This window comes from Carex rostrata, chromosome 29 (genome assembly GCF_964058835.1).
Source record: "Carex rostrata chromosome 29, lpCarRost1.2, whole genome shotgun sequence".
Classification (NCBI taxonomy): domain Eukaryota; kingdom Viridiplantae; phylum Streptophyta; class Magnoliopsida; order Poales; family Cyperaceae; genus Carex; species Carex rostrata.
In genome coordinates this window covers 4,152,436-4,285,753 of record NC_135946.1, presented here as the reverse complement: position 1 = coordinate 4,285,753, position 133,318 = coordinate 4,152,436, and the positions used below count along the sequence as shown (strand labels likewise).

At 34.3% G+C, this 133,318-nt stretch overlaps 4 protein-coding genes, 1 long non-coding RNA gene and 2 pseudogenes across 10 annotated transcripts in view; 2 read left to right on the top strand and 5 right to left on the bottom strand.

Moving 5' to 3' along the window:
• Positions 1 to 15,339: 15,339 nt before the first annotated feature.
• On the bottom strand, positions 15,340 to 19,252 carry LOC144546215 (wall-associated receptor kinase 2-like; annotated as a pseudogene). The gene is made up of 3 exons (XR_013508723.1): positions 18,141 to 19,252; positions 17,770 to 17,925; positions 15,340 to 16,734 (listed from the first exon to the last, which is right to left on the bottom strand). The product of XR_013508723.1 is annotated as a wall-associated receptor kinase 2-like (transcript).
• An 8,082-nt stretch (positions 19,253 to 27,334) lies between these two features.
• LOC144546216 (wall-associated receptor kinase 3-like) lies at positions 27,335 to 73,161 on the bottom strand. The gene is made up of 3 exons (XM_078294754.1): positions 70,660 to 73,161; positions 70,323 to 70,478; positions 27,335 to 28,710 (listed from the first exon to the last, which is right to left on the bottom strand). The coding sequence occupies exons 1-3, from the start codon at positions 71,570 to 71,572 to the stop codon at positions 27,533 to 27,535; spliced, it is 2,247 nt and encodes a 748-aa protein (XP_078150880.1). The 5' UTR covers positions 71,573 to 73,161; the 3' UTR covers positions 27,335 to 27,532.
• Positions 40,008 to 42,989, top strand: LOC144546453 (uncharacterized). Of its 2 annotated transcripts, none has more exons than XR_013508787.1 (3): positions 40,008 to 40,298; positions 40,906 to 41,083; positions 42,806 to 42,989. It is a non-coding gene; the product is annotated as an uncharacterized LOC144546453 (long non-coding RNA). The 2 variants fall into 2 exon arrangements; XR_013508788.1 differs by lacking the exon at positions 42,806 to 42,989 and adding an exon at positions 42,717 to 42,766.
• A 624-nt stretch (positions 73,162 to 73,785) lies between the features above and the next one.
• On the bottom strand, positions 73,786 to 83,528 carry LOC144546217 (wall-associated receptor kinase 2-like). Of its 4 annotated transcripts, none has more exons than XM_078294755.1 (3): positions 82,469 to 83,528; positions 82,098 to 82,253; positions 73,786 to 74,199 (listed from the first exon to the last, which is right to left on the bottom strand). In XM_078294755.1, exons 1-3 carry the CDS (start codon positions 83,484 to 83,486, stop codon positions 74,072 to 74,074), a joined length of 1,302 nt encoding a protein of 433 aa, XP_078150881.1. In that variant the 5' UTR covers positions 83,487 to 83,528; the 3' UTR covers positions 73,786 to 74,071. The 4 variants fall into 4 exon arrangements, with proteins under 4 accessions (XP_078150881.1, XP_078150882.1, XP_078150884.1 ...); XM_078294756.1 differs by having other exon boundaries at positions 73,786 to 74,561; positions 82,469 to 83,527; XM_078294758.1 differs by lacking the exon at positions 73,786 to 74,199 and adding an exon at positions 75,240 to 78,425 and having other exon boundaries at positions 82,469 to 83,527.
• An 18,481-nt stretch (positions 83,529 to 102,009) lies between these two features.
• On the bottom strand, positions 102,010 to 107,148 carry LOC144546175 (wall-associated receptor kinase 3 pseudogene; annotated as a pseudogene).
• Positions 107,149 to 116,056: 8,908 nt separating this feature from the next.
• Positions 116,057 to 120,960, top strand: LOC144546174 (uncharacterized). The gene is made up of 3 exons (XM_078294697.1): positions 116,057 to 118,886; positions 119,712 to 120,009; positions 120,810 to 120,960. The coding sequence occupies exons 1-3, from the start codon at positions 116,057 to 116,059 to the stop codon at positions 120,958 to 120,960; spliced, it is 3,279 nt and encodes a 1,092-aa protein (XP_078150823.1).
• Positions 120,961 to 127,402: 6,442 nt separating this feature from the next.
• LOC144546052 (wall-associated receptor kinase 2-like) overlaps positions 127,403 to 133,318 on the bottom strand; it is a 7,000-nt gene continuing 1,084 nt past the window's right edge. The window contains exons 1-3 of the mRNA XM_078294597.1: positions 133,079 to 133,318; positions 132,714 to 132,857; positions 127,403 to 128,763 (exon numbers count right to left, since the gene is read on the bottom strand). The exon at positions 133,079 to 133,318 is cut by the window's right edge and continues 1,084 nt beyond it. Coding sequence (XP_078150723.1) covers positions 127,511 to 128,763; positions 132,714 to 132,857; positions 133,079 to 133,318 — 1,637 coding nt within the window. The 3' untranslated portion in view covers positions 127,403 to 127,510. The remainder of the gene's footprint in view (positions 128,764 to 132,713; positions 132,858 to 133,078) is intronic.

The window sequence follows — 133,318 nt, the reverse complement described above, 5'->3', positions numbered from 1 at the left end:
ATAACTATGATTTGATTTGTCAGTTAGATACTTAGATATCACAAGTTTAAAGATAACACTAATTAAGGACTTGACCTTAATTCTTAATAATTTATTTTATTAAAAAAAATATACATAATTGATACAAATTTCAATTTATTTAGATTTTTCTACAATTAGTTATGAATTTTTAAAGTTCAGCTTTTGAAAAAACTTTAAACAGTCATAACTTTGGCTAGAAAAGTCGAATTTGCACGTATAACCACTTTTTGGAAAGGGAAAACGATACTTAACTATTGCCTAAAGGCCACATGACTTTTCTTTAGAATAATATTCCAAGGAACAATCTCAGCATCAGATTCTGAGCTAAGAATCTGATATTGTCATCACAGACCAAAATGCACACCACGTGGTATTAACCCTTGGCTGAGAATCTGGTTGTCACAAAGGTTGAAAGACTCGTCTAGTCTACAGTTGAATCTATAAAATTCAAATTTAGTTCTACGGAAAAAAAAAAACATATTTTTCTTCTTTTGAAATATAGATTGAACCGTACTGTTAGAGGTTATATCTAAGATTGCAAAATACTGGTACACCCAGTACCAACTATAAGAAACGCACAATAAGCCCAATATACCATATACCAAAGATAACTGAGAAATTAGAAACAAATGCAACATTGCATACCACTAAAAACACCAATAATAGAGGAAAGATATTACTATAATATAGATTGGGTGCACAAAGTGTCCAAGAGAAAGCAAACACAAAAAAATTGGTTTGGTCGAGCCTACTCCACCGGGAGGCATAAGACCAATAAACTTCATTATTAAACAAGATATTACAAGGGATACAAAAATGTTCCAATTGTTAGTACAAACAATTATTCTATCTCACGATCCCTCTTCCTCTTCCTCTCTTATTTATTAATGATACACCTACATCTACACCTTGGGATTCTGAAATTTTCCAAGGTAAGGTGTAGATGTAGCATTATTAAATATTTGGCAAGTGACATTGAAATCTTTAGATAAGAAGCAATTTTGGCCAATGCCGAAAGGGTAAGGGATGGGAACTCCACCACAGCTCTCTTGGCACCCGGGAAGAGCTATGGTGTTCACAGATTCAATGGTTTTGAAGTGGGGGAGGAGAAGAATTGGATTAGTATCGTTGGCGCGCACCATAGTAGAGTACAAGGTACCAACTACTAGCAAGGAGTTTCTTTTATTTTCCTTCACCACATTCATTATCTTTATTAATGAGTGGTTAATCTATCTGGTTTCTCTGTGGAACATTGCACCATTACTTCAGTTAGAGGCTCTTTATAAAACATATGAGCACTTGATACTGGATTAGTTAATGTAGCGTTTATTGTACATACTATTATATATATGTATATATAAATTGTTATCATCTCCTTATAAAAATTGTTATTGTGTGTTTTTTTTTTTATAAATTGAGTCAAAACCTGAATAGTAGCTGAGATGCAGTTGTAATATTCTTTGTGAAAATTTGATGTTGCCTGCGTGCTCTTCTAAACAAAAATAAATTAAATTAAATGCATAGTTTTTTTATGTGAACAAAGATGTCCGTTTCTCCATCATATGTGACAATTGTTGTGCTTCGATTCATGTTGAGTGTGCGCTTTGGTGTACAAGGCAAGATTTTATGCAAATTGCGAGAAGAGACTGATTTGATTAGGTGAGGTTCTTGGTGTTGGGATAAACTCAGCAATACTGCACTACTTTGTGCCAGTATGCAAAGGATTAAAGAGAGAAGAATATTTTTCTGAATAGAAACAATATTTTATTTCCTTTCTCTCTTCCTCAATTACATATAGTTCTGCAGTATTTAAAGCAATACAATATTCCTAAAATAAACACCCACAACTTTCCTAAATTAAGCACCCACTACCCAACAGGCTAAAAATAACTTACCACTATGCCTACCGTCCTAAAATAACTATGCTTAAAATAACCAATGCCTAAAATAGTCATTGCAGTTTTCATACTTCTAAAAACTGATTCTAACTAAACTAAACCAATGCAGAGATTATCTAAATATAATTTTGAATTAACTTTCAACACTCCCCCTTAATTCAAAATTGATTATGCCAAAAACTGCTTTGAATTCTTCAAACATTCCTCTTGCCAATGCCTTAATCAGAATTTCAGCCTTATGTTCTTCTGAACTTGCACTCTTGATCTCCATTGTTCTTGCTTCTAATATTTCTTCTTGCAATGCTTGATGCTAGTTTTTCATTTTCTGCCATTTCTTCAAAGATTGTGGATCTTTGCCTTCCACCTGTTGTATACACCATGAAAAGCATGGGTTGCTCTTTCTGTTTCTTCTTCACAGCATGCTTGTTGTTCTTCCCTCTGTTTTCTAAAACAATTGGCTTGCACACAGCCATATCTGTTCTGCTGGAAGCACTAGACATCTTTTTGTCGTGCTGAAACTCAAAACGGCCAAATCTACAATGGCCACGTCCACCTCTGCCTTGAGAGGACTCCCCCTTTCCGTAGAACGCCTTTTCATCATCTTTCTCCTTTGATCTGAACTTTGCTTCATGGTTCTGCAGTGATCCCATCAGTTCATCAAAGAAATAGGTTAAAAGATCGTTTGATTCTTCAATTCCTGCCACCATGTGATCAAATTTTGTGCTACACTTCTCAGCACCTTTTCCACCATGGTTTTCTCTAAGATGTTGTCTCCATATGCTTGAATGTGGATGACAACAATCATGACTCTTCACCAGAAAAATCTGCATTGATTCTTCTATTTTCATATGCAACAAATCTCCATGTAGGATTTGCCATTTGATTGCCACAACTCGAGAACTTCCCTGAAATGCCGTCTTCAAGGTTGTCAATGCTTCTTTAGCAATTGTTGCTACTGCAATTCTTCAAGGTTGTGCACCAATTGACTTTGCCTTCAATTTCAAATTGACTCAGCCTTCAATTGCTTGCCTACTGAACCATCGGCTCTCATACCAATTTGTTGGAAATTTCGGAAGGATACAATGAAACAAAGAGTAGAAATTTGCTACTGAAATTAACTTCTATTGCTTGATTAAATTCGATTACAACATGCTGAATTTATAGCACAACAAAAAAAAAACTAAATCTGGAACATCTAAATTTAGTACCCCACTACATATCCTCCTATTACAAGCAGTCCCCATAAATAGAATTATACTACACCTATCCTGCTATTGCAAACTGAACCTACTTGACTAATTATAGAACCCACTAACTACCTACACGCTCCATGACTAATTATAACACTCCAAATATAAAGAGATGAATTTAGACCAACTCTCAACAGAATTCTAAATGTGGAAAGCTAATTTTGGATCAACTTTCAACACTAGGTGTAAAAGCAAAATATTTTCATGTAATCAGTCCGCTCTGATCAATGGATCCTTGAAGGTTTATCGAAAAGAAAAATATGACTTGTCTAATTGCATGTAATAATCATAGAACCTAACGTAATTTGGTTGTTTGTTGAGCACACAACATATGGTGGTAATTAGTATCTGATAAAGGCTGTCCATTCTCACAAGGTGCAGTACAATTTAGTGATTTACGGTGTTCCCATTTCTGCTCCTAGAATGCAAATCGTTCTATCTTTTGTATCCATCCCTTTCAATAATATACCTAAAATTAACACTACTGCTCCACAAAGACCTTGAAATTTGATATTTTCCTGTTCAAGAGTATTACACCCAATTACTGTAAATTTGTTCTTCTCGGTGTTCAGCCAGAATGACTCACCAAAGTTAAATCCCAAAGTATTGTAATCCTCTTTCTTTGTCGTGGTGTTATAACACTGAGAAGCTACAAGGCTTCCGATTCGTGCCTGACCCAAGGACAGACTTATATTCAGAATTGGAAAAAAAAACACGGTAAGGTGTAGGTGCACCATTATTATGTTTGTAAGTTGCTGAAATGGCAATTAGGTGAGGTGTAGGTGTACCATTATTGTAAGTTGTGTGGCAAGTGACATTGAATCCATTATTCAGGGATCAATTTAGGCCAATTCCGAAAGAATAAGGGATGGGAATTCCACCGCAGCTCTCTTGGCAACCAGGCAGAGCGATGATCATAATGACGAAATTAAGGAACATTCTTAAAATAAATTTAGTTCAATATAATTATTATTTACAAGTAGTGATGTATATATGTTTTTTAGAAATAGTTCACTATTTTTAATGATGAACTTTTAAATAGTTTACTATTTGGTGACACCGGGTTACACCTAACATTTTCAAAGTCCAAACAGTCGATCCAAACCGTTCATCATGATGGATATATTAAAATATGCATGCAGGTCAAATTTTATATTTTTTTAATTTTTTTACTATTTATTAAAAAGGAAAATTAGTTATTTGTCACTTCAAAACCTTTAAATTATAAAAATATCATCCCGAAATTTGAAATTGTAAAAATGTCACTCCAAACTTCATTAATTTGTAATTTTGTATCTCCAAATAATTACTGACTAAAATGCCCTCCCTTCTTCTTCTCCTACCTCTTCTTCATTAAGTTGAATTTGCTGATTATATCTTGGAGGACGGATAAAGGAGAAAATTATTAGATAGCAGGTGAACTATTGATAAGTGTCTCTCTAAACAACATCAAACTCTGAGATATATGAGAACTAAAACCATGAAATCCAGAAAAATAATTAATTAAATTCCTTTAGCCACTCTGAATAGTGCTTCTCCAGTAACGTTCTCTGAATTTTTTGCTAGCTACTAGAGAAGCTCGAACTATAGGATAAATTTAAAAATGGTTATATTTAGCAGATTAACTAGTCATAAGTCGTCCACTAGATCATCACTTTCCCGTAAAATTATAAGTCGGGTATTCACAATTTCAAAAAATTCCTTGAGTTCTCCAAACCTCTAATACCAATCCAGAAGCAACTGAAACATACCAAAAAAAAAAAAATTCAATCAAAGAATGCAGGAGCTCATCCCTAATCGAAGATTTATATCTGATAAAATTCCAGATGAATTTACGTACGAAGAGAGTATAATTCATCCAAGTATTTAAGAGTAGAAAGAGAATCCTTTCAACGTGATTTACTATGTTGAATTTGAATTGCTGTCGACAACAGAAGTGATTTTGGATCTATACTTATTCATTTAGGGTCTGATCGGAACACTGAGGGTGTTGAAGTTCAATTGATTTCAATTCAATGTAATTCAATAGAGATGATTTCTATTTGAACTTTGTTGATTGGAATAAAAATAGAGAAGAATTGAATTCTTCTCTATTTACTGATTGAAATGTACATATAACAAAAGATAAATGATTTCATTTGAATAAAAATGACTTTTATACCCTTTAAATAATATACTTCAAAAGATTAAAAAAAACAAAGTGATACGAAGCACCAATAAATACATCCACTAACTCAGTACTAGTAAATACAAAACAACATGACAGTTGTCTAGATTACATTATTTAGTAACATGAAACGAAAAATTATGAGAAAAATTAAAATACAGTACAAGGGGTATGGAAAAATAATAATTAGAAAATTAGAACATTCAATTAGTGGCAGTACTTGGAGAATTTAATGCTCACTACCAGGTTCAATACCAGCGCCCACTGGTACCTGGTTAATTTGCAAACCAGCCCTCCATTTTCTTCCATAATTTCCTTTGCCATTAGTTGTGCTGATTTTTGCAAACCAGTGCCTGGAGATTTGAGTGCTAACTATCTGCTCCAATACCAGTGCCTACTGGTACCTGTGTAATTTGTAAATTGACCCTCCAATTCTTCAATATTTTCCCTTGCTATCAGTTGGCTATCAGTTGTGCTGATTTTTGCCAAATTGAAATAAATAAAGTACTTGAGCACTTCAGGAGTACTCAATGCCAGACTGAAAATAACAAGCACTACATGTCTAAGCAATCAAAATGTTTTAATTAAAAAAAGGAACTATAGTAAATGATCTATCATACACATCTGCCAGTGAAGATCCTCTTAATTACAAAACTAATCATCATTCTAAGAGAAAAGCATTAATGTTGTCCTGGTCTGAATCAAATGCAACTTCACTTGCTTCATCATCTCCAATGTAACATAAAATATGACAATTTGATTGAAATGTCGGAGTGCTCGTATAGGCACATGGATTGTCCAGACACATTAAAAACTTGTAGATCTGAAATATTAAAAGTCACCAGAACAAAATTATATCTGATCAAATTTATATTAAGGTCGATCATACCTCACAGGAGTCGTATTATTAAAGGAACAAAATGAACCTTGAATTAGTTTTCACAATGCACTAGCACTGCTTATCAATTCAGTAATAAAATCATTTCTGAAAATTTTCTTAAGCGCACGGCAAGCAAAGAATATTAAGAGTACTGACCAAAACTTACAAGGCATTGTCAGTGTTAGGATTTGCAATTTTGACCTGAACGTAGTCAACAAAGCGACTTGCTGACTACGTACGGCTGCATTCTTCTCGGCCTATCATTCTTGATATCCCTCCTTCGGTTGTTAAGTTAGTGCGTATGAATGACTGTGACTGTGTTGGTGCTGCAAATATTAAGCATCGGAATCTTTTTTATTCTTATTCAAGGACTTCAAACTTGGATTTTAGTCGGTTGGGTATTGAAAGTTCTTATCATACCAGTAGTCCCAATTTTATGTTTTTCAATTGCTTGCCAAGTCAATCTCACTTTTTTAGTTTGATTTTTTGTTAACTAGAATATTACCTCAAAACTCTCTGGACATTCCCCTTGACTGCCTTAGCAATTTCACCTTCTCTTCGAGGTGAGCGGCTATGGCTGAGTGATACATGGCGTCAGGATAGGTCCCTGTTTCCAACATCTCCTTGTGATGCACTTTCGCCTTCTCTTCGGTGAACGCTGTAGACCTCCGCCTTGCCACCGGCAGATCCGTCGCTGCTGCATTCTGAGATGCGACAGAGGTGTCCTCCAGTGTGGTCGGGCTCCGCTGACATTCTGAAGAGTGGCGCCCACCAGTTTGGGGATCGGGAACTAGTAGCGCAGTTCTCGGATCCGCCATTAGAGGCTGCTGGAGCGCTGATTCTTCAGAGAGAGGCGCGAGCGCAATGATGCGAAGGTAGAGACTCGATTTGAGAGAGAGAGTGGGGGTATTGCTGGAAATAAATTACCGTTATTTTTTTAGCAAATGAACTCTCGCCAAATCTTTACATTTTTCACGGGAATTAATGGGAGGAAAATTTTCTCGCCAAATCGCGTTAAAAGAAATCATCTCCTGTCGCTTCCGCTGATCCGATCAGAGAATTTGAGAAAACTTGAATTCCATTTCTCATTTTGAATAGAAATTGATGGTTCCGATCAGACCCTTACTGCTCGAGCCTCCGAAGAATTAGAGACGACAGTCGACAGAGATGGGGAAGTTACTGAACCGAGATACTTCAATTCGTAGAATGAAATCAAAGACGGCTTAATGAAGAGGAGGCAAATAATCAGCATATTCAACTTAATGAAGAGGAGGCATGAGAAGAAGAAGGGAGAGCATTTTAGTCATTAATTATTTGGAATGACAAAATTACAAATTAATAAAGTTTGGAGTGACATTTTTACAATTTCAAATTTCGGGATGACATTTTTACAATTTGAAGGTTTTGGAGTAGCAAATAACCAATTTTCTCTTATTAAAATGGTTACAAAATTCAATGGTCTGAAAACAACGATTTGTAAAATACTTAATGAATAGAAAAAAAATTAAAAAAAATTAAAATTTTGATCTGCAAGCAAATTTTAATATATCCATCATGTTAAACGGTTTGCATCGACTGTTTGAACTTTTAAATAGTTCACTATTTACAATTGGAAATAGATGAATTTAAATAATTATTACAATTCTCTTTTTAAAAGTTCGTAATTAAAAAATATCACAGGGGCTAGCAACAAAAAATTACTACATAAAGTTTGTAAGATATTGTTTATACTACAATATAAAGTTCGTAATTAAATTTAATTTATCGCCTGAAGGCCACATGACTTTTCTTTAGAAAATATTCCGAGGAACAATCTCACACATTTAAAAGACTCTAATCTGCAGTTGATTCTATAGATTCAACTCTCTCTCGTGATATTTTTTTTAAAATTCAAATTTAATTCTACGGAAATAGAAAAAAAATCTTTCAAAAAAATAGATGGAACCACACCAATGATTCAATTACACCAGATGCATGTTTCTAGGACCATACATTTATGGAAGTTGATAACAGTACCCACACTACACTACCCGCCCTGTACCCACAGAGGGGACCACCGAAAATTAAATGTGAAAAACATAACTTTTTATGGGGATCGCAAAAACTCCACAATTAGAATTTTTTTTCTAAAGTATTAATATATATGCACGGAAGTATTTATACCTATGTATGAAACTATTTATAGTTATGAGGTGAACAATTATTTATTGTGCGGGTACTGTAATGTGAAGATAATAGTACCTGCATTACTGTACCCACACTATACCCGCGGGGGGATCACCGAAAATTAAATGCAGAAAGATAACTTCCTACAGGGATTGCAAAATCTCCACAATTTTAATTTTTTTTTCCATATTATTAATATCTACGTAATATTTTCTTTCAAATGAGATCCATGATGACGTACTTTCAGACTCGTTGTCACGCAAGTATTTATAACTCACTGTAGAAGTATTTATACCTATACTTGCAAGTATTTTTTACATATGACATTGAAAGTATTAATATCTAAGTATTGAAAGTATTTGTACTTATACATTGAAGTATTTATATGTATGAGATCAACTATTTTTGTTTGAGGAAAGCTGATGCGGAGATTATTGGAGAACTCCAAAAAAGATAATTATAACAAGTCATGTATCAAAGTAGTAATATTTTTTTAAATGTTAATATCTTATCTGCTAATTATTTATAACTACGAAGGTATACATATCTAAGTATTATTTACATATGACACTAGAAGTACTTTATAACTACGAAGGTATACATATCTAAGTATTTTTTATATATGACACTGAAAGTATTAATATTTAAGCACTAAAAGTATTAATATTTAAGCACTAAAAGTATTTATTTCTATGCATTGAAGTATTTATTTCTATGAAGACAACTATTTTTATTAGAGAAAGGTTGACGCGAGAACGAGTGCAGGAATTGTAAAAGTGAAACTATATAATTAGTGGGGATCATAGAGAAATGATGTTGCTGAAATTTTAGAATAATAATTAGTAGGGATCATAATATATTATTTCTCTAAGTGCAGTACTGTAACACGATTACTATAGCGTGGGTACTGTGTGGGTACTGTAGCACGGGTACTAAAATGATTATTCTAGATTTATCCTGTGTTTTCAGACGTCAAACCCCATATTGATCATTTATCCAAAAATGACTGAGACCATAACATTGGTGCAGTTTCATTAGCATGTTCTTTGGTGAAATTGCACCAGTGATGGTTCCATTTATTTCTCTAAGAAAAAACCAATCACTCATTTTCCTGAGATTTTTTTTTTATTTCTACCAAAAAATCCTCACTGGTGGTACCTTATCAGGTTTTAGGTAAACTTGAATCCGCATCATCCCTGGTTCCTTGTTAGTTCCTTATCAGGTTTTAGGTATACTTTTATGAAAATGTTAGAGAAAATATTGTGGTTTAATATAATCCCCAATTTTTGTATAGGAATGTGGACAGTTTTCCTAATATATCATCTTTTTTCGAATTTATTTTAGGGGACATGAAATTGAAACTTTTCCTACAGCAAAAAAAAACAAGGAAAGAGAAAATAGTGGAAAGTTGGAAACCCTTTTTTTGGATAGTTTCACTTCTATAAATTAAGCTAGATTTCAAATGTAATATAAAAGTGTAATTTCACAAAAAAAAAAATTAATCATTATATGATTGTGAATTTGGAAAGAATACCATGCTATACTTCTATTTACGATTGCTTTATATAATCTCCCTCTCACTTTTATATGATTGTGAATTTGCAAAGAATACCATGCCTTTGGAAAACATTCAAACATTATACTCATATGAGGGACCGATTTATCTATATAGATAATCATGTTATCGTTACTCTAGAAACTTGTGATATTTCTAAAGTCACAGATTACAATGTTAATTTAGTCATTAACCAAGCAACCAACTAATTAAGAACTGAATGGAACTAATTCTAAACGTTTTAAGGGATCATTGATTTAAACCAAAAACATTGAGAGCTTCATTAGACCAACTGCAATTATTTAATTAAGAGCTAGTTTTTGTTGGATAAATTGCTATATGTGCAGTCCAACTGCTCTCTGTTTCACACAAAGAAAATAATTGATTTTCTAAATTGCTCAAAATGTGAAACTATTTCATTGATTCTCTGTTTCATTGATTCTCTGTTTTTTTCATTACAATTCATCTCTTGCTTACATAATTAATTTACCTAATATAAAATTGTAACATTCTCCCACGTAATTTTTTTTTTATTTGTTTATTTGTTCAACATTATTGACATTAATTAACCTGAGAGATTTAAAAGCATAATAAATATCGATGTAACGTGGTAACTTAAGAAATAAATTTGAGTAACGACCCAATTAAAATTTAGTTTTATTAATTAAATAAATTGGTAGACTACAAAATAAAATTTATAACTAATTCAAAAGAGATGCCAGCCCAATTAATTGTGAGCAGCCCATTCCTCAAAATAACCGACCCTTCAAAAATTAAAACTATGTGAATCCTATTAACTGCCTCCTCTTAATTTCCTATTTAAACACTAAACCCTACACTACGCACCCTTTATTTAATTCCCTGCCGCCTCCGTTGATTGTTGTTTTTGTCTCCACCAACCCAACCCTTTTATTTTGATTTATCTCAAACCTCCAACTCTCCATCTCAAAACTATTAGATATTAGTATTTATATGTCTCATGATCTAAAGTTATCAAGGCTCCTCTTTCATTCGGGAAATCTGCAACCAAGGTAATTAAAATTATATCATTTGATATTAAATTGGCAGTACAATAAATTGAATTGATTGGGATAAGATAATCAGGTTTATGGGCTTAGAATAAATTTTATCATTGGATTGTATGATCTTAGTTATAAGAAATTATTTATCTGGAATTTATTAGGTAGTACTTTCTTATAAATATTAATTTCATTAACTATAATATAATCTGAATTTGTTAGTAATAATCTCTTTAATAATATTAGAAATCTGGAAATAATATTTATTAACAAGTATTAATCTAATTATATTAATATCTGAAATAATTTGTCTTTGATTTCATTAAATGTAGTATTTACGTTGTAATCATAATATAGTACTTATTTTAAGGTCACGTGAAATTAATTTTTGGTTATTTCTTTTATAATTTAAAAATATTTCTTAATTTGTTTCTTCTTTCTGCGTGAGAATTATTTATATGATTGTTATAATCTCTTAATAAGGAGAACCATACCAAAATAATATTTCCATTAATTTGAGTCCAATTTCAGAAAGCATATAATAGGACATTACAATATTAATTTATTTAGAAGTAAAGATTTCATTTTCATAATTGTTTACAATTATCTTTCTTATAGATCTAAAAGTAAATTCAGTAAAATATTAAATTTAGGAAATCCTTATTTAAATATAAATTTCAGCAAATATAAAACTTAGAGATCTCTTCTGATCAATTATAAATAGTAGTAGAATAAAAATAATTAAATGATTTTCTCGCTAATTTATTGCTGAGTTATTTTATACTAATTTTACGATACATCATATTAAGATTTCAAATTTGTTTGCAAATCAAAATGAATTGTCAAAGTAAAACTAATTAAAGTATAATATTAGGATTAATAATATGTGAATATAATACTAATAGTATAATCAAGAAGTTTTAGACAATGAGAACGAGTGAATATTATACATTATTAATTAGAGGTATATTATTGTATCAGATTCGTCTTTTAAAGATTTAAACAACGCAAGAGACGATCAAGAAAATTACTTCAATATCAGGTGCGGGTTTCCTGGACTTTTTGTAAAATGATTTACTTATTCCTTTGTGTGCATTATATTTTTACTTATGAAATTGTGCATGTTGATTCGAACAACCCCTTTGGCTTTGTTTAGAGAATAAATAATATGATTATTTCGTTTGGAACATATGATATGAGTAAAATATATCGATTGAGTATAACATTAGCATAAGAAAACGAACGATCGCTGTGAGATGAATGAATGGAAAGACCGATACGCGGGGGCTGTTAGTCGCGGTCGGGACCGATATGCGGGGAATGCTAGTCGCAGTCGGGTTCGATGTTGGAAAGGCCGATACACGGGGATTGCTAGTCGTGGTCGGTACCGATATGCGGGGAATGCTAGTCGCAGTCGGGTTCGATATTTGGAAGGCCGATACGTGGGGATTGCTAGTCACGGTCGGGACCAATATGCGGGGATTGCTAGTCGCAGTCGGGTTTGATAGTTGAAAGGTCGATACGCGGGGATTGCTAGTCGCGGTCGGGACCGATATGCAGGGAATGCTAGTTGCAGTCGGGTTTGAGATATAACGTATCATAAGCAAAGTAATGATCAGTGATTAATAATATTTTAAAGTAACAAGTGCTCATATGAATGGTAGTCATTGCACGATAGGGTAATATAGATTGCATTTTAGTTGTTGATTAAACAAAATGAAGATTTTACAAATATCCGGGCTGGAACTAAATCCCGCACTGAGAGAATGTTCGATCTCTCACCCGTTCCACTTTTGTGTGGGTTCCAGAAAATGACGAGGCCAGGAATGAGCACGAATAGAAGGGGCGTGGATTAGGAGGTCAACGAGCATAGGTAATGAAGATGAAGAAGTCGAGCAAGGACAAGAGTGAGACTAATCAACGGAAAGGCTTGTGATTGATAAATGCCACATGTTGTTTATTTTTGTTTCCATTATTCAATTATTGATACATTGGGCAGGCTTGGCAGTGTTTGTATTACTAGCCATGTCCGCCATGATCGTTTGTTAAACTCGTTTGATTATGAAATAAGTGTGGCTTTATTTATATTGTTATTGATAATGTATGTGATGTGCACACGCCTTACGTGTAAATACGTGGCGGGTTGTCCCGGGGTGTGACAAAAATATATCTTTAGCCGCTGTGCTAAGGATTTATTGTTTCAAATATTTCTGGGGCACTCTCCACATGTAATAGAGATGATTACTTTATTACACTGAGCATAAGGAAGGTTCTATTTTTATTTATTTATTTATATTTTATTTTTTCGAATTAATCGATCCTAATTATGCAAAAAAAAAGAATTAGGATCGATTTTTTGAAACAACTGATCCTAATTCTTTTTTTTAATGTTGGTTCTGAAAAAAAAAAAAACGATGATCGGTTGTTTCAAAAAACTGATCCTAATAATACTATGATGATCGGTTTTTTGAAACAACCGATCCTAATTATTTTGTTTTTTTTTGTTTTTGCAGAACCAATATTAAAAAAAAAATTAGGATCGGTTGTTTCAAATAACCGATCCTAATAGTACTATTAGGATCGGTTTTTGAAACAACCGATCCTAATTCTTTCATTTCACACCTCTGTATTTAGCCAAATTTTTTGAATCTCAATACTATGAGGATCGGTTCAATAAATAACCGATCCTGAGAAATCCCTATATAACCTGCTTAGGATTCTTATTTTCATTTCGCACCTCTCATTTTCAACTTAGCGTCTCTCTGTGTGTCTCCGTCTCTGCCTCTCAAATCCTTAGGCTTCCGTGTCTCTCTCTCTCTCTGTCTCCGTCTCTCCCTCTCCTCTGTGTCTCTGTGTCTCCGTCTCTGTCTCTCCCTCTCAAAGTCGAGCCTCTCACACCTCCGGCTCAATTGTGTCAGTTTTTAATTTTATTTATTGTTTCAAAAATTAATTAATGGTGTTTGTATATTGTTTTACAGTCTTGACGACATCTCGCTCAAGTTAATCATCCGGCCGATCAACTATCACGGTATTAGCTTTATCTAATTTTCTCATTATTGTACTTTTAAAATACATTTTTTTATATTTTTCTTTGGAAAATATTTTTCCATCTAATTGTTTCCTTTGTTTTTCTTTTTTGGGTCTTTTCTAATCTCAAGTGATGTGATTGCAAAAGAGATAATTATTGTTTTTTTTTTATTGTTGTCATTTACATTAATTGCATAAATGTGTGTTAATTGAAGAAATAGATCAATCAGTCACTTATATGTCTGTTAATTAATTTCTTTGGATTTAAATTTCTTGTTATAATATGTAATGGATTATAATATGGATTCACAAAATGTTGGTTCTGCAAAAAAAAAAAAAAAAAAATTAGGATCGGTTGTTTCAAATAAATAACCGATCCTAATAGTACTATTAGGATCGGTTTTTTGAAACAACCAAGCCTAATTTCTTTTTTTGAATGTTGGTTCTGCAAAAACAAAAATATTAGGATCGGTTGTTTCAAATAACCGATCCTAATAGTACTAATAGGATCGGTTTTTTGAAACAACCGATCTGAATTCTTTTTTTCTTTCTTTTTTTTAATGTTGGTTATGAAAAAAAAATAAAAAAACATTAGGATCGGTTGTTTCAAAAAACCGATCCTAATAGTACTATTAGGATAGATTTTTTGAAAGAACCGATCCTAATTCCTTTTTTTCCACTAGTGTGTGTAATGTGTGTAAATAACCGATCCTAATATTTTTTGTCCGATACTAATGTGTGTAAATAACCGATCCTAATTCCAGTTTTTCCACTAGTGGGAGCACCGGGGTTTTTTTTAAAGCTTTTTCATTTCTTATAAGAAAACTTATAAGGTCATAAGGAAAAAAAATTATGTATATATATATATTTTTAAGTTTGTTTTATGTATCTATATATACTTGTTTATGATTAATTTGGGTAGCAAATTTGGAGGGGCTGTCAACTTTATGAATGAAATAAAAAAAAAGTTAAACTTGTATCCGTATATGTCAACTTTATGAATGAAATAAAAAAAAAGTTAAACTTGTATCGGTATACCGATAGAGGATGTAGAATTATCCTATCGGTAATATGTTTTGTAGTGTTTGAATATTATACAAGAGCTATGAAACTGCTAGAAGTATTTGTGTTTCTTCCATCGTGTTGGTCTCTATCAGTAGGGACTCCGTTAGCAGATCCAGTTTTAACCCGATAGAAGTCTGCAATTCTGTAGTACTGACATTACATATTAATATCTTATTAGTATAGAATTAGTCTTTATTAGGATTATTTTATTTCTAATTACATATCTTGGAAATCAATACGATTATATATTAGAAGGAAGTTGAAAAAATTATACAAGCACGGAGAAAATCATAAATTACAACATAATACAATACAATGCAATACACTAGAAAATATTTGGAACAACATAATACAATACAATACAGGAAAACAAAGAGACTATATAATGAGAAAGGTGATAATAATGAGAAATTATTGAGAAAGTAAAATATACAAGTGACATAAATAAGATGAGAAGAATTAATTATTGTGAGGACAACACTTGAAAAAATGAACGGTAATTAACGACCGATGGCAATGCTCTCCTCCGCTTCCTTATCTATATTGAAATAATGGCTTGTCTGCTCAATCTCTTTGTGATGCTGGGATCGTTCACTGAGCAGAGTCTCTGTTTCTTCGGGATTGTACTCTAGTCCCCAAGGATGCTCCTTAAGTTTGCTTATTCGATGAAGCTCTTCCGCCACCTCCTTCATCATAGGTCGATGTTCCCCCTTCATACTCAGACATTCCTTAGCCAGTTCAGCAACTGCCTTAATTAATTCCATATCATCTTCATGATTTATTTCATCATCTAGAAGCTCTTGCATTTTGTTCTCTTTCATAGCAGAGAGGAAGCGAGACGAAAGGCTCCTATCTTCTTCTGGTGCATCAAAATCAATTACGGGCTTGCTGGTTAGAAGCTCCAGAAGAACTACACCGAAGCTGTACACATCGCTCTTGTCTGTGAGTTGACAAGATTGCATGTATTCTGGATCAAGATACCCACATGTTCCTTGCACAAGCGTGACAAATTGTGCTTCATCTGTGGGAACTAGTATTGAGGCTCCAAAATCTGACACCTTTGCCGTGTAATTTTGGTCCAAGAGAATATTTGCAGACTTCACATCTCCATGGAAAATTGGAGGAGATGCTGAACTGTGCAAGTAGGCAAGTGCCTCTCCTGATTGATGTGCAATCCTTAGACGGGTTTCGAGAGAAATGTGTGATTCTTGCTTTTTGTGATGGATATGGTGATATAGAATTATAGAGTACCATTAGGGATGAACTCATATACAAGCATAGGAACCTCCACCGCTAGACAACAGCCTAGAATTTTTACAATGTTCTTGTGGTTAATTTGTGAAAGAATAAGCATCTCTTTTCCAAATTCTTTCTTTTTGCTCTCATTGACTATCTTACACTTTTTAATGGCAACTGTTTCATCTCTTAGAGTTCCTCTGTAGACAGTGCCATGGCCTCCTTGGCCAAGAATATTTGATGTGTTAAAATTGTTTGTTGCATGTTCTACCTGTTGCTTCGTGAAGATTGTAAAACCGAACCCTTGGTTTAATTTAATATTCTCTAACAGTATCCATCCCCCATATTGTTGAAAGTACTTCTCTTTTACTTTTGAAAGGTTTCTTCTTTGATGGAGCACATATATAAGAATCCCAAGAAATAATGGAGCAACAATACCCGCAGCAATTCCTGCAATATATAGGGCAAAAATACTTCATTTTTTGAGTAAAATTTGGAGGGCAAAATGCCCCATTAATTTCCGTTTTGTGCTCCAATCATACCCCACAGTTTTATCTTCAGTTTAAAGTTTAAATAGCTGATTGAAACTGCTCAATATAATATTCATATTAAAATATTTTTGGAGATCAAATTTTATATTGTTTGAAAATTTTTTACTATTTTTTTAGATAGGTACAAAATCTATCTTTTGAGATGATTATGGATTACCCAAAAGTAGTGATTTTGTACCTATCTAAAAATTAGTAAATTTTTTTTTATAAATTTGTAAAATTTGGTCTACACACTCATTCGGTCTCCATACTCATTTTAATATGGAGACTATCTTGAGCGGTCCGGATTGACTATTTCTTCTTCTTCTTCAAAGCCCTGATTCCCAAACAAGTTGGTGTATACTATAAATGAAACCCAATCAGAATCAGCAACAAAGGGACTTCCCAGGAGGTCACCCATCCTAGTACTACTCCTACACCAATTCATGAGGATTTCATTTTAATTCAGATTGACTGTTATAACTTTAAAAATGAAGATACAAATTTGGTGCATGATTGGGACACAAAACTAATAGGGCATTTTAACCTTACTCATTTTTTTATTTATCCTGAAAATCATTCAAAACTTCGTGGAATATATCCAGAAAAAGTTGTAACATATATACCATTCAAAACTTCGCTGGGGAATGAGAAAAATGTACCAGTGGCGTTGGTTTTGTTCTATTGGTTTTATTTAAAATACATTAATAAAAAAAAATCTACCTGTTTGAGTCCGTCGATTCTTAGCAAATTGTCCCATTTGCATTCAACAAAACAATTGAGGTAGGGGTTAATCGGATTTGGGTGAGTATTTTTTAAGAAAATTGTATAGGTACGATTAAATTTTTGCGGCGTCGAGCTAAGCAGCCAATATTTAGTTTGAGGGAGTACTTGTATTTTGAGAAGGTAATAACAAACCTGTAACTAGTTGTATTTTGAGAAGGTAATAACAAACCTGTAACTAGTGCCACGTTGAGATCACATTCTGCCAGACCAGGATTGTTATGATTACTACGCCAACCGAAAGGACAAGAGCAGCGATATCCTCCTTCATAATTGTGACATATTCCTGGCTTGGAGCATGCATTTTGGTTGACACATTCGTTGGTGTCTGCAAGAATTAGTATATGCCACATTATCAGATATGCCTACCTAATACTGTACCATATTTATGAATACTCTCTGTTTTGTTAATATTATGGGCAACCGTTGTGGGTGCCACCACAGGGATTATAAAAAAGTAAAAATAAAAATAAAAGAGATCAAAAGAAATATAAATAAAAATAAAAGAGATCAAGAGCAGGAGAGAGTGAGAAAGAAAAAGACCGTGGCAGCCTCCGTCAAGGTAAGGATTGCCTTCATAACCATCGGAGCAGTTACAGAGATAACCATGACCAGGTATTGTCAAGCAAATACTATGATCGCTTCTGCATGCATAGGATTTTTTAGTTTGTGCGATGTCACATGTTGTGCCAGCTTCTATGACCCAGTTGACCAACACCGGCAGTGATTGAGACTCATACAAAAGCAGTTGGTTGGCAGTTTTGGGGAGCACAAGAGCACTCAGGTTGTCATGGGTGATGTAAGTGGTTTGGAAGATGAATGCATCCTCCTCGAGCACCGTAGCATAGCTGCAACGACTAAAGTTATGCACCTCTGAGTTGCTGGTCCTGGTATCAAACCAGGCCGCAATGTCAGATGTTTCTTTGGGGATTGCTGTCTTGCAACAGCCAATTCCAGAGCAGGATCCATACTTATTCAGGATTTCGAGGCTATCACATGAAGAAAGGCACCCTACTATGGAATTACTAAAGTCAAGGCCAAGATAAGCAAGTGTATTACACCCAATGACTGTAAATTTGTTCTTCTCGGTGTTCAGCCAGAATGACTCACCAAACTCAACTGTCAAATTATTGTAATCCACTTTCTTTGTCGTGGTGTTATAGCACTGGGAAGCTACAAGGCTGCCGACACGTAACTGACCCAAGGACAGGCTTATATTCAGAATGGGAAAGAGAATAATGTAAGGTGTAGGTGTACCATTAGTGAAAGTTGGAAAACTGGCACGGTAAGGTGTAGGTGTACCATTGTTGTCAGTTGTGCGGCAAGTGACATTGAATTTATCATTCAGGGAGCAATTTTGGCCAATGCCGAAAGGGTAAGGGATAGGAATTCCACCGCAGCTCTCTTTGCATCCAGGCAGAGCGATGATGCTTGCAGATTCAGTGCTTTTGATGTGGAGGAGAAGTTGGGTTAGTATCATTGTCACCGCAGTACTGTATAAGGTATGTACTACTTGCAACGAGTTTCTTTTTGTTTCCTTCATCATATTCATAAATAGCCTTAATTACTGAGTTATCCAGTAATTCTCTAGATTCTACCAATAAAATATATGCACTGTTACTGCAGTTCGAGGCTCTTTATAAATATCAGGATTTGGAAACCAGCCAACCATACATTCATATTTTGGAAAGAGTCAATGTTTACTTGTAAAAATAATCGCAAAATAATCAGCCACACATTTATCACTATTTTGTTTCAGTCACACACGTATTGAGTGGAACTGTGTGGAGGCTTTGAAAGTTCTTATATTCTAGACAATCAGGTTGTTAAAATTCCCTTTCAAATTCAAAATGAAAGAAGAAAATATCTTACAAAGATTTTTCTTCGCAGTTGTGATTATAGCAGGGTTAATCTTGAGAAGGAAATAAATTGGACCAAGATCATCGATCCTCTCCCTTTTCTTCTCGAGGTTAAAACTATTCTGAAAATGATTTCTGCTTTCTGTGGTGGATATGAGCTTATGTTAATTAGTAACACACACGATATTTGGATTATAGGAAGTTAAATCTTAAGATTGCCCTCAATAAAATACTCATTGACAATAAAGAAATATAACAATTTAATTCAAATTTGAGAGGCGTATATATTACTGGTGATATAAATGTTTACAGGCAATAACCCTGAGATTTCACGTAAAAAAAATTCAATAAAAAAAATCGAAAAAAAAAATCATCAATTATCAATAATTTACTTTCATTCAAACATCGACATGCATCTGAGATTTTTTCTTGATTGTCTTTATCATTAACCAGTCTGATGGGCAACAATGACAGTATGAAACATTCTTAAAATAAATTTAGTTCAACATAATTAATATTTACAATTGAATATATATAAATTTAAATAATTATAACAATTCTCTACATGTAAGTTTGTAATTAAAAAATATCACAGTGGCTAGAAACCAAGAATTATCGCCTGAAGGCCACATGACTTTTTGTGTTGATAATTTAAGTTACATTGGTTTGAAGTTTCTTTGTTTCCGACCTTCTCGGTGAAGATACCTTTTCTGTTCCTTACCTCTCACCCATGCCTCGCCTGTTTAGAAGATATGTCTTAGAGAAATACGAGTACAGGAAAGGGGTGCTTTAGAAAATATAGAACTATATTTGAAAAGATAGAGAGAGATGCATTATAACAGGAAGATGCGGATCGATGACGTGAAAAATTTTGTGTTTCTTTTATCACACACGGATCATACAATAAAACTGTGTATGATTACAAGTTGATTTTTTTGAAAAAAAAAAAACATCACATGTAATATTCATACACAGTTGGTATAACGAAACCATGTACAATTGTTGGGGCTCATTTATACACAATTAAGTTAACCACATCTGTATACAATTGTTGCCATTTGTACATGGTTGCTTAGTAAAGAATCATGTATAAATGTTAAAGCACATATATCGATCCCATAGATAAGAATAAATTAAAATTTTGGACAGGAAGCATACTAGAATGAAATTAAATAATATATTTTTATTAATAAGAACCGATATTTGGTCTAGATGATAACACCCTTCTTGTGGGAGGTTGTGGAATCGAAACTCAAAGGAGTCTTATATGGATATTAAGAAGTTGGAAAGCTAGAACTCTGTCTATCTAAAATCCAAATTATATAATAGAAGAAATGTTTTCAATGTTTTTATATAGCGCAATTTTTTTCATTTATAAAATATATAACTTCTTGTCGTCCCGTTTGAGAAAAAAAATATATAAAAAATCTTTCAATGATTATGCAGTCAATTACTCATGAGACAATGGGAAAAACTTTCGTGATAATGTCAGAGAAAATATTGGTAATTTAATATACTAGTCTCTTTTTGTACAAGTATATATGTGGACAATTTTATTATGCAGGCATACAGAACGCATTTATTTTGAGTGTTATGAAATTGTATCACCATATTGTATAATAAACTATTGCAAAGAGAAACTAAATATCTTGTAAATGTAGCGGCCGTATTGACAACAAATTATGTTACCATAAAGAATAAAATTGATTACCACCGCTCATGCCTCAATCATCCAATCTTGAAAATTGATTCTCAACCTTTCTCATTTTCTTGCATTTATCAAGGGCCCAGTCACTGACAGTACCGAGCTCAGTGAATCCACAAACCCATTTCACCGAGATTCCCAGAAATATCTTGGGCCTTCTCTTGATAATATCCTGGTGATGGGCTTTTAAATATTCAAAATATAGAGCCATTAAATCGAATTATTGTTGTCATAGCAAAGATCATATTGACAAGAACGGCAGAGAGAATGCTTCTCCATATTTGGTAAATGCACCCATTTGTAAATACCAATTTTAAGTACTTACTTCTGACATGTTGCTCAACTGAAAGGGTCACAAGCAAGTACTTTTCAATAAGTTCCCGCTCCTCACAAACATTCTCCCAATTCCTGGTCTGGATTGTCTTTTCTCTCGACTCCTACAGCGTCATCCTTTCCAATCCCGAAAAACAGCCCCTTCTCGCCTCCTCTCTTCTCTCGGATCCAATTCTCTAAAATTATAGCCGCTTCTCTCGGATCTAATTCTCTCAAACTCTAGATGCTTCTCTTAGATTTGATTCTCTCGAACGCTAGCTGCTTCTCCCTGATTTCATTCTTACAACAACTTGGTAAAGGTAGGTCAATTTGAGCTCTCGTTTTATAACTTACAAGGATTATTTGTCAAATATATTTTTTGTTTTGAAATAGGGTGTCATTGTTGCTCATTGGCATAATGAAGATACTTTTTTTCCAGTTGAAATCAGTTTTACTTACAAGGATTATTTGTCTAAACATTTTTTTTTTCTTTTGAAATAGTGTGACATTGCTACACATTGTCATAATGAAGGTACATTTTTTTTCTGTTGAAATCAATTTTATAACTTACTGTTATTAACCTAAAACTTCAACTGCAGTTTTGAGGCACTAAACAATGTTTTTTTGCAATTCTTAATCCGACGTCTTTCCGTTAAAGGCGAATTATGCTCATGCTAAATCAATATCATCTCCTCACGAGCTTTCCAAATTAGTAAAGAAGGCTGAAAACAGAGTTTCCTACAAACACTTATGGTCGGTCAAAGTTTGGTTAAATTTATTACTCTCTTTGTGAGGGTTTCTTTTCATGCACAGAGCAACCCTCATCTAGCGGTTTTGTGTTTGGAGCCGCTAGAAGATGTTCCTCCTCTTCTAGCAGTTTGAAAGTTCTTGTACTATCGTGTTGACCAATAGCGGTAGGAAAGCCATTATTAGAGGTTTTTTTGACCATTAGTTGAGTTCTTATCGCTAGTAGCTTATAACTTGATCATTCAGTATTTAAGAAAAAGAAAAAAATAATTAATCAACTTGAAATATGTATACACTATGCAACTTCGGTCAGGTAACATTATACCGATTGCCATGCTATGAATAATGAGGTAGAAAAAAATTTGAAGCATCTGCTGTCTATCTGTTCAAATGTGAAATAAATCTCATTATCCACAAAAAATGTGAACTGAATTTAATGCCGCAGGTAATCCGGGAAATATCATAATGTGTGATCTCTTGACAATTGCAACACTGCAACCGCATATTTTAGACTATCGCGTATACTAGTCTAAACTGAGTGATTTGTGGGCCCTACTGGAAATCATAGAGATTTTGGTAATAAAAATGAGAAAAATCTTGGGTACGGACCAAAACAGGACATGATATCATAGCATTTCATTGAAAGCTCATTGAGTGCTCCATTGCTCTTTTGCTTCTCCGACATCATAAATCTGTGTATATATCATTATTTTTTATAGACTTGTTCATATTTTTTGGAGGCCATTATGACATCATAAAAAAATATTATATATACATCTATTTTAGATCAGATGATCAGAATTGAAAAATAGATGATTCTGCTATTCTCATGAGGAATAATATTATCAGAAACGCAATGGCAAGGCACTTGCCTGAAGCGAAAGTATACATACGTACAAGCATCCTGTAGTGGATATGAACCCTAGTTAATGACACATTACACATACGATACTTGGATTATAGGAAGTGATCTAAGGAAAAAAATTAGAAGCTCGCAGACTGTAGTGACAATTATTTGGAAATGGCACAATTTAACTTCGGACTTCAGGCATATATATATATTGCTGTTGATATACTTGTTTCCCGACACCATTCCTGTTATAAATTAGTTCAGCACTATGTATACGAGATTGGAAGCAAGATTCACAAATTATAAATAATTTATTTCTTTTCAAAGATCCACATGTATACAAGATTTTTTCTTGATAGTCTTAAATTATTAACCAAATAAACAGTCTGATGGTTAACACTTACAGTCTATATATGAAATCACCTTCTCCTGTCAACTTAAATTTAAAGCTAGAGAAAGACATTACAACAATTCAGCAAACGGACCAATTAAGCTCATAATGACGAAAGGGAAAGTAGACCCCAATTTTAGTCAAGCACCCATCAAAATAAAGCAGTACAGAAATATGGTAATCACAATACCAAAAGCTTGAGAGATCTCCTTTAAATCTAAAATATGACATTTATAGGACATGTACGAGACATTACCAAAATATGACATTAATGTCACTCCTAACTTTAAAACTTAACATTTATATAGGACATGCATGCAAAAATTCAATGGACAGTACACAGTCTGATGGGTAACACGTGTCACCTTTCTTTCTGTCGCTAACAAGGATCTTAAGCTTCTATGGTCTCAATCACGCGTGGGTCCCACTTGTGAGCAGGAGGCCGCATGACATTCCTTTTGTTGTTGTGGAGGATCTTCTATGGATTTCACCCTTGTACATTTAGTGAGTAACTCGCTTTTGCCATGGAAGATATCTATTGATAAGGTTTGAAGAAATCATAATATTAGGGATTTCTAATTTTTAATCAATAAATTATCTACATTCTTAGCATCAAACCATTGTCACAGAAAATCCTGTAAATGACCCAAGCAGCTTATACTCTGAACTAATCTCTCTCTGTTTTTTTTCTCATTCCATATCTTTAATTCATACATAAATGAAATCTATATACTATAAGATACATTTGCATGAGAGTTAGAATAGCTACAATAGTGAAATTTGATTATAGTGAATGAGAATAGAGAAAAAATAGTGATTTTCAGATGAGGGTGAAATTGGTGCTATTCGGATTAGCAAAAATGTTGTTTGGATTATACATTTGAAATAGTGAATAGATGTGACAAATAAAGAATAGTGCTAACAATGTGATAATTAAGAAGAAAGATAGACAAGTGGGGTCTCAAACGAATTGTTATAACGTGGAGATAACAAGTGGGGTCTCAAACGAATCCGTGAAAAAAACATTTTTTCCTCTCTTCACACTTTTGAAATATTTCTAACATTTACAAAGAATAGAGAATAGCAGCTATTCTAGTTATCCCAAATAGCAAAAAATTTATTTGGATGTAAATTGTTATTCCGAATAGCCAGTGGTGGAACTACATGGTAATTAAGAAAAGGGGGCTAAGCTCCCCTATCCTTCAAAATTTTTGCATATTTTACCTTGAAAATTTTAAATTTTACAAAAAATATCACTATTAGCCCCCTTCATAAAATAAAATTACATGATGCTTATTCATCCAGCCCCCTCTATCTCAATTTCCAGTTCTACCCCTGCGAATGGCCCTTAATAGCTCATATTCTTGACGTATCCAAACACACCATAAAACCCCTCAATTACGCTAGTATGACTCATAGCTTTCAGGTTTTGGGAAATACAAACCTACAAACGACATCGTCCATATAGCATTCAAGAAGTTGAATGCAGAGGTGGCCCCTGCTAATGGTACCAATTTATCACCCAAGGCATGTGGTATTATTTTTCAGCTCCTGGTGGGTACAGAGGTATATAGACTGTACAATTGCGGTTGAGTCTATGTAATCAGTCCTCTCTGATGGTTCCTTATCAGGTTTTTGGTAAACTTTGCTATCTTCAAGCTAAGGTGATAGAAAATGGATTTTACGGCCCATCTAATCTGTTCTAATAGAACCTAATTTTAATCATGTTTAATAGCTTCAGTTGTTACTTTTATTTTTGGAAGCTGATATGAGTACCCGCGCTACAGTATCCGCACAGTACCCGCACCTAAACTGCCATAAGTGTTTGTGGGGACCAAATTGTCATAACTGCACTTCAGATCTGTAACTTTTTTTTTAAGATTAATAATTAAATCTTGAAGTATGTAGTCCAAAGAAAACAAATATTTATATCTATATAGTAAACAATGTAAATGATAAATTAATTATTTTTAAATAATCGTACCCGCACCTTTTTTTTTTAATTTCTGACGTCGTACCCGAACCTAAACTACCATAATTACTTGTGGGAACCTCAACCGTTCCAGATCTATAACTTTTTTTTTAATATTAATAGTCAAATCTTGAAGTATATATAGTTCAAAGAACACAAGTATTTATATCTATATAGTAAATAATGTTGTAATTTTTACATAACTGCTTGTAGGGACCTAAACTGCCATAATGTAGTAATTGGATCCCTCTTCTTTTTACATATGACACTGAAAGTATTAATATCTAAGCATTGAAAGTATTTATATTTATGCACTGAAGTATTTATTTTTATGAGGTCAACTATTTTTGTTAGAGAAATGTTGATGCCGAATTAGTGCCCAGGCTTTGAAAGGGTGCTGCTGGGATTTTAGAATAATAATTAGTTAAGACTATATAATATCTTTTTAGAATAATAATTAGTGGACACAATATAATTAGTAGGGACCATAATACATTATTCCTCTAGATTCAGTTACTGTAGAGCGGGTACAGAAATAATTATTCTTTATTTTTACAGAGGATAAAAATGGATCTAGTTTAGAAGTCAAAACAACAGGGATTGACTTGTCCTACTATATGTCAGATGGTTACATATAGATTTTGATTTGTGTAAGTTTCTAGTTATGTCAGTCATTTTTTTTCTACTCTATATTGAATCCTTTGAATTTTATTTCACAGTAAATGACATAGATTGGCTTTGAGGTTTAAACCAAAAGATAACACGTTCATTTACATCTAATAACCAAAGCATTTGGTAATTTGTTTGTTAAGCATACACCATATGGTGGTTAGAATTTTATTTGACAGTAAATGTCATATATTGGTTTTGAATTTTATTGTTTGTTGAGCACGTAATATATGGTGGCAATTACTATCTGATAAAGGCTGCCAGTTCTGACAAGGTACAGTACGATTTTAGGTGCTGCCATTTCTGGAACAAACCCCTTCTATTCCTTTGTTTCCATTCCTTTCAATAATTCAATTAATAAAATAATACTAGCTGCTAGTCCAAGCCAAAAGCTTGAGATCTGATAAATTTTTGCACTTAATACTACGATTACACATGTTGAAGGAAGCTGAAGGAACTAGAAAAAGTTAGAAACTAAAAATAAAATATACAACCAGCATAAAAATGATGTGCACACAAGCGTATGCATAAATGCCACTGTGCATGCGTCATAATTAGAAAAATGAATCATTTGTCCTTAGAAACCAACCAATTGAATGAGTAAAATATGTACTTTAAATTTAAAATAAGTTTTAATAGAAAATATAAATTAGTGAGTTTTTAGAATTTAGAGGTGTAAATACAATATTATGAACTCTAGAAGGGGGAATATATAATTCCGATTTTTTTTAGGGACATACATGAAATCTCCCCATGAATTTAGTTGACAATCAATGACGTAGATTGGCTTAGAGGTTTATGGAAAACCAAAAGAACACGTCTCATTTACATCTAATGACAATAACAAATCACGGAATTTGGTTGTCCTTTTAGCACAAAATCATATGGTGGTAATTACCATCTGATAAAGGTACAGATAATTTGTGATATTGCAATTTCTGCTCCAAGAAAGCAAACCCCTCTACTCCCTTGTCTCCTTCCCTTTCAATAATTCACCTAAAAAAATAAGACTACTAGTCCACGCCAAGAGCCTGAAATTTGATATTCTCTTGTTCAAGGATAATTCTGTGAAGAGGTCATAAGCAAGCACATTAATTACATCACAATATCATATTAGCATAAAAAATAGTCTACATTTTAATTTATTTTATTTACAATAACATATCTTGGAAACATATCTTGGAACCAATTACGATTATACATTAGAAGGGATCTAACGTAATTGTACAAACTGAAGCAAGAAGAAAATTATAAATTACGACAAAGAAGAATACCAAGGGAAAGTGTTTTGAACAAAATAATACTATACAGGAAATCAAGATGACTACATAAATAGAAAGGTGATAGTAATGACAATTTATTGAGGAAATAAAATATATTACCAACATAAATAGGACAAGAGATATGTATGCGTCATTGTGTGGACACAATTAACGACCAATGGCAATGCTCTCCTCCGCTTCCTTATCTATAATGAAATAATTGCTTGTATCCTCAATCTCGATTTCATGTTGGGATCGTTCACTGAGCAGAGTCTCCGTTTCTTCGGGATTGTAATCTTGTCTCCAAGGATGCTGCTTAAGCTTTCCTATTCGAAGAAGTTCTTCGGCTACTTCTTTCATTGTAGGTCGCTGTCCCCCCTTCATACTTAGACATTGCTTAGCCAGCTCAGCAATTGCCATGATTAATTCCATATCATCTTCATGTTTAATTTCATCATCTAGAAGCTCTTGTATTTTGTTCTCTTCCATAGCAGAGAGGAAGCGAGACGAAAGACTCATCTCATCTTCTGGTGCATCAAAATCAACTACGGGCTTGCTGGTTAGAAGCTCCAGAAGAACTACACCGAAGCTGTACACATCACTCTTGTCTGTTAGTTTGCAAGATTGCATGTATTCTGGATCAAGGTACCCAAATGTTCCTTGCACAAGAGTGACACATTGTGCTTCATCTGTCGGAACAAGTATTGAGGCTCCAAAATCTGACACCTTTGCCATGTAATTTTGGTCCAAGAGAATATTTGCAGACTTCACATCTCCATGGAAAATCGGAGGAGATGCTGAACTGTGCAAGTAGGCAAGTGCTTCTGCTGATTCATGTGCAATCCGTAGACGGGTTGGGAGAGAAATGCGTGATCCTTGCTTTTTACCGTGTATATAGTGAGACAGGGTACCATTTGGGATAAACTCGTATACTAGCATAGGAATCTCGACCTCTAGACAACAGCCTAGGATTTTAACAATGTTCTTGTGGTTAATTTGAGAGAGAATTAGCATCTCTTTACCGAATTCTTTCTTCTTGCTCTCATCGACTATCTTACACTTTTTAATGGCAACTGTTTGATCTCTTAGAGTTCCTTTGTAGACAGTGCCATGGCCTCCATAGCCAAGTATATTTGCACTGGAAAAATTGTTTGTTGCCTGTTCTACCTGTTGCTTTGTGAAGATAGTAAAACCAAACCCTTGGTTTAATTTAATCTTCTCCAACAGAATCCACCCCCCATGTTGTTGAAAGTATATCTCTTTTACTTTTGAAAGGTTTCTTCTCTCCCGGAGCACATATATGGCAACCCCAAGAAATAATAAAGCAGCAATACCGGCAGCAGTTCCTACATTATTTAGTGCAAACTTGCTTTAATCTTCTGTAGTAATATTTATAATAATTGCTCCTAGTTAATACTTGTATATGTATATAACTTCATTTCTGGTCAATGTCATACCTAGTGGTATATATGTTTTATCTTTTAGCTTTCAATTAAAGTGGACATGTTATGGAACTTCTGTTTTTAAACATTTGGATATGCTCCTAGACTTTGATTAATCTCCCTCTCCCTCGCTCTTTTTATCTTTTTTGAATTTTTCCTTGGCCGTGGGTTGCAGGAGCATGTGCAGATGCGCACAGATCCAACATCAAACCACCTTGATGTACATGCTAATCAATCATTTTTTGAGAGAACAATTGAGCAACACTAGTACTATGTTGTTTAGATTCAAATATTGCGTTGTTTCTATTTTTTAACAAAAAGTTGTTGGTATGATCTCTGGTACTGTTGTCATTTTCTTACAAGTTTCTAAGGTACATTATTAGCTCTCTCAGATTTTAAATTTAAAATGAATTATATATTGAGTGGAATATCACATCGTGGTTGACTGGTTTCTCTCTCTCCTTCATTGTTGTAAAGGTCAATTGTGTTGCATTTATTCAATATATTTAAGTAGCAAATGTTTTATTAACACGATGGAGAATCACTAGACTTTACTTCAAATATTTTTTTGTTGATATGCGGTATAATAAAAAGTTATATTTTACGATGTTGCCAAATTTTCCTCACGTTTGAGATTTAATTTTGTTTTGAAAATTGAAATCAACAAAATATGAAATCAGCGAAAATATGAAATCAACAAAATTTGACCGATATAACATTAAAGAATTAATGGAAGTACGAAATCAACGAAAATTTGAAATTTAACATAACTACTGCATGGAGTCTACAGAAGGCAGCCGAAGAGAATTATTACCCTGAACACCCACACTGTTAAGTTATCATATCCACCTTAATAAAATATAAAATAGATTCTAGTAGTGTATAGTATTTTTACATCGACGGTTGCTATAAATTAACTCGCTCAAAATAATATACTCGTTATTATTACATAATAATATCAAAATTAATATTGCTGAATAATTTTTAATTAGATCTTTTTGTAATAATAGAAGTTTAAGTTTGGCAAGTAAATTTTCACAATTATCATTGAAAATTACAACATTATGTAACAATAATTCTAACAGCTCACATATATAACAGCTAGGGTAGAGAGCGGTAGTTGTTTTTTTTTTTTTTTTTTTAAAAAAGAGGCTAAAAAGCCCATTCCATTGAAGGAATAGAGAGCGGTAGTTATCAATCAAGTTGTATAATCAATCTAGTTATAATAGCCCGAATTACATAATTGAGAAAATGTTGTCCCTCAAGCTTTCAACGACTCCCTTTTTTTCTTCTGATTATTAGCATCCATTATCCCGACAACCTATGACAAATTTTGTGAATCTAAAATTACGAACATCTTATACTTTGGAGTTATATTAGTGTCGCTATTTTTTTTTTCTGGAGATATATTACGCACAAAAACTTGATATACTAGGTTTAAAGGCTTGCACACATAGGTTTAAAGGCTCATTATGCTATGTATAAATACTGCACTTTGATAAGTTACCAGCAAGGTTTAAAGGCTTGACACAAGTACTTTAAAGAGTTGTAGACAGATATTTAAAAACTTGACAAACAAAATTTAAAGCGCCTACAAATTTTTACTGTAAACAAAATTGATAAGTAATATACTTACATGTAAGGTTTAAATGTTTGACATGCATACTTTAAATGGTAGTAGCGAAAGGTTTAAAGGTTCGAGAAACCAAATTTAAAGTGCCTATGGGCTTGTACTGTAAAAAGTAATTGATAAGTTACATGTAAGGTTTAAAGGCTTGATACTAAAAAGAGTTGTAGGCCGAGATTTAACGGCTTGAGAAATAAATTTTAAAGTGCCTACAGACTTTTATTGTCAAAAAAATGTTGATAAGTTACATGTAAGGTTTAAAGACTTGGCATGAGTCCTTTAAAGAGTTGTAGACAGATGTTTAAAGGCCTGAGAAACAAAATGTAATCCTTTGCCTATGGGCTTTCACTGTAGTTTTTTTTTGATAAGTTACATGGAAGGTTTAAAGGATTAACATGGTTGTATACAAAGATTTAAAGGCTTGAGAAACAAAATTTAAAGTTCCTACGGGTTTTTACTGTCAAAAAATATAACGATGACACAAATATAACTCAAAAGTATTTCATCAATGATCTAATTTGAAAGAGAAATTTGAGTTGAAGATTTTGTAGTTTTAGATTTGGACAAAATTTATCGTAGATCGTTGGAAACTAGACGATAATGTTTGGAGGAAGAAAAAAGAGTGGGTGAAAGAAATATTTTTTTGTTCATTTGCCGACAAATTGTGAGATAAAATATTTCTAAGTTAGATTTTATGTTTAAAACTAGGCCTGCTAGTACTACTTTTAAAGATTGTAGATATAGCTTTAAAGGATTGGGCATAATGCTAAACAGTGATAGTTTTGGAACGTTTCGAGGATACCCGTTTTATTGAATACGATAAATATATATGATAAATGGGTATAAGTATTTTATTGACAGTACTCCAGTAAAAAAATGCTTAAAATGAAATGGATGTACATTATGGATCGAGTTAACATGCCATGATTTGACCAGATCCGACAGGTTGTGGGTGAGAAGAGGTAGTATTTAATTATAGCAGCAATTTGTGGTATCAACCATTGATTTCTGGAACTTCTAACATTTCTTGTTGAGAATTGAGAAAACGACAATTGTTGATTCGATAATATTTGGAACTGTGGGGGCTCGCTGGGGAATGAGAAAAATGTACAAGTGGCGTTGGTTTTGTTCTATTGGTTTTATTTAAAAGACATTAATGAAAAAAATAAATCTACCTGTTTGAGTCCGTCGTTTCTTAGCAAATTGTCCCATTTGCATTCAACAAAACAATTGAGGTAGGGGTTAATCGGATTTGGGTGAGTAATTTCTTAAGAAAACTGTATAGGTACGATTAAATTTTTGTGGCGTTGAGCTAAGTACACGATATTTAGTTTGAGGGAGTACTTGTATTTTGTATTTATCTTGAAAAGTCATCTCTCTATTTCTATACTTGTAGCAACATTCAAAAATTTATGGAAGTTACAAGTTATGTATTTTGAGAAGGTAATAACAAACATGTAACTAGTGCCACGTTGAGATCACATTCTCCCGGACCAGGATTGTTATGATTACTACGCCAACCGAAAGGACAAGAGCAGCGATATCCTCCTCCATAATTGTGACATATTCCTGGCTTGGAGCATGCATTTGGGTTGACACATTCGTTGGTGTCTGCAAGAATTAGTATATGCCACATTATCAGATATGCTTACCTAATACTGTACCATATTTATGAATACTCTCTGTTTTGTTAATATGATGGGCAGGAGAGTGAGAGAGCATGTAATATCCCGAAAATTTGAATCATTATTATTTATACTTACAAAACTGTTTCATAAGATAATAAAAATTATAAATCTTTGGTAACATTTCATAAATAGATATATATAGATATAAAGTATTTAAATATATTAAACCGAATTAGACATTTAATTCTCTCCTTTTTAATATTTTATGAAGAAAAAAGTAATAATATGAAAATTTAATATCTAATTAAATCATTTGAGGAAATTACTTAGTATAACCGTTCATAAAAATAAAAATAAAAAAAAACATAAAAATTTGAAGAGGCGCCAGAAAGGCACGGTTTCAAAGAAGTTTTTTTTATCACATAACAATTTTTATTTAATAATTATAAGTTACGGTTTTCAGATCAGTTTTGTATTTGTCATTAAAGTCCTGATAAATGCACCTCTTCTACTAACGCACCATTTCGATTTACACTTTCATTATATATACATATTAAAGCAATAGAATTGAACTTCCCTAGCTTCTCTCTCTGTTTTATATTCGAGACATTTCCTTTCTCTCAGTTTGATATCCGAGAAAAGAAAAAAAAAAAAACAATAGAAGATATATTTTATTCAAGTTTGGCCATCAATTATCAATATCCGATTTGAGTCCTGACTACGTCGCAGTGATTTTGAATTGTTGTTGCAAACCGATATGAAATTCTGAATATCTCGCTATCAGGTAACCGGACTTCTCTATAACTGTGTTTTCGTTTTGTATGGTTGATTTGAATATTGGTATTGCATATTGAATTATGATGGCATATTTAACGGGATAGCGGGTCTGAGGTTGGAATTTGATATGTGATTGTAGCCTCTCATTGTTGGATGGATTTCCCAGTGAGTTGGCGGCCTTCCAATGTTGGATGGATTTCCCATTGGATTGGCAGATTAAAGGAATTGTGTTATGAGAATGTGGGAATCGCCTGTGACAGGGATTACACATGTGTGAATATGATGTGACTGGTTTTATGAATAACCTAGACCGACGACATGCTATTGCTAGTTAAATATGCGTGCATAATTTGATGTGAATTTGTGTGGATTAATCTGGTCTATTTGAATGGTTGTTAAATTAAGCCAATTATAGAGAAGCGCGTCGTTAAATAACCGGTTACTGAGCTTTGTAGCTGACTCTGTTTTGTTGTTTTATTTTCATTTCTGTTGGCGACGTAGGTTGACGGGCCAAGGAAAGGTGTGAAGATGCTTATATAATCACGCTCTGGATGGTAAAAATCTGGGGTGTGACAGAGCAAGAGATCAAAAGAAAAATAAATACAAATAAAAGAGAGCAAGAGCAGGAGAGAGTGAGAGAGAGAAGACCTTGGCAGCCTCCGTCAAGGTAAGGATTGCCTTCATAACCATCGGAGCAGTTGCAGAGATAACCATGATCATTTTTCAAGCAAATACTATGATCGCTTCTGCATGCATAGGAGGATTTGTTAGTTTGTGCGATCTCGCATGTTGTGCCTTCTATGGCCCAGTTGACTAACACCGGCAGTTTTCGAGACAAAAAGAGAGGCAGTTGACCAACACCGGCAGTTTTGGTGAGCGCAAGAGCACTCAGCTCATCATTGGTGATGTAAGTGGTTTGGAAGATGAATGCAGCCTCCTCGACCACCGTAGCATAGCTGCAACGACTAAAGTTATGCACCTCTGAGTTGTTGGTCCTGTCATCAAACCAGACCCAATGTCGGATGTTTCTTTGGGGATTGCTGTCTGGCAACAGCCAATTCCAGAGCAGGATCCATACTTTTTCAGGATTTCTAGGCTATCACACGAAGAAAGGCACCCTACTAAGGAATTACTACTCATGTCAAGGCCAAGATAAGCAAGTGTATTACATCCAATGACTGTAAATTTGTTCTTCTCCGTGTTCAGCCAGAGTGACTCACCAAAGTACAATCCCCCAGTATTGTAATCATCTTTCTTTGTCGTGGTGTTATAGCACTGGGACGCTACAAGACTGCCTACACGTGCCTGGCCCAAGGACAGGCTTATATTCAGAATCGGAAAAAAAACAGGGTAAGGTGTAGGTGTACCATTATTGTTAATTCCTGGAGCATCAAGGTAAGGTGTAGGTGTACCTTTCTTGTAAGTTGTGTGGCAAGTGACATTGAATGCAAGATTCAGGGAGCAATTTAGGCCAATGCCGAAAGGATAAGGGATGGGAATTCCACCGCAGCTATCCTGGCAACCAGGCAGAGCAATGATGCTTGCAGATTCAGTGCTTTTGATGTGGAGGAGAAGTTGGGTTAGTATCATTGTCACCGCCGTACTGTATAAGGTAGGTACTACTTGCAATGAGTTTCTTTTTGTTTCCTTCATATTCATAAATAATCCACTAATTCTCTAGATTCTACATGTAAAATGTATGCACTGTTAGTGCAGTTCAAGGCTCTTTATAAATATCAGGATTTGGCAACCAGCCAACCATACATTCATATACATCACTATTTGGAGAGAGTCAATGTTTACTTGTAATAATAATCGCAAATCAATCAGCCACACATTTATCACTATTTTGTTAAAGCCACACACGTATTGAGTGGAACTGTGTGGTGCCTTTGGAAATTCTTATATTCTAGACAATCGGGTTGTTAAAATTCCTTTTTGAATTCAAAATGAAAGAAGAAAATATCTTACAAAGATTTTCCTTCGAAGTTGTCATTATAGCAGGGTTAATCTTGAGAAGGAAATAAATTGGACCAAAAGCATCCTCTCCCTTTTATTCACGAGGTGAAAATTATTCTGAAAATTATTTCTGCTTTTTGTGGTGGATATGAGAAAGTAAAAACGACATATTACTTCAGAGTACGTAGAGGGTCACGGGTCGCCTCTGTGTATAATATATGATATTCTTTTAGGGTAAATTTCGCCACTGAATTTTTTTTCTTTGTCATGAATTAGTTACTCAAGTTTGATTTATCCCTTCGTAATCACTGAACTTTGTATTTGTTCCAAATAAGTCACTGAGTTAATATTTCCATCAAGAATACTAACAGAATGTCACATGAAGGTCCAACTCACCATTTATGACCAACTATATAAGTTATTTTGAGGACGTGAACTATTTCTCACCCAATACTAACACTAACTCTTATTTTTCCCTCTCTCCAATTTCTTTTTTTTTCTTTTTAAATGTTGGTACTGCCAATCAATTGCATTAGAATGTTAAAGAAATAAAAAATCATTGCATCAGGTACAACATTCTCAACTACAAACCGGTACCACATGTCCCATTAAAGTAGAAAATAGGTATTTCCCTTAGATTCAATTTTAGATAACCATAAAGTACAAAATTAAAGTTTGTGGAATTATAATTATACTACCATTAGTCACGTAAAAATTTTCTGGTGAAAATTTACAAGAAAACCACAAGTAATCATGTCCTTGAAACTTCTGCATTTTAATTATCCAATTTGAGATTAAATAAGTCAGATTACATGAATGCGTCATTTCAATGTAACTTATGAACACACACACACACACATTGTTAGAAATGTGATATAAATTAAGAGGAAATCTTTTTCAGAAAAATTTTGACCCCAAGGAGATAAATTAAAGGGAGAGGTTGACTTGGTCCAATTTATTTCCTTCTCAAAATTAATGCTGTTATAGTAAACTAGATCACAGGCAAAATCTTTGTGAGATATTTTATTCTTTCATATTTAATTCGAAAGGGATATTTGAACAACCGGATTATTATCTACTGTAAGAACTTTCAAAGGCTTCACAGTTCTACTCAATAAGAATACTAGCAACAAATTAAGGTTTCAAAAATCTAGATTGGTTATATTGACACATTAATATGACGAGTCATGGAGCCCCTGAATATTTCTTCTCCAAGAGACAAAGACATGTATACAGATTTGTCTTACGAAGCATATATGTATCTTCTTCAGAGAATCTAACATAGCTTATGAAACGGAGCAGTGACTTTGAAAAGTCAGGGTCTTCTCATATCATTACTTTCCGTGGCCCCACCGAATTGAATGTGACTTTGAAGTTTGAATAATATTCCAAGGAACAATCTCACTACTGAGATCCCCAGAAATATCTTGGGCCTTCTCTTGATAATATTCCGGTGATGGGCCTTTAAATATTCAGAATATAGACCCATTAAATAAAGACTATTGTTGTCATAGCAAATATCATATTGACAACAACGGCAGAGAGTATGCTTCTCCATAATTTGGTAAATGCACCATTTGTAAATACCAATTGTAAGTACTTACTCAAGATGAGTTTCATCTTTTTTGTTGAAATTTTAGTTTACTTTTAATGCTTTTCTTCTCTGCAAACTGTAGTTCAATGTATATTGAACCTTCTTGTAATTAACTTTTTCATATAGGTTTCTATTAGGAAACCTACAAATTAACTTTTTTTCTATGGAATCAATAAAATCAAATAAGGACTTTGATTCTTATTTTTACTCAAAAAAAAAATACTTACTCAACATGTTGTTCAATTGAACGGGTCAAAAGCTATCTACTACTCGCAAGGAGTTTCTTTTTCTTTTGTTCATCATATTCATTGCCATAATAAACGAGTATTCCACTAATTTATCAAGTTAATTTCTATCAATTGATCGGTGTATACACCATTACTGCAGTTCGAGGCTGTAATATATTGTGTTTATTGTACATACTATATTATATTGGGTAACGTGTAGTGTAGCACCACTTCGAATATTAATTGAGTTGTTGACATCGAGCTCTATTATCAGATAATATTCGTGCAAAGATACATCGCATGTTGAAAAATTTCATTGAAAGTTAAGCATTTATTATGTTTTAAGATTTTACCTTTTATAAAAAATCATTTATTAAATTATTACGCGTAATGGACCACGTGTCATTGATCAAATATTAATTTGATCCTCATTATAGCATTTCTATCCTTTAAAAACAAACAAACAAACAAACAAACAAACGGTAATACTACTGTCGGTTTTAATTTACAACAAAAAAAAAATCTTGTTGAAAGGTGCGTTGACCTAATATATATATAATTTGTAAATTGATAAAAAATAAAACCCACAAGAAAAAAGTCCACTTTCTCAAAAATAATTTTCAAAATACTAAAAAAATTATCTTCAAAATTTTCAAGTCTTTGCCGTTAATCAGACCTGGACTAGTTCTCAATGTGAGCAATTTCAATTTTACTACTCAAACTATAGAGAAAATACAAATGCCTCAGATCCGAAACCTTTTACCATCAAAATTAATTAGTAAGCGTAATTAAAAGACAAACGAACTATATAGCATTTTGTCCTTATCAAAAACTATATTTAATAAACATGTTAGAGAGCATGGTGAAGGTTAAATAGATATAAAATTGATATGATAAGTACTACACATTAATTCAAAGGGGACAGACATAATTGCCTCCACCAACCCACATGCATTCATAACCTCACATATTGACCGAGTCATGAGGTTTCGATTTGTCTCTGCAGAATCTTATGCAGTTCAAAATTTAGTTTCATCACATTATATTATCTTAATTATGATGGTGTTTTGAATCGACGTCGAACCCACACTAAAGTTTCATAAGAGCGATTTTTTTTTTTACAAGTGAGAGCCACATTGATGTAATATAAAGGGGTCAAATTGATGATTTTATCGATGAGGTCTAAGAATCCTGATTTTTATATATATATGGCTATTGTGGATAATGATTCCTCCTCAAATGAAGATGAAAAAACAAATTCCAAGTCAACGAAATTTGGGAGTGTGGGCTGGCCTTTGCAAAAATAACAACACAAAATGGTTATTTAATTTCTGAAGTTCCATTGCGTCCAGTCCCAATTTTGTATATCATTTAACACTAATATTTAGTTAATTTTTTTTTGATAATCCTATATTTATTTTCTGATTAGTTTCAGATTTTATGTGGTTCATAAGTTTTTTTTTAGGACAACATAGTCCAATAAACAAATTGTATGTTCAATCTGCTTCGTCCTGTACTTTGATTTTGTTTACTTTTGAATTGTCTAAATTTATGATTTCAGTTAAAACTATTGAATGTGTTTTCAAAAAATATGTATTGGGTTGCTAAAATTTTAAATTAGAGATCGATATTATTATTCGAAAATTTAAAATTCCAAATATTAGAATACATATAGAGATATATAATTAATGAATATGGATTCAAATAAGAATACAAAACAAATAATTATTAGAATTCTAAATGGAAGTTTTTACTGTGATTTATGGTATCAACTTGGGTCTCTAAATCGAAAAATTTACTTTCATCTTAATATAATTTGTGAATGAAATAAATGTAAATACATGCATGTTGTCCGGATTTTCCTCAATTTATATAAAATTGGAAATCATGTATCTTCAAAATTTGTAAATAAAAACGGAATATTTGTACGTATTATATATAAAAGCAACATGCAATTAAAGAAGTTTAATCTCATGAAAGAAATTGGTTTAGTTTATGAGTATATCAGATCACTCGTTTTGTCATCCTGTGATGCACATGCAATAGGCGATCCGTTCGGTGCATAGAACATGTTTATGCATTAATGATGTTTGGCGTATTCGGTTAGGGGTGTCAATGGCACCCTTTTACCCGTTTACCCGACCCGTATCATATCCGAAAACACGGATAAGGGTAAGATTTTTATTCCGTTAGCTAATCGGGTATGGGTAAGGGTAATGATTTTTTTTCGTTATCTTACCCGTTTTAGTATAAGATAATTTAAAAAAATAAAATTACATATATAAATATATATTTGTATGAAGATGATACATGATACAATAATGTTTTTGTATTTTATTAAATTTTCGTAATACAAATTAGTTGTATTCATTATTATTTTTTTCTTATTTTAAAAATTATTTTATCGAAAACACAAATTGAAATGTTAATGGCACTTTTTTATCCGTTTATCCGACCCGTACCGTATTCGAAAATACGGGTAAGGGTAAAGATTTTTTTTCGTTATCATAACGGGTACGGGTATGAAAATGTCTCCACCCGACCCGTATCGTACCCGTTGACACCCCTATATTCGGTGCTATATTAATTATTTGTTTTTCTTGGAGTAAAACATAGGTGCCCAAATTATTGATCGGCTTATTCGATTTCGGGTTGATTGAGTTTTGCCTGCGTTTCCAATTCAATACTTAAAAATAATTAATTATTGTTTTTCAGAAATTGGCGTTTCATTAATAAAAAATGTAACATTCCAATTTCTGAAAATATGAAAATTTTATTTGACAAGAAATAAAGTGTGTTAAAAATAAAAATAAATAATAGTAACATGAATTTTGAAGTATAATTACAAAGTTTTGTATTTCGAAAAGTAGAATTTAAATTATTTATAGATAACATATTTAGTTGCATTAAGATATGGAAAAAAATTGTTAGATACGTTAATGAATTAAAAAAAAAATTTGGTTGTACAATTTTATAATGATTAGAAATTTTTATTTTTATCTAGTTGGTGTTCTTTCAAAATTTATTTGACAATATTGTTACCTTAATTAGAAACTTGGTATTTTATTCATCAAGTTTAATATTATTAATTGTAGGTGGTTTAGTGTAGATCAACCAACCCTTTTAATATGAAATAATATTAAATCAATTGCATGTGGAGACACTTGTCATAATTTCTTTATAGCCACCAAAACACCACTAGCTAATATTGTTATGCCGCTATGTAACTTAATATAGTTTTTTAGTTCTAAATATTAACATGTGGACACTTGGCATCCACTACTTCTCTATTATCAAAATATACAAGTTTGCCACTCACCAAACTTCAATTCATCTCTCTCACGTGTCACACAAGCTGCCACTCCAATTTTTATTCCTTTTGTTCTATTTTGGGTTTCCTTTGCACCTCTACCACGCTAAAATCCAATCCACCTATGTAATTCTCGGAAATCGAACGAAGAAACCGAGAAAGGAATAATAAGAGAGAAATTAGAAGAGAACAATGGGTGGTGCCGGCAGCCTCACTATAGTGAACAGCGGAGGAGGACACTTGCCGGCAATCTCGTCAATAACTTTACTCTTGTTAACCTTCTCTGGTGTCGAGGAACAAAAATTTTACAGCACCCGTCATTCTCTTCAACATCAATGGATTCTCTCGTAACTGTTTGGAGCAATTTTAGGTATTAAACAATCTATCTTGTACATTCATTCTATTTCTCTATATGCATGAGGAATGCATGCAAGGGCTGCCCTTTTGTACCAATTGAGCCCTTTTGTATCAATTGAGACCTTTTGTATCAATTTGTGCCCTATTGTTGTTCACTTACTAGAATTGAAGCATGGTGCCAATAATAATTTATTTTCATCTAGATGTGAGTCTTATGATTGAGTTTAATTGTAACTAGTTCTGAATTTTGAATTCAACCTAAAATTTTGGGCAAATTATGAAATGTGAAATAACAATTACTACCAGTCTTGGACTTGAAATAAACGGGTTTATGCAACCTAGAAAGGGTTGGAGTTCCAAACATATAGATCCCAATAGTACATATATATTATGAATAACAATTCCATACTGTTATACTAGTTTAATTGTCTCATTCTTATAATTATATTAGTCACATTTTTGTATTGAAGAAAATTGAAATAGAATGTTTTACTCCAAAGCTTTAATTAAATCATATAATTTATTATTGGTTTAAAGCCTCCGAATGAGAAACTCTCTGAGGCATCATCCTATCATACATTAATTTAAACTCTTTTCTATACTCCACGAATCCCACTCAGGAATACCGCAAGTTTTATAGGTTGTGGCCAACTATGTTAATAGAAGACGTCATCGCATTATCGATCCAATCTGTTAACTTGGGATGGGTATGAACTCTGTATGATGCGACCCAGCAGGGTTGTATGATGCATCCACACTGCAATGACACACTAATCATACTGTCTCGACTTTGCTAAGGTGCGGGTTTCGAGTTATTCTCATATTCCTCGAACTAATTTTATTATTGTTGTTTTCTTGTCAATTTCTATTGTTTGCTTGATACTGTTGTTGTGTGATGACCGTGCTGTGGGTAGCTTGCTTTTAATTGTCGAATCGTTTAATTGATTTCTAGATAAGTTATATGGTTATGGTTCAAATTTGCATGGCATAAATATGTGATATAATGTAAGAAGCAATAACTATATACAAATTTTGTAATTTGTACATGCATGACGAAGTAAAATCTGAACCATGAATTTGGTACAAACAAATTTTGTTTGCATGACATGAACTGTAGAGTTTATAGAAATGAATTGCATTAGAAATTAGTAGATATTCTAATAACTTTTGTAGAGAATTGTTAACCAAATCAGTATGCATGGTGACAATCTTTAGACGAGATGTTATAATTTAGACAAGTATGCATAAACCTCAAGTATAGTATTTAATGGTTGTTGTATTAATTGGTAAGATTAGACCACGGTATGATTTCAATCAATTGGTTTGACATTAGTTGAATCATGTGTCGGTTTCCATGGTTGCTAATTTATTGTTTGATGCTTGTTGATCACTTGTTTGTTAATTGAACTATATTTCCTTTATTACTTGATTGATAATTAATTATAGTTAAACTCTTGAATATAATTTTGAATGGCATATGCATATATGATATAAGACATGAGTTGAACCATAAATTTTGCATGATATACTTGATGCATGATATATAGCATGATATATAGCATGATATGAACTATTTACTTGTTATAGATGAAATGTGTTAAAGAACCACAAGTCAGAAACCTGACGATCATGTATGCGCCCTATTCAGGGTAAGCGTGTAATTTTTGTTATGTAGGCGCTGAACTTGTAGCGCATAACAGAAATTGCATAGGCGCCATATTCGGGGTAAGCATGTAATTTTTGTTATGTAGGCGCTGTACTTGTAGCGCATAACATAAATTGCATAGGCACCATATTCGTGGTAGCGCATGACTCGGTTATGTAGGCGCTATACTTGTAGCGCATAACTTTAGTCATGTAGGCGCCCTATTCGGGGTAAGCGCATAATTTTAAGTTATGGCCATAACAGAAATTGTGTAGGCGCCATATTCGTGGTAACGCATGATCGGAGTCCTGTATGAGTCTTGACGGTCATGTAGGCGCTGAACTTGTAGCGCATGACCGGGGTCATGTAGGCGCTGTACTTGTAGCGCATGACCGAGTATTGTTAATATCACAATGATTACCTTATATAATGATATTTTATTTTATCATGAATAATCTTGAATAAAGTATAAGTATATGACATGGTTGCACAACTAAATTGGATTGAAATTTTAACGCTATTGTACATGAGAATTGCATGATATAATGTTTATTTTGCTTGATTGTTATTGCTATAAATTGTTTCTATGACTCACTGATTATAAATTGTTATAGTATTATCAATTGTTTCTCTAACTTGCTGATTTCTTTCGTGGTACTTGTGGTACTTGAGAATTTCTTAAAGTGAACTTATATTTTTGTTTCTTGATTAGTAAGTTAGATTCTTTGATTCTTATATTATTCTTGTAGTCTATATTATTTGTGCTCGGTGTTGTTTAAGTTTCAGTTGGTCGGATCTAAGGATAACTCGACTGGAACTGAATACCGCACTGTGAGATTTTTCAATCTGTCATCTTTTCACTTTGTGGGTTCCAGGTACAAAACTCAAGATAAGAAAATGCGATGTCGAACATGAAGATTGCAGGACTTTCAAAAAAGAGAGTAAGTTATGTCATTGGTAATGTATATGTATATATGATTTCATAAGATTTTAGAAATCGCCTTGCGCTGATGAGCGCGGCGGGTTGTCCGCCCTGCTGTCGGAGTGTGACAAAAAATATCATATGTATTAGACAACTTATCAGTTTTAATGATTAAAAAGGCACGAACAAAAATAATATAAATGAAGTCCTTAGTAAGTATTAAAAAGTCCGGAAAACATGTATATATATGTTTTTTTTTTATTTGATAAAAAATAGAGATCTTGTCCCTATTTCTTTTATTGATTAAAGGTTTCAAGGAGACATCTCTTGATGAGTTAAAGAGAGATTCCACAGTTGAATATGGTTCAATAAACATAAATCATAAAATAAATAAAAAAATAATAAATTAGGAAAACATCATTCTCTGAGTAAATCCTCTACTGTTTGAATTTTTGTTTTCTGTTAATATCCTTGATCTCCAACAAATTAACTCTTGATTACTCATCTACTCCCAGAATGTAAATTCACATTACAGTTTTATGAGAGGCTCAGTCAGACTTTTATATTACCAGCATGGAATTCGAAAAACATGTGTGTATATATATACAGAGAGAGATAGAAAGAGAGGAGAGATCCACTTACACTCTTTTTTAGTGACATCAAATTACACTCTCTATTTTTAAAGTTTTTAAAATTCAAACAGTTGTTCCAAACCGTTCAACATGATGGATATATTAAAATGTGCTGCAAATCAAATTTTACATTGTATTGATTTTTTTACTAATTATTAACTATTTTACAAAATTAATTTTTTCATATCATTGAATTTTTGTACACATCTTAATAAATAGTAAAAAAAAATGTAAAATTTGATTGCAAGCACATTTTAATATATCCATCAGGTTGAATAGTTTAGATCAATTGTTTGAACTTTGAAAATGTAAGAAGTAATCCGGTGTCATGTGTATATATATATATTTATGAGGAGGGATCAACTTACACCATTTTTTAGTGACATCGAAATACACCCTATATTTTCAAAGTTTTCAAAGTCCAAACAGTTGATCCAAACCTTTAAACATGATGGATATATAAAAATATTCTTGTAAATCAAATTTTACATTTTATTGATTTTATTTACTATTTATTAAGTATATTGCAAAATCATTGTTTTCAGACCATTGAACTTTTGTACCCATCTTAATAAATAGTAATAGTAAAAAAATTAAAAAAATGTAAACTTTGATCTGCAAGGACATTTTAATATATCCAACATGTTGAACGGTTTAGATCGATTGCTTGAACTTTGAAAATGTAAGATGTAATCCGGTGTCGTATGTGTGTGTGTGTGTGTGCGCGTGGAGGGATTCAATTACACCCTTTTTTAGTGACACCGAATTACACTCCACATTTTCAAAGTTTTCAAAATTCAAACAGTTGATCCAAACTGTTCAATATGATGGATATATTAAAATGTGCTTGCGAATCAAATTTTACATTTTATTGATTTTTTTTTTACTATTTATTCATTATTTTACAAAATCGTTGTTTTTTCAGACCATTAATTTTTTGTACTCATCTTAATAAATAGTAAAAAAATTCAAAAAAATAAAAAACTTGATCTGCGAGCACATTTTAATAGATCCATCATGTTGAACGGTTTGGAATACAGATACAGATAATTAACAAATATGGATTCAAATAAGAACACAAAACAAATAATTATCAGAATTCTAAATGGAAGTTATTACTGTGGTTTATGGTATCAACTTAGGTCTCTAAATCGAAAAACTTACTTTCATCTTAATATAATTTGTGAATGAAAAAAATAAAAATACATGCATGTTGTCCGGATTTTCCTCAATTTTTATAAAATTGAAAATCATATATCTTCAAAATTTGTAAATAAAAACGGAATATTTGTACGTATTATATATAAAAGCAACATGCAATTAAAGAAGTTTAATCTCATGAAAGAAATTGGTTTAGTTTATGAGTATATCAGATCGCTCATTTTGTCATCCTGTGATGCACATGCAATAGGCGATCCGAGATATCGATCGTTCGGTGCATAGAACATGTTTATGCATAAATAACGGGCCCCAGGAAATACTTTTTATTTTTATTTTTTATTATCGAAGCGCGTAGGCAATATTTACTGTTTTGTTAAGCTACCGTTGGATCAGCGATTTTGAAAGTGGCTTAATAAATAGTAAAAAAATTAAGGAAAATGTAAAATTTGGTCTCCAAGCACATTTAAATATTGAGATCACATCTAACGGTTCAGATCGATCATTTGGATATTGAAAACACAAAAATGAGTTATAAGCATATGTGAGGATATGCTTATATAAGCATAGTAGCCAACTGTAACATTGTGAATTTTATAAAAATAAAATTCAAAATGTTAAACTAAATATAGGTTTAAAAAAAAAATTCTAAATTTTCTGATGCTTTACAGGATTTTATTTTGATTGATTGGTTAAGCATCAAAATCATTTTTATTATAGAGTGAATATTATAATATGAATAATTAAATCAACTAAATTTCAAATTTAATTTTTGCAATTTTCCCGAATCATGCAAAACTGGGAGGTTATAAACTTTGAATATTTATTTTTAACACTATGTTATGGTATACATGCATTGACCAATTACAACCTTTAAGGTTATATTCATTTATATGCTTACTGGGCCGTAGGCCTTATAGGAAATAAAATGTTAGCAGCTCAATTAAATAGAATAGAAAAATAAGCTTATACCTATCCTCTGAGATATTTCATTTTTACTTCTACCACCGCTTTTTCACCGAATATCTCTGTCTCTCTCTCTAAAACCCTTGTTCTCATTTCTAAGCTCTTCCGTCGCTAGAGCTCGATTTCGCTAGGGTTTCTCTTTTGATTTCGTTTTTGCAATTGAAGCCGCTAGGGGTGTTAGTTATGTTTCTTCCCCAATTGGTAATATAGCATAGTAAGTTTCATGCTCCTTGAGTTGATTCTCTAATTCTTCTCTCAATTAATTAGAGTTTGGAAACCCTATTAATAGAAAAGCACAAGTGTTGAGTCACAGTGAGTTGAACCTATAAAGCTTGTTTCATGATTGTGTTGATTTGACTCAAATCTGAATTTGACAGTTAGTTTGGGTAATTATGCTATCTTTCTTTTATTTGTTACAATGCTAAATTGAAGTGTCAAATACCCTTTTCTTTGCTGTACCAATTTGGTACTGAAATGAAATTAGGGGAAAGTACGGTTTAAACCCTAGTATCGTACCAATATCTTATTGTACTAATTTTCTTACTAAAAATCTGGAGTTGGAAGTATTGAGTTATTAAATTTATACCTCTTGACACCGGTACCATTCCGTACCAGTGTCTATACTAAGTTATAGTATATTTTAAAGTTTAAGGGTTGAACTTGCAAAATTACCTAATTTAGTGGATTGACCTTGTCAGAGGGACTGAAATGTTTAATGATGAAGTCACTAGCTGAATTGTGTATAAATAATTCAATAGACATGACTCGGGGGAAAAATTATAAGTGTGTTTAAAATGAAATGTACAAGGTCCAAATGAATTTTTGGAAAATCTAAATGCCACTGGATATAGGAAAATACTTATAGGAACTATATATTAGGTTATAAAAAAAATGATACCTGACAGCATACAAACTTTAATAAGAGAAAAGTTATATAGATTAGAAATGTAAATATGCATATGATTTATATATTGGAGCTTAGGGTTATATAATTAAGATTGTTTTTATTTTATTTTACTAACTCACCTATGCTATGTTAACATAGGCATAGATCCTATCGATCACGACTTAACGGGATCGTCAGAAGTTCGGAATATAGTGATAGCTGATCCTCTACGCATCTTACGTGATCAGGTGCAGGGGTTCACAGGATTTGTCTTGAGGTTTATTTTACGAATTAAATTGGATCGTATAAACTGCATGTTGAATTTCTGATTGCATGCATCATTGATTTATTGCATACTTGATTGAATTAACTGCTTAAATGGATATGGTTTCGCATATTGGTATGGTTTATCGATTGATTGTTCCTTTGATTCTGATATGAACTGAAACCACAGTACTGAATTGATATTATTATATATATATATATTGTTACTGCAAAGTCTAGAGTCGACGCTAGACTTTGACTCAGGAACCATATGCGCATTTGGGGAATGACCCCACTGACTCCAGTACCGGTTGGAAAGGGGATATTGTTATACTGTTATTACTGTGATCGTAGGAATACTGAACTGTGGTATACTGTACATTGTTAAACTGTTTCTGAACTGATAGGCTTTGCTTCTGATGGAATTACTGATTATTGGGAATTGTGATATCTTTAAATTGATATGGATGTCTTAATTGTGAACCAGAATTAATAGAGTTGTTAAGCCGAGGAAGATAGATTTAGATATCTGTTTTCTCTAACCTGACCCTATACTTATGCATTTAAGTCCAAATATCTTACATGATTCCGGTTGGTATTTTTTTTTCAAAGGATGGTATTATTTAGAGATTCATTTGGAATTTCATTTCAAGTTACTGCATTTATGTTTCGTAACTGATTATCGTATTTAATTCTGATATGGATTTCTTACAAATCCAGTAGCCCTGTATAAATTCCGCACTGAGAAACTGCGAATAAGTTTCTCACCCCTTTTCCCCTCGTGGGTTTTACAGGAAAGAAGGAGTAGACTACGGGATCGCTCTCGAGAGAGAGAGAAAGCAAGATAGGTATACTTATGCCTTGGTTAAATGATCATTTTTGTACTAGTTAAGTACTTGGATCATGTTTTTGTTGTATATAACCTTTTGGAAACCAGACTTGTGTAAATTATAATTATGTAGTACAACTTTAAATGTGTTAAGTAGGATGTGTAATAATTAAATTGTTCTTGTTTGCATGTTTTGGTTTATATAAAAAGGTGATCGAGTAAGGTTTTTGAGATGAAAAAAAAAAATCCATTCATTTCATCGTTCTTGCCTTGAGAATATATAGGAAATATATATTCTTGGCATAACTGTGCGCCCCTAGTTCCGGGGTGTGACACCAAACTTTCTATATATATATATATATATATAGAGTTAGGCTGGGGTGCTATGGATAGCATAGTGGCCTCTCGTGCTACGGCTCAATATTCAAGTTTTCAAAATCCAAACGGTCGATCCGAACCGTTCATTGTTTAATCCATATTGAAATGTGCTTGGAGACCAAATTTTACATTTTTTGGAATTTTTTTGCTATTTATTAAGATGGTTTGAAATCGTTGTTTTCCAGTGGTGCAGAATTTTAATAAAAACAGCGATTTTGAAACCATCTTAATAAATAGCAAAAAAATTCCAAAAAATGTAAAATTTGGTCTCCAAGCACATTTCAATATGGATTAAACAATGAACGGTTCGGATCGGCCGTTTGGATTTTGAAAACTTGAATATTGAGCCATAGCACGGGAGGCCACTATGCTATCCATAGCACCCCAGCCTAACTCTATATATATATATATATATAGAGTTGGGCTATGGTGCATTGCAACGCATGAACCCTCTTATGTATTGCACTATAAATCATGGATTTAAAGTCCAAACGACCGATCCGAACCGTTCATCTTGTTCTTCATATTAATATGTGCTTGGGGACCAAATTTTACATTTTTTGGAATTTTTTTACTATTTATTAAGTAATTTTCAAAGTCGCTGATCTGATGGTCCAGAAAATTTTACTGTTTTTTACTGTTCACAGCAAAACAGCAATTTTAAAAAATGCTTAATACATAGTAAAAAAATTCCAAAAAATGTAAAATTTGGTCTCCAAGCACATTTCAAAATGGATTAAACATCTAACGGTTCGGATCGGTCGTTTGGACTTTAAATCCGTAATTATAGTGCAATGCATAAGGGGATCCATGCATTGCAATGCACCATAGCCCATCTCTCTCTCTATATCTATATATATATATATATACTAGTATTGTGCCCGTGCGTTGCAACGGGAATATATTATAAGATTGAATATAATATGAAGAGATCTTTTTGTTTGACATTCACACAAAATTAATAAATATAATTTCATTACTTAACAGAATAATATATTATAACTTTTACATAATAATTATTAAATATAAAATTATATATGATATTTTTTATTTATACATATAATTATATAATTTCATTATTAGAAGTAGAGTGGGGCAATGGGATACATAGCGCATATTGGTCCGCGCTATGAACTAAATTTTTTTTATTTTAATTGTAATAGTGGATATGAACCGTTCAACATGACCTTCATATAAATGTGCATTTGTAAACTAAATTTTATATATTTTTAGAAAATTTTACTATTCGTTTAGATGGGTAAAAAATCACTTAATATGAAAATTATGGACCATCCAAAAATTTTAAAAATGTAAAATTTAGTTTACAAGTACATATTCATATAGAGACCATATTAAATGATTCATATCAACTTTTACAATTTTGAAAATAAAAATATTGGTCCGTAGTACGGACTAATCCGTGCTATACATAGCACCGTAGCCTCACTCTTTATATAGCTATTTAATTAGTAATTTATGACAAAATTAAATTATACAATATTTTTTACCACTGTATTTAATTAATAGTTTATATATTTTGAAATAATGGTTATAATTTTCCATGTTCAAATGTACTTGAACTCCAATCATGCCTCACATTCTTAACTTTATTTTCAAAGTTCAAATGGTTGGTCTGAATTACTCAACATGATCTCCATAATAAAATGGTCTTTGAGGTCTTATAATTTGTTTACTAATTATTTTGATGAGTACAAGAATCATTGGTTTTGTACATATCTAAAAGTTAGTACTTGTTTTAAAATATACAATTTGATCTCAAAGCACATTTTAATTAAATGTCATGTTGAACAATTTAGATTAACTATTTAAAAATTAAGTGTATAATTAATATACGAAAATAATAATCAAGCATTTTCATCTTACTCTGAAAAAAAAGACTTCAATAGTTTCATGTTTTAATTCGCTTTAGCCATCTGTGTGTTTCGTTAAATCAAAGTCATAACTCATAAGGTGAGAGAAAGAATATGACGAGCGAATATATTCAGATAATGTGCAAAGATTATGTGTTGATTATGTAGATATATGCCAAAATTATATTTTTATTGTTTCTTTTTTTGTGTATCGTACACAAATTGAACTATCAACTAAAAATGACAAACAATCATTTCTAAAAACTCTCTCACCTCAACACTGCATGAGCCAAAACATTGCTGTTAAAATTCACACCCTCTATTAGACTATCAGCACAAGAATTTTTTTTAGTATAAACATCAACATAATAAGATTTGCTATTCATTTATTCACAAAGATAGAATAGATCTAAACAAAATTCGAAAATATATGATTGTTTCCATTTTCATTATCAAAAATATAGAGAAAGAGGAGAAATTCAATGAAAGAAATGAAAAAAAATATGGAAATAATTTAATTGCATGAATCAAAGATAGCTGTAAGAAGAAATAAGGAAATTTTAATTATGACAAACTATGTAACAGTCTGTGTGGCGACTATATTTTTAATTAAATTTAGACTTCTACACATAAAATAGATATATTTAATCAAAAGAAGACAGATTATGTGATTGAATGGCTGATATTCAATTCGAAAATTCATCTTTCAATCTTAGCCGTTGGCGGATCAGGACAATTACGTGCATAATATAAGAATTGAGATATATATATATATATATATATATATATATATATATATATATATATATTTATTTATTTATTTATTTATTTTAGAAAAAATAGAGGTCTTGTACCTATTTCTTCCGAGATTTTTATATTTACCCCAAAAAAAATATTTTTTATTAAAAATAACCACAATTTGGCGAAATTTTTAAAAATACACAACTTGCGGAAAAAATCCGCGTCCCGGGATATTTTATTCCGCCCCGTGAAAAAAATCCGCGTCCCGGAAATTTTAATAATTTTTTTTTTTTTTTTTTTTGGAGATTATGCTTTTGAGCCCAACTTTGCACCTCTGGTTAACATAGCAAACCATCTTCAAAAATCATAAAAATTGACCGACATGCAGTCTTGACATCGTAAAACAAGACTGTAAAGTTTCACACAAAATCTCGAAACAGATCACGAGATATCATCTCTCAAAAATTGCCCGAACTGCTGAAGGAGTGCTTCTGAGCCCAACTTTGCACCTTTGGTTAACATACAAAGCATCTTCCAAAATCATGAAAATTGACCGACATGTAGTATTAACATCGTAGAACAAGTCTGTGAAGTTTTATTTAAAATCTCTGAACAGATCGTGAGATATCATATCTCAAAAATTGCCCGAACTGCTGAAGGAGTGCTTCTGCGCCCAACTTTGCATCTCTGGTTAACATAGCAAAGCATCTTAAAAAATCATGAAAATTGACCGACATGCAGTCTTAACATCGTAGAACATGACTGTGAAGTTTCACAAAAAATCTCAAAACAGATCGCGAGATATAATATCTCAAAAATTGCCCGAACTGCTGAAGAAGTGCTTCTGAGCCCAAATTTGCACCTTTGGTTAACATAGCAAAGCATCTTCAAAAATCATGAAAATTGACCGACATACATTATTAACATCATAGAACATGACTGTGAAGTTTCACAAAAAATATCAAAACAAATCGCGAGATATCATATCATAAAAATTGCCCGAACTGCTGAAGGAGTGCTTCTGAGCCCAACTTTGCACCTTTGGTTAACATAGCAAAGCATCTTCAAAAGTCATGAAAATTGACCGACATGCAATCTTGTTCTACGATATCAAGCCTGCATGTCGGTCAATTTTCATGATTTTTTAAGATGTTTTGCTATGTTAACCAGATATGCAAAGTTGGGCTCAGAAGCATTTCTTCAGCAGTTCGGGCAATTTTTGAGAGATGATATCTCGCGATCTATTTTATGATTTTGTGTGAAACTTCAGAGTCTTGCTCTACGATGTCAAGATTGCATGTCGATCAATTTTCATGATTTTTTAAGATGTTTTGCTATGTTAACCAAAGGTGCAAAGTTGGGCTCAGAAGCACTCCTTCAGCAGTTCGGGCAATTTTTGAGATATTATATCTCGCGATATGTTTTGAGATTTTTTTGTGAAACTTCACAGTCATGTTCTACGATTTTAAGACTTCATGTCGGTCAATTTTCATGATTTTTGAAGATGCTTTGCTATGTTAACCAGAGGTGCAAAGTTGGGCGCAGAAGCACTCCTTCAGCAGTTCGGGCAATTTTTGAGATATGATATCTCACGATCTGTTCAGAGATTTTAAATAAAACTTCACATACTTGTTCTATGATGTCAATACTTGATAAGCCACAATGATATATGTTGAAACATAGGGTTTGTTGTGTAAATTAAACCGAGTTTTGTTGAAATTAGAATTTAATTAGGTTATAAATGTTTAAAAGTTCAAGTTACTGCCCTAGTTGTGTTTATTTTGTAGGCAATCAAGTGCTTGGAGCTTAACGAAGGAAGACGAGCTATCTGGAGCAAGAAAGCACAAATCTGGCGAATTTTCACTTTTATTGCGGGCCGCAATTATTTTATTGCGGGCCGCAACCAACTAGTCAGAGCCGATTTGCAGAACAGAAAAATTTGTATTATTATTGCGGCCCGCAATAAACAGTTCCAGAAGCGATTTTTGCTATAATTAGTTGTTTTTAATTCTGGAAGGGAATAACTGTTTTAGGGACGAATTTTAGACATTAGAAAGAGAGAAAAACACAGGAGAATAAGGAGAAAAAGGAGAGACAAAAGAAGGGAGAAGAAGATAGCGAATTCTTCGAGCGGTTACATTGATTTCTTTCTCTTAGAACTCTTTTACTTGTTATTTCTCTTGTGTGCTGCAGCCATGATTGGCTAAGGCTATTTCTAGGGTTGATTAGGGTTAGAACTTGAAACTTATGTCATGGATTAGTTGATTTTATATTATATTTACTTGTTCCTTGGTATGATCTTTTCTTTATATTACTTGTTTGTGATGACTTAAGCGAAATTGCATGAAACCCTAGGATTCGGCATTTACAATTGAGAAATTGAATATTTAGTCCTGACCATAAAGAAAAGAGTATTTGATAGGCTAAATACCGAGAGGCGACGCTCATCTTATACGGGCTTAACCCGATAGGTTAGAAAATTGTACCAAGTACCGAGAGGTGACGAATAACTTTCTATACCAATTGGGACAGTTAAAGACTTAATAACTTTGGGTTAGTGTAACCAAGTACCGAGAGGTGACATTTATACTAATTTAAAGACGGTATTAACATAGAAATATCACTTTATACCGATAACATTAGACTGTGCCTTCATATTTATAAGAACAACCTTAATAAATCAATTAATCGTGACATTAGTGGATAGGAACCCTAAGAGACCCTAATTTCTCATTCTTGCTTTAAAACCACATTTAGACCTAGAATTTAGTTAATTCAATTTGATCAGCAACAAACCAAACCATCATAGAAAACAAACAAATTCCTTTATTTCCTTTTACTAAATTAAATTAGTTAGGTTAGGTTTAATATTCCGAATTGTCCCTGTGGAGACGATCCCTAAATACTACTTGACAAGGTTGTACACTTGCAACCGAATTGAGGGTAAATTAGGATTTATTACTTGTGTAGTAGTAAAATTCACATCAAGTTTTTGGCGCCGTTGCCGGGGACAACGGTGAATATTATTTCGGACCTAAGTAATTTAGTTAGTAATTGTTTTTAATTTTCTTTTATTTCCTTTCTCTTTTGATTTAGGTTGAAATCTGGCAGAGGAACCTCCTACTCCGGACGCCACAGATTTGGTAGAGTGGTTTTCGAGGAGAGGATCAACTCATCTTTTTTACCAGAGAAGAAACAAGCACCCGACAAGGGGACCTTTCTTTCCCTTGAATCCACGCCGGTTAGACATGTCGTCCGGCAATGATGATGCTAGGTTTCAAAACCTCCAAAGAGAAAGGGATCGGATGGCAAATGAACTCCAACGGTTGAGGGCAGCTAACCAAGAGAGAGAAAATCTTGAAGCAGCCGATGCCAACCGCCTTTTGAGGGACTTTACTGCGCCTAGGGCTGAGGAAATCCACCTGGGGTACACTGCACCTACTATCAATGCTGAGGAATACCAAATTCCTCCTGCATGGGTTAGCATGGTGCAGCGAAATCTTTTCCATGGTCTGCCTCATGAAGATGCCACGCAACACTTAGCCAACTTTGAAGAAATCTGCAGTACAATCAAGGTACAAACTGTTTCTCCTGATGACCTTAAAGTGATGGCTTTCACTTTTTCTCTTGCAGATAAGGCTAAGGGGTGGATAAGGGGACAACGGCCCGAGAACATGAACACTTGGCCTAAGGTGGCGAATGCTTTCCTCAACAAGTTCTTTCCACCATCCAAAACTAACTCCTTGCGCCATCAAATCCACAATTTCCGACAAAGAGGGGATGAAACCATGAGCGAAGCATGGGAGAGGTTCCAAGAGCTGCAGAGGTGCTGCCCTCACCATGGAATTGAAGGATGGAACCTGTTGCAAATCTTCTACAACAGTCTTCTGCCACAAGACAAGGGTATGCTAGACGCAGCCGCTGGAGGTAGTCTCATGAACAAAGGGGCTGTTGACGGATACAAGTTGGTTGATGACATGGCTCTCAACCAAAGCCAATGGCACAACCCTAGGGAGACCCCGGTCATCCTGCAACGGGGAATGAAGGAGGTGAACTCGAATTCAAGCATGGCCGCAGAAATTGCCGCTTTAAATCGCAAGATTGATCAAATGAGCGTAAAATCGGTAAATTATCCTTCTTCTCTTCCTTGTTCAATTTGTGGTGGGACCGATCATTTAGCACTAAATTGTGGTATAGGTAATGAGGTTAGTCATGAGGAAGTGAATGCCATAAACCAAGGCAATTTCAAACCAAATAACAATCCCTACTCCAATACTTACAACCCCGGTTGGAGGAATCACCCAAACTTTTCGTGGAGACAAAATGACCAAAATACCCAAGGTAACTCAAACTTTAATAGACCAAATCAAGGTTATGGTAACCAAGGGTATGGTTCTAATGCACCACCAAAGTCCAATCTCGAATTAATGATGGAGACTTTCATGGCAAGTCAAAATCAAAAATTCGATGAATTGACCAAAAAGGTAGACATGTTGGCAACCCAAAACAAAATGCTTGAAAACCAAGTTGCACAACAAGCTACACAATCTTCCCGCCAACCGGGTTCCCTTCCACCAAAACTTGAGAACAATCCCAGGGATGTCAAGGCGGTTAGACACATGCTTCGCAGCGGTGCGCAATATGAGGATCCACCCATGCCAAAGCATGCCTATGAGCAGCCGCAAAGTGAAGAGACAAGAACCAATGATGAGCACATCTCCACACACGAGGACTCCGCCTCAAAGGAAGTTACACCAATTGCACCAAGCGACCCTGCTATTCAAGCGAATCCATCTCAAGATGAGCCACCAAAGGTAAGTGCACAGGTACCTCTCTACATACCCCCTCATAAATTTGCACATTTTCCTGGTAGGCTTAAGAATGAGAGAACTGATAGGCAGTTTGCTAAATTCCTTGAATTGTTGAAACAATTGCATGTAAACCTACCATTGACTGAGGTAATGACCCAAATGCCGGTTTACACCAAATTTTTCAAGGATATCCTTTCAAATAGGCGTAAACTTGAAGAAGTCCAAATGGTGTCCCTAGATTCAAATGGTAGTGCCATGGTAATGAATGAATTGCCCAAAAAGTTGGATGATCCGGGTAAATTTTCCATACCATGTTCGATAGGAAATGTCCAATTCAAACGAGCACTATGTGATCTAGGGGCTAGTGTAAGTCTTATGCCAAAGTCGGTTTATGATAGGTTAGGTGTAGGGGAACTTAAGCCAACTAGAATTTCTCTCCAATTGACCGACCAATCGGTCAAGTTACCCCTAGGGGTGGTAGAGGACTTGCCAATTCAAATTGGTAAATTCTTTGTACCAATCGACTTTGTTGTGGTAGACATGGATGAGGATATCCATACGCCACTTTTGTTGGGTAGACCATTTCTCAATACGGCAAAAGCTGTGATTTATGTTCATGATGGAATTATTACAATGAACATTGGTGAAGAAAAATTAACATTTGACATCAAACGATCAATGAAATATCCATCTAATGATCAAAGTGTTTGTAGTGTTGAGATTCTTGACAGGTTGATAGATGAGGAACTCATAAACAGCTTGGAGAAGGGTTCCTTTGAATGTTGGATGGATCAGGAGTGCGAAAAATCTGACCAAACGAATGCTGTGGACCTTATTGCGGCCCGCAATAAAATTTATTGCGGCCCGCAACCAATCCAGACAGAGACTTTGCAAATTCCAGAAGTTATTGCGGCCCGCAATAACCTTATTGCGGCCCGCAATAACCCTTCCCAGATTGACAAAAAGCCTATTCTGAGCCCAATTCTTCAGGTTTCAACTACCGAAACTCTCCCCAACTTTGCCGAACCCTCGAAGGACGCACCCAAGGTTGAACTTAAGCCATTACCTTCAACCCTTCGATACGAATACCTCGGTCCAAACCAAACCTATCCCGTTATTGTCAACGCATCCCTAAACCAAGACCAAACCTCACAACTTCTACAAATCTTGAGGATGCACCGAAAGGCCATTGGATACACCATTGATGACCTCAAAGGAATCAATCCTTCCATCTGCATGCACCGCATTCTCATGGAGGAAGGACACAAGCCGACCATTGAAGGGCAGCGGAGATTGAACCCGAACCTTAGCGAGGTGGTGCGAAAGGAGATTCAGAAACTTCTTGATGCTGGCATCATCTATTCAATTTCCGACAGCAAATGGGTGAGCCCAATTCATGTGGTGCCAAAGAAGGGAGGGACAACCGTGATAGAAGGGGAGAATGGCGAACCGATTGCAACACGACTCGTGACGGGATGGCGCATGTGCATCGATTATCGAAAGCTCAACACCGGCACGCGCAAGGATCATTTCCCTCTTCCTTTCATTGATCAATTGCTTGAACGGTTAGCTAAGCACTCTTTCTTTTGTTATCTTGATGGTTATAGTGGATTCTTTCAAATACCAATTCACCCTGATGACCAAGAAAAGACCACTTTCACTTGTCCATACGGTACCTTTGCATACCGTAGGATGCCCTTTGGTTTGTGCAATGCACCTGCAACATTTCAAAAGGGCTATGATGGGTATATTTTCTGACCTAATTGAGAAGTCTATGGAAGTTTTCATGGATGACTTCTCGGTTTATGGTACCACTTTTGATAAATGTTTGTTAAACCTATCTAAAGTCCTACAAAGATGTGAAGAGGTAAACCTTGTTTTGAATTGGGAGAAATGTCATTTTATGGTACAAGAGGGTGTTGTTTTAGGTCATGTGATTTCTGCTAAGGGTTTAGAGGTTGACCGTGCAAAGATTGAGGTAATTGAAAAATTACCTCCACCAACAAATGTTAAAGGGGTTAGAAGTATTTTAGGACACGCTGGGTTTTATAGAAGGTTCATCAAGGACTTTTCTAAAATTGCCAAGCCCTTGACCAATCTTTTGTTAAAAGATGCTCCATTTGATTTTACCCAAGAGTGTCTAGATGCTTTTAATAAGTTAAAGGAAGCATTGATCTCCGCTCCCATCCTGCAACCACCAAATTGGAACGAATCTTTCGAGATTATGTGTGATGCGAGCGATTACGCCATTGGAGCAGTGTTAGGGCAACGAATTGACAAAAAGCCGTGCGCCATCTACTATGCAAGCAAAGTTCTAGATGAGGCTCAAGTCAACTACACCACTACCGAAAAGGAGCTACTCGCGGTGGTCTTCGCCATCAACAAGTTTAGACCTTACCTAGTTGGTTCCAAGGTGATAGTCTACACGGATCATGCCGCGGTTCGCTATCTCCTCACGAAAAAGGATGCCAAACCTCGTCTCATTCGTTGGATTCTCTTACTCCAAGAGTTCGACCTGGAGATTAGAGACAAGAAGGGTACCGAGAACCTTGTAGCTGACCACCTTTCGCGCATCAAACCTGAACCAAATGAAGACTTACCCATTGATGACTCTTTTGCCGATGAGCAGCTCTACCAAGTGGGTAAAATCGAATACCCATGGTTCGCGGATATTGCAAATTATCTTTCATGCGGAGTTCTACCACCCTATCTCACCTACCAACAACGGAAGAAATTCTTTGCGGATACCAAGCACTACTTTTGGGATGACCCATATCTCTTCAAGCTTGGTGTTGATGGGATTCATAGGCGTTGCATTCCGCAGGATGAGGTTCAATCAATTCTTCACCACTGTCATTCATCACCATATGGAGGACATGCCTCAACCAATAAGACCGCCGCCAAGGTCCTGCAAGCAGGTTTCTTTTGGCCAACTCTTTTTAAGGATACAAGGCAATTTGTTGTCTCTTGTGACAAATGCCAAAGGTTGGGAGGCATCACCAAGCGACATGAGATGCCTCAACAAAGCATCCTCGAGGTCGAATTGTTCGATGTGTGGGGGATTGATTTCATGGGGCCATTTCCGAGTTCATGCAACAACAAATACATCCTTGTAGCAGTGGATTATGTCTCCAAATGGGTAGAAGCAATACCAAGCCCAGGGGCCGATTCAAAGACCGTCAAACGCCTCTTCCAAAAGATAATCTTCCCAAGATTTGGTGTTCCACGGGTGGTGATTAGTGATGGAGGCTCACACTTCATAAATCGCTCCTTTGAAAGTTTAATGGAAAAGTATGGAGTTAAACACAAGGTGGCAACTCCGTACCACCCGCAAACAAGTGGCCAAGTTGAAGTGTCAAACCGAGAGATAAAGCACATCCTACAAACTGCTGTAGGATTGTCCCGAAAAGACTGGAGTCTGAGGTTAGATGATGCACTTTGGGCATACCGCACGGCCTACAAGACACCAATTGGCATGACCCCTTTTAAGCTTGTCTATGGTAAGCCATGCCATTTGCCAGTCGAATTGGAGCATAGGGCATTCTGGGCTATCAAGTCCCTCAATTTCGACATGCACCAAGCCGGTCAAATACGCATCCTCGACTTGCATGAACTTGAGGAGATCCATCTCAACGCGTATGAGAATGCCAAAATCTACAAGGAGAAGACAAAACAATGGCATGACAAGCACATCATACGAAGGGAGTTTAAAATCGGTGATTATGTTTTATTGTTCAATTCACGTTTTAAACTCTTTGCAGGCAAACTCAAGTCCAAATGGAGTGGCCCATTTCAGGTGAAACGCGTGTTTGAACATGGGGCGGTAGAAATCTGGAGCGAACGAACTGGCGCATTTAAAGTAAATGGCCAGCGGCTCAAGGTGTACAATCATGGAGAACCGGTTGAAGGGAAGATTAACATCTCCCTTACCGATGCACAAATGAACTAAAAGAGGAGAATGGTCGAGCTCGAGACCCTAAAAGAGCGCTTCTTGGGAGGCAACCCAAGCACTTTACCTTTTTGCAATTTTAAATTTCGTATTTTTAAATTTTATTTGCATTTAGATAGGTTAATTTAGGTTTTTCAGAAGATTTCAGGCTCCTTTGCGGGCCGCAATAATTTTATTGCGGGCCGCAACCAAGCAGTCAGAGACTTCCGAAGGTCAAGTCTTAATTTTGAGTTAATTGCGGTCCGCAATTCCAGTTATTGCGGGCCGCAATCAAGCAGTCAGAGAGTCAAAAAAAAAGAAAAAAAAAGAAAAAAAGAGAGAGTCCATTGCGGCCCGCAATGACAGTTATTGCGGCCCGCAATGGAGGCCGAACAGACGCGAATTTGTGATAAAAGGGGGGCCTTTCCGCAAATCTCTCTCTCTCTCTGACCCCTTCCCCCACTTCTTTCTCTCTCCCGATCTCCCATTCTCTTCTCTTTTTCTCTCTCTCTACACCTCCCCATCTTTACTCTCTCTCTCTACCTTTTTCTCTCTACACCTCCCCATCTCTACTCTCTCTCTCAATCTCTTTCTCTCTCCCGATCTCTCTCCCTCTCCATCTCTTTCCATCTCATCTCTACATCTCTCTTTTTCTCTCTCTCTCTCCAACCCTATCTCTCTCTCACTACAAAATCCAACCCGCCGCCACCGATCAACAGCCGCCACTTCTTTCCGCCTCTCCACCGCGAGTATTGCGGCCCGCAACACCAACTCATTGCGGCCCGCAAGACAGCAGCCAGCAAAACGCCGTTTCACGCACACCCATTGCGGCCCGCAATTCCGTTTATTGCGGCCCGCAACGAAAAAGACAGAGGCCTCCAGCATTCAACATACCTTATTGCGGCCCGCAAAGAGACTTATTGCGGCCCGCAATAAAGCTCACAGAAGGCATTACAAGGCTGATTTTTCCGGAATTTGGCAGGTCGACTCGGCGTTTGGATTTCTCGGTTGCATCTACACTTCACATTGGTTTGATTACACACATTTGGTTGTATCTCTAACTCTATTTAATTTCAATTGCTTGAATTGAACCAAATTGGTAATTGAATTGATTGTGAATTGTAATTGAATTGAACCAATTGAACACCAATCATGCCACCAAAACCAAGGGGCAAGGGTAAGGCAATAGCAGAGGATGAGTTCATCCCCTCGAAACGGTCCAAACAATATCGAAGAGGGGACGGTACCAATAGTGGGTCTAATGATATTGAAATGTCTGACCAACCTGACTGGACCACTCTACCTCAAGATCAGTGGCCTGAAAACAAAGACACTGATTATGGTCTTAGATTTGTGCATCCAAAAGCACGAGAAAACTTTCAAATTCTTAAGACCAAAAAAGTTGTCCAGCCCAAGTATGTTCACATACCTACCCTTCAGCAGTTGGGCATTCTAGATGAGGTTCATCTCCTCATGTCTTCCCTTGGTATCTGGGACTACTGTACCAAACCATTTCCTGCGTACCGCACCCTGACCTATGAATTCCTGTCTACTCTGCACATGGAAAATGACACTCTATTGCAGTATTATTTGGATGGTGCAGAGTACCAGATTACGATTGAGGAACTCAGCAACCTCCTGGGGTTTCCTCTCCGGGCTGATGCCGTGACGGTGCCAGATTGGGAGCCGGACTCCAGCTTCTACGAATTCTCCTGCCAGCTGATTGGTGGTCCGAGGCGGACATACAAGGCGAGTCAGATCAGCCACCCGGTGTTTCGCTACATCCAGCGTGCTCTCTCCTTCACCATCTTTGCACGCGGAGAGACAGTGGGCACCTTGGGCGAGTGCGAGTCGTATTTCATCTATGCCATGATCCATGCCCTAACCAATCGCGAGAAATTACCCCACATTGGCAGCTTCTTCATCGACAATCTCCTGAACGTGAGGACAAATGCCACTCCGGGCGGTATGATCTCCTGCGGGGGCTTTGTGACCCGTCTTGCCATCTACCATGGGGTCATTCCTGCAGAAGGGCCAGTTTTCAAAGTCCTTGCCCATCAACTCCAAAAGCAGACCGAGTTCATAGATATGGCATATCTTCAGACGGCTGGCATCTTCACTCGCGTCGGCAACTCTTTCTTCTTCCTCTCTAGCGGTCGGCAGATTCCCATGCCTCTCCGGATACCGGTTGATAGGACAGATCCCTCCACTTGGATTCTGCCCCTCGATATGGCTCGACCACCTGCCGCACAAGCCGCTGTTGATCCATTTGGGATCCCTGGACCTGAGCAGCCTCAGCCTCCTCCATTTTGGGCTCCCGGTGCTGACCAAGTGACCCCGCAGCAAATGTACGAGTTGATGCAGACCATGAACACTAACATCACAAAGCTGCGTGACTATGTGGATGAGCGGTTCAACTCTGTCGATCGACAGATTGCCGATCTCCGTACTCACATAGGAGGGCAGTTTACTGAGCATCAGACCTACATGACGGGTCAGTTCAGCACTTCTCACTCTGACATGACTCGGCTCACCGATCAGATGGGGCGCATGCATGTCCAGTACACGGACCTTGCAGGGACGGTGGATGAGATAGCTGAGCAGCAGCATGCCACCTACTATAGGACGGACCGCATCTATGGGCATATGTCTGACTCTGGCTTTGTTTCTGCTGATCCGATACCGCGGCGCCGCAGACCTACACGTCCAGCACCATCAGCGACTGGTACATCTTCTTCTCAGGGGACTGCGCAGCCACCTCCACCACCTCCACCAGCCTGATTTCATTGTGAGTTTCTTTATCTCCTCTTTTTACCTTTCATTAGTTTTTTTTAATTGCACCGGGTCGGTGCCAATGTTTAGGCTTGGGGGGGTAAAATTGTAGGAATTGTATCTTAGGTTTACCTTAGGTTTAAGTTAATGGTAGGTTCTGTGCTATTTAGGGGTTTAGGACTTAATTAAATTTGAATGTTTTGAGAAAATGTCACAATCTAAGTGGGGATTTCAATGGTATAACCACATGGCGCAAGTTGACATAATAATTAGTGAATTTATGTTTTATGACACTTTAGTACCTGTGATCTTAAATTAGAACCTCTCTACATGTTGAAAATCAAGTCTCAGACGCGCAATGCCAAGAGTTACCGAAAGGCTTGGTGCCCGTAGGAAACTTTGCGCGAGATTCAGAAATTCTTTTCTAATTGGACTTAATTGAACAAAGGTGTAGGCTGAAAAAAGTGAGCTATGTTGGATTGAAGTCCTTAGGACAGATACATCCGCATATTAAATATAAAAAAAAAAAAAAAAAAAAAAAAAAAATAAAACAAAAAAAATATGAAAAAATATATATATAATAATAAAATAAAAATGAGTGGAAAAATGAGTGAGCCAAAAACAGACGGATGCACAAGTAAAAAAAAAAAAGTCAAAGCATCAGGCACAGTCTACACCCCTAACAAAAATTAAATTTTTAAAAGGATTTTCTGGAATTGGTTGTCACTTGTAGAACGGGGGGAGAAAAATTTAGGATTAACTAATTCTGAAGTGTCATATAGATATAAACTTGCTTAATTAAAATCAAAACGTGCGTTTGTGAGGTGAAGAAGATCATTGAAAAAAACCCGCATAATTGTTTGACATACTCATGCTTTGAATTGAATTGTTTGAACCCTAAATTGCTTTGACTGACCAATTTTATTTTTTAAGTCTTTAGGATAGTTTAGATAACTTGGTTTGAAATACATAAACAAAACCCGGGAATCCCTGTGAGGGTTTAGACTTGCTTGGGACAAGCAAAGACTAGGCTTGGGGGAATTTGATAAGCCACAATGATATATGTTGAAACATAGGGTTTGTTGTGTAAATTAAACCGAGTTTTGTTGAAATTAGAATTTAATTAGGTTATAAATGTTTAAAAGTTCAAGTTACTGCCCTAGTTGTGTTTATTTTGTAGGCAATCAAGTGCTTGGAGCTTAACGAAGGAAGACGAGCTATCTGGAGCAAGAAAGCACAAATCTGGCGAATTTTCACTTTTATTGCGGGCCGCAATTATTTTATTGCGGGCCGCAACCAACTAGTCAGAGCCGATTTGCAGAACAGAAAAATTTGTATTATTATTGCGGCCCGCAATGGAAGTTATTGCGGCCCGCAATAAACAGTTCCAGAAGCGATTTTTGCTATAATTAGTTGTTTTTAATTCTGGAAGGGAATAACTGTTTTAGGGACGAATTTTAGACATTAGAAAGAGAGAAAAACACAGGAGAATAAGGAGAAAAAGGAGAGACAAAAGAAGGGAGAAGAAGATAGCGAATTCTTCGAGCGGTTACATTGATTTCTTTCTCTTAGAACTCTTTTACTTGTTATTTCTCTTGTGTGCTGCAGCCATGATTGGCTAAGGCTATTTCTAGGGTTGATTAGGGTTAGAACTTGAAACTTATGTCATGGATTAGTTGATTTTATATTATATTTACTTGTTCCTTGGTATGATCTTTTCTTTATATTACTTGTTTGTGATGACTTAAGCGAAATTGCATGAAACCCTAGGATTCGGCATTTACAATTGAGAAATTGAATATTTAGTCCTGACCATAAAGAAAAGAGTATTTGATAGGCTAAATACCGAGAGGCGACGCTCATCTTATACGGGCTTAACCCGATAGGTTAGAAAATTGTACCAAGTACCGAGAGGTGACGAATAACTTTCTATACCAATTGGGACAGTTAAAGACTTAATAACTTTGGGTTAGTGTAACCAAGTACCGAGAGGTGACATTTATACTAATTTAAAGACGGTATTAACATAGAAATATCACTTTATACCGATAACATTAGACTGTGCCTTCATATTTATAAGAACAACCTTAATAAATCAATTAATCGTGACATTAGTGGATAGGAACCCTAAGAGACCCTAATTTCTCATTCTTGCTTTAAAACCACATTTAGACCTAGAATTTAGTTAATTCAATTTGATCAGCAACAAACCAAACCATCATAGAAAACAAACAAATTCCTTTATTTCCTTTTACTAAATTAAATTAGTTAGGTTAGGTTTAATATTCCGAATTGTCCCTGTGGAGACGATCCCTAAATACTACTTGACAAGGTTGTACACTTGCAACCGAATTGAGGGTAAATTAGGATTTATTACTTGTGTAGTAGTAAAATTCACATCAATACTAGATGTCGGTCAATTTTTATGATTTTGGAAGATGTTTTGGTATGTTAACCAGAGGTGCAAAGTTGGCCTCAGAAGCACTCCTTCAGCAGTTTGGGCAATTTTTGAGAGATGATATCTCGTGATCTGTTTCGAGATTTTGTGTGAAACTTTACAGTCTTGTTTTACGATGTCAAGACTGCATGTCGATCAATTTTCATGATTTTTGAAGATGGTTTGCTATGTTAACCAGAGGTGCAAAGTTGGGCTCCAAAGCATAATCTCCAAAAAAAAAAAAAAAAAAATTATTAAAAGCTCGGCTCGAATCGGCTCATGAAAGAAAAAGCTCGACTCGACTCGGCTCATAAAAGAAAAAGCTCGACTCGGCTCACGAGCCGACTCACATTTTTAATACATGTATATCTTTATTTGCTATGAGGCCTACCTTCGTGCTGATGTTTAATTAATTTAAATATAGAGACGAATTTTTTCAAATTTGTAATACATGTATATCTTCATTTGCCATGAGACCTACCTTCAAATTTTTTCAGATTTCAAATTTTTGATATTTCAAATTTTTTTCATATTTCAAAATTTTCAGATTTCAAAATTTTTCAGATTTCCAAATTTTTTCAGATTTCAAATTTTTTTCAGATTTCAAAATTTTCAGATTTCAAAATTTTTCAGATTTCAAAATTTTTTCAGATTTCAAATTTTTTTCAGATTTCAAATTTTTTCAAATTTTTTCAGATTTCACATTTTTCAGATTTCAAATTTTTCATATTTCAAATTTTTTCAGATTTCAAATTTTTTCAGATTTCAAATTTTTTTCAAATTTTTTTCAGATTTCAAAATTTTCAGATTTCAAAATTTTTCAGATTTCAAATTTTTTTCATATTTCAAATTTTTTCAGATTTCAAAATTTTCAGATTTCAAATTTTTCAGATTTCAAATTTTTTTCAGATTTCAAATTTTTTCAGATTTCAAATTTTTCAGATTTCAAATTTTTTCTGATTTCAAATTTTTTCTGATTTCAAATTTTTCAGATTTCAAATTTTTTCAGATTTCAAATTTTCAAAATTTTTCATATTTCAAATTTTTTCAGATTTCAGATTTCAAATTTCAAATTTTTCCATTTTCAAATTTCGAAGTTTTCAACATGTAATATGAGTCGGCATTTTGAAATTATTTTAAAAAAATGATATTTTTTTCAAATTTCTTTAGATCATTTCTTTAAAAAATAATCAAAGTTTTTCAACATGTAATTTAAAGTCACGAGAATATATATATCCCACTTCAATCATTTCTTTAAAATAATTAAATGATCATTTTTTTAATATGTAATATGAGCTGACTCGCGAGTCGAGCCAAGTGTTTGCATGAGTCGAGGCGAGCCGAGCTTTTTTCTTTCAAAAGTGAGCCGAGTCGAGTTAGGGTATTTTTTAGTTTCGAGTCCGATTCATTATGAAATATTGAGCTGCTCAACTCATTGATTCGCGAGCCGGCTCGACTCATTAGCAGCCCTAACTCGAAGAGCTTGAAATTTGATATTTTCTTGTTCAAGGATAATTCTGTGCGAGGGTCACAAGCAAGAAAATCACAATATAATATTATCGTAGAATTAGTCTTTATTAGGAGTAATTTTATGTCCAGTTAAATATCTTGGAACCCATTACTATTATACATTAGAAGGAAGCTGACAGAATTATACAAACTGAAGCACTAAGAAAATTGTAAATTACAACATAATACAATACAATACAAGAGAAAGCTTTTCCAACAACCTAATATAATACAATACAATATAGGAAACCAAAATGGCTACATAATGAGAAAGGTGATAATAATGAGAAAATAAAATATACAACCGACATAAATAGGACAAGAGATCATGGTAATTAACGACCCATGGCAATGCTCTCCTCCGCTTCATTATCTGTATTAAAATAATTGCTGGTAAGCTCAATCTCTATTGCATGTTCGGATCGTTCAGTGAGTGGGGTCTCTGTTTCTTCAGGATTGTACTCTTGTCTCCAAGGATGTTGCTTGAGCTTGCTTACTCGAAGAAGTTCTTCGGCTACATCTTTCATCATAGGTCGGTCTCCCCCCTTCATACTTAGACATTCCTTAGCCAGTTCAGCAACTGCCTTGATTAACTGCATATCATCTTCATGTTTAATTTCATCATCTAGAAGCTCTTGCATTTTGTTCTCTTACATAGAAGAGAGGAAGCGAGACGAAAGGTTCCTTCTTTCTTCCGGTGCATCAAAATCAACTACAGGCTTGCTGGTTAGAATCTCCAGCAGAACTACACCAAAGCTGTACACATCACTCTTGTCTGTCAGTTGGCCAGATTGTATGTATTCTGGATCTAGGTACCCATACGTTCCTTGTACAAGTGTAACAAATTGTGCTTCATCTGTTGGAACGAGTATTGAGGCTCCAAAATCTGACACCTTTACCGTGTAATTTTGGTCCAAGAGAATATTTGCAGACTTCACATCTCCATGGATAATTGGAGGAGATGCAGAAGTATGCAAGTAAGCAAGTGCTTCTGCTGATTCATGCACAATCCTTAGACGGGTTTCGAGAGAAATGTGTGATCCTTGTTTTTTATAATGGATATAATGGTATAGGGTACCATTTGGGATGAACTCGTATACAAGCATTGGAACCTCGACCTCTAGACAACAGCCTAAGATTTTTACAATGTTCTTGTGGTTAATTTGCGAGAGAATAAGCATCTCTTTTCCAAATTCTTTTATTTTTCTCTCATTGACTATCTTACACTTTTTAATGGCAACTGTTTGATCTCTTAGAGTTCCTCTGTAGACAGTGCCATGGCCTCCATAGCCAAGAATATTTGCACTGGCAAAATTGTTTGTTGCCTGTTCTACCTGTTGCTTCGTGAAGATAGTAAAACCAAACCCTTGGTTTAATTTAATCTTCTCCAACAGAATCCATCCCCCATGTTGTTGAAAATATCTCTCTTTTACTTTTGAAAGGTTTCTTCTCTCCCGGAGCACATATATGGCAACCCCAAGAAAAAATAAAGCAGCAATACCGGCAGCAGTTCCTACATTATTTAGTGCAGACTTGCTTTAATCTTCTGTATGAATATTTATAATTATTGCTCCTAGCTAGTTAATACTTGTATATGTATCTAACTTCATTTCTGGTCAATGTCATACCTTGTGGTATATATGTTTTATCTTTCAGCTTTCAATTAAAGGGGACATGTTATGGAACTTCTGTTTTTAAACATTTGGATATGCTCTTTTTATCTTTTTTTTAATGCCTTGGCCGTGGGTTGCAGGAGCACGTGCAGATGCGCACAGATCCAACAACAAACCACCTTGATGTACTCGCTCATAACATTATACTCGTTATTATTACATAATAATAAAAATATAATTTTTCAACAGTTTAAATTTTGATAATTAATGTTCTTTTATTATTAACGTTGCGGGTAAGTGTATATATGAATGGAGTTATCCCTAAGACAATGGTTATGTTGAAGAGAATTATTACCCTGAACACCCACACTGTTAAGTTATCAAATCTACCTTAATAAAATATAAAATAGATTCTAGTAGTGTATGGTATTTTTCCATCGACGGTGCTATAAATTAACTCGCTCATAACATTATACTCGTTATTATTACATAATAATAAAAATATAATTTTTCAACAGTTTAAATTTTGATAATTAATGTTCTTTTATTATAAAACAGATATAAGCATTATAATTTTTTCGTATGAAATATTCATGAGAGCAGACATGTCTAGTTATTTATACAAAAAAAATATTTACATCCGCAATATTTTTATAAATAACAAAACAGTAAATATCAAAATAAATATTGTCGAATAATTGTTAATTATATCTTTTTGTAATAATAGAAGTTTAAGTTTGGCAAGTAAATTTTCGCAATTATCATTGAAAATTACCATATTTTAATTATAACAATAATTCAAAAAATATAAAATACTATTACAGCAGCTCTTTAAAGGAGCTACAAATTGCAATACCAAGTTCTAAGAGCACAAATTAAATAATCAATCTAGTCATAATAGCACAAATTAAATAATTGAGAAAATGTTTTGTCCCCAAGCATTCAACCCTGAGCGGTCCCCCCAACTACTTTAACTTCTAACTATTTTGTTATACCAAAAAAAAAGATTTATTTTACCCTTTTTTTTCTTCTCCAATCGTTCTCATTTATTTTCCTAATGATCTTTCATGAATTTTGCAAATCTAAAAGTATAACATCTTTTACTTAATTTTCTATTCCAAATGAGATTCGTGACAAACTATGTTTGAGTTGTATTAGTGTCACTGTTTTTTTCATGGACATACGCTACACATAAAAACTTGATATCCTAGGTTTAAAGGCTTGCATGCATAATTTTAAAGGCTTCATATTCTATGTATAAAGATTGCACTTTGATAAGTTACAAGTAAGATTTAAAGACTGGACACGAGTACTTTAGAAAGTTGTAGACAAATATTTAAAGCCTTGAGAAATAAAATTTAAAGTGTCTACGGACTTTTATTATAAAAAAATTTGATTAGTTTTATACTTACATGTCTGGTTTAAAGTTTTGACAAGAATACTTTAAAGGGTAGTAGACATAGATTCAAAGACTTGACAAACAAAATTAAAAATGCCTATGAATTTTTACTGTAAACAAAAAAAGTTGATAACTTACATGTCAGTTTAAAAGTTTGACGAAAATATTTTAAAGAGTTCTAGACAAAGATATAAAGTCTTGAGATAAAAAAATTAAAGTGCCTATGGACTTTTATTGTCAAAATTTTTGATAAGTTACATGTAAGATTTAAAGACTTGACATAAGTACTTTAAAAGGTTGTAGACAGACGTTTAAAGGCTTGAGAAACAAAATTTAAAGTGCCTACAGGTTTTTACTGTCAAGAAATGAAACAACGACATGAATATAAATAAAAAATACGTCATTACATAGATCTCATTTGGAAAAGAAAATAAAGTTGAAGATGTTTGTTGTTTTAGATTCACAAAATTTATCACTGTTCGTTGAGAAAATAGATGAAAATAATTGTAGGAAAAAAAAGGTGGGCGAAAGAAATTAATTATTTTTTTTATTTAGGTTTGAAAGTTTCCTATTAGTACATTAAAATATTGTAGATGAGGCTTTAAAGGATTAGACGGAACGCTGAATAGAGAGTTCCAAGGTTTCGAGGATTGAGTTGTGGGGGACAGTTAATTAGTTTGTCCCTATATAATTATACCTACTAAAAAAATTATCATGTAGAACATTATATTTATCCTACATTATATTACACATTATAAGGATACAAAATAGTACCCCCATATATTTATCTTACTCAGTATTTTGTAGACAGTATCCCAATAAAAAAGTGCTTAAAATTAAATGGATGTACATTATGGATCGAGTATTTATAACAGCAATTTGTTGGGTCAACGGTTGACTTCTGGAACTTCTCTATTTTTCGGGAACTTCTGGAACTTCTAACATTTATTTTTGACAGTCGATAATATTTGGAACTATGGGGGCATCGCTGGGAAATGAGAAAATAATATCCTGTAGCTGACTGTCCTGCCGCTGACCGGTTTGATAAAAAAAAGAAGAAGGTGACTGCCCAAATGCGGGGCAGATTGATGAAAAAAGTTGACCATTCCACATTTGGGAAGTCGGGGCATTTTTAAAATTAATAAAAATGCGAGAGCAGATTTGATATTTTTTTCATTTTTGAGGGTATTAATAAAAATCTCGGCTCTATTTCAATAGTTGTAACAACTTTAAAAAATTCATGGAAGTTATGTATCTTGAAAAGGTAATAGCGAACCTGTAACTAGTGCCACGTTGAGATCGCATCCTCCCGGGCCAGATTTTTTATGATTACTACGCCAACCGAAACGACAAGAGCAGTGATATCCTCCTTGAAAATTGTGACATTTTCCTGGCTTGGAGCATGCATTTCGGTTGACACATTCGTTGATGTCTGCAAGAGATAATATATGCCACATTATCTTAGATGCCTACATATGATAGGCAATCGTTGAGGGTGCCAACTCAGGGATTATAAAAAAGTAAAAATAAAAATAAAAAAGATAAAGAAAGCACATGCACGAGAGAGTGAGATTGTGCATGCATCTGTATCAGAGAGAGAGAGAGAGTGTGACCTTGGCAGCCTCCATCAAGGTAAGGATTGCCTTCATAACCAACGGAGCAGTTGCAGAGATAGCCGCCACCACTGACTGTGAGGCAGCTACTGTGATCGCTTCTGCATGCATAGGTGGATTTGTTTTTCAGTGCTATGTCACATGTCGTGTTTCCTATTGCCCAGTCGAACACCATAGGCCATTCTTTACCAAAATTCAGATTAAAGATGTCACCCAGCACTTTCGTGGTGACGTAAGTGGTGCGGAACTTGAACTCCGCCTCCTCCACCACCATAGCATAGCTGCAAGGATTGAAATGATACACATCCGAGTTGTTGTATCTATCATCAAACCCGATATAAAAATAGTTTGTTTCTTTGGAGATAGCTGTCTGGCAACAACCAATTCCAGAGCAGGATCCATATTTATTCAGGGTATCTTGGCTATCACACGAAGAAAGGCACCCTACTGAGTAATTAGTACTATCGTCAAGACGGAGATAGGCAAGCGTATTACACCCAATGACTGTAAATTTGTTCTTCTCAGTGTTGATCCGGAATGATGAGTTACGATTGTCTATTGGGGGATACCAAGAGTATTCTTCCTTTGTCGTACTGTTATAGCACTGGCCAGCTGCGGGGAAGCTTACACGTGCCTGGCCCAAGGACATGTTTATATTCAGAATCTGGAAAGGTTGACTACCTATATCCTCAAGAACAGGAATTATAGTAGTGTTAGAATCATAAGATAGTCGGCAAGTGACATTGAATTCTTGAGACAAGGAGCAATTTAGGCCAATGCCGAATGGGTAAGGGATGGGAATTCCACCGCAGCTCTCTGGGCAACCGGGCAGAGCAATGGTGCTCTTCGCAGATTCAGCATTTTTGAAGTGGAGGAGGAGAAGAAATTGGGTTAGTATCATTGCCACCGCCATTATAAACGGGAAATCTACTAATATTTTTTCTAGTTTATATTAATGGATCGATGTCACATTACAGCATTTCGACGCTATTTATAAAGAATATATTTGCACGTGGATAATTGAATAAATTAATGAGTCAATTATTTAGTGGACCACAACTCTAAATCCCTATTGCTAGTCTTTACGAATTACGGCACCGGAAACTTTTTCCAATGAAATTTTTTTTTTTTTATTAATTTTTCCAACGTATTCTGACTTGGCATATTTTCATAATCTGATTATAATAATGTTAATAGGCTATGTGCTCCCAGCGAAGACAATGACTTGGAAATTTTGTGGTCAACCCCAGCCGTATTAGTTTCGTCGTGTTCTTACACATGATGTAGTACTGTATAAGATGCGTGCTACTTGCAAATGAGATTAATTTTGTTTCGTTCATCATATTCGCAGCAATAATAAACAAGTAATCAACTAATTTATATATCTAGTTTCTCTCAATGCATCGATGTCCCATTACTACACTTCGACGCTCCTTATTAAACATATGCACGTTGATAATTGAACAAATATATGATCCAATTATTTAATGGACCACACTTTCAAAATATGTATTTGAAACTATGCATTTGCTCTCCTGTGCGATTGCTGCTCGAATTCTGGAGTTTATATAAAATATATTGTTCTTGGGTTCCTGGTTGATCTTCTCTTTTAATAGTTGTCTGTGCGGAACAGAATATATATGTATGATTCTGTTATAGTTTAAGTTAATATGAAGGGGTGTATTAATTCTTTTATATTTGTTTTGCACTATTTAATTCTTTTATAGATTGGTGGGCACGCACGTGACTTTGCTTAACATTATAACTATCTAATTGTCCCCATTCTCTCGACTTAAAATTCCTTTTAGTTTCAATATATGATTTAAGAACTTTAGTATGTAAGTTTAGTGATTTTTCTGCCATTTACAATTCATTTTTTTTTTTAATTTATTAACAACATGTAGGCATAGTAAACGGATTCTTGTGTTGAATATCTTAACTATTTTTTTTCTAGTCTATTTTGTTGTGAGTCTTATAATAATACCAAGTCAATTATAGAATGGTGTCTCGAGTGTTTTAATTTGTCCTCAGAAATTTTACATACAAAATTTATACATAAATGAATCAAGTGTGCAAAACTCTCAGATCTGCTTATGAGAATTGATTTTGAATTTTTGGTAAAATATCACATGCCTCAAGAACCAGAGACCACAAAGAATCCGGAATCATAGGTTACATGGATCCTAAGCTAAGGTCTAAAAGATAGCGGTCCAAAATTGTACGAGAGCTGTGCAATTAGAAATTGATGTATTATTAACTGACCAATGGTACCATTCATTGACCATGGTTAATTTCATTCACCGGCCAGCTCATTTGCGAAGTTTGTTCACACTTTCCACGCGGCGCACCGACTTATTTTTATATTATATATTAGAGATGGGCTATGGTGCATTGCAATGCATAGGCCATGGTGTGCACTGGATCATAAATCACCGATTCAAAGTCCAAATGACCGATCCAAACCGTTCATCTTGTTCTCCATATTAATATGTGCTTGGAGACCAAATTTTATATTTTTTGAAATTTTTAACTATTTATTAAGCCACTTTGAAAATCGCTGATCCAACGGTGACTGTTTGGAACAGTAAAATCAGAAGCCACCGTTGGATCAGCGATTTTCAAAGTGGCTTAATAAATAGTAAAACAATTCCAAAAAATGTAAAATTTGGTCTCCAAGCACATATTAATATGGAGAACAAGATAAACGGTTTGGATCGGTCATTTGGACTTTGAATCAGTGATTTATGGTCCAATGCACACCATGGCCTATGCATTGCAATGCACCATAGCCCATCTCTATATATTACGTATCCCTTTTTTGATATTATATATTTTACCCTTTGTGTCTACCTTTGGAAATTTTAAGTATTCGAATTAATTTAGTATACAATCAAGCGGTTAAAATTAAAAGGTTAATAAAATAATTTTAATACATTCATTTTTTGAACATTTTTTTACCACTTCACTCTATGCAAAATTAATTTCAAAATTAAAATTTTTCACACGTAGACGCATCACTCGTAAAGTAGGCGGGTTTCAACGGTTCGGATTTGTAATTTGAAGCCGATTTGACGGGTTTTAAACTTGAGTTCACCAAGAGGCTTGATTAACTTAAGAACACCCTAGTTCTACTCCACTTTTGAAATAGATTTACTCCAATAAAGTATTTACAATTGAAAATATATAAATTAAATAGTTACAATAATTCTCTTCTTAAATATTTTGTAATTAAACAAGATCACAGGGGCTAGCAAACAAAATTACAAATAAAACACTGCCTGCGGAGCTTCCTGATTTCTCAGCTATGCATTTTTTCATGAGGTGGTGATATGTAAGAAGATATTGTTGACTTCAATTCATAGGCCGCACGAAATAAATCACAACAAATCCTAAAACCCACTAACTCATAACCTCAATCAATCGTGGGTCCCACATGTGAGAAGAAGGCCGCATGACTTTCGTTTTGTTGTTGTCTAGGATCTTCTATGGATTTTACCCATGTACATTTAGTTAGTAACTCGCTGTTGCCACGAAAGATATCTATTGATAAGGTTTGAATTTATTAGGGAATTTTAATTTTTAATCAACAAATTATCTGCATGCTTAGAATCAAACCATCGTCACAGAAAACCTAGTAAATGCCCCAAATCAGCTGAATTCTTATACTCTGAGATATCTCAAACTCTGCGTGACTTTATGAAAAATCCCAAACGTTTAAATACGTTCTGCACGAATCTCAAAGCACACATAATATTGACCACCTACATTACTCCCGAATAGGCACCGAACACGTCGGTCACGCAAAAGTTGAGATATCTCAGAGGATACGCACTCAAATCAGCTTGGGAGACAGAGGAGAGAGATAGAGAGAAGAGCAAGGAATAACATGGATTGAAGAGCAGCTGATTCCATTCCTCAACATTGAAGGGACAAAAGAGAAAACAGAGAGATCAATTAGAGCTGTACTAATGAAACAACAATTTCAAAGCTGAAGTATATAGCAAAATTGCAAAAATAGTGGTTAACATATCGATCACATAGATAAGAATAAATTAAAATTTTGGACATAAATCATACTAAAATCAAGTTAAAGAATATATTTTTATTAATAAGAACCGATATTTGGTCTAGATGACAACACCCTTCTTGTGGGAGGTTGTGGAATAAAAAACTCAAAGGAGTTTTTTATGGATATTAAATAGAAGTTGGAAAGCTAGAACTCTATCTATCTAAAATCCAAATTATATAATAGAAGAAATGTTTACAATCACTAGTGGAAAAACTAGAATCAGGATCACCCTATCTGGATCGGCTATATGAAACAACTGATTCTAATAACTATTTGGCTCGGTTGTTATAAACAAACCGATCCTAAAAACTATTCAGATCGGTTCTTATGATCAACCGATTCTAATAGATGAACTATTAGGATCGGTTGTTTGTTAGAACCGATCCAGATACTATCAAGATCGGTTTTTACAAACAACTGATCCTAATAGTTCATTTATTAGGATCGGTTGTTTGTAAAAACCGATCCTGATAGTATCTGGATCGGTTCTAACAAACAACTGATCCTAATAATCCATTTATTATGATCGGTTGACCATAAGAACCGATCTGAATAGTTTTTAGGATCGGTTTGTTTATAACAACCGATCCTAATAGTTCATATGAATTGTTAATTCAGTCTGATTCTTGTCAGAATCTTAGCGTCTCTCTTCCTAAGCCTCGCCTCTCTTAATTATCGCAGCAGCTATCTCGCCCTACATTAATCAGCTATCTCAGCTCTCTTTTCTCAGGTACATTAATTGATCATCTCATTTCTCAAGTTTGGTATTAATGAAGCACCATTTATAGGCTCTATTCGGCTCAAAACCCTAAACCCTAAATCCTATACCAGAAGTGAACTATGATCCCCACTCAAAATCTAAATATTGGCCTTGATTTAGCTCTTTTATTGGTTCCACATGCTTTTAAGTTTGAATACCTCTTCTCATTTCAAGTTTTTCTTTATATATGGAGATTTGTATATAATAATGCATATATATGCTATGAGGTAGGCTAATAAACAATCGATTGTTCCTAGCCTCCCGTGCAACCAAGTCGTTTTCCAATTTTTAAAGTCCAAATGATCGATCCAAACCGTTAGATGTGATCTCCATATTAAAATGTGCTAGGTGACCAAATTTTACATTTTTTGGAATTTTTTTACTATTTATTAAGCCACTTTGAAAATCGCTGATGCTTCTAATTTTATTGTTTGGTTAAGCCACCGTTGGATCAGCGATTTTCAAAGTGGCTTAATAAATAGTAAAAAAATTCCAAAAAATGTAAAATTTGGTCTTGTAGAACATTTTAATATGGAGATCACATCTAACTGTTTGGATCGATCATTTAGACTTTAAATATCGGAAAATGACTTGGTTGCATGGGAGGCTAGGAACAATCGATTGTTTATTAGCCTACCTCTATATGCTATATATGAGCTATATATGAGCTATTTATTATATGTGGAGATTTTCTTTATAAGTTTGACCTCTCTTCTTATTTCAAGATTTACATGCACACGCTTTTGAGTTTGCTATATATATGCTATATATGAGCTATTATTGAGTTTTTTTTATTTCAAGTTCTAGGATAGCATGTTATATATATACATCTCTTAATTAGGTTCCGATCAATGATTTATTTTTTGTAGATTGGCTATTATTGAGAGATTTGGTGCAGCGATCTTTATCTCACTCGATCCAACATAAAAAAAAAAGTTGTAAGTACAACCTATAACTCATGTTTAATTAGTTTTGTGCATTAATATTTTTTTTTATAAGAGTGTATAGCTAGAGTACGTAGATGTATTTATATTAGGTATGTAGCTAGAGTATTGTTTTACGAGCCACAACCGCATGATTAATGCCTTTAGGTCATGATACCCGTTCAAAATTAATCCATTAGGGATTAATTTTGAATAGTCCCCGTTTTGGGACTGCTCTTTGAATACTTCATCTCATTTAGGATGTGGCCACGTGTTAGTCGTGTTTTAGCATTTAAGAAAATTTCGGCAGCATTTCTCCTTATTAGTTTCCCGGATACTCGGGGAACTAAGGGAAAATGCTGCTGAAATTTTTTTAAATGCTAAAACACGACTAACACGTAGTCACTATTGAGACAAAGTATTCAAAGAGTGGGATAGGATGGTAACCCGGCCCCATGTAAGCCCTATTGTGAACAGAATTGAGTACCCAGGCCAACCTTGTTCTTAATTAATTGTGTTTTATTATAATTGTAGATGGACCGCAGTTGGATGTACGAGACATCACGTCTATCTGATGAATATATGACAGGTGTCGAGGAATTGATCAGAGTTGCTATGGAAGATATGGCGAATAAGGGGAGTTCACTGATGTCGTGTCCTTGTCGTGATTGTAACAACGGTAAAAAAAATTTCAACTCAAACTAAGTGAGGAACCATTTAATCTGCCGTGAATTCAAGCAAGGATATAAGTGTTGGATATGGCATGGTGAGAGTTTGCCAAACGACATAGGTACTAGTTTTGAGGATAATGAATACCATACCGGTGGAAATGACGGGAATGATCTACGGGGATTGGAAACCGACATAGGTACTCATACTGAGCATTAGGAATGCCATACCGAAGAAAATGATGATATGGTGCTAGATAAATGTGATAATTTTGATCAAATGTTACGTGATTTAGAAGAAGCTTTTGGTAATGATAAGCAGTATTGTTTATTTGAGAATTTGTACGAAGATTCTAATAAAGAATTGTATCCTGGTTGTTCTAAATTTTTAAAATTGAAAGGTGTATTAAAATTGTATAACCTTAAAGCATCTAACGATTGGAGTAATAGAAGTTTTACTGAGTTATTACAAACTTTAAAAGAAATGCTTCCGGATGGAAACGAGATACCACCTAATGTTTATGAAGCGAATAAAATATTGTGCCCAGTGGATTTGGAAGTTCAAAGAATACATGTGTGTTCTAATGATTGTATATTATATCGAAATGAGTATAAAGATCTTCACAAGTGTCCAAAATGTGGTGCATCACATTATAAACCAAAGTAGTTAACCAGCAATAAAAGTGATGATTATAAACCGAACAAAGGGCCTCCGGCAAAAGCATTGTGGTACCTCCCCATGAAACTGAGATTCAAACGTTTCTTCTCAAATGCTAAATATGCGAAACTAGTACGTTGCCATGCCGATAACCAAAAAAAAAATGGAAAATTATGACACCCCGCTGATTCTCCTCAGTGGAGAAATATTGACAGAGAGTTTTCCGAATTCGGACGTGACCCTAGAAATCTTAGGCTTGGGCTAAGTGCAGATGAAATAAATTCGCACAGTAGCATGAGCAATAAGCATAGTAGTTGGCCGGTTCTATTGTGCATTTATAATCTTCCGCCTTGGTTATGTATGAAACGCAAATACATCATGATTACCTTGCTCATATCAGGACCCAAACAGCCCGGGAACGACATAGATGTGTATCTAGAGCCATTGATCAAGGATTTAAAATAATTATGGCAACCCGGAGTGCAGATATTTGATGCATACAGCAAGGAGAAATTCACTTTAAGGGCCATGATTTTTTGCACCATTAATGATTTTTCGGCTTACGGAAATTTGTCGGGTTACAGTGTCAAAGGAGAGAAAGCGTGCCCTATTTGCTTGGACGATGCAGTCGATGTGTGGCTACCTAATTCCTCTAAAAATGTGTACATGGGTCATCGTAGATTTCTTCCTGCACACCGAAAGAGAAAGAAAGAATTCAATGTAAAGACCGAGAGCGCCAGAGTAAATTATCCGATGATCGGTAAAGTTGTTTATTCGCGAGTGAAGGATTTCAAAGTTCAATTTGAAATTTTTTTAAAAAAGGTGGTGAGAAAGAAAGGGGCACCGAAAATTAGTTGGAAGAAGAGGTCAATATTCTGGGATTTATCATACTGGCAGCACTTAGATGTTTGACACTGTCTCGATGTGATGCATGTAGTTAAAAATGTGTGTGATAGCATGGTTGGAACATTATTGAATATTCCGAGTAAGACTAAGGACGGTATCAATGCTCGGAAAGACATGAAATTCTTGAACATACGGCCGGATCTACAACCAGCAGAGAAGAAAAGAGAAAATAAAAAATTTTGTACATATCTAAAACCTGCAATGCATACGTTGTCGAAAGAAGAGAAAAAAAAGCTTAACGAAGTTATACATATCCAAGTATTTTTTACATATGACATTGAAAGTACTTTATAATTACGAATGTATATATATCTAAGTATTTTTTATATATGACACTGAAAGTATTAATATTTAAGTACTAAAAGTATTTATATCTATGCATTGAAATATTTATTCATATGAAGTAATCTATTTTTATTAGAGAAAGGTTGACGTTGGAATGAGTGCAAAAATTATAAAAGGGAAACTATATAATTAGTGGGGACCATAGAGAAATGATGCTGCTGGAATTTTAGAATAATAATTAGTTAAGACTATATAATTAATGGGGATCATAATATATTATTTCTCTAAGTGCGGTACTGTAGCACGATTACTATAGTGCGGATACTGTGTGATTACTATAGTGCGGGTATTGTGTGGGTACTAAATGATTATTCTAGATTTATCCCGTGTTTTCAGACGTCAAACCCCATATTGACCATAGATTTATCCAAAAATGACTGAGACCATAACATTGGTGCAGTTTCATTAGCATGTTCTTTGGTGAAATTGCACCATTGATGGTTCCATCTATTTCTCTAAGAAAAAAACAATCACTCATTTTCCTGAGAATTTTTTTTTATTTCTACCAAAAAATCCTCACTGGTGGTAGTTTGTCAGGTTTTAGGTGAGGAATTGGATTTTGTCCAAAGGGCTTTGGACGGAAATCTCATTCAAAGTCAGATCTTACCGTTTGATTTGCTTTAAGATTTGTACCAACATATTTAAAACTTAATAATTTTAAATAGCTCTGTAAATCTAAACCATCCATGTAAATTTAACACAAATTGAACAGTTTACAACTGACTTTGAATGAGATCTTGTCCAAAGCCCTTTGAACAAAAACTCCACCCTTTAGGTAAACTTGAATCCGCATCATCCCTGGTTCCTTATCAGGTTTTAGGTATACTTTTATGAAAATGTCAGAGAAAATATTGTGGTTTAATATAATCCCCAATTTTTGTATAGGTATGTGGACAGTTTTCCTAATATATCATCTTTTTTCGAATTTATTTTAGGGGACATGAAATTGAAACTTTTCCTACAGAAAAAAAAAGCAAGGAAAGAGAAAATAGTGGAAAGTTGGAAACCCTTTTTTTGGATAGTTCCACTTCTATAAATTAAGCTAGATTTCAAATGTAATATAAAAGTGTAATTTCACAAAAAAAAAACAAAATTAATCATTATATGATTGTGAATTTGGAAAGAATACCATGCTATACTTCTATTTACGATTGCTTTATATAATCTCCCTCTCACTTTTATATGATTGTGAATTTGCAAAGAATACCATGCCTTTGGAAAACATTCAAACATTATGCTCATATAAGGGACCGATTTATCTATATAGATAATCATGTTATCGTTACTCTAGAAACTTGTGATATTTCTAAAGTCACAGATTAAAATGTTAATTTAGTCATTAACCAAGCAACCAACTAATTAAGAACTGAATGGAACTAATTCTAAACGTTTTAAGGGATCATTGATTTAAACCAAAAACATTGAGAGCTTCATTAGACCAACTGCAATTATTTAATTAAGAGCTTGTTTTTGTTGGATAAATTGCTATATGTGCAGTCCAACTGCTCTCTGTTTCACACAAACGAAATAATTGATTTTCTAAATTGCTCAAAATCAGAAAGTATTTCATTGATTCTCTGTTTTTTTCATTACAATTCATCTCCTGCTTACATAATTAATTTACCTAATACAAAATATATCTTTAGCCCCTGTGCCAAGGATTTATTGTTTCAAATATTTCTGGGGCACTCTCCACATATAATGGAGATGATTACTTTATTACACTGATCATAAAGAAGGTTCTATTTTTATTTATTTATATTTTGTTTTTTCAAATTAATCGATTCCAATTCTGCAAAAAAAAAAAAAATTATGATCGATTTTTTGAAACAACTGATCTTAAATTTTTTTTTTAATGTTGGTTCTGAAAAAAAAGAGAAAAAAAAGAAAAGAATTAGGATCGGTTGTTTCAAAAAACTGATCCCAATAGTACTCTTATGATCGGTTTTTTGAAACAACCGATCCTAATTCTTTTTTTTTTGGTTTTTGCAGAACCAATATTAAAAAAAAAAGAATTAGGATCGGTTGTTTCAAATAACCGATCCTAATAGTACTATTAGGATTGGTTTCAAATAACCATGGATAAAGAAATGATTAATGTTGGGGTAAGTGTATGAAGAGAGTTATCCATAAGACACACACTGTTAAGTTATCATACCAACACTGTTAAGTTATCTTGAAGAGAATTATTACCCTAAACACCCACACTGTTAACTTATCATATCCACCTTAATAAAACAACGACACAAATATAACTCAAAAGTTTTTCATCATTGATGTAATTTGAAAGAGAAATTCGAGTTGAAGATTTCGTAGTTTTAAATTTTGACAAAATTTATCATAGATCGTTGGAAAACTAGACGATAATGATTGGAGGAAAATAAAGTGGGTGAAAGGAATAATTTTTTGTTATGTTTAAAACTAGGCCTGCTAGTAGTACTTTTAAACAGTGATAGTTTCGGAACGTTTCAAGAATTGAGTTTGGCAGCGGGGGGGGGGGGGGGGAGGAGTCAACTAGTTTGTCCCTATATAATACCCGTTTATTGAATATGATAAATATACATGATAAATGGGTATAAGTATTTTATTGACAGTACTCCAATAAAAAAAATGGTTGAAATTAAATGGATGTACATTATGGATCGAGTTAACATGCCATGATTTGACCAGATCCGACAGATTGTTGACAATCGAGAAAACGACAATGGTTGATTCGATAATATTTGGAACTGTGGGGGCTCGCTGGGGAATGAGAAAAATGTACCACTGGCGTTGGTTTTGTTCTATTGGTTTTATTAAAACTACATTAATAAAAAAAAATCTACCTGTTTGAGTCCGTCGATTCTTAGCAAATTGTCCCATTTGCATTAAACAAAACAATTGAGGTAGGGGTTAATCGGATTTGGGTGAGTAATTTTTAAGAAAATTGTATAGGTACGGTTAAATTTTTGCGGCGTCGAGCTAAGCAGACAATATTTAGTTTGAGGGAGTACTTGTATTTTGTATTTATCTTGAAAAGTAATCCCTTCTCTCTATTTCTATACTTGTAAAAACATTAAAAAATTCATAGAAGTTGCAAGTTATGTATTTTGAGAAGGTAATAACAAACCTGTAACTAGTGCCACGTTGAGATCGCATTCTGCCGGACCAGGATTGTTATGAATACTACGCCAACCGAAAGGACAAGAGCAGCGATATCCTCCTTCATAATTGTGACACTTTCCTGGCTTGGAGCATGCATTTTGGTTGACACATTCGTTCGTGTCTGCAAGAATTATTATATGCCACATTATCAGATATGCCTACCTAATACTCTACCATATTTATGAATACTCTCTGTTTTGTTAATATGATGGGCAACCGTTGTGGGTGCCACCGCAGGGATTATAAAAAAGTAAAAATAAAAATAAAAGAGATCAAAAGAAAAATAAATAAAAATAAAAGAGAGCAAGAGCAGGAGAGAGTGAGAGAGAAAAAGACCTTGGCAGCCTCCGTCAAGGTAAGGATTGCCTTCATAACCATCGGAGCAGTTGCAGAGATAACCATGATCTTTTATTGTCAAGCAAATACTATGATCGCTTGTGCATGCATAGGAGGATTTGTTTGTTTGTGCGATGTCGCATGTTGTGCCTCCTATGACCCAGTTGACCAACACCGGCAGTGACTGAGACTCATACAAAATCGGTTGACCAACACCGGCAGTTTTGGGGAGCACGAGAGAACTCAGCGAGTCATTGGTGATGTAATTGGTTTGGAAGTTAAACGCAGCCTCGTCAAGCACTGTAGCATAGCTGCAACGACTAAAGTTATGCACCTCTGAGTTGCTGGTCCTGTTATCAAACCAGACCGCAACGTCAGATGTTTCTTTGGGGATTGCTGTCTTGCAACAGCCAATTCCAGAGCAGGATCCATACTTATTCAGGATTTCTAGGCTATCACATGAAGAAAGGCACCCTACTGAGGAATTAGTACTCGAGTCGAGGCCAAGATAAGCAAGTGTATTACACCCAATGACTGTAAACTTGTTCTTCTCGGTGTTCAGCCAGAATGGCTCACCAAACTCAACTGCCCCAGTATTGATATCATCTTTTTTTGTTGTGGTGTTATAGCACCGGGAAGCTACAAGGCTGCCGACACGTAGCTGACCCAAGGACAGGATTATATTCAGAATCGGAAAAATAATAATGTGAGGTGTAGGTGTACCATTATTGTAAGTTGGTGAACTGGCACGGTAAGGTGTAGGTGTACCATTGTTATCAGTTGTGCGGCAAGTGACATTGAACGCATCATTCCGGGAGCAATTTAGGCCAATCCCAAAAGGGTAAGGGATGGGAATTCCACCACAGCTTTCCTGGCAACCAGGAAGAGCCATTATGCTTGCAGATTCAGTGCTTTTGATGTGGAGGAGAAGTTGGGTTAGTATCATTGTCACCCCAGTACTGTATAAGGTAGGTACTACTTGCAATGAGTTTCTTTTTTTTTCCTTCATCATATTCATAAATAATCCACTGATTCTCTATATTCTACCAATAAAATATATGTACTGTTACTGCAGTTCGAGGCACTTGATAAATATCAGGATTTGGCAACCAGCCAACCATACATTCATATTTGGAAAGAGTCAATGTTTACTTGTAAAATTAATCGTAAAATAATCATACACACGTATTGAGTGGAACTGTGGAGCCTTTGAAAGTTCTTATATTCTGGAATCGGGTTGTTAAAATTCCTTTTCGAATTCAAAATGAAAGAAGAAAATATCTTACAAAGATTTTTCTTCGCAGTTGTCATTATAGCAGGGTTAATCTTGAGAAGGAAATAAATTGAACCAAAAGCATCCTCTGCCTTTTCTTCTCGAGGTGAAAATTATTCTGAAAATGATTTCTGCTTTCTGTGGTGGATATGAGCTTATGTTAATTAGTAACACACACGATACTTGGATTATAGGAAGTTAAATCTTAAGATTGCCCTCAATCAAATACACATGGAGTGTACTGACGTCAACTAAGAAATATCACAATTTAATTAAAATTTTAGAGGCGTAAGAAAATTCAATAAAAAAATTCGAAAGAAAAATCATCAATTATCAATAATTTACTTTCATTCAAACATCCACATGCATCTGAGATTTTTTCTTGGTTGTCTTTATCATTAACCAGTCTGATGGGCAACAATGACGTGAGTATGAAACATTCTTAAAATAAATTTAGTTCAACATAATTAATATTTACAATTGAATATATATAAATTTAAACAATTATAACAATTCTCTATATGTAAGTTCGTAATTAAAAAATATCACAGTGGCTAGCAACCAAGAATTATCGCCTGAAGGCCACATGACTTTTCTTTAGAATAATATTCCAAGGAACAATCTCAGCCTCAGATTCTGAGCTGAGAATCTGAGATTGTTATCACAAACCAAAATGTGCACCACCTAGTTTTAACCCTCGGCTGAGAATCTGGTTGTCACAAAGGTTGAAAGACTCGTCTAATCTGCAGTTGAATCTATAAAATTCATATTTAATTCTACGGAAAAAGAAATTAATTCGACTTGTTCATATCATTTTGGAGGCCGTTATGACACTTGCCTGATGCGAAAGTATAAATACGTACAAGTTTCCCGTAATGGATATAAAACCCTTGTTAATAACACATTACACATACGATAGGATATTAGAATACTAGGATTAAGAAATGGAACAATTTAATTCAGGATTTCAGGCATGTTCCGGAGGAGAAAATATAATAAAAAAAATCGGATGCAAGATTGACAATTATCAATAATTTACATTATTCAAAGATCCACATGCATCGGAGGTTTTTTCTTGATTGTCATAAATTATTAACCGAACAGTCTGATGGCTAACACTTAGTCAAATTTAAAGCGAGAGAAAGTAGACACAAAAACGGACAGTAAACATTCTGTGGATTTTATGTCACACGAATGACACAATGATTCAGTTTGCACGCATGTATATATATATTTAGTGGAAGACTCGCTGCACCTTCAGCTATTGATAACTGTCACAAAATATATCTACTGAAAAGGTTGAAGAAATTCTCACAAAATTAATTATTCTGGCGGTAGGAATTTTGAGGTTCCAATCGACAACCTATCTCCATGCATGTATCACAACACCCCATCGACACAGCAAATCCGATAAATGACACATTGCTAACCAAGGCGAATTCGTATCCTCTGAGATATCTCAAACTTCGCGTGACTTTATGGAAAATCCCAACCATTTAAATACTCTCTGCACGAATCTCATAGCACACATAATACTAACCCCCTACATCACCTCCGAATAGGCACCGACACGTCTGACACGCAAAAGTTGAGATATCTCGGAGGATACGCACTCAACCAAGGCGACCCTCTACTCCAACTCAGAAATAATTTTCCCTTTTTTTCTTTCTCATTCTATGAATATAATTTGCTATGCAACTGTTTATTAATTTGCTTACACCCCAGTAATATTAATCATAATTTTAATGCAAGAGAACTTTATTATGAAAATTGTTGTTTTTCAGACAATTCTGAATCATTAAAAACAATAATTTTCAACAATTCTAAAAAAATAGTAAATTAATGTCAAATTTGGCACAATTTAACATGGAGATCATGTTGAATGGATGGGATCGACAATTTGAACTTTAAAATCACAAAATATGAGCATGAAGTAAAACAAGCTCTTTATAAGTCATTTATGTGATTTAAAAATCTAAACAGTCGATCCGAATCGTTCAACATGATCTTCATATTAAAATGTAAATGGAGACCAAAGTTCAACATCGAGGTTTTTATTTTTGTTACTTTTTAATTTTTTTAGAAGAAAACTTATAACGTAAAAATTATATATATTTAAAAATTAATATATATATTTTTTCCAAAATTAATAATATTATATTTATTCGCTTAAATTTGAAAGACATTAATTTATTCAACTTATTATCTTTTCTATTGAAATAATTTTAAATTTACAAACTTCTGATTTTATCTTTATTGAAAAAATAAAAAATATAGTATGTTGAAAAAAAACATTTTGTTTTTTAATTGACCGACTAATGAGAATAAATGATTTATTTTTCAACTTGTAATGTGCATATAAAGATATGCCTAAAAGTACACAACCATGACTAGCCTGAACAAAAATGTTCCATCGTCGTTGTTGAATTCCACATTTGAAGCAAATCACTCACCTTTTGCATCGTTGTCATATTCCTCTACCATTTTGAGTTTGTTGCAGTGGCATGGCGCATGGCTCATATGAATAACATTTTCCCAATCCCATTCAAGACTATTCAACATAGAAGGAAGAGAAAAAAGAAAACGGAGAGATCAAATTAGAGTTGTACTAACGAAACAACAATTTCAAAGATGGAGTATATAGCAAAATTGCAAAAATAGTGGTCAACATATATCGATCCCATAGATAACAATAAATTAAAATTTTGGACAGGAAGCAAACTAGAATCCAATTAAATAATATATTTTTATTAATAAGAACCGATATTTGGTCTAGATGATAACACCCTTCTTGTGGGAGGTTGTGGAATTGAAACTCAAAGGAGTCTTTTATGGATATTAAGAAGTTGGAAAGCTAGAACTCTGTCTATCTAAAATCCAAATTATATAATAGAAGAAATGTTTTCAATGTTTTTATATAGCGCAATTTCTTTCATTTATAAAATATAGCGCAATTTCTTGTCGTCCCGTTTGAGAAAAAAATAAATAAAAAATCATTCAATGATTATGCAGTCAATTACTCAGACAATGGGAAAAACTTTCGTGATAATGTCAGAGAAAATATTGGTAATTTAATATACTAGTCTCCTTTTGTATAAGTATATATGTGGACAATTTTATTATGCAGGCATGCATACAGAACGCATTTATTTTGAGTGTTATGAAATTGTATCACCAAATTGTATAAGAGCATCAACATCCCTAAAACTCAAAAGGATTTCTAAATAACTGTTAACTACTTTTTAAAAATTATGGTCTTTAAAGTTTATAACTCTCACATTCCTGAAACTCATTTTAGAGTTTCTATTAAGCCACATCAGCAACAAATTAAAAAGGAGAAACAATTTGAGTCAATCATTTCACTACAACAGAAAAGACTATCAGCGATCGGTTTTCCGGTCTCTGATAGTTACGTCGCCGGTCGCTGATAGTGATCCCGGTCTCAGAAAGTCAATTCCGGTTGCTGATATCCCGGTCGCTGAAAGTGCTGTCGCAGATACTCAATCGATGACGTTACCGATCGCTGAATGACGTCACCCAGTTGCTGATATTTTTTTTGCGACCAATTTTTTTGGTCGCTGTTATTTTTTTGCTAACGTCACGAAGAGGAATCTGCGACCACAATTAACGGTCGCTGAACGTTAAATCCGGTCGCTGATACTATTCTGTCAGTTTTTTTTTGTTATTTACTTTTCTGTCAATTTTTTTGGATTTTTTTCATTTTATTTTTCGATCGATTCAATTGTAACATTAAATATCATACAAAATTACGGTTTTATATTTGAGATACAACACAACAATTCTAATTTTGCCATAATATATATCAATTACAATTTCCTCAAAATGCTCAAGTCATGAAATAAAAAAAACAGTACATATTTCTCAAAATTCTCAATTCTAATTTTTCCAAATTAAGCTAGCCTATTGTTATTTTTCCAAATTAAGCAAGATCATTCCATAAAGAGACCACTACAGTTTTGTTCCTGAAATTTTCAAACATATTGAAAGGCCATTAGAAACAAAACGAGCAATTACATAAAATTAACAAAGAAAAAGAGTTCAAAACCTTCATCCCTTGCATTTCTGTAAGTTCTCAAGTTCCCTTTGTTTGTGACCCTCACCTTTATGGTCCAGTTACCCTGGTCTCAGGTATGGACAGAGTTACCCTGGTCTTAGGTTGAGCTTTAGAGGTATGGACAGAGTTATAGATAACGTTAGCATTTGTTAAACCAAAGTTGCAATTAATTCTTGAAAACAATTTTTTCTGATAATCCACCAGAATTGCTGTTCTTACACCAGTCAAGCGACGGTCCTCCAAATATTACTAAAGTTCACAACAACTTGCAGCTCTTTCTCTAAAATTTAATAAAAGAAAATAAGTAATGAATTTAAACTACACCTTTACCAGCAGCAATGAAAGAAAGTGCATGTCCGGGAGATAGAACCACCTCCTCCTTTATTCCTTCCACATAGGTCCCCTGTGTTTAATAATTTAAAACTTTCAACTTTAGTTAAGCAAACACCCCGCAAAAATAGTGAGTTCAGAAAGTTGTTGATAGTGTAACACTGTGAACTTTTAAAATTCAGATTTAATTAAAATAATAAGTGGTTAAATCGAATTATATATATATATACGTATATACGAAATTAGTGACGTGGATGGTGAACAATAATTATACGATTAATTGTGTTAAGAAAGAGGAACAATAGGTGTTATATAAATCATTTAAACAATATCGAACAAGTGGAGGGTTTATTTTGCAAAAAGACCACTTACAAGTGGGGGCCCCTTGTCATTCTTCTCTCTTCCCCTCCTTCCTTTCCTTTCCTGCCCCCATCTCTTTTCTTCTTTTCCTTTGTTTCCGCCAAGAAAGAAAGAACGAGAGAGAGAGAGAGTGAGAGAGAGACACCCCGGTGACCATTTTGCCCGAAAACCGAGATCTAGGAAGAGGAGCTCAAATCTCGCATATCCATCCGTTCCATTGGTAATTCTCCTTTCTATTTCTCTCTCATTTCGTGATTCCTTGTTTTTAGGGTTTCGGTGAAAACCCGTAGAATCGTACCAAACTTATTATTCCGTGCCTTTGTTGTTTCTATAGTGTAAATTGACTGATTCCGTGTTCCAAAGTGCCACCAAATTTCCAATTTACAGATTTTCCCAAATTTCTCGATTCCGTGTTTTTAGGGTTTCGGTGAAAACCCGTAGAATCGTACCAAATTGATTATTCCGTGCCTTTGTTGTTTCTAAAGTGTAAATTGATTGATTTCGTGTTCCAAAGTGCAACCAAATTTCCAAATTACGGATTTTCCCAAAAATTGATTAGGGTTTAAATTGTAAAAGTGCCGGAATTTAATAAATTGACCTATGGATAGATCCTAACGAGCACGACTAGCGGGATTGACGAGCTTACCGAGTCACAAGATCACGGACCCTCTACGTGCCCTACATAACCAGGTGCGGGGGTTCACGGGATCTGTTTTGGGATTTATTCGTAGAACTAAATAACGGTGCATATTATTATATTTATGTTGATTGCTTGATTTAAATAAACTGTGCATAGCATGTTGAATCTCTGATTGAAAGCATTTGTTGCCGCATTGCATTAATTGTGATATTAGTGAAATTGAATTGTATAACTGTTTTGATTCTCATGTTGGTACGGTTTATCGATTGTTGATCTGTCGTTTTGAATAAGTGAGTGGAACCACAGTATGACTTGGATTGATTGTGTGAAGTGAACAGTGTATCATAGTGGAAAGTCTAGCTAGCTACTAGACTTTCATCCAGGACCCTTATGCGCATCTGGAGAATGGCCCTAGTGAACCTAGTACCGGTTGGGTAAGGGAAGTGCAGTGTAATTTTAGGTAGAACTGTGGTTCAGTGACTCAGTGACAGTGTCGGTGATTTCTTTTGAGAAAAGTGATATTCTGTTGCATATTCGCGGAATATGCCGTGTATATTTTAAGTGATGAATTGATGAGATTGTATGACTTGAAACCAGAAAATAGAACTGTTAAGCCGGAGGTGATCGATAGTTGATATCTGTACCTCATAACCAGACTTATATATATTATATCTGTGAAACCAAATCTTTCTGGAAATTCGTTGATTGATGTTGATTTTTGTGAATTGAAACCCGTTTGAATCTATTCCCGGTACATGTGCATTTATTATTATTGGTGAATAAGTAAATAGATGCCCTATTGCTAGTGTATTTAGTTCTGGTGATGGATTTCTCACAAATCCAGTAGCTCTTTAAATTCCGCACTGAGAAAACGGATGACAGGTTTTCTCACCCCCTCCCCTCGGGGAATTTTTCCCTTTGAACTGATATGTGCAGGTAAACGCGAGTGAAGTGGGACTCGGGCTCGACGCGTGAGTTTAGGCCGAGCTAATAGGTTATGCCAAACCCTTTATGTCCATTTTGAATGTGTAGTTGAACCCGTAGTCGGTTATTTTGATGTATAGGTTGTTATCGAACCGTATTATGTTATAAAACCCTAACGGTATGTTTTAAATGGTTGTTATGATTTAAATGTTGAAATTGCATGTTAAACGTCATTAAAATTTCTAGTGAATGGGAAATAATTGTTTAGTTATACGGGGATTTGATCGGGTTTGAAAACGGGGTGAAATTCCACGAAAATGGGCAAAGGGATGAAAAACAGTACCTTTATTGCGGGCCGCAATAACCCTATTGCGGGCCGCAATGAGAGTAGATAGAGAAAAATTCGCAGCTTAAAAAGCCAACCAGGTCATTGCGGGCCGCAATAAATTCATTGCGGGCCGCAATGAATGGAGGCAGAAGTGCTGTGCAGAGGCTGGAAATTTTGGAATTTGTTGCGGGCCGCAATAAATGGAGACAGAGGCAAATTTCAAAGGCTGGAAATTTTGGGAAGTGTTGCGGGCCGCAACAGCCCTATTGCGGGCCGCAATGGGTTCTGAAAAATGCTGTTTTAGGGTATAACTTAGTCAAATTAAATCGGTTTTGAACCAAACTTGTTTTAAATCAAATCATATGATAATTTAACTAATCTGGGCCGTCGGTTAAAGGATTTTCATACCATTTGGCTTCGTAACCTCAGACAACGCTCGCAGAGGGCTGCCGCCCCCCTGCCACCCCCCGCATACTAATAGAATCAGGCCCACCCACATAAAAAATATAATAATATAAATATAAATCCGCATGCATGAACAAAACCGCATTTTAAAACAAAACTGCGCGACCCCCTGTTCCGGGGTGTGACAAATAGTGAGTTCAGAAAAGCCTCTGATTATACCAAACAAGTTCAATTATATCATAGGTGTTCGGCAAAGTAGAATTTAAAGGAATAGTAAAAATTTCCCATTCTTTCTATAGCATAAGGTATTCCACCACCCGAGAATATCTTATTCTATCTAAAGGAATAGAGAGGGATTTAATTGCAAAATTTTCCATCTTTTCCCACTTTTCAACTCAATTCCACTTAATTCAGTGTGCCTAACAAACTTTAAAAAGACAGCGGAGTAATGAAAGCTTATGCACCTCATGGTCTTCTCTCACTCGCAAGTTCTGACCAGTAGGATCAAGCAAGTCATTTATCACCGTTTAATCCGAACTATGTCCATACCTGAGGGGAAAGATATCACAACTAAAAAAATTAGAACTTACACTCAGATGCCAGATTTAGAGAGCAGAGAAGTCGAGAAGAGAGCTTGCTTGTGCCACGATGGGTCGATCTGGCGAGTTTGTGCTGGCGCGTCAGTGCTGGCGCGATGGGGGTCTGTGCTGGCACGATGCGCGTCTGTGCTGGCGTGATGGTGATGGTTAGGTCAGAGAGCAAGAGAGAGAGGGGATGGTGAGGGGAGAGTGCGAAAGAGAGAGGATGGTGCGGCAAGAGAGTGAGAGAGAGAAATCTAGGGTTTTGATTTGGCGGAGAAGGTTTTGATTTGGCGGAGAAGGTTTTATTTTGGTAGAGAAGGGTTTGATGGCGCGTTTGATTTTTTAGTAGCCGCGTTTTTTTCATTTTTTTTTCAGCAACATTTAAAAAAAAAAAAAACTTTCAGCGACCAGTGTTGGCGCCGGTCGCTGATACAATTCGTCGACTAATTTTGATTGAAATTCATTTTTTTCAGGAGAAATTGAGTATCTGCGACCGGCGTCAGCACCGGTCGCACAAAACCAATTCTGCTGTAGTGTTTGGCCAACATAGAGTTTATAAACAAATTCTTAATAATAAACTTTCATGCATAGTTTCTAAATAAGAAACTCTCCCACATCTCTGAAACTGAATTAGAAACTGCCACGTCAGATTAGAAACTCTAATAATTTCAGGGATGTAGATGCTCTAATAAACTATTGCAAACATAAACTAAATATCTTGTAAATGTAGCGGCCGTATTGACAACAAATTATGTTACCATAAAGAATAAAATTTATTACCGCCGCTCGTGCCTCACTTGGTCATCCTATCTTCAAAATTGATTCTCAACATTTCTCATTTTCTTGCATTTATGAAGGGCCCAGTCAATGACAGTACCAAGCTCAGAGAATCCACAAACCCATTTCACCGAGATCCCCAGAAATATCTTGGGCTTTCTCTTGATAATATCCCGGTGATGGGCCTTTAAATATTCAGAATATAGAGCCATTAAATAGAGACTATTAATTGTTGTCATAGCAAAGATCATATTGACAACAACGGCAGAGAGGATGCTTCTCCAAAATTTGGTAAATGTACCTATTAGGAAACCTACAAACTCTTTTGCTATGGAATCAATATAATCAAATAAGGACTTTGATTCTTATTTTAACTCAAAAAAAAAAAAAAATACTTACTCAACATGTTGCTCAATTGAACGGGTCAAAAGCTATCTACTACTCGCAACGAGTTTGTTTTTCTTTTGTTCATCACAGTCATTGCCATAATAAACGAGTATTCCATTAATTTATCTAGTTTCTATCAATTGATCGGTGCATACACTACTGCAGTTCGAGGTCCTTTGCAAAACATATGCACATTCATATTCATCCAATAATTGAGTGTTTATTGTACATACTATATTATATGAGAAAAGGTAATGTCCCCCGGGCTACAGTCCCTCAAAAATCTCCGTGTATAAAAGTCTTCCCTTTTTAGCTTAGTTCTGACGCGTTTTTTACTGCCACAACTGCCATAATTTCAACTGCTATAATTTCAAGTACACTATGTATGTTTACAGAATTATATGTGTATGTTTATAGGATAATATGTATACGTTTACAGGATAATATGTGTATGTAAACATGATATTATGTGTATGTTCACAGAAGGTGGTCCCCAACAGCTGTCATGCGTTTTCAACAGCTGTCACGCATTTTTAACAGCTTTCATGCGTTTTTATGTTTACAGGATTTGTTGAATTAGTTTACAGGATTTAGTATTGATGTTTACAGGATTTAGTATTGATGTTTACAGAATTAGTTGAAAATCTCCAGGGATTTTTGGAGGACTGGAGTTGGAAGACTGTTAGCTGCTTCCATATTATATTGGGTAACGTGTAGTGTAGCACCCCTTTGAATATTAATTGAGTTGTTGACATCGAGCTCTATTATCAGATACTATTCGTGCAAAGATACATCGCATGTTGAAAAATTTTCATTGAAAGTTAAGCATTTATTGTTTTTTAAGATTTTACCTTTAATAAAAAATCATTTATTAAATTATCATGAGTAATGGACCACGTGCCATTTATAAAATATTAATTTCATCCTCATTACAAACAAACGGTAATACTACTGTCGATTTTAATTTACAACAACAAAAAAAAAATCTGGTTGAATGGTGGGTTGACCTAATATAATTTGTGAATTGATAAAAAATAAAACCCACAAGAAAAAAGTCCACTTTCTCAAAAATAATATTCAAAATACTAAAAAAAATTATCTTCAAATTTTCAATTCTTTGACAAAAATTTGCCAATATGAGATATTTCCTCAAATCTTTGCCGTTAATCAGACCCTGGACTAGTTCTCAATGTGAGCAATTTCAATTTTACTACTCAAACTATAGAGAAAATACAAATGCCTCAGATCCGAAACCTTTTACCATCAAAATTAATTAGTAAGCGTAATTAAAAGACAAACGAACTATATAGCATTTTGTCCTTATCAAAAACTATATTTAATAAACATGTTAGAGAGCATGGTGAAGGTTAAATAGATATAAAATTGATATGATAAGTACTAAACATTAATTCAAAGCGGCCTGACATAATTGCCTCCACCAACCCACATGCATTCATAACCTCACATATTGACTGAGTCATGAGGTTTTGATTTGTCTCTGCAGGATCTTATGCAGTTCAAAATTTAGTTTCATCACATTATATTATCTTATGATGGTTTTTTGAATCGACGTCGAACCCACACTAAAGTTTCATAAGAGCGATTTTTTTTTTTTACAGATGAGAGCCACATTGATGTATTATAAAGGAGTCAAATTGATGATTTTATCGATGAGGTCTAAGAATCCTGATTTTTATATATGGCTATTGTGGATAATGATTCCTCGTCAAATGAAGATGAAAAAAAAACAACACAAATAACAACACAAAATGGTTATTTAATTTCTGAAGTTCCATTGCGTCCAGTCCCAATTTTGTATATCATCTAACACTAATATTTAGTTAATTTTTTTTGATAATCCTATATTAATTTTCTGATTAGTTTCAGATTTTATGTGGTTCATAAGTTTTTTTTTAGGACAACATAGTCCAATAAACAAATTGTATGTTCAATCTGCTTCGTCATGTACTTTGATTTTGTTTACTTTTGAATTTTCTAAATTTATGATCTCAGTTAAAACTATTGAATGTGTTTTAAAAAAATATGTATTGGGTTGCTAAAATTTTAAATTAGAGATCGATATTATTATTCGAAAATTTAAAATTCCAAATATTAGAATACAGATAGAGATATATAATTAATGAATATGGATTCAAATAAGAATACGAAACAAATAATTATCAGAATTCTAAATGGAAGTTTTTACTGTGATTTATGGTATCAACTTGGGTCTCTCTAAATCGAAAAATTTACTTTCATCTTAATATAATTTGTGAATGGGTACTAATGCCAATCATATAGGTGATATGAATTGTTATTCTGCATTTTTCAATTTATTTTAATACCATAATTTTTTTTTTGGCCTTAAGTGGGGAGGATAGACAGCTGTTATTGAAAATTCGGTTCTCTTTGATGTCTGAGAAAAAGGCTCTCACCAAGTTTCTTCGTTCGGTTGAATGGAGTGACGTTCGGTTGAATGAATTGTTTTTTTTTTCAAACCTCTAGCCGTGATACTTTATCACGGTCCGAATTTTTTATTTTTTTCACAAATCTTTGTCCGTGATGCAGTAACACGGCCTGAATTTTTTACAGTTTTTTTCATGCGCGGTTCAATTAGTTCACAAGGAAATTAATTAGCACTAATTCTGACCGTGATAGTCTATAACGGCTAGATGCTGTGATAATATATCACGTTTTACTTATATCTCGAAAAAAAATCAAAACCGTAAAAAAAATTTAGGGACTTGCGATCAACCCTAGACAGAGACTTAGGGACTTGCGATGAACCGGTAAAGGTTATCTCCCGAGTTTAATTAGTTATTAGCATCTTAAATGTATCTATTAATGATGTTTGGCGTATTCGGTGCAATTTTATTTGTTTTTCTTGGAGTAAAACAAAGGTGCCCAAATTATTGATCGGCTTATTCGACTTCGCGTTGATGGAGTTTTGCCTACGTTTCCAATTCATTACTTAAAACCCATTAAATATAATTATTGTTTTACAGAAATTGCGTGTTTCATTAATAAAAAATATCACATCTATTAAACAACTTATTAGTTTTAATGATTAAAAAGACACGAACACAAATAACATAAATGAAGTCCTTAGTAAGAATCAAAAAGTCCGGGAAACATGTATATATATGTTTTTATTTTTTTTGTTGAGAAAAAATAGAGATCTTGTGTTCCTATTTCTTTTATTGATTAAAGGTTTCAAGGAGAAATCTCTTGATGAGTTACAGAGAGATTCGACATAGTTGAATATGGTTCAATAAACATAAATCATAAAATAAATACAAAAATAATAAATTCGAAAAACTCCATTCTTCAATGTAAATATTCTCATTGTTCCTGCACTTCTCTGAGTAAATCCTCTACTGTTTGATTTTTTTTTTTTCTGTTAATATCCTTGACCATCTCTCTCTCCAACAAATTAATTCTTGATTACTCATATACTCTCAGAATGTAAATTCACATTACAGTTACATGAGAGGCTCAGTCAGACTTTTATATTACCAGCATGGAATTCGAAAAACATGTGTGTGTATATATATAGAGAGAGAGAAAGAGAGAGGAGGGATTCACTTACACTATTTTTTAGTGATACCAAATTACACCCTATATTTTTAAAGTTTTTAAAATGCAAACAGTTGTTCCAAACCGTTCAATATGATGGATATATTAAAATGTGCTTGCAAATTAAATTTTATATTGTATTGATTTTTTTTACTATTTATTAACTATTTTACAAAATTATTTTTTTCATACCATTGAATTTTTGTACACATCTTAATAAATAGTAAAAAAAATGTAAAATTTGATTGCAAGCACATTTTAATATATCCATTAGGTTGAATAGTTTAGATCGATTGTTTTAACTTTGAAAATGTAAGAAGTAATTCGGTGTCATGTATATATATATATTTATGAGGAGGGATCAACTTACACAATTTTTTAGTGACATCAAAATACATCCTATATTTTCAAAGTTTTCAAAGTCCGAACAGTTGATCCAAACCTTTAAACATGATAGATATATAAAAATATTCTTGCAAATCAAATTTTACATTTTATTGATTTTATTTACTATTTATTAAGTATATTGCAAAATCATTGTCTTCAGACCATTGAACTTTTGTACCCATCTTAATAAATAGTAAAAAAAATTACAAAAATGTAAAATTTGATCTGGAAGCACATTTTAATATATCCATCATGTTGAACGGTTTAGATTGATTCCTTGAACTTTGAAAATGTAAGATGTTATCCGGTGTCATGTGTGCGCATATATATATGTGTGTGTGTGTGTGTGTGCGTGGAGGGATTCAATTACACTCTTTTTTAGTGACACTGAATTACACTCCACATTTTTAAAGTTTTCAAAATTCAAACAGTTGATCCAAACTGTTCAATATGATGGATATATTAAAATGGGTGATACAACTTTACACAAGCATGAAGGTGGTTGTTGAAGGACATTTAACGGATATACAACTTCACGCAGGTGTGAAGGTGGTTGTCAAACCTCGCTCTGATACCACTTTACGCAAAGATGTTCCGTTAAGATCTTGCTCGTTAAGCTCACGTACTAGTTAATTAAGTAGTAATAAAGGAAAGAATAGTGTCACAACTAAAACAATAATATTTTTCTATTCAAACTTCGCTCTTCCTCAAACAAAGCCCCCGGTACATATCTAAAGTAAACAACATACAAGCTTATCCTTGGTTATGATATAGTTTGGACTAGAATTTCAGACAAACTAAGGCGTATTAGATTCAACATATCAAAAAAGGAGCTCTCATGTGATTCATTACATGATGCCTCTTAGTTAAAGATCTCCAACATATTGCATCTCCAATAAGAATTCATTGATCAACATATATGTGCATACAAAATAGGGAATAAAAATTCTCCTTTAAAATTTTCATCCAAAATTATAAGAAAAGATTTATATATAAAATTAGTTGAATCTGTATAGCTTTTAAACGAACCATTGAAAATCAATTTTGTAAAAAAAAAATTATTGCATCTTATATGAATTTACGATGGTTCTAATACCAAATGATAGTCTTAATAATTAATGACGTGTTTTGCAATTAAAAAATACAAGCAATTCAGAATCCGTAAATCCAAAATAAAATAACAAAGTAATTTAAATCTTACAGTTCTGAAGTATAGACATCTTTAGGCGGAAGCGTTAGTACTGATCTTCAATGGTTTTCCTCAGATCTAATGATGGAGACCTATCACACCCCGAGACAACTCACTACGTATTTCTACGTAAGGCGTGTGTACATCACATACATTATCAATAATAAATACTCATGCAAACATTTACAAGTCAAACAAAGTCTTTTAACATCACAAGTAGTTCAAGCACATAACATAAATTCAACATGAGATCAAGACAAACAGGGCAAACAAACTGATAATTGTCATGTTAGTCAGTGTATCCACTTTCAAAGAGAGAATTAAAGTTCAACTAAAAAGAAAATAAAAAAGATACTTGAGCCATCTGCTCATTGACCTCCTCATCCGCATCTCTCCTATTCGTGCTCCATGTTGGCCTCATCATTTCCTGGAACCCACATAAAAGTGGAACGGGTGAGAGATTGAACAGTCTCTCAGTGTGGGATTTAGTTCTAGTCCCGAAATTTGTCAAATTAACTTATTAACACAAACAAGATATTAAAATTATATCATTACATGCGATCTTACTAATGAATATTTAAAACACACACACACACACACACACACACTTTTTAAGTTATCTTTCAAGTTTTTAACTGCCTCATCAGGGGGACTCAAACCCCACTAGATCTTGGCCGTGCCACTAGACGGGGACTCGAACCACTGCTAAATCTTCTTTGCCTCACCAGGGGGACTCGAACCACTCCAGCTATTGGCATCTCACTAGGGGGACTCGAACCACCACTAGTTCAACTGTCTCACTCAACGGGGACTCGAACCACCGCAAGATATTGACCCGTGACGGAAAGTCTAACCAACGCCACGTTAATGAGGGATCCAGTCGGACACTAGACCCAATGTATACATTCCAACATGCGTTCAACGCATATTGGCCCCTTTCCTTTAACTTATCCATTACATTCCATATTTGTCTCATTAATCACACACGAGTCACTACTCAACACAACACATCCTGTGAGTTCGTTGATCAAACGAATAATCCTATCCTAATATTCTCTAAACAAAGCCAAAAAGATCGTTCGATTCAACATGTATAATTCATGAATAAATAAATGCAAACAAAATGGTAAGTAACAATTTGACAATGTCCAGGAAACCTGTACCTGCTATTGTGGTGTAGTTCGCTACCGTTTCTTCGCCACTTTTTACTTTAAAATTCAGACGTAGACCATGTAACACGGTTTCTAAATTAGTACTTATATATTTTCATTTGATTGTCATTCAAGATATAATCAAATATATTTATTGTCATTTAATCTGACTTATATAAACAAATTTAATAACATAGTCGAATTCCAAACTGACTATCTGACTATTATCAAACTAATATATATATATATATAGAGAGAGAGAGATGAGCTATGGTGCATTGCAATGCATGAACCCCCTTATGCATTGCACTATAAATCATGGATTTAAAGTCCAAACGACCGATCCGAACCGTTCATCTTGTTCTTCATATTAATATGTGCTTGGGGACCAAATTTTACATTTTTGGAATTTTTTTACTATTTATTAAGCAATTTTGAAAGTCGCTGATCTGATGGTCCAAATTTTTTTACTGTTCACAGCAAAATATCAATTTTCAAAAATACTTAATAAATAGTAAAAAAATTCCAAAAAATATAAAATTTGGTCTCCAAGTACAACTCAATATGGATTAAATATCTAACGGTTCAAATCGGTCGTTAGGACTTTAAATCCGTGATTTATAGTGCAATGCATAAGGGGGTTCATGCATTGCAATGCACCATAGCCCATCTCTCTCTCTCTCTGTATATATATATATATATATATATATATATATAGAGGGCACGGCTAAATTACTGTCGGCAGCATTTTAGCCGGAGGTGCTGCCAGGCCTTTTTTTATTTTATGATGTCCAAACAACAAATTCAAACCGTTAGATGTTTAATCTATATTATAATCTACTTGGAGACCAAATTTTACATTTTTTTGAATTTTTTCACTATTTATTAAACTGGTTTGAAAACCGCTGATTTCAATGCTGCAGAAATTTACTGAAATTATCGGTTTTCAAACCAGCTTAATAAATATTAAAAAAGTTCCAAAAAATGTAAAATTTGGTCTGCAAGTAGATTATAATATATATTAAACATCTAACGATTTGGATTTGTTGTTTAGACATCAGAAATTACGATATTGCTCCGGCAGCACCTCCGCTGAAATGCTGCTGACAGCAATTTAGCCGTACCCATATATATATATATATATATATATATATATATATATATATATATATATGCATATAATATAAAATACTCAATTTCAAACCGAAAGGAAACAGAAAAAGACAAAAGAGCCATAATATGTAGGAGGCATGTATATCTATATATAAGTAGTATAAAATAATCCAATTCTAATCCAAATGCCAACAGACAAAAAACTAACGACACAAGTTTCTGCATTAATTAAATAAAAAAAATTGAAAACGTATCTGACTATCTAAAGTAAGGCATGTTTATGTAAATATAGTATAAGATAGTCAAGTTCCAAATGAATGCAACAAAAAAGAACAAACAAAACACAACTCAAACAAATATTAATTTAATGAAAATTGAAAAAACGTTAGTTTGGATGCATGACAACAAAGTAGACACTTTTTGCGAGGGAAAAAGTGCTTTTACGACGGTCGTCCGTCGCAAAAAGAAAAAGCTGAACAATGGAAGTAGTCCGTCGCAAAAAGTCACTTTTTTATCCTCGCGAAAAGTGTCTCATTCTTGTTGTGGTACGGATTGATTCTCCCATAGAGTATATGAATGAAAAAGAATTTTAAAAAAATGACAAGAAAGATAGAATTTGATGACCTCTGTGACTATGGCGGAAGAAAAAGAATAAATAATTGAGAAGAATACAGAATCGGTGAAGATGCGAAGGAGAGAGAGAGATGCGAACCAGTGGTTTTAATCATATATAGATAGAGCGGTTTCTTATTTGGATCAGGGATCGGGCGCTGGCTATTTTGAGCGGTCATGAATTCAATTTTTATGTCTTTACCTTTCACAGAATAGAAGTTGGCTGATGAATTAGTTGGGTTGTATATTATGCTACAATATTTGCAACGATCCGTTATATATACATTTTACATCATGATTTATGTCGGAACCTATTAATTTCTTTTCATGACATTTTAATTTAGGTAGTTTGTTAAATTAAGCGAATGAAAGAAAGAAAATGACATAGGAGAATAAATAATTACATACACTATTTATGCTGTATCTTAAATTAATATTTTTATTCACGTGGTGTTACAAGACCTTAGGCGTTTTCTTTACTTGTCACGTTCAAAAAATGGTCCAAAATACACTAATTATTTATATTATCTTAACAAATCAAGCATGCATGCATTAATTAATAATGAATATAAATAAGCAATAATAAGTAACAGAAAATTAGAGGAAGAAAAGAGAAATATATATATATATATATATATATATATATATTTGACTAACCTTAGCAAGATAGAGAGGAGATACAAATTCACTTCAAAGATCTCAGATCCGGCCTCCTTGTGCGTAGAAATCAGATGAACATTCAATACACAGAGAGAGTATTAATTGATCAAAACGACGCTGGAAGGAGAAGACCTTTTATATAACCAAAACCCTACAATAACTTTTCTACACGGATTTTTAAGTATAAATCTGTGTAGCTCTGTCACACCCCGCGGCCACGGGTCGCGACAGTCCCCCGCTGTAAGCATACAACTCCGTGTATGCTTACAAGGCAGTTCAACATACACTCAGAAATTCATGACAAAATAATATCAAACAAAGTTCATATATATATATATATATATGAGTACATAATCTGGTCAGAGTTTAATACATCAAAAGTATCTTATCCGGATACTAATCGCAAGGCCTACCCTAAAGCTATACACAAAATATATCTAGGGTCATAGAAGTAACACTACCAAAGGCCTACTACTTGCGTGCCTTCCTGGATTTAGTCGCACCAGAACCTGTAATATAACCTAAAGGGAGGGGGTGAGAATAAATTCTCAGTGCGAAATTTGTCACAGTTAGATTATTGGATTTGCAATCAAACTCTATATTAAAAAATGAAACCCATACAATATCAATTCAAACAAATACATATTCATAATAAAAGGGATACATATGCTCGACAACCAACAAATCCAATGAATCACAATCAACGGAATTTCCAAGATGAAGTTCAAACACAACGCATATTGGATTAACTCGACTTATTATGGCTTGTAGCAACTACATATTTTCATTCGAGCTGGACCCTTTATCTGACCCTCGTCTATAGGGTTACTGATACCTACAGACATTCCACCAAGCTGGACCCTTTATCTAACACCCATCTGCAATTGCTTGGCTTAGCCATTTCCTAAGGTCTGAGTTGTATCCAATTAAATATCTTGGAATCCAATACTATTATACATTAGAAGGAAGCCGACGGAATTATACAAACTGAAGCACTAAGAAAATTGTAAATTACAACATAATACAATACAATACAACAGAAAGCATTTCCAACAATCTAATACAATACAATACAATATAGGAAACCAAAATGGCTACATAATGAGAAAATAAAATATACAACCCACATAAATAGGACAAGAGATAATGGTAATTAACGACCGATGGCAATGCTCTCCTCCGCTTCATTATCTGTACTAAAATAATTGCTAGTAAGCTCAATCTCTATTGCATGTTGGGATCGTTCAGTGAGCAGGGTCTCTGTTTCTTCAGGATTGTACTCTTGTCTCCAAGGATGCTGCTTGAGCTTGCTTACTCGAAGAAGTTCTTCGGCTACATCTTTCATCATAGGTCGGTCTTCCCCCTTCATACTTAGACATTCCTTAGCCAGTTCAGCAATTGCCTTGATTAATTGCATATCATCTTCATGTTTAATTTCATCATCTAGAAGCTCTTGCATTTTGTTCTCTTCCATAGAAGAGAGGAAGCGAGACGAAAGATTCTTTTTTTCTTCTGGTGCATCAAAATCAACTACGGGCTTGCTGGTTAGAATCTCCAGCAGAACTACACCAAAGCTGTACACATCACTCTTGTCTGTCAGTTGGCCAGATTGCATGTATTCTGGATCTAGGTACCCATACGTTCCTTGCACAAGTGTAACAAATTGTGCTTCATCTGTCGGAACAAGTATTGAGGCTCCAAAATCTGACACCTTTGCTGTGTAATTTTGGTCCAAGAGAATATTTGCAGACTTCACATCTCCATGGATAATTGGAGGAGATGCAGAAGTGTGCAAGTAAGCAAGTGCTTCTGCTGATTCATGCACAATCCTTAGACGTGTTTCGAGAGAAATGTGTGATCCTTGTTTTTTATAATGGATATAATCATATAGGGTACCATTTGGGATAAATTCGTATACAAGCATTGGAACCTCAACCTCTAGACAACAGCCTAAGATTTTTACAATGTTCTTGTGGTTAATTTGCGAGAGAATAAGCATCTCTTTTCCAAATTCTTTCGTTTTTCTCGCATCGACTATCTTACACTTTTTAATGGCAATTGTTTGATCTCTTAGAGTTCCTTTGTAGACAGTGCCATGGCCTCCATAGCCAAGTATATTTGCACTGGCAAAATTGTTTGTTGCCTGTTCTACCTGTTGCTTCGTGAAGATAGTAAAACCAAATCCTTGGTTTAATTTAATCTTCTCCAACAGAATCCATCCCCCATGTTGTTGAAAGTATATCTCTTTTACTTTTGAAAGGTTTCTTCTCTCCCGGAGCACATATATGGCAACCCCAAGAAATATTAAAGCAGCAATACCGGCAGCAGTTCCTACATTATTTAGTGCAAACTTGCTTTAATCTTCTGTAGTAATATTTATAATTATTACTCCCAGTTAATACTTGTATATGTATGTTTTATCTTTTAGCTTTCAATTAAAGGGGACATGTTATGGAACTTCTGTTTTTATACATTTGGATATGCTACTAGACCTTGATCAATCTCCCTCTCCCTCGCTCTTTTTATTGAGTGGAATGTCACATTGTTGTTTCTCTCTCTCCTACATTGTTGTAGACGTCAATTGTGTTGCATTTATTCAATATTTTTAAGTAGGCATATGTCGACTGTCAATCGAAAGAACTTAAAAGTTTCACATACCTGGATGTTAATTATAATATTAAATAGTGGAAGTTTAATGACTGCTGGTTTTTTCCTCGGCAGGGACGATCAAATGTTTTTGTAACACGATGGAGAATCACTACTAGACTTCAAATATTTTTTTGTTGATATGCGATATAGTTTTGCATGCCGGTGATATAATTTTGTAAATAAAAAAAGTTATATTTTAGGATGTTGACAAATTTTCCTCACGTTTGTGATATAATTTTGTTTTTATAATTGAAATCAACAAAATATGAAATCAGCGAAAATATGAAATCCACAAAATTTGACCGATATAACATTAAAGAATTAACGGAAGTACGAAATCAACGAAAATATGAAATTTAACTAGTGCATGGAGGTAGTCCACAGAAGGCAGCCGAAGAAATGACAGCGGCTCAAATTAGTTAGAATATATTAAATTGTTATTCTAAATTAGTACTGCCAGAATTTGTTTTAAAACCATGGATAAAGAAAGGACTACTGTTGGGGCCGGGTAAGTTATTCCTAGGACAATGGTTATCTTGAAGAGAATTATTACCCTGAACACCAACACTGTTAAGTTATCATATCCACCTTAATAAAATATAAAATAGATTATAGTAGTGTATGGCACTTTTCCATCGACGGAGCTATAAATTAACTCGCTCATAACATTATACTCGTTGTTATTACATAATAATTAAAATATAATTTTGTAACAGTTTGAATTTTGATAATTAATGTTCTTTTATTATAAATCAGATATCAACATTAAATTTTTCGTATGAAATATTCATGAGAGCAGACATGTCTAGTTATTTATACCAAAAAATATTTACATCCGGAATATTTTTATAAATAACAAAACAGTAAATATCAAAAGGGTTGGACTCACATCTAGCAGAATTACCAAAAAAATTATAATGATAAGCATGCTTGTGTGCATAATATAATTTAACCTACTATTACTTGTTAAGTTATGATCATATATATATGAGTTGGGCTACGGTGAGTTGCGAAGTAATAAAGTGACTATTTTACTTCACGCTCATATTTTGCGATTTTAAAGTACAAATTATTGATCTGAACCGCTCAACATGATCTCCATATTGAAATGTGCTTGGAGACCAAATTTTATATTTTTTGGAATTTTTTTACTATTTATTAAGCCACTTTGAAAATCGCCGATCCAGCGGTCCAGAAATTTTAAATAGTAAAAAAAATTCCAAAAAATGAAAATGAATCGTTATGTTAAAAAATAAACTAACTTTATCACAGATAGATTGGTTTCTTATCCAACTGTCTTTAATCATTATAATTTTGATAATTTTGTTAAAATTTCGGTCCGTCTCCAAAACAAATTACTAAAGAAAAGATGACTTGTATAATAAGAAAAATATTATTTTTAAATCACTAAAATCCCAAATCATTTGGCATACAGTGAAGCATATATAAATTCTCATTACTTCTTTTTTTATAGACATGATATATGGATAATATAGGTCTTCTATAACATCGGATTTTAAATTAAATTTTTCTTTTTAAAGATTTTCAAAATTGTTAAGATTATAAATTAAAGAATTGTTCAAAATGAATGTTTGCTATCAAATTGAATATTTTTTATTTCTCATTTTTATTTATAGAAATTATTAAGGTCTCTAAAAAAAAATACTGTGGCTGACTGCCCTGCCACTGGCTGGTTTGATAAAAAAGAAAAAAGAAAAAAAGAAGGTGACTGCCCAAAGATGGGCCAGCTTGGTGAATAAAGATGATCATCCCACGTTTGAGCGGTCAGAGCAAATTTGATAATTTTTTTCATTTTTGAGGGTATTAATAATTTTTTCGTTTGGCTCTATTTCTATACTTGTAATAACTTTCAAAAATTCATGGAAGTTATGTATCTTGAGAAGGTAATAACAAACCTGCAACTAGTGCAACGTTGAGAGCGCATTTTGCCGGACCAGGATTGTTATGATTACTACGCCAACCGATAGGACAAGAGCAGCGATATCCTCCTTCATAATTGTGACATTTTCCTGGCTTGGAGCATGCATTTTGGTTGACACATTCGTTGATGTCTGCAAGAGATAATATATGCCACATTATCTTAGATGCCTACATATTACTGTACCATATTTATGAATAATCTATGTTTTTTTAATATGATAGGCAATCGTTGAGGGTGCCAACTCTGGTATTATAAAAAAGTAAAAATAAAAATAAAAGATAAAGAAAGCACAAGCACGAGAGTGTGAGATTGTGCGTGCATCTGTATCAGAGAGAGAGAGAGTGTGACCTTGGCAGCCTCTATCAAGGTAAGGATTGCCTTCATAACCAACGGAGCAGTTGCAGAGATAGCCGCCACCACTGACTGTAAAGCAGCTACTGTTATCGCTTCTGCATGCATAGGTGGATTTGTTTTTCAGTGCTATGTCACATGTCGTGTTTCCTATTGCCCAGTCGAACACCATAGGAAATTCTAAAAAACTACCAGTCAGGTTATTAAAGTCTCCCAGCACTTTCGTGGTGACGTAATTGGTCCGGAACTTGAACTCCGCCGCCTCCACCACCATAGCATAGCTGCAAGGATTGAAATCATACACATCCGAGTTGTTGTATCTATCATCAAACCCGATATAAAAACTGTTTGTTTCTTTGGGAATAGCTGTCTGGCAACAACCAATTCCAGAGCAGGATCCATATTTATTCAGGGTATCTAGGCTATCACACGAAGATAGGCACCCTACTGAGTAATTAGTATCGTCAAGACGGAGATAGGCAAGCGTATTACACCCAATGACTGTAAATTTGTTCTTCTCAGTGTTGATCCTGAATGATGAGTTACCATTGTCTATTGGGAAATACCAATTGTGTTCTTTCTTTGTCGTTCTGTTATAGCACTGGCCAGCTGCGGGGAAGTTTACACGTGCCTGGCCGAAGGACAGGTTTATATTCAGAATCTGGAAATTTTGAAAAATATCCGAAAGGCGAGGAATAGTAGTAGTGTTAGAATCAGAAGATGGTTCGCAAGTGACACTGAATTCTTTAGAAAGGGAGCAATTTCGGCCAACTCCGAAAGGGTAAGGGATGGGAATTCCACCGCAGCTCTCTGGACAACCAGGCAGAGCAATGGTGCTCTTCGCAGATTCAGCAGTTTTCAAGTGTAGGAGGAGAAGAAATTGGATTAGTATCATTGCCACCGCCATAATATATAAACGAGAAGGCTACTAATATTTTATCTAGTTTATATTAATGGATCGATGCCACATTACAGCATTTCGACGCTATTTATAAAGCATATATTTGCACGTTGATAATTGAATAAATTAATGAGTCAATTATTTAGTGGACCACAACTCTAAATCCCTATTGATAGTCTTTATGAATTACGGCTTTCCGAAATGACCTCTTCAAAATGACGCGCTTAGTAATGGACTGACCAAGATTATCAAAATAACGAGTCAATATTGCTTTTTATTCGTTTTAATTATTCCAAACTACATTTAATGTTACTAGTTTGTAATAATAATCGCAGCACACTTTTCATCATTGTGCTGGGTTTTTTAGGCCCAATCAGCTCCGTCCAACTTCCTCCACACTTCTTTTTATATCTCTTGTGACCTAAGTTGATTAGTTTAGTGGTGGCTGCTCCTTTTTGTGCAAGACTGAAAGTGAGAAAGAGAGAAAGAAAGGAAGAGAGATTGTGAGATGTAGTGATTGCTTGTGCTAATAATTGGATCACTCTTATATTCATGGGCAGATCTAAGTGTATTGAAAAGGTGGCTAAGCCATTCCTATGATTTTAATATTTTAGTTATATTTATTGAAATTTAATTAAATTTTATTTTTTTTAACTTTCTAAATAATTCAGCCTCTCTCAATAATAACAAAATATTTACTTGTAATCTAGTGGTTAAAGTTTTATCTTGTAGATGATAGGTCTTGAGTTCAAATCCCACTTATTACATTTATGCATTTTATTTTTCAACTTTCTCTATTAAAGTTTTCTAGTTCTGCTCTTGCTAGTATCCCTTGTAATTTCTTGTTTAATAGTGAAGTTTGTTGGTCGTGTGCCTCCTGGTGGAGTAGGCTTGAGTAAACCACCTTGTTTTTGTGTTTGTTTTCTCTTGTCTGCTTGTTGGACTCGATCTATCTCACGGTAACATTTTTTATCTATTGTTAGTATTTGGTTGTATGCAAAGTTACATTTGTATCTAATTTCTCATTTATACTTGGTATATGGTTTATTGAGTCTATTGCGTGTTTCTTGTAGTTGGTACAGGAAGTACAAGTATTATGCATTTCTAGATTTAACCCGAACACAATGTTCACAATTTTTTTCAATATTTAAGAAAAATAAAAATTTGATTCACCAACTTGAGATAGATATACACCATTGACCTCAGGTCAGGTAACTTTATACTAATTATCACACTATCAATAATGAGGTAAAAAAAAAATTCTAGACTATCTTTTAAAAATTCAATACTAATTATTGCTTTAGGTTATCTTGGAAATTTCGTTTGCGCGCATCTCTTCACTAGTGGAAAAACAGAAATCAGGATCAGCCTATCTGGATCGGTTATATGGACACCCGATCCTAATAAGTATCTGGATCGGTTTATTTAAAAAAACCGATCCTAAAAACTATTCATATCGGTTTTTAGTAACAACTGATCCTAGTATAATACTATTAGGATCGGTTTTTTGTGGAAACGGTTCCTGATACTATCAGGATCAGTTTTATATTAGAACCGATCCTAATAGTTCAATCATTTGGATCGGGTTTTACTAAAAACCGATCCTGATAGTATCAGGATCTGTTTTCAACAAAAACCGATCCTAATAGTTTGAACTATTAGGATCAGTTATTGGTTAGAACCGATCTTGATACTATCAGGATCTGTTTTAAATAAAACTGATCCTGCTGGTAATGCATATTTTTTAATAAACTAGAAAGAAATTTTTTTTTTTTTATTCCATGAATAAACATATTAGTTTTAAATGATTTCAATGTAACATTTGGCAAATTGGAAAAAGAAAGAGATACATTATTTCCAGAGAATAGAGAACTAAATTGCAAGCAGCATATCACAGCACCTGTCCCCTCATTAATCAGAAAAAGTAATCTGGAACGGTTCTACAGGTAAAAACCGTTCCAGATATATATCTGGAACGGTTTTTACCTGTAGAACCGTTCCAGATTATTTTTTCTGATATATTTTGAACTAATAGATATATCTGAGATATTAGAAAGTTAAAAAAAATTAAATAAATCACTGCACAAATTTTTTTTGTATCTTAATAATTAACTGTGCAAAAATAATTGTATAGAAATGTTTATGAGTATGTGTATGTGCAATTTTATGTAAAAAAAAAGTTGATAATTTTGGTCATTTTCTAATCTGGAACGGTTTTTACCATAGAACCGTTCCAGATTGCAGAAATGACATACACATGCACTTACATATATACATACACATACACATTTTTATACAATTCACTTGTACAGTTATTTATATTCAAGTTGAATGTAAATTTTTAAGCTTATCTTTTAATTTTGTAAAAATTTATTTTGTAAAATTATATTTATATGTTTTTGTTTTTATATAAAGCAGAATTTAGCGCGCATACACATATATATACACGTACACATGCACATTTTTTTTTTACATACACATATTTTTTTAAGATACAAAAATTATATTTGAAATTGCTATATAAATCATTTTAGAAATTGTTTTATAAATTTTCTTATATAATTTTTATATTTTCATTCCATAAAAATTAAAATTTACTATCTGGAACGGTTCTACAGGTAAAAACCGTTCCAGATACCTATCTGGAACGGTGGTATCTGGAACGGTTTTTACCTGTAGAACCGTTCCAGATTGCAGAAATGACATACCCATGCACATACATATACACATACACATACAAATTTTTATACAATTCACTTGTACAGTTATTTATATTCATGTTGAATGTAAATTTTTAAGCTTATCTTTTAATTTTGTAAAAATTTATTTTGTAAAATTAATTTTATATGTTTTTGTTTTTACATAAAGCAGAATTTAGCATACACATATATATACACGTACACATGCACATTTTTTTTTTACATACACATATTTTTTTAAGATACAAAAATTATATTTGAAATTGCTATATAAATCATTTTAGAAATTGTTTTATAAATTTTCTTATATAATTTTTATATTTTCATTCCATAAAAATTAAAATTTACTATCTGGAACGGTTCTACAGGTAAAAACCGTTCCAGATACTTATCTGGAACGGTTTTTACCTGTAGAACCGTTCCAGATTGCAGAAATGACATACCCATGCACATACATATACACATACACATACACAGTTTTATACAATTCACTTGTACAGTTATTTATATTCATGTTGAATGTAAATTTTTAAGCTTATCTTTTAATTTTGTAAAAATTTATTTTGTAAAATTTATTTTATATGTTTTTGTTTTTACATAAAGCAGAATTTAGCATACACATATATAGCAATTTGATGTTTCTTTCATCACACACGGGTCATACAATAAATATGTGTATGATTACAATAAAACTGTGTATGATTACAAGCATCCTTTATACACAAATAAGTTAACCACATCCGTGCACAATTTGTGTCATCCGTACATGGTTGCTTAGTAAAGAATCATGTATAAATGTTCAAGCACATTTATACATTATTTTATTTTAATTAGTTGTGTATGAATGTTGGAGCTGATCATTTTCGAACGCACGCCTTTTTGCTTTACATATGTACTTAATGAAAAAAAATCATATCCGCGTATGATGTACCATATATGATTATTATTTTGTTGTAGTGTCCATCAATTGATGGTATCAAATTCTTCTTTCTTTATTGATTGAAGTATAATTCATTGACCTCGTATTGAATCACCAGTGAGATGTTACGTAAAATCTGTGTACACTTCCCACGGGGGAGCACCGGGGTTTTTATTTTCATTATTTTTCATTTATTTTAAGAAAACTTATAAGGTAAAAATTATATATATTTACAAATTAATATATATATATATATATATATATATATATATAGAGCCAGGCTAATATGCTTTCGGCAGCACTTCGGCCGAAGTGCTGCCACCCCATTTTCGATTTTTCAAAATCCAAATGGTCGATCCGAACCGTTCATCTTGTTCTCCATATTAATATCTGCTTGGAGACCAAATTTTACATTTTTTGGAATTTTTTTGCTATTTATTAAGCCACTTTGAAAATCGCTGATCCAACGGTGAACTGCCAAACAGTAAAATCAGGGGTTCACCGTTGGATCAGCGATTTTAAAAGTGGCTTAATAAATAGCAAAAAAATTCCAAAAAATGTAAAATTTGGTCTGCAAGCAGATATTAATATGGAGAACAAGATGAACGGTTCGGATCGACAATTTGGATTTTGGAAAATCGAAAATGGGGTGGCAGCACTTCGGCCGAAGTGCTGCCGAAAGCATATTAGCCGGTCTCTATATATATATATATATATATATATATTTCTTCTAAAATTAATAATATTCTATTTAGTCTTATAAATTTGAAAAACACATTAATTTATTCAACTTATTAACTTTTCTATTGAAATAATTTTAAATTTACAAACTTCGCATTTTATCTTTATTAAAAAATAAAAAATATAGCATGTATAAGTAAAACGTTCAGTTTTTTAATTGACCAATTAATGAGAATAAATGATTTATTTTTCAACTTGTAATGTACATATAAACATATGCCTAAAAGTATACAACCATGCACAAAAGCAAAACATGGAGAGAAATTTCTTTAAATTGCTGCCAATATACTAGCCTGAACAAAAATATTTCATTTTCGTTGTGGAATTCAACACTTGAAGTGCATCGTTGTCATATTCCTCTACCATTGAGTTTGTTGCAGTGACATGGCGCATGGCTCATATGAATAGCATTTTCCCAATCCCATTCAAGACTATTCAACATAGAAGGAAGAGAAAAAAGGAAACGGAGAGATCAAATTAGAGCTGTACTAACGAAACAAGAATTTCAAAGCTGGAGTATATAGCAAAATTGCAAAAATAGTGGTTAACATATCGATCACATAGATAAGAATAAATTAAAATTATGGACAGAAAGCAAACTAGAATCAAGTTAAATAATATATTTTTCTTAATAAGAACCGACATTTGATCTAGATGACAACACCCTTCTTGTGGGAGGTGGTGGAATTGAAACTCAAAGGAGTCTTTTATGGATATTAAATAGAAGTTGGAAAGCTATAACTCTATCTATCTAAAATCCAAATTACATAATAGAAGGAATGTTTACAATGTTTTTATATAGGACAATTTATTTCATTTATAAATTAAATATATAACTTCTTATCGTCCCGTTTGAAAAAAAATAAAAAAATCATGCAATGATTATGCAGTCAATTACTCAGACAATCGGAAAAACTTTTGTGATAATATCAGAGGAAATATTGCAATTTAATATACTAGTCTCTTTTTGTATAGGTATATATGTGGACAATTTTATTATGCAGGCATGCATACAGAACGCATTTATTTTGAGTGTTATGAAATTGTATCCCCGAATTGTATAATAAACTATTGCAAGCATAAACTAAATATCTTGTAAATGCAGCGGCCGTATTGACAACAAATTATGTTACCATAAACAATGAAATTGATTATCACCGCTCATGCCTCACTTAATCATCCAATCTTGAAAATTGATTCTCAACCTTTCTCATTTTCTTGCATTTATCAACGGCCCAGTCACTGACAGTACCGAGCTCAGAGAATCCACAAACCCATTTCAGAATATAGAGTCATTAAATCGAGAGTATTGTTGTCATAGCTAAGATCATATTGACAGCAATATGCTTCTCCAAAATTTGGTAAATACACCCATTTGTAAATAATAATTGTAAGTATTTACTCAAGATGAGTTTTTATCTTCTTTTTTTTTTTGAAATTTTTCTTTACTTTTTACGTTTTTCTTCTCTGTAAACTGTGGTTCAATATATATTGAACCTTCTTGTAACTTTTTCATATAGGTTTCTATTAGGAAGCCTACCAACTTTTTTTCTATGGAATTAATAAAATCATATAAGGACTTTGATTCTAATTTTTACTCAACAAAAAAAAAAAAAAAACTTCCTCAACATGTTGCTCAATTGAACGGGTCACAAGCAACTTCCATCACTACTACAAAAATGGTCATTGTACACTGCACATTGTACACGGATTTGACAATTTTACGTAAAAACCGTGGAGAAATTGTAATTTTTTGGGTGCCCGGAATATCTGTGAAATCTCTACACGGTTTTTTATTAAAGAATCGGTGTAGAAAGCCTTGAGAGAGCTACACGGACGTTTATTAGGGAATGTACACGGCTTATTGTCTAAATAACAGTGTAGAAAGCCTTGATAGAGCTACACGGATATTTAATTAAAGAACCGTGAAGAAATGACCAACTTGTACACGGATGTCTGTTTAAATAACAGTGTACAAAGCTTGAGAGAGCTACACGGATATTTAATTAAAGAACCGTGAAGAAATGTCCAACTTGTACACGGATGTTTGTTTAAATAACAGTGTAGAAAGCTTGAGAGAGCTGCACGAACGTTTAATAAAAAGCCGTGTAGAAAGGTTATTTTAGGGTTTTGGTAAGGGCGCGCCTTTTCGAGCACCAAGTTGGTTATATAAAAGGCCTTCTCCTTCCAGCGCCGTTTTGATCAATTCTCTCTCTCTCTGTAATCTGATTATTTACAGAGGGGGTAATATGAAGATCATGTTTTAATAAAGAAAGAGCTGATCGAATAAAGAGTTGGGATGAAGACCTTCAAAAAAACTGGAAGAGGAGGGATGAATGACCTTCAGAGCCAGACGAAGTGTCAGATGAAGAGTCCAATGAAGAGTCGGACGACTCTTCATTCGACTCTTCATCCGACTCTGAAGGTTGTTCATCCACCTCTTCTCTTTTTTTTGAAGGTCCTTCATCCAACTTTTTATTTTCAGCTAGCTCTTTCTTTATTAAAATATGTATCTTCATATTACCCTCTCTAAACCCTACTGGCACCAAAAGGAAAGAATCACCCACTTGTAAACTAAAAATATCCATTAACGACTGGAAGAGGGGATCCCCTCTTCCAGTCCTTAATGGAAATTTTAGTTTACATATGAATCTTTATTGAACTCTTTCTTTATTATAACATATTGATCAATCTGTACTCTCCCTCTCGCAGTTAACAACTGGGCGGAAATTTAGGTTTATCAATTATTTCGGATCGCAAATCTATAAAGATGAGCTACTGTTTTTGGAGCTCATAAGATGACCAGTCCGATATAATTGATAACCTACATCTCGAATTCCCATGCGAATTGCTTCATTTCCCCAATTAATTGGTCTGATTTGTGCGCTAAAGTTTTTTTGGAGGATAATTTCAGAGCCGGATAGTCGGATGAAGGACCAGAGCCGGGTGGGGAGTCGGACGAGATCGTCTTCATCTGACTCTCCATCCGATTCTGAGGGTCCTTCATATATCCACCTCTTCCAGTCCTTGATAGAATTTTTTAGTTTATATGGATTTAACTTTTGTAATTAATGCTCAATAAGAATTTGTAATTTTTGTATAAATTAATGTACATGAATTTTTTGTTCAAATTGCTATATATGTTTTGGAATTCAGGATTTTAAATGTCTTCCTCTTTTTTGGAAATTGTTTGTTTTGCTATCTGAAAAACATAAAAAAAAAAACCAAAAAAAAATACAATGCTAAACGGACATTTAATAAAGAGCCGTGTAGAAAGGTAGAATTAAAAAAGGTTGTTTCTTTTAATTAAAAAGAGTTAAAAAATAATTATACACGGCTGTTTATATAAAAGTCCGTGTAGCTCTCTCGACTTTCTACACGGCTTTATAGATAAATGTCCGTGTAGAAAGGTTTAGGGTTACAAAAAGGCCTTCTTCCAGCGCCGTTTTGATCAATTACTCTCTCTCTCTCTCTGTTGGTCTGATTTCTGCGCAGAAGGATCGAGACCGAAGCTGAGATCTTTGAAGTTAATTTGCATTTCTCCTCTCTATCTTGCTAGGGTTAGTCTTCCTCTTTTCTCTCGCTAATTTTCTGGTACTTATTATTGCTTAATTATTTAGGTCAATTATTTATTAATGCATGCATGCTTGATCTGTTAAGGTAATGTAAATAATTAGTGTATTGTGGTCCAATAACCGACCTATTGATGCTTTTAGGTCCATGCCCGTTCAAAATTAATCTAATAGGGATTAATTTTGGATAGTCCCCCGTTTGGGACTGCTCTTTGAATATTGTGTCTCATTTAGGATGTGAACACATTAATTAGCGGGATTTAATTAGTGTTTGAGAAAAATTCGTCAGCATTTCTCCTTATTGCTCCTACGAGTATGTGGTTTACGCATACTTGGGGAGTTAAGGGGAAATGCTGTCGAATTTTTCTTAAACACTAATTAAATCCCGCTAATTAATGTGTTCACATATGAGGCATAATATTCAAGGAGTGGGTTACGATTGTAAACCGGCCCGTTTGTAAGCCAAGAATTTGTAACAATGTATGTTGCTCGACCACCATGACTAATTGGAATCATTATTTTAATTTAATTTACAGATGGATCGAAGTTGGATGTACGAATTGCGACGTGATACTGCAGAATATTTGGCTCGCGTTGATGAGTTCATAAAATGTGCCGAGAGTTATAGAGCGAAGACAAAGGATAACAACATCTTGTGTCCTTGTAGAGATTGTAGCAATTTTAAAAGATTTGGGGACTTGGAAGAAATTAGAGCTCATTTGATTTGTCGGGGATTTCAGAAGAGATATACGTGTTGGTTTATGCATGGTGAGAAAATTGGGGAATGTAGTGCTACCAATAGAAATTTTGTTTTGGAAGACAATGTTGATATTAATGTAGAAGTTGATGATAATTTTGAGCTTCATTCCAACGATGATTTTGAGAATGTCGAAAATTTTGATAATCTACTTGAACTTAATTACAACGAGGATGATTGTGTGAATATTGATGAAAATGCAGAATACGATTTTATTGAAAATCTAGAAGACATGTTACGTGATGTGGAAGATGAAATTAGTGATAAAAATTATAAAAAATTTCAGTATATGTCTAATGAATCCAAAAGGCCGTTATATCCCGGGTGTACCAAATTTTCAAAACTGTCAGCTGTGTTGAAATTGTTGAACCTAAAAGCAGACAATGGTTGGAGCGACAAGAGTTTCACGTCCTTATTAGAGCTCTTACGAGAAATGCTCCCAGATAACAACGAGTTACCCTGTACAATATATCAGGCGAAGAAGTTGATCTGTCCAATGGGCTTGAAGGTCGAAAAAATACATGCCTGTCCGAATGACTGTGTATTGTACCGTGGAGAGTACGAGGCCATGCATGTTTGTCCTAAATGCGGTGTTTCACGGTACAGACGTAAGAACCAGGACACTGACGATGGTAACGATGAAGGAAACAAGGGTCGGGCTCCGGCTAAGTCGGTGTGGTATTTTCCGATAATACCGAGATTCAAACGGTTATTTGCAAATCCCAAAGATGCGAAATTATTGCGTTGGCATGAAGACGAGCGCAAAAGGGACGGTAAACTAAGACACCCAGCTGATTCTCCTCAGTGGAGAAACATTGATAGAGATTTCACAGAATTTGGTGGCGAATCAAGAAACCTTAGGCTAGGGTTGAGCACAGACGGAATGAGTCCGTTTGGAAGCATGAGCAGTCGGCACAGTACTTGGCCAGTTCTTATATGCATTTACAATCTTCCTCCTTGGTTGTGCATGAAACGCAGGTATATAATGATGTCATTACTAATCCAAGGACCCAGACAACCCGGAAATGACATAGATGTATATCTCGCACCATTAATTGAGGACCTCCAAAAATTGTGGAGGGATGGCGTCCGGGTGTGGGATGCGTACGGTAAAGAGCAATTTGAGCTGCGGGCCATGGTATTTTGCACCATAAACGATTTTCCCGCGTACGGAAATTTATCGGGCTATAGTACTAAAGGAGCAAAAGCGTGCCCTATCTGTGAAGATGACACGCAGGTGCTGAGGTTGAAAAATTGTAAAAAGAATGTTTTCATGGGGCACCGTAGGTTTCTTCCTATTAATCACTCATACCGTAAGAAGAAGAAAGAATTCAACGGGAACACTGAGCTTGGAGTGGCACGTCGTCCGTTAGACGGGAAGGGTGTCTTCCAGCTGGTTAAAAATCTTAAAGTTGTTTTCGGAAAATGTGCCAAAGCACCACCGAAAAATATTTGGAAAAAGAAGTCCATATTTTGGGAGCTACCGTACTGGGAATATTTAGAAGTGAGACACTGCCTAGATGTCATGCATATTGAGAAAAATGTCTGCGACAGTCTGATCGGCACATTGTTGAATATTCCGGGGAAGACTAAAGACGGTATCAATGCTCGAAAAGACATGGTGGAAATGAAAATAAGACCCAAGCTTGCACCGCAGGATAAAGGGAAGCAAAAGGCATACCTACCTCCCGCAATGTGCACAATGTCGAAGACCGAGAAAACAAGCTTCTGTAAATGCCTTCATAGTATTAAAGTCCCATCAGGGTATTCTTCGAATATTAAGAAGCTTGTGTCCATGAAGGACATGAAATTGATTGGTCCGAAATCCCACGACTGTCATGTTTTAATGACACATATGATTCCTGTTGCAATCCGAGGAATTTTACCAAAGCCCGTTCGGCAAGCCATCACGAAGCTTTGTTTTTTCTTCAATGCAATTAATTCCAAAGTGATAGACCCGCTAAAATTGGACTCTCTGCAAAAGGAGGTCGTCGTTACTCTTTGCCATCTTGAGATGTATTTTCCGCCATCTTTTTTCGATGTTATGGTTCACCTTGTTGTTCACCTTGTGAGGGAAATTAAGATTTGTGGTCCCGTGTTCCTGCGGTATATGTATCCATTCGAGAGATTCATGGGTATTTTGAAAAGTTACGTAAGGAACCGACATCGGCCCGAAGGTAGCATCGTAGAAGGATATTCCACGGAAGAGGTGATTGAGTTTTGCACCAACTACATGACCGGTGTTTGTCCTATTGGCGTTCCAACATCTCGATACGAGGGAAGGCTCCAAGGAGTAGGGACTATTGGGTTGAAAGCCATACTTGCTGATAGAGATGAACTGTTAAAGGCACATTTTATTGTACTACAGCACATGGCAGATGTCACTCCCTATATAGATGAGCACATGGCAATCCTTCGACAACAGAACTACACGAGAAGTCAGAAGTGGATTACTGACGAGCATAACCGTTGTTTCATAGGATGGCTGAAAGAAAGAGTGAAGTCACACTCCGAAATGTCGCCCGTAAGTGAAACGGTTAGATGGCTGGGCCAAGGACCCCAAATGGTTGTTAGAACATTCCAAGGATACGAGATTAATGGATATACATTTTACACTAAATTAAAAAGTGATAAGAGCACCATGCAAAATAGTGGGGTGACGTTGGTGGCGACGTCTCAAGAATTCAGTAGATCAGGGGATGCCCGGCCTGTAATGGCATCAAAGTCATATTACGGTGTTATTGAAGAAATTTGGGAGCTCGTTTACAATGCTCACCTCAGCATTCCCTTGTTTCGGTGTCAATGGGTCGAAGACCGTGGCGTTAAAGTTGATAACGACGGGTTCACAATGGTAGATTTTAACAGAGTCGGGTATGTTGATGATCCGTTCATACTCGCCAAGCAAGCAACCCAAGTCTTTTATGTCACTGACCCGAGTGATGCTAGGTGGAGCATCGTCTTACCCGGAAAAAGAAGGATTGTTGGGATAGAAAACGTAATCGACGAAGAAGAGTACAACCAGTTCGATGAGATACCTCCATTTTGTGCCGATGTGCAAGCTGAGATAGCAACAACTACTGAAGAACAAGACGAAGCAAATTACATGAGATCTGACCACAGTGAAGGACTATGGGAAAATGTTCAAACAGTGGAAAAAAAGAAAAAAAGGAAAAAAAAAACCAATGTATAATATTTATTTCGTTTAACCGTGAACAATTTCATATTTATATTCCAGAAAAAAACAATTTATAATATTTATTTCTTTTATAATATTTCAGAGATGAATAGCCGAATAGATAAGCATAGTTTATTTGCATTACTGATGAGATCTTTGGATGACTGTAAACCGATCGATAATATTTTACTGTGTTTTTGTATTTTACATTTTATTTGTTTATTTATTCCTTTTAAATATAAATTTTATGAATATAGATATCTGATAAGCAGAACCGATGGTGAGAGAACCCATCGAACAGCCCCCTTTTCCTTTAAGAAGAGAGCCGTTTTAATTAAAACTCCGTGTAGAAAGGTTTTTCACACAGACTTTTAACTAAAAATCCGTGTAGAAAGGTATTCCACACGGACTTTTAGCCCTACTCTTTATTAATTAGTTTTTACTCTTTTACATGTATTAATTATGAGCAGGCTTTTGCATCGTTGGAACTTATGACTATTAAATAAAAGAAAATTGAAAGGGCACCATATTCATTCCCTAACCCTTTAGTAATTAGAGCCATATTTATTGACCAAAACCATTAGAAAGAATCGTACACGGACGTTTAATCAAACGTCCGTGTAGAAATAGTTATGCATGAATCCTGTAAAATGTTGCATTTATTTTGAAGCGCGGAATTCGAATAGTTGCCTTTCTATTTAATTATCTGAGAAGATGATCAAAACAACTTCATAATTCTTTTGAACTTACTTCTTTAATTTGTTCCCAGGAAAAATGGATCCCTACTCATCCGATGACTCACAAAATAACAGTGACTACTCAAACTCTAACGATTCAAATAGTTCTGAGAGTGAGTTCTTCCAGCAAACTGAAGGTTCAGACTCGGACGACTCACAAAAGGACTTACCCACTGGAGGCATACAGTGCACAGTATGCGAAGAGGTCGGAAAATACGAGTGGTTGTTCCATTGCAACCACTGTGGAGACTCATACCACCCGTTATGCGTCTGCTCATCGTCTTACCAAGGCAGCAGAGATCCGAGATACAATTCATGGATCTGCCCTGGGTGCGAGAACGATGACCAAGAAGAAGAAGATGATGACGAAGACGACGATGAAGAAGAAGAGGAGGAAGAGGAAGAGGCTGCTGGAGAAGATGATGAGGAGGAAGGAGAAGAGGAAGACGAGGAGAAGAGAAGGGCGAGGAAGAAGCAGAAAAAAAATGAAGAAGATCAAGAAAGCAATAAAGACAAAAAAGATGAATCTTCAAATAAAAACAAGAAATAGATTATTTTTATTTTTAATATAAAATAATTTATATTTCATTTGTCTATATTTTAATTGTTTATATTTTATTAATCTTTACTTAAATATTAATATTAATATGAGATTATTAATATAAAATATAAATATGAGATTATTAATATAAAATATAAATGTACTAATTTAAATATCAGATTATTTAAAAATATAAAAAATAAAGAGGCACTTTTTCGATGGGTTCGTACGCGGACCTTTAATTAAACAGCCGTGTAGAATACTTTTATACACGGATTTTTAATTAAAAATCCGTGTATAAAGGTATTTTAACACTTTAATTAAATATCCGTGTAGAAAGGTATTTTAACACTTTAATTTAACACGTTAATTTATATCTATAACATTATTAATTATTTACATAGCATCATTTATTTAACAAAAAATAAAAAATTATAGAAAACAAAATGTTGATTAAATTAAAGCAAATATATTACATCAAAAAGGATCCTGGCTAATACATCATATAACACAAAAAAACTGATTAAACAAAATACAGAAGAAGAAAACAAAAAAGCTAGCTAAATTAATGAAACATGCCTTCATAAAGGCCCTGGCGCGACCCCGGCCTCCTCCTAATCCAGGGGCTCTTTGGCCTGATCCAGCGATCGCCCCTCCTTATGTACGGCTTTGGTGGTGGGTGCTCCCTTCGACTTCGGCGTGGCACATTTGAAGGCGGCCACGGCCATGTCCTCCTGTAGTTGGGAGGAGGCCTGAGATAGCCGGGAGGGACTTCGAAACCGGGGGGGAGTTCAAAATTAACATCAACCTCTTCGGGCGGGACGTAGCCGGAGGGCAATGGCCACGGCACATTTGAGGGGTGAGCACTGCCGGCCGGAGGGACTTCGGCCATTTCTACTTGCAAATAAAATTTATCTAAATATCTTGATCGAACTAGTTTTATATAGAATTTTGAAGAGCCGTTTCGTCTTCTAAGAATTTTAAATTAACAAATATTTGCACACGGACGTTTAATAAAATATCCGTGGAGATATTCTCTATCATTTGTAAACGGTTTTTTACTTAAACATCCGTGTAGAAAGTTGCCCTATTTAAACTGAAAATGTGCTTTTTAAATAATTATCTAATCGAAGTCGGAACGACGTCGCTTCAAACTCTAAAATTTTATTATTTATAAATATTTGAGTTTAGATGCAAATTAAGTTTAAAAATATAAAAAAACATAAAAATATGTCTTTACATTTCGAACTTCCCAAGGCGCGAATTTGTTTCCGCGAACGCATAGAATTTATACACGGATTATTAATGAAATAACCATCTAGAAATGTCTTCCTTCACGGATGTTTAATTAAATATCCGTGTATAAATGATTTGCGCGAAATAAAATGCGCGCTGGGTCGGCCTGGTCACTTTATTTTCAAAATCCCTTCGTCTCCTCTAAACCCTAAACCCACGCGTCTCCTCCTCTCTCTTTCCGTGGTTCCTCTCTCTTGGTGCTGCCACTGTTGGTGTTTCGCTCTGTCCTCCTGTAGTTGGTGAACCTCTAAGCTCCTCTCGCTCGCTCGGTAGATTGTAGAAAGAACGATGACACATTCAGGTGAGGATAATGTAGAGAATGTAGCTGTGATGGATAATGTAGAAGGAGAGAATGTAGCTGTCATGGAAGAAGAGGTCTCGCAGGCTCGGCCTGAAAAAAGGAAAAGAGGTCCGACAATGTGCAAAAAGATCACTGAGCAGAAGGAAATATTGCCAATCGAATTCCACAAGAACGGCTGTGCGACGGGTGATAATCGGGCAAAGTACTCAAATTTTTGCGCCTCCACGGTGAAGAAACATGCATCTATCCTGGTCGAGCGCTGGGATCAGTTTGATCAAAAGAAGGACAAGGACCAATGGTGGAACATTGTGAAGGTAAAGTACCTAACAATTCTAATTTTTTTTTTGGAGTAGATGAACTTACATGCAGTAGTTTCGTTGTCAATCAGGACCAGTGGAACATCGTGGACGACCCAAAAGACAAGATAAAGGGAGTGTCTTTGAAGATAATGAATGAAGCTTGGAAGCAATTCAAGAGCAGGTTGAAAACACTTTACATGGATCAAGGGAAAGATCCGTTGCCAGTGTATCCTTGGCTGACACAAGAGGTGTGGGAGGAGTTCCAAGCTTTGAAGAAAACAGAAGAATTCAAGGTATGTAAATTTAGGTAACTCATTAGAGCATCTCCAACAGTGATTGCTTATGGATTGCTTATGCTGATGCGTCAATTGTTTCTGTAATTGCTGGGTTGTACGGCTATTGCTTATTTAGCAATTGTTGGAATTAATTTCATAACCGCACAAATTAGCAATTAATTTCAATTGCTGGATTGGAGATGCTCTTAGTTTTTGTTCTTTCTCAATCTGTACCCATCTTCCTTAAGTAATGGATTTACTTTGATGTTCGAAGAAAAAAAGTGAGAAGGGCAGGAAGATCGCCAAAATGAACAAGTACCTGCACAAATTAGGGTCAGGTGGTTACGAGGGTAAGTCGAAAGAATGGGCAAAAGTTATTTTGAAAAACCAACAGTCTGACTCACCCGTGGTTAAGATAAAAAATCCTAGGGGCCAAGATTGGCTCATGGGAAGATCTGAGGTAACCCTTGAGGGGCGGATAGTACTCCCAAAAGACGTGGAGCCCGTTGCTCATAAAATGGTAAGAGCCTTTTGTTATAACTGTGTCATTCAAACAAAATCATAACTCTGTGTACATTACTTAGTGTTTTGTTATAACCAATTTTTTAATTAACAGTTGGAGGTGGAGGAGGTTAATTCTGGTGCCCGGACTGTCGCAAGTCAAGAAGATTTCTTGTCCTTGGCGCTCCCGAATCCAGAACACACCGGTCGAGTTAGGGGCAGAGGGGTCTACACGGGCTGGAAGGAGGAATTCAATGGAGCAAAACCCCGGAGAAGACCTTGTGCCAAGGTCAACAAAGACGAGATGGAATCAAGGTTGGCGCAGGTGCGCCAGGAGGTACGCGAGGAGCTTTCAATGGAGTACAACCAGAAGCTGGCTGAGCTGGAATCAAGGATGGTGAACCAAATGCACCAAATTAGGCAGCCATCCGAGGACCGACCTCCCGTTTCTCCGGGAATTTGGCGAAGCAGTCAGGCATCCGGGACCGAAGTGATAGGCGGCTTGGACAATCTAAAGGTAACCACTACTTGTTCATAATCGAAAGGTATTGTTGATTCTCGCGGTTAATTCGCTAGACAATATTATTTCATTCTAAAGACAACTAATTGCTGATAATTATTGCAGGAGGCCACAGCATGCGACCTCGTCATGTATTTCGGTACTACTCCTCTGACCATTGCTAAGGGCACTGTATATCCTCCTGCAGCCGGTGATCAGTTGAGGCCCAACTATCTCCGCGTAGCGATTGAGAAGATCACGCAGGATTGGGCTGTGAGAATACCTCTTCCTGGCCCTGTCGATGAAATGGTGGTGCTTGATGATGCTCGCTATTCGACAGTCCAATGGCCGAAAAATCAAATTATTTTGGACAATGTACGTAAACTCCAAATTAATGGGATATCTTATTCAAATCATTCTTTTCAAATACTTGAAAAAGACATATACAAAATTTGATACAGATACGAAGAGGTGAGACAATCAATGAGGATGAAGCGTTGTCACCGGTACGGGACATGGAATTATACTTGGTGTCTGTTGCGCCAGAAGTGCCTGATGCGCCAGTGGATGCGCCAGTAGATGCGCCAGTGGATGCGCCAGTGGATGCGCCAGTAGATGCGCCACTAGACCGTACGGGGCTCACAGCAGAAGAGGTTAGCCGTTTGCCTGGTCAGTTGCAGACTCTCCACGCCCACTTGATCAAGGCACCCAAGGACATGACGACTGTTACCTTCAGTGTCCCCCCCGGTATGTTTCTACACGATGGCAGGGAGGTCGTGCTGCCTTTCACAGAATTCAACGACTTTCTACAGGGCGCCTCGTCAAGCGATAAATGGCTCGATGTGGGAGTCATCACCATTTTCCTCATGTTAGTGACCAATCAATTATTTATATCATGTGTATAGCACTCAAATATATATACTCTAATGTAAAATGATGATTTTTCAGGTTCCTAGTCCAGAAATGCCGTGAGACCGCATCGAAAGGTAAGGTGAACTTGTGTGCACTTTTGGACCCCGGCAGAATTAATGGAAACATGTTGGAATGGTATGAGGATGATTGTGTTGACTACTTGCGTAAAGCGATGCATCATGCTCGTGGGGATCAAAAGAAATTTCTTCTCCTGCCATACCACCAAAAGTAGGTTACTTGTAACCCTTAATTGTTTATATTTTCAGTTAAACAATTACACAATGAACCATAGCAAACAGTTGTGTCACCATTACATGCTGAAATATATATGTCACTAATTTTATGCTAAAGTACTACAATTCTTCTCCCCCCACAGCTCCCACTGGTGTTTGTTGGTGATTGTGCCACTTGAAAATACGATTTATGTCATGGATTCAAGGCGGCCCGACAAATCCATCACCACTCAGCAGTCTAAAAGAGTCATGACTGTTATAATTAAGTAAGTTATCTAAATATCACTTGGTTTGATTTTTTTTTTTATAATTGTGGAATTGCTAATTACAGTCACTCAATTTTGTAAGGGCTTTTCGGCAATATCTTAAAGAGGGTGGAGTGCAGAGCACGGGTAAGAGCAGAAATAAAATGAATGGGCTCTGGAAGGAGGTGAGCACACTATAATTTTATAATTTCATATTTTTGGGTTCAAAAATTTATTGTCATTCTGACATAGGCTGCTGAATGTAAATACCAGTGCCCGCAACAGATTGGCGGTTGGGAGTGCGGTTATTACACGATGATTTTTATATTTCACTTTGTTGAGAGCATACAATTCAAATGGCCAGCATATCCGGTATGTAATTCATATGTTTTTCCTTGACTTGTCCATACAATTAATATTGATTTCCTCTAAACTTGTTTTATTAGTTGCATTGTTATAATTGCAATAATTTATTTCTATAAAGCAAAACAGAGATGTAGTTGCCGTATTTTTGTAACTTGCATGTTTCGAATTTTTTGTAGTATTCACCAGATTCAAAGAGTTACTCCAAGGAGCAGTTAGATCACTTTAGATGTATGTGGGCAGATTTTTTTATAAAAGAATTTTGTAAACCAGAATATGGATTTGTATGATCTTTGTATAATTCAGTGTACATGAATTTTGTATTAATTTTTTATATAATTTGGAAATTTCGAAAATTTACCGGTTTTGGTATTCTTATTTTGGAAATTCTCTGTTCTGGAATTGATCTGATTTTAAATGGCTAGCAAAACTGGAGGCTAGCCAAAAAAAAGCAAAATTTTTTTAAAAAAAAGTAGTTCAATTATACACAGACATTTTAAAATTTATCCGTGTACAAAGGTTTTTCCAAATTAAAAAAATAAAGAAGAAAATTAATACATAAAATTATATATTAAAAAAATATTAAAAAATAAGAGAGCTACACGGATATTTAATTATACATCCGTGTACAAAGATCATTCAATATAAAAAAAATATTAAAAAATAAGAGGGGTACACAGATTTTAATTATACATCCGTGTAGAAAGGTGTTTCCACATTAAAAAAATAAAGAAGAAAATTAATACATAAAATAATATATTTAAAAAATATTAAAAAATAAGAGAGCTACACGGATATTTAATTATACATCCGTGTAGAAAGGTGTTTCCACATTAAAAAAAAAGAAGAAAATTAATACATAAAATAATATATTTAAAAAATTTTAAAAATAAGAGAGCTACACGGATATTTAATTATACATCCGTGTAGAAAGGTCATTCAATATTAAAAAATATTAAAAAATAAGAGAGGTACACTGATATTTAATTATACATCCGTGTAGAAAGGTCATTCAATATTAAAAAATATTAAAAAATAAGAGAGGTACACTGATATTTAATTATACATCCGTGTAGAAAGGTGTTTCCACATTAAAAAAATAAAGAAGAAAATTAATACATAAAATTATATATTAAAAAAATATTTAAAAATAAGAGAGCTACACGGATATTTAATTATACATCCGTGTAGAAAGGTCATTCAATATTAAAAAATATTAAAAAATAAGAGAGGTACACGGATATTTAATTATACATCCGTGTAGAAAGGTGTTTCCACATTAAAAAAATAAAGAAGAAAATTAATACATAAAATTATATATTAAAAAAATATTAAAAAATAAGAGAGCTACACGGATATTTAATTATACATCCGTGTAGAAAGGTGTTTCCACATTAAAAAAATAAAGAAGAAAATTAATACATAAAATTATATATTAAAAAAATATTAAAAAATAAGAGAGCTACACGGATATTTAATTATACATCCGTGTAGAAAGGTCATTCAATATTAAAAAATATTAAAAAATAAGAGAGGTACACGGATATTTAATTATACATCCGTGTAGAAAGGTGTTTCCACATTAAAAAAATAAAGAAGAAAATTAATACATAAAATTATATATTAAAAAAATATTAAAAAATAAGAGAGCTACACGGATATTTATTTATACATCCGTGTAGAAAGATATTTCAATATTAAACAAAATTAAAAAATAAGAGAGCTACACGGATATTTAGATAAATAACCGTGTAGAAATCTAATTGTACACGGTTTTTTATGTAATAATCCGTGAAGCTCGGTTATGGAGAGCGCCAGTGTCAAGTATTTGTAAACGGCTGTGTATGTAATAATCCGTGTAGCTATTCGGTAATTGTACGCGCTAAATATCCGTGTGTATATATACAAGGATTTCTAAACCGTGACAGCCTACGCGGCGGGAAATCCGTGTAGCTCGCTTGTTTTCCATATTAATTTGTGTTTGGAGACCAAATTTTACATTTTTTTTTATTTTTGTACTATTTTTTTAGATTTATTGAAAATCACTGTTTTTGGATGGTCCAGAATTTTCAGATCAAGTGGTTTTCTAAATATCTAAAAAAATAGTAAAAAAATTTTAAAAATGTAAAATTTGGTCTCCAAACACATATTAATATGGAGAACAAGATGAATGATTCGGATCGATAGAAACTTAAATATAGAGCCGTAGCACGGTAACAACCCGTGATATGCATATTACCATAGACTCACTCTAAAAGAAATATTAGTACAAATAAATTATTCATAAAATAAAATATACAACCGACATAAATAGGACGAGATGTTTGCATCATTGTGAGGATAACACTTCAAGAAATGAATGGTAATTAACGACCTATGGCAATGCTCTCCTCCGCTTCCTTATCTATATTGAAATAAGTGCTTGTATGCCCGATCTCTTCGTCATGAGGGGATTGCTCGCTGAGCAGAGTCTCTGTATCAATTCCCGCGTTGTAGTCTAGTAGCATAAGTGGCCTCTCCACCAAACTTTGGGACCTCCAGGGATGTATTTGCTGTTGGTTGGACCGCCACAAGACCTCGAGCCGTATCTCCACTTCTTTCATTGTTGGCCGTTCTTCTCCTTTCATTCTCAGGCACATTTCTGCAAGCTTGGCAACGGCTTCGAGTTCTGTTCTGTGTCCCTCGTTCACAATTTGGGGATCTAGAATCTCAAAGAGACGGTTCTCTTGCATAGCAGATCTAAAATATGCAATGAGGCTACCCCCTTCAAACACGCTAGAGGAGATTAATGGTTTTTGTCTTGTTAGCAATTCAGCTAGAATGACACCAAAGCTGTACACATCACTTTTCTGGGTTAACCGGCCAGTGCTATAGTACTCGGGGTCTAAATACCCGAATGTACCTTGGATAGCTGTAGTCACACCCGTTTGATCTATTTGTACAGATCTTGAGGCCCCAAAATCTGACACTTTTGCTGTCAAATAATCATCCAATAGTATGTTCGATGATTTTATGTCTCGGTGAAAAACTGAAATAGAGGCAGATGAGTGAAGATAGGAAATTGCTCCAGCAGCCTCAAGGGCAATGCTTAACCGATGTTTCCATGTCAAGGAACAATGTTCCTCAACATGGAGATGGTTAAAAAGTGTTCCGTTTGAAATAAACTCATAAACAAGCAACGGGACTTCAGTCTCTAAGCAACATCCATAGAGTTTCAGAACGTTTCTATGGTTAATTTGTGATAGAATGACTACTTCATTTATGAATTGATCGATTTCGGCCTGATCGACTATTTTGGACCTTTTTATGGCCACAACACGCTGATCTAACAAAATACCTTTATAAACTTCTCCATGACCGCCCCTACCAATAATAAGTGCATTATCGAACCAGTTTGTTGCCTTTTCGAGCTCTTGCAATCCAAAATTTCTCATGTTTTGTGTTCTATCTTCATGGGAAGCTATTAGTTGTTGTAGAAGTAACCCCCGATTTTGAACAAAGAACTTATGCTTTAACTTTTCCTGTTTTCTCTTTTCAAACAATTTGATACGCTTTGCTATAGCAAAATATAATAAAATTATAATAAAGGCAGTACCAAATCCCAGCACAGCCGCCATACCTGCATACATATATAAAGAATTTTGAGAAGAAGAAAGAGCAAGCTAGAAAGTTATTTAATTTACATCATTGTCGTTTATTAACAAATCAAAATTCCAATATATGTTTCAATTTTTATGTTGTGTTCAGCGTTGCATAATCTACGAAGACTACTATTATCCTAAGGTATACTTCGTAATAAACTATTAGTCTACGCGCTCCGTCAAGAAAAATTGCATAACATATTTCTATATATGGCCACTAACCTTCATAGAAAAACATCTTCGTATGATTTATCTTTTATTTTGTTCTACGTCGCTTATTCAATCCAACAACAACAACAAAAAAAAAAGGAGAAATGGCGATCTGATAATGTTAAGAATTTTTTGGTCAACGTAATTTTTTTTGACAGGGTTATATCTTTTGGTGATATAGATAACGGTGTCATTTGGGATCATTAGTTCTTTGGACGAAATGATAAGAATCAGTCTTATAAATTGTAGGCTCTAGCAGGCTATAGAGTTATCAATCTCCTAATGGTACTCAATGCTATAAACAGTAAAATTTGCTGATACTCGTCAAATATATATATATATATATATAGAGGTGGGCTACAGTGAGTTGCGAAGTAAAACGTGTTTCTACTTCACGTGATATTTTTATTTTGAAAGTCCAAACGACCGATCCGAACCGTTAGATGTTTAATCCATATTGAAATGTGCTTGGAGACCAAATTTTACATTTTTTGGAATTTTTTTACTATTTATTAAGCATTTTTGAAAATTGCTGTTTTGCTGTGAACAGTAAAAAACAGTAAAATTTTCTGGACCATCAGATCAGCCACTTTCAAAATTGCTTAATAAATAGTAAAAAAATTCTAAAAAATGTAAAATTTGTCCTCCAAGCACATTTCAATATGGAGAACAACATGAACGGTTCAGATCGACGTTTTGAACTTAAAAATCGCAAAATATGAGCGTGAAGTAAAATAGTCGCTTTACTTCGCAACTCACCGTAGCCCATCTCATATATATATATATATATATATATATATATATATATATATATACCACACACACACACATTTAGTTGTAAGGTTTGGTACATGGCTCTGAAAATCGGAATATAAATTATAATCGGAACCGGTTACTTGACCAGAAATCATTATCCGTTGGCCAAATCGGATTCAAAACTCAGATTTTTTTTTTTGCATAAGTTTGTTTTGTACTTAAAAAAATTGAACAAAATGTTGAAAAAATATTTTTCAAAAAATAAAAAAACAAGGTTAAAACAAAAGAATGCTGTCAAATAAACTACTAAATTGTAGTGTAATTACTGAAAAATTATAATTAAAAAATCGGTCAAAAAATAGAAAAATTACTAAATTGTAGCGTAATTGGAATTTTAACATAAATACACTATTCCATCAAATAATGGAAAAACAGAATAGTATTGACAAAATACAAATAAAATGTTTAATATCTACTTTTATATTTACATTTCTTTGTATGCGTTAATTTACTTCACAGAAAATATTTTATTTATTCATCATCAACTAAAATTTAATTAATGTAGTCAAATAAAAAAATTAAAATAATACAATTAAACCAATGTCAACCGTTGGAGTGAGTCTATGGTACTATGCATATTACGATTTGTTACCGTGCTACGGCTCTATATTCGAGTTTTCAAATCCTAACAGTCGATCCGAACCGTTCATCTTGTTCTCCATATTAATATGTGTTTGGAGACCAAATTTTACATTTTTTGAAATTTTTTTAGATTTATTGAAAATCACTGTTTTTGGATGGTCCAGAATTTTTAGATCAAGTGATTTTCTAAATATCTAAAAAAATAGAAAAATTTTTTCAAAAAATGTAAAATTTGGTCTCCAAACACATTAATACGGAGAATAAGATGAACGGTTCGGATTGACCGTTAGGGTTTGAAAACTCGAATATAGAGCCGTAGCACGGTAACAACCCGTGATATGCATAGTACCATAGACTCACTACAACCGTTGTATGCATCCTTTGCTTTACTTAATAAAAAAAAACCAGCAGTTTAATGACTGCTGGTTTTCTCCTCAGCAGGGACTCGATCAAATGTTTTGGTAACACGATGGATAATCACTGGACTATATTTCAAATACTTTTTTGTGGATATGTGGTATAGTTTTGCATTCTTGTGATATAATTTTGTAAATAAGAAAGTTATATTTTAGGATGTTGACAAATTTTCCTCATGTTTGTGATATAATTTTGTTTTGCTTTCTATCGATTTCTTAGGCCGACCGACATTTTCATATTAGTTGAAACAAATTTGACCGTTTGTTGAAAATTGAAATCAACGAAAATATAAAATCTAACATAACTACTGCATGGAGTCTACAGAATGCAGCCGAAGAAATGACAGCGGCTCAAATTAATTTTCATATTTGAAAAGTTAGAATATATGAAATTGTTATTCTAAATTAGTACCACTAGAATTTGTTTTAAAACCATCGATAAAGAAATGACTAATGTTGGGGGTAAGTGTATGAAGAGAGTTATCCCTAAGACACACACTGTGAAGTTGTCATACCCACACTGTTAGGTTATCTTGAAGAGAATTATTACCCTGAACACCCACACTGTTAAGTTATCATATCCACCTTAATAAAATATAAAATAGATTCTAGTAGTGTATAGTATTTTTACATCGACAGTGCTATAAATTAACTCGCTCATAACAATATACTCATTATTATTACATAATAATATCAAAACTAATATTGTCGAATAAATTTTAATTAGATCTTTTTGTAATAATAGAAGTTTAAGTTTGGCAAGTAAATTTTCGCAATTATCATTGAAAATTACAACATTATATAACAATAATTCAAGCAGCTCACTTATATAACAGCTAGTAGTGTATGGTATTTTTCCATCGACGGTGCTATAAATTAACTTGCTCATAACATTATATATTACATAGATCAAACAGATCAATTATTTTTATTAATATGTACCTGGCCTGTATACTTTTATCACAAGTGCAAACCCTACAAATTTTAAATTTACATAAAATATTCTAGTTGCAAGAAAAAAAAAATATGTTTCTAAAAAAAATAATGAGATAGAAATATATAAATGTGGAGAATACATAGATAAAAAGGGTTGGAATCACATCTAGCATAATTACCAAAATTATTGTCTTTTATTCAGTACTCAATATTTATTATGCAAAGTGATTTGAAAACTTTAGTATTCATCTTATGCTAAAAAAGAGATGAAAATGAGTTATTATGTTAAAAAAGAAACTAACTTTATCACAGATACATTGGTTTCTTATCCAACTGTCTTTATTCATTATAATTTTGATAATTTTGTTAAAATTTCGGTTTGTCTCCAAAAAAAATTACTGAAGAAAAGATGAATTGTAAAATAAGAAAAATATTAGTTTTAAATCACTAAAATCTCAAATCATTTGACATAGAGTGAGGCATATACAAAACCTCATTACTTTTTTTTTATATAGACATGATATATGGATAATATAGGTCTTCTATAACATCAGATTTTAAATTAAATTTTTATTTTTGAAGATTTTCAAAATTGTTAAGATTATAAATTAAGGAATTGTTCAAAATGAATGTTCACTATCAAATTGAATATTTTTCATTTCTCATTTTTATATATGGAAATTATTAAGGTCTCTAAAAAAATACTGTAGCTGACTGTCCTGCCGCTGACCGGTTTGATAAAAAAAAAAGAAGGTGACTGCCCAAATGCAGGGCGGATTGGTGAAAAAAGCTGACCATCCCATGTTTGGGCAGTCAGGGCATTTTTAAAATTAATAAAAATGCAAGAAAAGATTTGATAATTTTTTCATTTTTGAGGGTATTAATAAAAATCTCGGCTCTATTTCTATACTCGTAACAACATTAAAAAATTCATGGAAGTTATGTATCTTGAGAAGGTAATAACAAACCTGCAACTAGTGCAACATTGAGAGCGCATTCTGCATTTTGGTTACTACGCCAACCGAAAGGACAAGAGCAGCGATATCCTCCTTGAAAATTGTGACATTTTCCTGGCTTGGAGCATGCATTTTGGTTGACACATTCGTTGATGTCTGCAAGAGATAATATATGCCACATTATCTTAGATGCCTAGATATTACTGTACCATATTTATGAATAATCTTTGTTTTTTCTTAATATGATAGGCAATCGTTGAGGGTGCCAACTCAGGGATTATAAAAAAAGTAAAAATAAAAATAAAAGATAAAGAAAGCACAAGCACGAGAGAGTGAGATTGTGCATGCATCTGTATCAGAGAGAGAGAGAGTGTGACCTTGGCAGCCTCCATCAAGGTAAGGATTGCCTTCATAACCATCAGAGCAGTTGCAGAGATAGCCGCCACCATTGACTGTGAAGCAGCTACTGTGATCGCTTCTGCATGCATAGGTGGATTTGTTTTTCAGTGCTATGTCACATGTCGTGTTTCCTATTGCCCAGTCGAACACCATAGGCCATTCTTGACCAAAATTCAGATTAAAGATGTCACCCAGCACTTTCGTGGTGACGTAAGTGG

Coding starts and splice junctions, on each gene's coding strand:
- LOC144546216 (XM_078294754.1), bottom strand. CDS start 71,572: ATGGCGGTGGCAATGATACTAACCCAATTTCTTCTCCTCCTCCACTTC. Junction 70,479..70,659: donor CCTTGATGGAGGCTGCCAAG/GTCACACTCTCT, acceptor TATCTCTTGCAG/ACATCAACGAATGTGTCAAC. Junction 28,711..70,322: donor CAACGTGGCACTAGTTACAG/GTTCGCTATTAC, acceptor TAAATAATGTAG/GAACTGCTGCCGGTATTGCT.
- LOC144546217 (XM_078294755.1), bottom strand. CDS start 83,486: ATGAATATGATGAAGGAAAAAAAAAGAAACTCATTGCAAGTAGTACCT. Junction 82,254..82,468: donor CCTTGACGGAGGCTGCCAAG/GTCTTTTTCTCT, acceptor TAATTCTTGCAG/ACACGAACGAATGTGTCAAC. Junction 74,200..82,097: donor CAACGTGGCACTAGTTACAG/GTTTGTTATTAC, acceptor CCTTATCAATAG/ATATCTTTCGTGGCAACAGC.
- LOC144546174 (XM_078294697.1), top strand. CDS start 116,057: ATGTCTAATGAATCCAAAAGGCCGTTATATCCCGGGTGTACCAAATTT. Junction 118,887..119,711: donor TTACATGAGATCTGACCACA/GTGAAGGACTAT, acceptor ATTTGTTCCCAG/GAAAAATGGATCCCTACTCA. Junction 120,010..120,809: donor AATTCATGGATCTGCCCTGG/GTGCGAGAACGA, acceptor GCCTTCATAAAG/GCCCTGGCGCGACCCCGGCC.